The following is a 144,179-nucleotide window of genomic DNA, read 5'->3' as shown; positions in this document are numbered from 1 at the left end:
ACTTCCCAAGCCTTTTAAGGAAGTGCAGCCATTGGTGTGCTTTCTTGGCCATTATGGCTAGTCTAGGACAAATTGCTGGTGATATTTATTCTTAGGATCTTGAAGTTTTCAACCATCTCTACTTTGGTGCCATCAATGTATGTGTACCGCTTCGCTTCCTGAAGTCGAGCACTATCTCCTTTGTCTTGCTGACATTGAGAGACAGGTTATTGTCTTGACACCAGGTTACAAGGTTCTCAATCTCCTTCCTGAACTCCGTCTTGTCATTATTAGATATCTGGCCCACTACGGTGGCGTTGTCTGCAAATTTGTAAATTGTGTTGGACTTGGATTTGGTTGCACAGTTGTGGGTGTATAAGAAATAAAAAAATAAAGAAGGTGGCTGTGAACGCATCCTTGAGGAGCACCAGTGTTGAGGATAATAGTAGGGGGTGATTTGTCCCCTATCCGATTGTGGTCTGTTGGTCAGGAAGTGAAGGATGCCTTTGCAGAGATGAATGCTGACTCCAGCTAGTTTGGTGATGAGCATCGTTGAGATAATGGTGATAAAAGTAGAGCTGTAGTCTATGAATAGACATCTGATGCACTGTAGGTGCACACAAAATGCTGGAGTAACTCAACGGGACAGGCAGCATCTCTGGAGAGAAGAAATGGGTGATGTTTCGGGACGAGACCCTCCTTCAGACTGATGTCAGGGGAGTGGGCGGGACAAAGATAGAATGTAGTCGGAGACAGTAAGACTGGTGGGAGAACTGGGAAGGGGGAGGGGATAGAAAGGGAAAGCAAGGGCTATTTGAAGTTAAAGAAGCCAATGTTCATACCACTGGGGTATAAGCTACTCTAGGAAAATATGAGGTGCTGTTCCTCCAATTTGCGCTGGGCCTTACTCTAACAATGGAGGAGGCCCAGGACAGAAAGGTCAGATTGGGAATGGGTGGGGAAGTTGAAGTGCTGAGTTCCCCAGTCCTCATATCTTTCTCTGCGGCACAAACAGAGGAGCAATATTCGTTGAGGACCTTGCCCATCTCCTGTGGCTCTATGCAGAGTTGACCGCCTTGGTTCCTGAGGCGTCCCATTCTCTCTCTGGTTACCCTTTTTCCCTTTAAACATATAAAATCTCTTGGGGTTATCCTTAATGCTATCTGCCAGAGATATCTCCTGCTCCCCTTTTTGCCCTCCTGATTTCCCTTTCTTAGCTTGCTCCTTAGTAACATGATAACATTAATATTGGAACAATACATGTGAGAAGAATGGTGGCAAAATGGAGCACTCGGGATTCAGAGTGGACATACTCTAAGGCAATGCTTGATAAACTGGTGAATGGTTCACCCAAGGGTGAATGAAATTATTTTGGGGTGAATGAAACTGGAAGGGTGAATGGCTTAATTTATTCAGATATTTATATTTTTGTTTCTCCACTTAAAAAAGGCATTGCCATCAAAGTGGTTAGTAAACACTTATTGGTTTTAATGGCAGTGGAGCTGGAAATTTGATATGTTTTTCTCTCTACCGATGGTTTTCTAATTTCAAAGTAGCAGGATATTTCCCAAATTTACTGTAATATAACCTTTTAGGGAAGACCAGACGAGCTAGAGGGATCATAAATTTATAAATGGCAACACTGGAGGATTGCTGTAAGCAACTGTTGAACTGTAACTTTACTTTGTGTTGCCAATTTAGCTACCTTTCTGCTAGAACTACAATTCTATATATATTTACTGTACTTCAATCTACCAGCACTTATTTGCATCAAGCAACATGAATTCTAGCTATATTAAGGAGATTTGAGCCCCTTTTTTAGGCAATCTAAAGTTAGATTGAGCCATTTTCTTGTAGTGATATTCTGCATTTTCTATTCTTGCGACTTCATATTTTGTGAGTTTGATTTGGTAACCCTGGTTACACCACCACTGCTGCAGACACAGCCAGGGTAGCCTGGGAACAGCATGTGGGTCATTGTGTTCAAATATTAAGGTCAGCATATCTGGTACATCAGTTATTGCTACAACATCCGCATACATTATTTAAAACAAATATTAAAATATTTGCTCTGTGGTGCAGTAGTTAACTGATTGGTTGCATTTTCAGTTTTAAATTTTGATTTCTAAATCTAATCTCGTCACCTTGTGACGCTATTAGAAGTACTTCGATATAGTCTAATTTCGGGGTGGATGTTGCATTTAAAAAAAACTGCATGTATTGTTTTTCATTATTACCTATGGATTTGCCTGTTCGCAACATGCATACAAGCTGTCCTTATATTTTTTGAAGATTTGTTTAACAGTACTATATAGACTCGAATTTGCTGATTTTTTTTTGCTTGCAGATGTCTTTGTTGAAGTACCTAAAGAAACCAGCTCTAGAGGAAGAGTGTGCAGAAGGAAGTAGTTCATTTCTGAAAGAAAGTGAAATGAAGAGGAGACAAGAGGAGATATGTTCGGGAGACAAGTCATTTGTGAAGGGTGACAAGGAAACTGAGGATAACGAACTTAAAAATGCAGTTACGTATGTTACAGATGATGACTCTGTTAATGATACGGGCAAGAAAATTTAAATCTCAAGTGGAAATACCAGGACCAAAGTACCATCTCCTCAAAACTCAAGAAAAGAAAGCGGAACAAAGAATATATCAAGCATGGCTTTTTCCTTCCCCAAGATGAACTGACAAGCCCTACTCCCTCAGCTCAATGCATGTTTTGCAGTGTAAAATATAGCAACCAGTGCCTGGCTCCTTCGAAATTACAGACTCATTTAAGAACAAAGCATGGCAATCATCAAAACAAGTATTTGTGGAAGCAGCAGAATTTCTTCCAGTCGATGGTAAAGAATGACACTGCGACTAAAAAAACTCTTCTTCTCGCCTCTCTTCAAATAGCACATGTGTTCATGAAAGAAAAAAAGCCATACACAGAGGCTGAGAAAGTTGTCAGACCATGTTTGAAAATCGTTGCCAATCTACTACATAGTGGAAAGCAAGCAGTGGATAAAGTGGTGCAAATTCCTTTGACCAATGATACAATGAAACTTCGATCTACTATGATTGCTGAAGATGTGAAGCATCAGCTGATGGCGAAACTGTTGGAAGCACCATTTTTCGCTCTGCAGTTTGATGAACCTATGGACATTAAAAACGATGCACAACTCATTGTGCACTGTCGTCTCCCGGATCAAAGCTTGGGAAAAATTGTCGAGCATTACCTCTTTGGCGTGCCAGTCGGAGAGCAAACTACAGGTGAATTTATTTTCTCCAAGCTTGACGAATTCATGGAAAATGAAAATTTATCTTGGAGCAAATATGTTGCTACAGACAGTGCTGCAGCCATGATGGGGAAACATAAAGGAGCCACCGCTCGTATCAAAGAAAAATCCCATAATCACACCTTTTTACATTGTTGCTTACATCGGGAAGCACTGGCTGCCAAGAAACTGAACACTTGTTGCAATGACCAGAAAAATGAGCTGGAAGAATTGTTGCAAGATGTGGTGAAAATTGTCAATGCTTTTCGCCCACAAGCAAAAAAATGTCGGCTGTTTTCGGAGCAATGCAAGGATATGTCTGCAGATCACATGATTCTCCTCCTGCATTCTGAGGTTCGATGGTTGTCACGTGGAAGAGTCTTGAAAGAGTACTGTCCCTGAAGAATGAACTGTCTGTATTTTTTACTGAGCAAGGTGATATGAAAGCAATGCATTTCAACAATGATTTTTGGCTGGCCAAATTGTGTTACATGACTTCTATTTTTGAACATTTGAATAGGCTCAACTTGTCACTTCAAGGTAAAGGTGGTGACATCTTTGATGTCCTTGGGAAAATAGAAGCCATGAAAATGAAGATCACCATGTGGCATATTAACATTCGTAAAGGCAATTTCTCCAATTTCAAACATTTGGAAAGGCTCCTCAAAGAGTGTGAGTGGGAAGAAAAGCAACCTGATCTGGAGAAAACACTGAAGGACATCATTTCTGACCATCTGCAGTTGCTATCTAAAAATCTTAAAACATATTTTCCTCAGAAGCATCTGCAGGACTTGGAAAATCAGATGTGGATAGTTAATCCTTTTATCACCAGCCACATCAAGCGAGCAGATTTTGGGGAAATATCAGAAGTGTTGATGGAACTTCATTATGACTTCACTCAAAAATCATCTTTTGAGATGTGCTACTATGGAGACTATTGGGTTGGATTATTTGCTTTCCCTGAATACAAATCAATTACCTTGAAGGCCCTTCAACCACTAGTAATGATGACAACAACTTTCCTGTCTGAACAAGTATTGTGTGCAATTTTGGTCTCCTAATTTGAGGAAGGACATCCTTACTATTGAGGCAGTGCAGCGTAGGTTCACGAGGTTAATTCCCGGGATGGTGGGACTGTCATATGAGGAAAGATTGGAAAGACTGGGCTTGTATTCACTGGAGTTTAGAAGGATGAGAGGGGATCTTATAGAGACATCAAATTATAAAAGGACTGGACAAGTTAGATGCAGGAGAAATGTTCCCAATGTTGGGGGAGTCCAGAACCGGGGGCCACAGTCTAAGAATAAAGGGGAGGCCATTTAAAACTGAGGGGAGAAGGAACTTTTTCACCCAGAGAGTTGTGAATTTGTGGAATTCTCTGCCACAGAAGACAGTGGAGGCCAATTCACTGGATGAATTTAAAAGAGAGTTAGCTGGAGCTCTGGGGGCTAGTGGAATCAAGGGATATGGGGTGAAGGCAGGCATAGGTTACTGATTGTGGATGATCAGCCATGATCACAATGAATGGCGGTGCTGGCTCGAAGGGCCAAATGGCCTCCTCCTGCACCTATTTTCTGTGTTTCTATGTTTCTAACAAGGATATTCGACCTTGGTAGAATTGAAAACCAAAAAACGGAATTCACTTCAGTATGTTGATTTGGTAATGCGGGTTGCTTTGGAGAAGGAAATTGAACCTCGGTTTGAGAAGCTTGTCACAGGAGTATAGGAACATCCTAGTCATTGATGATAAGAAACATACATGTAAGTGTAGAGGTATACTGCTTGTAATTTATTTGTGGTAAACATACACGTTAAGAAAACATTGTTTCTAGGAATCTAATTCTAAGTTCTAAGATAGTTATTTACTAACTTTATTTTATGTAAACTAGAAAAATTCTAATAATTTTTCTGTTCTTAATTTCCTAGTTGGGAGGATGGGAGGGTGCCAGATATTCAGAACTGAGCAACAGACAATGTTGTGATGATGTTTTGAGCATGAATGTGACATATACATGTCAGTACACATGCACAACTTTTAAAATATGTCTGGATTTGGAAGAGCCAGCTTCTGGAGAGAAGTATACCAAATATGGCAAGTTGATATTTGGAAGTATTGTGAGCTTTCTTCCTGGAGAGTTCTAGAAAGTTATATTAGTTGGATGCTAATATATTAAATCACATACTCCATGGTTTTTTGAGCTAGTTTTGCAAGAAAAAAACTGCAGTAATCAAAGTCCGAAAGGATAGGATGGGGCTGAAGCCCAGTGTTTAGATGTTGGAATGTTTTTTTTATCATTCTAATAGAATGATTTTCCAACTCCAGTGGTAATTAAACTTCTTTTTTTTTCACTCCTAGTTTTCTTTACATATTTTTAGGATGTTCAAAAAGTTGAATAAAATAAACACTTAAGAAATGAGTTGATTTATGTTTTTTGCTCATGTGACAAAATAAATTATATATAAAATTATATAGGGAGAATAAGACGAAAATTACCAAAAAACATAAGAAAATTTAGTCGAGGGTGAATGCAATTTTGTGATAAAGACTCAAGGGTGAATGACACTGAAATAGTTTAAGAACCACTGGTTTAAAGTCTAAATTCTGGAGTATTCTTTCACTAAGAATATGTTTATAGGTTGACTACCCCAGAAGCAAATAAAATAATTATCCCTAACACTCGTGTACTGTGAGATACAGCACAGCACTTCCACAAAATTAAGTGACAGAAAAAACCCATGTAAAAACACAGAACCTTCAGCCGATCAGTATCTCCATCAATCCCATTCAACAGCACTTCATCATTAACCTCCTCTGTGTTGTCCATTCAAGGGCTCACCCAGATATTTCTTAACTGTTGTTAGAAAACATCCTTCACTGCACACTCAGGCAGTGTGTTCCAGATTCCAATAAGTTCTCCTTTCCACCTTAACCACCATGGTCTATTAACTTTAGCAAACTTCATATGCAGTTACATAGCTTTCCATACCTTGCACCAAGATATTAAATCCAAATTGCTGTTATTGCAATAACTCCTGAGAAATCACTGCACCTTGTCCGCTCGATAAATATCGATGTCCTGGGAGTACAGTGCTCCTGATAATCAATAGGAGCCTGCAGCATTAGTTTCAGGAGGTGTAATGGCGATATTCTTGGCTGCACATCAAGGTTAAGTGAAACATCATTTACCTACCTATCTACAGCAAGCTCCTGCAATATTTTTAAAGATCAATGCTTCTTCGATTGCAAACATTAACCCATGGTTACACAATGGAGAATGTAATTTTAAAAGTCATATCAGATGACAGATTCCACCAGTGAGAGAGTTTAGGACGAGAGGGCACAGCCTCAAAATAACAGGACATACCTTTAGAAAGAACATGAGGAGGAATTTCTTGACTCAGAGGGCAGTGATTCTGTGGAATTCATTGCCACAGACAGCTGTGGAGGCCAAGTCATGAGGTATTTTCAAGGCGGAAATTGACAGAATCCTGATTAGTATGGGTGTCAAAAACAGCTGCTGCCAGATTTACGAAGTGTTTACAGCATTTTATGATTTCATTTCAGGATGTAAATAGTTCTTCAAGCCAATTTCAGAGTGGCTTATTTACATACACATGTTTAAGGATTATGCTAGATTTGTTCAAAAATTATTGAAGCAAGTGTGGGGTTGGAAGAATTTCAATCAGGCTTGGGAACATTGTGTGGTAAAAGGGAACAACAGATGTTGTTATGTATTTGTGCTGTAATTGGACTATGAATAAATCTTGGACACAAACAATACAAACGTGCCTGTATTCGTGTTAGCGCCATCTTAAGTCCTCCTTGAGTATCCGTACAATCATGCAAGTCATTTCATATGTAAAGTCATTTCATATTAAAAGTCATTTCATATTAAAAGTCATTTCATTTTAAATCAGGTTCGCATACCCAACAGATATGTTAAGAAAGAACTGCAGATGCTGGTTTAAATCGAAGGTAGACACAAAATTTACTCAGTAACTCAGTGGGACAGGCAGCACCTGGAGACAAGGAATGGGTGACGTTTTGGGTCGACACCCTTCTTCAGACTGATGTCAAGGGAGTGGGCGGAACAGAGATAGAATGTAGTCGGAGACAATAAGACTGGTGGGAGAACTGGAAAGGGGGAGGGGATGGAGAGAGAGGGAAAGCAAGCGCTATTTGAAGTTCGCTCAACACCTTTGCTCAATCTGCCTTAACCAACCTGATCTCCCGGTGGCTGAGCACTTCAACTCCCCCTCCCACTCCCAGTCTGACGTTTCTGCCATGGGCCTCCTCCAGTGCTATAGTGAGGCCCACCGCAAATTGGAGGAACAGCACCTCAAATTTTGCTTGGGCAGCTTAAAGCTCAGTGGTATGAACATTGACTTCTCCAACTTTAGATAGTTCCTCTGTCTCTCTCCCCCCCCTCCCAGTTCTCCCACTGTCTTCCTGTCTCCACCTATATCCTTTCTTTGTCCCGCCCCCTGACATCAGTCTAAAGAAGGGTCTCTACCCAAAACGTCACCCATTCCCTCTCTCCCAGATGCTGCCTGACCTGCTGAGTTATTCCAGCATTTTGTGATACCTTCAATTTGTACCAGCATCTGCAGTTATTTTCCTACATTCTTTCCTTGTATATCCTTGGACCAACTCCACTTTATCTGTTGTTCCAGGTGTGGACTCCTATATATCGACGAGACCAAGCGTAGACTGGACGATTGTTTCGCTGAACGCTTCTGCCTTGGCTTATGATCTAATGATCTTATGATCTTAATTCGGAAGCAGACCACTCCGCCCCTAACCTTGCCTGAGGACACCATGCAGCCCATTTGGTGTAGCGAGAAGCCCTCAAGTTGTTTGGCACAATGAGGTGAAGCAGGTGTGAGCCATGCCTCTGTAAAACATAGTACGCCACAGTCCCTCAGTTCACTGAAGTAGGTGAGTCCAGCTTTAAGTTCATCCAGCTTGTTTTTAACACCTTGATTTTTTGCCAGCAGCATGCTGGGGAGAGGGCGTGAAACCACAATGTTTCCCTCTCACCTGGAATCAAGCGCATCTCCCACCTTTCCTGGCTAGGCAGCTACTCTTGTTTGGGCCCAGGTGCTGGAGTCGGCCATCCTGTGAAGTAGGTGGGTGCGCTGGCATTGATGTGGGAGGCGGGACACTGCAGAAGGTCGAGCTCTCGGCCTGGTTGGGCTTCGATGTTGGGTCCCGCATCGGGCACTCTGGAATGTGGGGCACTCGGCCTGGTCAGGCTGCATTGTCAGTCGCTCTTCACTCTTGGCCTGCTCGGGCCCTAATGTCGGGTCGCGATGTTGGGTGCTCCGCGATGTTGGGGCCCACTCTTTCTCTTGCTCGAGCCCAGTGCACGGTCGTGTGGTCAGTTGTTCCGGGAGAGTGTTCATAGGTTGTCTGTGATATCGGTGTCTAGCTGCACTGTGTTATGCCGCCAGGATGTCCATCAGAATATTTCAGGTCTTCCCCTCATCTCTCATCCAACTATTGTATAGTTCCAAAGATCGTTCATCAACAGCTTATCCACATGGTAACTTGAATTTCACCCTATCAAGATATATATTTTGTTCTATCCATCCCTTTCCCATGCTCTTTGTGACATTTAAAGGACATTTGGATAGGCACATGGATAGGAAGAGTGATATGGGCCAAATATGGGCAGGTGCAACTAGTGCAGATGGGGCATCTTGCTTAGCATGGGCAAGATGGGCCAAAGGGCCTGTTTATGTGCTGTATGACTTTCTAACTCTCTGCAATTTCTTGCTGTCTCAGGCAGTCTCATAATGCCCTCTCACACTATGCTTTCTATGGTGCACCTGTAGAAATTGGGAAGAGTCGTCCCAGGGAGAAATAGACAATAGACAATAGACAATAGGTTCAGGAGTAGGCCATTCAGCCCTTTGAGGCACCACCACCATTCAATGTGATCATGGCTGATCATTCTCAATCAGTACCCCGTTTCTGCCTTCTCCCCATACCCCCAAAATCCTCAGACATCTGTAGAAATTGGGAAGAGTCGTCCCAGGGAGAAATAGACAATAGACAATAGACAATAGGTTCAGGAGTAGGCCATTCAGCCCTTTGAGGCACCACCACCATTCAATGTGATCATGGCTGATCATTCTCAATCAGTACCCCGTTTCTGCCTTCTCCCCATACCCCCAAAATCCTCAGACATCTGGGGAAGTAGAAGCGTTCATGTGCTTTTCTGGCTCTCATCTCCAATGATGTTGATCCAGGACAGATCTTTGATAATATTTATGCCTTGGAACTTGAAGTTCTTTATCATCTCCACTTCTGCACTATTGATGCTGATTGGTGTATGTACTCCACCACGCTTCCTGAGATTAATTCCTTCGTCTTGCTCTCAATGAGGAAAATGTTGGAGAAATGTGGAATTTGGAAAAATCATCAAAATTCTTCTTTTACTGGCTTCCTAATAAATGGTCTTTGTATTTGTTGGTCCTCATTAGGGCTGCAGGGTATGTCTTTACCACCAGGAGGAGCTGATTAGCAAAGGAAATGTATTTGAATCTCCTTGACGAGGTTAATATTGGTGAATGGGAGCATATAATTCATTTGTAAAAACTACAGCATTACTTTTTACCTCAAATAAAATGGAGGCTGATATCTCATACAGGACAGAGGCAGGTGAGAGGTTAGAAGTTGGTTTCGAGGGTGGTGAGAGAAAGGTTGGAGGACAGAATACGCAGAGGAAAGCAGCAAGCGAGGAAGGAAGGTTGGTTTAAACTGCACGTATTTTAATGCAAGGGGCTTGAAGGGTAAGACAGATGAGCTTTGGGCGTGAATAGGTACGTGCAACTGGGACGTTGTAGACATTACTGAAACCTGGTTAAGAGAGGGGCAGGACTGGCAGCTCAATGTTCCACGATACAGGTGCCTCAGGAGAGACAGGGGTAATGATAAAAGAGGAGGGGCGGTGGATGTGGGGGGGGGGGGGGTGTGGGCGGTGGGGGGGGGGTGAGGGGGGGTTGCATTATTGGTTAAGTCAAAGGTGACGTTACGGATGGTTCATCTAATGAAGCTATATGGGTGGAGCTGAGGCGCAAGAAAGGGATGATTACAACAGACCCCCAAATAGATAAACAGGAATTAGAAGAACAAAATGCCAGGAGATTGCAGACAGCTGCAAGTCAAATAATGTTGTTATAGTAGGGGATTTTAACTCTCCCAATATTGACTGGAAAAATCAGTGTGAAATTGTTATGGGACTAGCGCACCCGGTGGTGCAGTACCGGGGATATATTACCCATGAGGCTGTAGCCAGAGTGATCCTGAATTAAAATGGCTGAACCCAAGACTCGAGCGTAAAGCCTCTGTTAATTAGTTGTGTAGCTGTACTGTAGCAGGTTACAGAAAGGAAACACACTAACAAAACATGGTGTCAGATCGGGGCCTGCTTCAGGATCAATCGAAAGGATGACAGCAGACGACATTTGTGAGTAATTACTGCTGAGAGACGACTGTGGGGCCTACATGGTTTCCATTGATAGTGGGGCGGATTTATCAGGGAAATGGAGCAACTGAAGCCCCCTAGGCAAATGAATTTTGAGGCAAGGGACCTGCTAATGGAGTGGAGACAATGGAGGGAAGAGTTTGAGCTCTATGTTGATTTGAGCATGGAAGGGAAGGAGGACAAGACAATGAGGAAACTGCTAATGTACCTAGTTGGACCGCAAGGGAGAGAGCTCTACCAAATGCTCGAGACACGGACGCCGGAGGGCAACGTACAAGAAGTTACGCTAGCGCAGGCACTCGATGCTTTCGAAAAGCATTGTCAACCCGTGAGGAACGAGACCGTCAACAGGTATAAATTCTTTATGCGGAGCCAAGAGAGAGGGGAGACTTTTGATTAGTTTTTAATAGAACTGAAGCTCTTGGCAGCTCATTGCGGTTTCAGAGAGTTGAAGGATTCACTGATACATGATAGAATAATATGCGGCATAAGGGATGACATGCTGCGGGAAAGACTTCTCCGCGAAACCTCACTTGACTTAGAAAAGTGTGTGAAGGCATGCCAGGCGTCGGTGCTGGCCAAGGCCAGAGTTGATGTCCTGTTAGGGGACCAGCGACAAGATGTCTGTGCAGTGAGGCAGGAGGGGAAACGATACCAGCCAACCATAGAGTGCAAATACTGTGGATACAAACATGAGAGAAAGAAGGAGAAATGACTGGCATATGGCAGGGAGTGTTTCAAATGCCATCAGAAAGATCATTTCGCCTCACAATGCAGGGAAAAGCAGGGGCAGCAGAAGAGAGAAAAGAAAGGGAAAAAACCTGTGCATGCAGTGGTGGAAGTGGAGAGTTCCAGTGATGAGTATGATGACAGTCAAGAGGTTGATTAAATTCACACAATGGAACTGCAACCAGAAGCAGGAAAAGCAGAAAGTGTGCACAGGGTTGAGGAGACTCAATTCCCAAAGAAAATCTTTGCGACCATGATGCTGAAAGGGAAGGAAGTAAAATTCCAGGTGGACAGTGGAGCCACATGTAACATCATTCCCAAGATGTATGCGAAGGATGTGGAAGAAACCAAGCAAGTATTGTCCATGTACAACAATACGACAGTGGTGCCTCTTGGGAAAAGCACGATGAGACTGGTAAACCCGAAGAATGGAAGGAAATACAAAGTAGAGTTTGTAGTCCTGGAGGAAGACTGCATTCCAATCCTGGGAAGCAGGGCATCCCAGCAGATGGGGCTCATCTCAGTTTGTACAGAGAACATAATGACACTGAATGGCAGTGAAATCCCTCTGACCAAGGAAAGATTGATAGCGGAGTATGCTGATGTGTTTGAAGGGACAGGTAAATTTGAGGGCAAGTACCATCTGCTGGTAGCTGACAGCATAACGCCGGTGATCCACCCACCACGAAGAATCCCTGTAGCCTTACGGAGTAAGCTGAAAGAGGAGTTGGGCAGACTGACAGAAGCGGAAATAATTGCCCCAGTAGAGACCCACACACCATGGGTATCCAGCCTTGTGTGTGTAGAAAAGCCCAATGGGAAGTTGAGAGTGTGTTTAGACCCGAGGGATCTGAACAAGGGGCTTAAAAGAAGTCATTACCCAATGACGACGATCGAAGATGTCCTCACCGACCTGAATGATGCCAAGGTCTTTAGCACGTTTGATGCCAAGAACGGGTTTTGGCATGTGGAACTGGATGATGAGAGTTCTCAGCTTACGACATTTAACACACCATATGGTAGATATAGGTGGAGACGCATGCCGTTTGGTCTGTCCACGGCCCCTGAGGAGTTCCAGCGACGACAGAACCAAGTGTTGGAGGGCCTGGAGGGAGTGAGGTCTGTTGCTGACGACATCCTAGTGTTTGGGAAAGGAAAAACGGCAGAGGAAGCAGAAAGAGACCATGACAGGAAGGTTAAAGCTCTGATGGAGAGATGTCGTGACTGTCACCTGAAGCTGAACATAGAGAAGGCAAAGCTGAAGGTGAAGGAAGTCACTTTCATAGGACATAGAGTCTCTGCTGCAGGACTGAAACCAGATCCAGGGAAGGTAGAAGCCGTGCTACATATGCCTAACCCAACGGATGTCCAAGGAGTTCAGCGATTTATTGGCTTTGTTAACTACTTGAGCAAATTCCTTCCTGGATTAAGCGACCTATGTGAACCGCTACGCAAGCTGACACAGAAGGATGTAGTTTGGTGGTGGGCACAGGTGCATGACAGGGCGGTGATGGACATAAAGAAGCTAGTAACTGCCGAGCCAGTACTCAGATACTATGATCCATCCAAGGAGCTGACAGTACAGGCCGACGCGTCAGAAACTGGACTTGGTGCGGCGCTGATGCAGGAGGGCCATCCAGTTGCCTATGCCAGCAGGGCCCTGATGGATGCGGAGACCAGAAATGCACAAATAGAAAAATAATTGCTGGCAGTGATGTTTGGTCTAGAGAGGTTCCATGTGTACACATATGGAAGGCCAGTGAATGTGCAGTCAGACCATAAGCCACTGGAGATAATCGCCACAAAACCACTTCATCGGGCACCAAAGAGATTGCAGAGGATGCTGGTGAGGATGCAGACCTATGATGTGACAATAAGATACAGACCAGGGAAGGAGATGCACCTTGCAGACACGCTGAGCAGAGCATATATTCAGACTGGCAAGACTGACAAGACCATGAGAGAACTGGAGACTGTAAACCTGGCAAGGCACATCCCAATAGCACAGCCTCTGCTAAATGGCATAAGGGATGCAACAGGAGAAGATGAGACTATGCAGAAACTGCAAGAGGTGATCAAACGAGGCTGGCCAGAGAACAAGAAGGATGTTGACCCAGAGCTCATCTCCTATTTCCATGTGAGGGACGAGCTGAGTGTTGGAGATGGTCTCATATTTAGGGGAGAGAGAGTAATCATCCCTAAAGCCAGGAGATGCGACATGCTCACAAGAGTACATGATTCCCACATTGGTGTGAATGGCTGTCTAAGAAGGGCAAGAGAATGTCTGCACTGGCCCGGAATGAGTGCAGAAATCAAGGACTTCATACAAAAATGTGAGACATGTCAAGCTCAAGGGAAAGAGCAACCAAAAGAAACGCTACATTCCCATGAAATTCCAAAGAGACCATGGGCGAAGGTGGGTGCAGATTTGTTCCACTTGGATGAAAGGAACTATTTGATCACTGTGGACTATTTCTCAGGATATTGGGAAATAGACTATCTAGATAAAACACTGGCAGTGAATGTCATCCATAAAATGAAAGGCCAGTTCGCAAGATATGGAATACCAGATCAGCTCATCACAGATAATGGGCCACAGTTCACAGCTGAGGAGTTCAAGAGTTTTACCAAGAAGTGGCAGTTTGAACATACGAGCACATCACCCTATTATCCACAGAGTAATGGAAAGGCGGAGAGCAGTGTGAATGTTGCGAAGTCATTGCTGAGGAAGGCTAAGGCTGCCGGAGCTGATCCTTACCTGAGCCTACTAGCTTTTCGCAACACACCAACACCTGGCATGAGTAGCAGTCCAGTTCAAAGATTGATGAACAGACGTACCAGGACCATTCTACCGACTACTCAGAGGCTGCTCAAACCTGAAATTCCAAAAAAAGTAAGAGATGAGTTGAGAGCAGCTAGAGACAGACAAGCAGACTACTACAACAGAGGAACTCAAGATCTGATTCCTCTGAAAGCTGGTGATCCAGTTCGAGTGAAGCCGACCGATAATCGACATCAGTCCTGGAGGAAGGCTGTGGTTGTAGGCCGTGTTGCGCAACCCAGATCTTATGAAGTCAGAACCGAGGACGGCGTCATCTATCGTCGGAATCGGCGCCATCTGAGGAAGACCAACGAGCCATTTCATCGCGTTGATGTTGACCTAGATGACCTGGTGACGTTGCCTGAACCGGAGCGAGAAAATCGACCTATAATAATAATAATAATAATAATGCATTTTATTTATATAGCGCTTTTCTTATACTCAAAGACGCTTTACAGAGATTTTGAGAACATAGGGAAATGAATAAATAGATAAATAAGTAAATAAATAAATGAACAGAGAAAGGAGACAGAAGGTGAGGTGACCTTCAGTGGTTGAAGGCAGTACTGAACAGGTGAGACTTCAGCGATGTTTTGAATGTGGTGAGTGTGGAGGAGTCTCTAACGGTTTGGGGTAGTGAGTTCCATAGGGTGGGAGCAGCGATGGAGAAAGCCCTGTCCCCCCAGGATCTGAGTTTGGTCCGGATGTGGGGGGATAGGAGATTGGCAGCGGCAGAGCGGAGGGTGCAGGTGGGAGTGTGCCTGTGGAGGAGGTCGGTCAGGTAGGATGGGGCCAGGTTATGGAGGGCTTTGTAGGTTATGAGGAGGATTTTGTACTGGATTCTCTGGGGGATGGGGAGCCAGTGGAGTTTATAAAGTACGGGGGTGATATGGTCACGGATCGAGGTGTGTGTGAGTAGACGGGCAGCGGAGTTTTGAATGTATTGAAGTTTATTGATGATTTTTGAGGGTGCGCCATAGAGGAGGCTGTTGCAGTAGTCCAGACGGGAGGTGATGAAGGCGTGGATGAGGGTTTCTGCAGTTGTGGAGGAGAGGGATGGACGGAGACGGGCAATGTTTTTGAGGTGGAAGAAGGCTGTCTTTGTGATGTGTTTGATGTGTTTGTCGAAGGAGAGGGTTTGATCAAGGATGATTCCAAGATTCCGGATGTGAGGTGAGGTGGATACTGGGAGACCATCAATGTTGAGGATGAAGTTTTGGGTGGATTTGGTGAGCGTTTTTGGACCAATGATGATGATTTCAGATTTGTTGCAATTGAGTTTGAGGAAGTTTGATTGAAGCCAAGATTTTATTTCAGTGATGCAGTTTGTCAGTGTAGAGTGTGTGGTGGGGGAGATTGACTTGGTGGAGATGAGGAGCTGGATATCATCGGCGAAGCAGTGGAAGTTGAGACCATGACGGCGGATTAATTGACCAAGGGGGAACAGGTAGAGGATGAAGAGGAGGGGGCCAAGGACTGAGCCTTGGGGGACACCTTGGGGGAGGGGAGCAGTGGGGCATTTACAGTTGTTAATGGAGATGAACTGGTGTCTGTCAGAGAGGTAAGATTTGAACCAGGATAGGGCTTTTCCGGTGATGTTAAGGGAGGTTTCAAGTCGGGTGAGGAGAATGGAGTGATTTATGGTGTCAAAGGCGGCGCTGAGGTCAAGTAGGATGAGGATGTTGAGGTTGCCAGCGTCGGAGGAGAGGAGAATGTCGTTTGTGATTTTGAGGAGCGCAGTTTCAGTACAGTGGTTTGAGCGGAATCCGGATTGGAAAGTTTCATACAGGTTATTGGTAGAGAGGTGGTATTTGAGTTGGGAAGCTACAGCACGTTCCAAAACTTTGGACAGAAAGGGTAGGTTGGAGATTGGTCTGAAGTTGTTTAGGGTGTCAGGGTTTAGACCAGGTTTTTTCAGAATGGGGGTGACAGCAGCGATTTTGAGGGATGGCGGGACGATGCCAGTGGACAGGGAGGAGTTTATTGTTGCAGTGATAAGTGGAGAGAGAGCAGGAAGGCAGGCCTTGACAAAGCTGGAGGGGATGGGGTCCAGAGAGCAGGTGGCAGATTTTATTCCTGTGAAGAAAAACTCCTATGAGCCGACCACCGGTCCCCAGGGAGCATCAAACCCTGACAACAAGATCTGGTAGATGCGTTCGAAAACCACGCTATCTGCAGGATTATGTGCCCAAATAAGGATAGGGCCTGTACATGTAGTTAAATATAGATGTAAAGGCTATTAGGTTATGTTTAAAAAGTTAATGTTATATTTTCGGTTATAGTTTGATATGCATTGTTTTATGTAATGGCTAATAAAACTAAATAAATAAACAAATTAATAGATAAAAAGGGAAAGGGAATGAGGAACCAGACATGTGTTGTTCATGTGTTGTTCAAAGTTTAGATAATTCCAAGCACTGAACTGTCGCAGATCCAAGGGAGGAAAATTTGGAAGCTACCACGGAAATGGATTGTCAAAGGCATGTTGTAAAATGGACTGTTGGAGACATGTTGGACTCAGTGAAATAAGATACCATGGAAGAATTTAATTTATGGCTATACATGTAAAGTTCCTGTACATATCTGTTTTGTGTATAAAGGGGGATGTTATGGGAATAGCGCACCCAGTGGTGCAGTACCGGGGATATATTACCCATGAGGCTGTAGCCAGAGTGATCCTGAATTAAAATGGCTGAACCCAAGACTCGAGTGTAAAGCCTCTGTTAATTAGTTGTGTAGCTGTCCTGTAGCAGGTTACAGAAAGGAAACACACTAACAAAACAGAAATGTTTAGAGGGGGGTGTCAATTGAGACAGTGATGCCGTGGGCCATCCAGTTATTTATGCCTGCTCCACCATTCAATCAGGTTATAAGTGTAATCTCAGATCTGATTTCCAATTTAACCGCTTGCTTATTGGTAATCAATTTATTTCATATTTATAAAAAAATTAAAGTCTCTGGTTTCACTCCCCTTTCTGGAAAGAAGTTACAAAGATAATAGACCAAGATATTAGTCTGGTTTCACAGGTTCGCCTTATTGTGCATTTGATGTGTTTATGTGATTATGAAATAAAAGTATGCAGGAAATTATGCTGTACTCAAACCACTGAGAGAAAAAGAAAATGCCATCTTACAATAATTCAACCATCCCTTTGACCCCAGCTTAACCGATACAATCTTCCTTTATAAGGCATACGAGGGTTCAGACCAGTAAACATTCTCAGAACTGCTCCAAACAGATTCACATCCCTCCTTAAACTACATTGAATCACAAGTGTGATCTCACCAATGCCCTATGTAACTGAAAAGTAATAACTCAACTTTCTACTTAATTCCCTTTGCAACAAATGATAATATTCTGTCAGACGCAAGGAAATGAGCTGCTGGTTTACAAAGAAAACCCCCACAAAGTGCTGGAGTAACTCAATGGGTCAGGCAGCATCTCTGGAAGACGTGGATAGACAGCGTTACGAGTTGTACCCTTCCCCAGCTGACATTTTGTCAGCAAGCCTCAGTAATTACTGTACCTGCAAACCAGCCTCCTGTGAATCTTGGCCAATAGAGAACATTCAGATGGGAATAAAATGCTCAATTTACTTAGTCTTTTATCTATTCTAGTTTTGAGGCAGTTATCTCTCACTGTAATAATATTTTTGCCAAAAATATAGTTTAGAATTATTTTTTTACCCAGTAAGTGTAGATGGGACATGCCAGCTTGTGTTTGGAGCAGATAACAATCATTTCAGTACAGTGTTTAATGAATAAGTGTGTAAAAAAAATAGTTGTGAAACTGATCTCTTTGTATAATTTTCATTTATCCGGAACTTGGTTCAGAATCCACCACTCACAATCCCAGCACAAACTCTGAACTAGTGTGTGCAGTTATAATCTCCAGAAATAAACAGCATTTTACATTATCATCATATCATATCATATATATACAGCCGGAAACAGGCCTTTTCGGCCCTCCAAGTCCGTGCCGCCCAGCGATCCCCGTACATTAACATTATCCTGCACCCACTAGGGACAATTTTTACATTTACCCAGCCAATTAACCTACATACCTGTACGTCTTTGGAGTGTGGGAGGAAACCGAAGATCTCGGAGAAAACCCACGCAGGTCATGGGGAGAACGTACAAACTCCTTACAGTGCAGCACCCGTAGTCAGGATCGAACCTGAGTCTCCGGCGCTGCATTCGCTGTAAAGCAGCAACTCTACCGCTGCGCTACCGTGCCATTATTGTCATGTGTACCACCGTGTACAAATACCTGATAAAAGGATAGTGTGAATAATGTTTAGTGCAAGATAAATAATAATAATAATAATATATTCCTTTATTCGTCCCACACCGGGGAAATTTACAGTGTTACAGCAGCAAAGTGGATAGCAAGAGAGCAAGAGATCATTCATTATAAATAAAAGATACATAAATTGTCATCAGTTTTCTGTGTGTTCTTAGCTGTTATTGTTGACTCGTCTGCTGGGAGCAGTGCTGGTTGAGCAGTCTCCCAGCAGCGGGAAGGAAGGACCTCCTATATCTGTAAAGTCCAATCAAAGATTGGACATGTAAAGTCCAATCAAAGATTGTTTGAGGGTAGATAGTAGCTCAGGACCACTCTCCAGATGTTGGTAGGATGGTTCAATTGTCTGATAACAGCTGGAAAGAAATTGTCCGTGAATCTGGAGGTGTTCGTTTTCGCACTTCTATACCTTTTGCCTGATGGGAGGCATTGCCTGATGGGAGTTACTGATATATATATACTTCCAAGTAGAAAATGGGATTGCAACGAGTAAACTAAGGAGCAAACTGCACCATGCTGAAACCTTTCTGTTAGTCAACACACATATATTTAGAAGATAGACACGAAATGCTAGAGTAACTCAGCGGGACAGGCAGCATCTCTGGAGGGAAGGAATAAGTGGTGTTTCGGGTCGAGACCCTTCGTCACACTGCCTGACCCCTCAGCCTGAAGAATGGTCTCGACTCGAAATATCACCCATTCCTTCTCACCAGAGATACTGCGTGTCCCACTGAGTACTCCAGCATTTTGTGTCTATCTTCAGTGTGAGCCAACATCTGCAGTTCTTTCTATACATAGAATTAGGGCTGTTTCAGCTTATTAAGAAATCCATCGATCTATTTTGAATTCATGCGCAATAAAATAAAATCAAGTTCCATTGTTAATTTCGAAGATGAATCTACAAAATTTCCTTTTGGAAATAAAAGCTAATAAAAATTATCATATGCTGCTGATGATTGACACTATTTACATACTTCAGTTCAATCCCAAAACCATTTCATCAAATTGGGGATGGATTTATATTCTTTATGTCGGCGAATATTTTCACAGACAGAGCATGCATGTTCATGCCCGAATTGAGCCTTCCTCACTTTATAGTATTTTTTCCATTTGAAGTAGCTCATGTACAATTTTTCATCACCATCCAGCTTGTGAAGGTAATCAGCAAGCTCTTTGGCTGAACGAAAGTCAGCCACGTGAATGAAGGAATCACCTGGAATGTAATTTTCATAGTTCTCCCTGGATGGGCCCAGGACCACAGGAACACTACCCGCCAGCAGGGCATTGTAGAGCTTTTCAGTTATGTAATCTTTATGTATTGAGTTCTCGAAGGAAAGGTAGAACTTACATCTAGATATCATTGGGATCAAATCATTATTACTCAGATCTTTTTTGAAAGCTCGACCATATATGTCAATCGGAACATATTTTTGAAGTTCTTTGTAATATTTTACCCTGGCATAATTAAAATTCCAGTTGCTTACAATCCAACACACGAGGCTGCTTTTCTTTGGCAATTCAAAGGCTGACTGAACTCTGTTTATTGTTAGCGATCCATAAGGCACAGGGATATCTGAGTCTCTTCGATATGTCAAGGTCAAATTGAAGAGTCGGTTAAGCTTTGTCTTTTTAGGAGTGTTTGTAGGTGACTCCAGATTCATCCAAACCCATTTCTGGAAAACTGGTCGAGGGTGTGTGGGCAGATTAGACAGGTCAATAGTCAATAGTCAATAGTCAATAGTCGTTTATTTGTTACATACACATAAATGTGTAGTAAAATGAAACATTACCCGCAGTTGAACAATAAGACCAATAAGATTAATCAATAAAAATGCAATAACACATACAATCACAACTAACACCAAACAAAAAGAAACATCCATCACAGTGAGTCTCCTCCAGTCCCTCCTCACTGTGATGGAAGGCCAGAATGTCTTTTTCTCTTCCCTGCCGTCTTGTCCCGCGGTCAGGCTGTTGGAGTTGCCACGTCGGGGCGGTCGGGGCTCCCGATATTGAAGCCCCCGCTGGGCGGTGAAAAAAAATCTCGCGGCCTATTTCAGGCCGCGCCGGATGGTGAAAGGTCCGTGGCGGGCCGACCCAAGCCCCGCGATTCGGGGCGGGCGGACACGTTGCCTCTGCCGCTGCCGGAGCTCCCGATGTCGGCCCCCATCCAGGGGCCTGCGGGCTTCCGACGTCCACGCGGCCCGCGCCGGAGCCTCCGGAGACGAGTCGCAGCCGTTCCCGCAGCATTCGCAGGCAGCCAGCGCCGCAGGTGGTGAGTCCGGACCGCGGGCTCTGCGAACCAGAGACCCAGGTGGTCCCAGGTGCATGGCCGCAACGGGAACGGAGACACGATACAGAACAAAGGTCGCGTCTCCGTTCTGGAGAGAGAATGTTACAGTTACAGTTCCCGTTCCCTCCCACCCCCCCCCCCCCCCAAACATAACATACAACACTACATCATATTAACACTACAATTGAGACAAAAACAACAAAAAACACAAAAGACAGACGGACTGCAGGCAAGCCGCAGCTGCGACGGCAGCGCTGGTCTCCTCTGATATTCTTGTTATGGATAAGAACAGCGTGGGATTTGTTATACATGTTCTTATCCGCTGTCAAATAGCAGCCATGGATGTTAAAAACAGACCCACAAGAATTGAGCTCAAATTTGTGACCAAAAGGCCATAGCCAAATCAGCACAATAGTTTGATTATCTTCTTGTCGTGAACCGAGGATGTTTTTCGTGCTTTGATTTGAGGTGGCCGATTTCATGGGAGGAAGAATCCATCTATTTGTTGAATTAGCGTAGAGCATAAACGAGGCAAAAAAGCAGTAGAAAATGATGATGGGAATTAAAATGGTGTGCATCATCCATTTATTAGATGAATTCATAATATCCCCTGTGAAAGAGAAGAATAAAAACCATTAGGATCCATGGAACATGGGTCCTCATTCACTATAACTAGATCAATATCTAGGATAGACACAAAATGGTGGAGTAACTCAGCGGGTCAGGCAGCATTTCCGGAGAAAATGAATAACTGACATTTCGGGTCAGAATCCTTCTTCAGACTTAAAGATGGAGAAGTCAAGAACAAAATATAGACCGCAACAGATGACCTGGGGAAGGGTGGAATCCATAATGGACCATAGTTGGGTGGGGAAAATGTGTTAACGTCAGGAATACAAGAAATGGAACAGTGGAACAAGTTGAATGACTAGGGTGGGGGAGGGGGGGGGGTTGAGAGGAGAGGGGGGAGGGGGGAGTGGGGGTTGGAAGAAATACAGGAGTTACTTGAAATTAGAGAAATTAAAGGTTTCAAACTGCTGGATTGTAAGCTGCTCAAACAAAATATGAGGTGCTGTTCCTCCAATTTGCTTGTGGCCTTACTCTGACAGTGGAGGAGGCTTGGGACAGAAAGCTCAGTATGGGAAAGGGAAGGGGAGTTAAAATGTTTGGCAACCGGGAGAACACGTAGGCTACGGCGGACTGAGCGTAAGTATTCAGCGAAATGATTGCCAAGTCTACACTAGGTGTCGCCGACTGAGGTTTGTTTGCCCAGGTGATACAAAAAAAAAATGCCACCAACAAATCCTAAAAATATTTTTTAAATTGCTAAAGGAAACAATGGAAGGAAAAGTGAATGGATGCCTTTATTTAGAGTCTTTCAAAACTTGAAGAAATTAAAATTGTTTCAAACCATTCAACACTCCTTTTATAATGTATTGAATGAGATATCCAATTTACAATCTGCAAGACCTTATAGAAACGTGGAAAATAGGTGCAGGAGTAGACCATTCGGTCCTTCGAGCCAGCACCACCATTCAATATGATCATGGCTGATCATCTAAAATCAGTACCCCGTTCCTGCTTTTTCCCCATATCCCCTGACTTCTTTAGCCCTAAGAGCTAAATCTAACACTCTTTTAAAATATAATATGGAACTATAACCAACTTTTCTGCTGAGAGGGTGCAGTCATTGGGTAAAGTTTTTCAATATTCAGTTTCAGGAGGACACCAATGGATTGGAAATCGAAAATGTGACTCCATTGTTCAAGTAGGAAGAAAAAATATGTGCAACAATAATAGGCTTGTCAGCTTAAAATCTGTCGTGGAAAGATGTTGATCAGTTCTTGGCCTCAGTTATTTAATATTTTTATTTATGACACGATCAAGAGGACAGTGTTTGGGAGAACATGTTACCATTAGGCCTCTACAACTGAATGAGTTAGCAAATGATGATTAATGTGGGGCAGTGTGAGGTTATGCATTTTGTTTGGAAGAATCTAAAGAGAGACTAATAATTTACTGCAGGAAGATTATGGATGAGCAAAGTGCAGAGGTACCTTGATGCTCGTGCAGGAATTGTGAAAGTGTAGCTGTTGAGATGTCTCCAGTCATGCAATGAGGAGATATGCTGACAAGATAATGGGGTAATCATTTGAACCGATTGAGGTGCGTTGGCACCAATTCTCCCAAAATGTTGATAACATATTGTAGGATCACACACTGAGGGATATGAGGGACTGTCACAGAAGAGGAGATGAGGCCTGAGGGAGATCGGTCAAAGATTATTTTGAATAGCTGGGATGTTATGATGGTCCATGTGGTCAACTCCTCTTTCTATTTCATTATATTTATATAAAGAGTAACATCTTCACCCAAACAATTGTGAATTTTTGGAATAATCCTCCAGGTGGTCTACGGAGGCATAATCTTAGAGTTGATTCAAAGTAAAAATGGACACATTACTGGTTATAATTGAAATGGGTATAGTGCAGGAAACTGAAGCTGAGATATCTCAGCTCCTAATTCATATGTTTTCTCTTCCCTTTCAACCCCTAGCTTGTATTGACTTATCTGCTACATATTGTGTGAGGCGGGAAGATTTGAGCACACAGCTTCAGCAATCATCAACATTTTGAATATAGTGCATTTGAAAACATGCAACTGAACCTGCAGTTTTTTCAAACCATCCGTGGTATTTCAGAAGTCATCTATTTAACCCAAAAGACATTTCAATTAATTTAGCTTGATAAAACTCACTGCAAAACCTAAACTAATTCATCGATAATGAGATCAGTAAAACAGAAAAAAAAAACATTTTAATCAACAATTCCAATGCAAATTTGACATAAAGCCATTATTGTAGTACTTTCCTTACTCAATGACAAATGATATGCCCACAAATGAGACAGATGAATGAAATATAATTATCAAACGAAATATAGGGTTTGATTGTGTGTTTATTAGGAATCATGAACATTCTGACTAAGATTACAAAGAATACTTAAAGTACATCAATTTCTCCAAAGAGCTTGAACTTACTGTTGTAGTTCCAATCAAGTAAACGTTTATGGATTTATTGTTGCTCAGTTAAGATAATGTTCAAATGTCTGTATTTCAGGATAATACTTTCTTTGAAATTTATTGCATAAAATTTTAATTATCTTTCTAACAAAAGGGAATACTACATCCTGAACACATTTTATATTGTTATACAAAGCACAGAAGGAGAATAAGAAACTACCATAAAATTATTGAAGATATACACAAAATGTGAGAATAACTCAGTGGAATCAGACAGCATCTCTGGAGAAAAAGAATAGGTGGCGTTTTGGGTTGGAACCCTTCTTCAGACGTTACGCCGCTATTCTTTTTCACCAGCGATGCAGCCTGTCCCGTTCAGTTACTCCAGAATTTTGCATCTCTCCGGTATAAACCAGCATCTGCAGTTCCTTCCTACATAAAATTATTGAAAGCATTCATATTCTGGTTTTGGGACAACAATCCTTTCCTGGTTTGGAGCTGCTTCTTCTCTCTGATTTCTAACGCACAGCCCCATACTTATTCCCCTAGATTCCCCCAAAGTTCCAATGTTTCTCCCCTTATCCTCCCATCCTCCTTTTTCTGCAGCTCAGCCTCCATTAGTAATAAGGTTCATCCAGAAGTACAAAGTAGATGATCCATCTCAGTTTCCACCTGAGACCATCTGTTGTCTCAGTCCATTAGTGAAATCAGGGCCTGGCCAATAGAATTCACTCAACATGACACCAAGAAACACACTAGCCAAAAGATATGTCAAAACCCTTTTTCACCTTCCTATCTATGTGAATCCATTTCCAGGGAATTGTCTACTTGTATTGCTATACCCCACTGTCTACTCCCCAGAGACTGACAATGCACTGTGAAGATCCTACCTTGCTTTGACTTCTCCAAATACAGCACTTCACACATATCTGAAATAAATTCCTTTCCTCAGCCCTTGTGCCATCTGCAAGCTTACGATTCATGCCTTGCACATTCTCATCCAAATCATTGATATAGATGACAAACAGCAATGTACCTGGCATTGATCCTTGAGGTTGTATCCATTTTTTTGCTAATTTAGTATCCAGTCAGCAAGCTGTCCTTGTATCCTGTGCAATCTACCACAGCAGCCTAGAATCTTATCCAAGGATTTGCTAAACTCCATATAAACAATGTCTATGGCCCTGCCCCAACAACCAACTTGGTTACATGTTAAAAAAAGCTCAATAAACTCACGAGACAGGATTTCCCTCACACAAAACCTTGCTGGCTATCCCTAACCAACACTTGCCTTTCCAAATACCAATATACCTTACCCTTCAGAATCCTCTCCAGTAGCTTTCAACCCACAGATGTTAAGCCTACTGGTCTATAGTTCCCAGGTTTTTCCTTTTTAGCCCTTCTTAAATAGCTGTACAACACTGGCAACCCTCTAGTCTTCCAGCACCTCACCAGTGTCTAACGATTTTTACATTTTTAGAATTAGAGATACAATGCAGAAACAAGCCCTTCGGCCCACCGGGTCCGTGCTGCCCAGCGTGCCCGCACATTAACACTATCCTACACACCGTAGGGACAATTTTTTACATTTGCCCAGCCAATTAACCTACATACCTGTAAGTTTTGGAGTGTGGGAGGAAACCAAAGATCTCGGAGAAAACCCACGCAGGTCACGGGGAGAACGTAATTGATAATTCGTATATCAACCAGAACTCCTGCAATTTCTTCTCTATCCAAGTGCCCTTGGATATATCTGCTCAGGCCTGGAAGTTTTATCAACATTTATATGTATTAGGACATTCAGCACCTCCTCGATTATAATGCGGTCTGTGCTCTAGACATTGCTATTAGACTATAAGCAATAGACAATAGGTGCAGGAGTAGGCCATTCGGCCCATCGAGTCAGCACCACCATTCAATGTGATCATGGCTGATCATTCTCAATCAGTACCCCGTTCCTGCCTTCTCCCCATACCCCCTGACTCCGCTATCCTTAAGAGCTCTATCAAGCTCTCTTGAATGCATTTAGCGAATTGGCCTCCACTGCCTTCTGAGGCAGAGAATTCCACAGATTTACAACCCTGACTGGATATTGAAGTTTTCAACCATCTCTACTTTGGCGCCATCAATGTATGTGTACCGCTTCGCTTCCTGAATTCGAGCACTATCTTCTTGCTGACATCGAGAGACAGGTTATTGTCTTGACACCAGGTTACAAGGTTCTCAAACTTCTTCCTGAACTCCGTCTTGTCATTATTAGATATCTGGCCCACTACGGTGGCGTTGTCTGCAAATTTGTAAATTGAGTTGGACTTGGATTTGGCTGCACAGTTGTGGGTGTATAAGAAATAAAAAAATAAAGAAGGTGGCTGTGAACGCATCCTTGAGGAGCACCAGTGTTGAGGATTATAGTAGGGGGTGATTTGTCCCCTATCCTCTCTGATTGTGGTCTGTTGGTCAGGAAGTGAAGGATGCCTTTGCAGAGATGAATGCTGACTCCAGCTAGTTTGGTGATGAGCATCGTTGAGATAATGGTGTGTGATGTCTTGAGAGGTCGGAAGCTTTTCTCTTGAAGGTTGGGAGGTGTGGGTGCTGGAAATGAAGACAGAAAAGCTCTTGTTTTCAAACTTAAATTCTATATATTTAGTCTTTTCCAAAAACAGGTAAACTTAATTGTTTGCAGACAGGTACACAAAATGGTACTCTGCCTCTCTTGATATCACATTTCTCCCTCCCCTGACTTGAGGCCTCCGGACTGGGGAAGGAGGCCCACAGGACATCTCTTCGGGAAAGGGCATCTGCATTCCCATGTTTCCGACCTGCCCTGTGGACAACCGAGAAGTTAAAAGCCTGGAGGCTGAGAAACCATCTTGTTACCCGACTGTTCGTTTCTTTATTTCTTGACATCCACTGCAAAGGAACATGGTCTGTGAGTAGAGTGAATTTGCGCCCAATAAGGTAATAGCAAAGGATTTCAAGGGCCCACTTAACTGCCAGACATTCTTTCTCCGGTGTAGAGTATCTTTTCTCATGGGCCAAAAGCTTTCTGCTACTGTTGAGGATTGGGTGCTCCTCACCTTTCTGTATCTGAGAGAGTACCGCCCCAAGATCCACCTCTGAGGCATCTACCTGAACAACAAACTCCTTGTTGAAGTCTGGGGCGGCCAGAACTGGGTGGGAACACAAGGCCATCTTCAGGCTGGTGAAAGCCTCCTCTGCTTCCTGTGACCATTTCACCATTCGGGACTGTCTTTTAGTTGTCAGATCTGTTAGGGGGGCAATTAGATCAGAGAAGTTGGGAACAAAGCGTCTATAGTAGTTTGCAAGGCCTATAAAGGATTTTACTTGTCTCTTTGATACAGGTCGTGGCCAATCTTGGAAGGCCCTTAGTTTAGCATCTTGAGGTTTAACAAGGCCCCGCCCTATTGTGTAACCAAGGTAGTCTGTTTCACTATAGGTTAGCCTGCACTTGCGGGGATTGGCTGTGAGACCTGCTACACGAAGAGCATCCAGTACCTTCTGTACTCGGGGCAAATGACTTTCCCAACCTGTGCTATGTATCACTATGTCATCTAAATAGGCTGCAGCATATTCTTTGTGGGGCCGCAGGACCCGGTCCATCAGTCAACGGAAGGTGGCAGGCGCTCCGTAGACCAAATGGTAACTTGGTGTACTGTAAAAGCCCTTCACTTGTTGCAAAGGCTGTTTACTCTCGGGATTTTAGGGAAAGCGGAACTTGCCAGTTATTCTTTGTGAGGTCAAGGGATGTGATGAAGCGAGCCATTCCCAGACGGTCTATTAGTTCATCTACCAGGGGCATGGGGTAAGCTTTGAACTCGGACACTTCATTTAGTTTTCTAAAGTCATTGCAGAATCGAGTCGAAGTATCAGGTTTGGGGACCAGTACAATTGGGCTTCCCCAGGCACTATGGGATTCTTCAATAACTCCTAGTTCAAGCATCTTTTTAATTTCCTCTCTAATTGTTTCCTTATGGGCTTCTGGAACTCTATAGGGCCGCTGATGGGCTACCTTTCCAGGCTTAGTGCGAATTTCATGTACCGCGAGATGTGTAGTGCCCGGCTTGGCCGAGAACACATCTTGGTTACGGTCAACCAGCTCCATGCACTCTTGACGTTGCTGGGGTGACAGCTCTGGGCCCACCTTTATGTCATCTCTTGGTGGTGCTCCTGACTCTTTTGGGGGTAAACAACTTAATAGAACCTCTGCCGGGTGCCATTTTTTCAACAGGTTCACGTGGTAAGTCTGTTCTGGTTTTCTCCTTCCCGGTTGCTTTACCTTGTAGTTTACCTCTCCCACCTTTTCGATGATTTCGTATGGACCCTGCCAAGTGGCTAAAAATTTACACTCAACAGTGGGCACCAGAACCAGAACCCGGTCGCCTGGCTGGAACTCTCGGGGATGTGCAGGGCGGTTGTAAGATGCTTGCTGTTCCCTTTGAGCTTTTTCCATATGTTCTCTGACAATAGGATAGATAGTAGCCGCCCTGTCTTTCATGGCCTCCACATGCTCAATAACGGTGAGTTCAAGGCTGTTTCTCCCATGATTCTTTAGCTAGGTCAAGAAGCCCCCTGGGTTTGCGACAGTATAGGAGCTCAAAAGGCGAGAAGCCTGTAAAAGCTTGGGGCACCTCCCTAACTGCAAACATCAGGTACAGAAGGAGCTGGTCCCAGTTGCGCCCATCTCTTTCAATTGACTTCCTTAGCATGGCTTTAAGGGTCTTGTTGAACCTCTCTACCAGACCGTCAGTTTGAGGGTGGTATACTGATGTTCTGAGGTGCTTGATCCTTAGGAGGGAGCACAGGCCCTTGGTGACACGAGACATGAAAGGGGTCCCCTGGTCTGTTAATATTTATTTTGGAATCCCTACTCTACTGCACAGGAGGAACAGTTCCTTTGAGATATGCTGGGCTGTAGCCTTTCTGAGGGGTACAGCCTCGGGATAACGGGTAGCATAGTCTACCAGGACCAGAATATACTGATGCCCCCGAGCACTTTTGGGTAGGGGGCCCACAATATCTAACCCAATCCTTTCAAAGGGGACTTCAATGATTGGTAGTGGGATAAGGGGATTCCTAAATGAGGGCCGGGGGGCAGTGAGCTGGCATTCTGGACAACTACGGCAATAATTTTCAACTTCTTTGTGGATGCCTGGCCAAAAGAACCTCTGCAGAATTCTGTCTTTTGTTTTATCCACTCCTAGATGTGACCCGAGCAAGTGTGTATGGGCCAGTTGTAACACTGTGAGACGAAAAGCTTTTGGCACTAACAACTACTCTGTTACCTCATCTTGCCCTTTTTTCATCTGGTACAGAAGCCCATTCTTTATAGCAAAATGAGGGTAAGTTAAACCACTTCCCGGACCCTGGTCCACACCCTCTAGTACTCTAACATTTTTTAAAGCATTTATCAATGTAGGATCTTTGAGCTGAGCAGTACCAAACTGGCCTGAAAGCGGGGGTGGTCTGTCTGGTACCCGGTTGGAATCCTTACTTGATGATGGCCAATTGTTTCCTTGCGGCCCCTCCCCTTCAGAAGCCGGCCCCGTATCACTGGATGATGCTACCGCGCACAGGAGAGCATTTACTGGAGGAGAAGTAGGCGTTAAACTAGCACTGGACCTATTCTTAGGACTGCTTCTCTTATGCTTGTTCTTACCTCTGGGCAGTGATGTCTCCCTAGATCATCTCTCTTGTATTTCCCTCCAGAGTCTGTGGAACAGGGGGCAGTCTCGTCCTATTAAGAGTGGGACTGGCAGGGCATCCAAAACCCCATGCGTTGGCTTCACACATGCCTTGGGCTGTGACTAGCTTCAAACTACTAGTAGGATACTCACGAGTGTCACCATGGACGCAGGAGACGGGTCGGGTCTTTTCCTGCAGCAAGTCTGTTTCATCTATTAAAGATTTGTGAACTAGTGTGAAATTACTCCCTGAGTCCAGCAAAGCTTCCACATCTTGGTTATTTAGCTTCACAGGGCACATAAAAGCTGGGTGTTCAGCACCCTCCATCAAGGCAGCATAAAGGTTTGTGGGTTGGCTGCCAGAGGAGTCTGCAGTGGGCATCAATTCATCCACTTTGTCACATTGCCATGAAATATGACCCATTTCCCCACATCTGTAGCATCTTCTGGTGTCCCTGTCCAGGATTTTTCTCCTTTGTTCAGCCTGCTATAATCCCTGTACATTAACCTGTCTGGTTGGGTTGCCCTGTATGGGTTTTTGGGGCTGTGGCCGAGGATTTGCTTGACGTCCTTGAACGATAGGCTGCTCTTTTTTCCCCATGCGGAGCATTTCATTAGTAGCCTGAAACTGTTCAACTGCATCCACTAAGGCACTAGCTGCAACAGGAGCACTGTGGCCGATAACCCTTTTTGCCTCATAGGGTAGAGCACGTAAATATCGATCCAGAACAATGGCTTCCACAATTGCCCCCCTAACAGATCTGACAACTAAAAGACAGTCCTGAATGGTGAAATGGTCACAGGAAGCAGAGGAGGCTTTCACCAGCCTAAAGAAGGCCTTGTGTTCCCACCCAGTTCTGGCCGACCCAGACTTCAACAAGGAGTTTGTTGTTCAGGTAGATGCCTCAGAGGTGGGTCTTGGGGCGGTACTCTCTCAGATACAGAAGGGTGAAGAGCACCCAATCCTCTATAGTAGCAGAAAGCTTTTGGCCCATGAGAAAAGATACTCTACACCGGAGAAAGAATGTCTGGCAGTTAAGTGGGCCCTTGAAACCCTTCGCTATTACCTTATTGGGCGCAAATTCACTCTACTCACAGACCATGTTCCTTTGCAGTGGATGTCAATAAATAAAGAAACGAACAGTCGGGTAACAAGATGGTTTCTCAGCCTCCAGGCTTTTAACTTCTTGGTTGTCCACAGGGCAGGTCGGAAACATGGGAATGCAGATGCCCTTTCCCGAAGAGACGTCCTGTGGGCCTCCTTCCCCAGTCCGGAGGCCTCAAGTCAGGGAAGGGGGAAATGTGATATCATGAGAGGTAGAGTCATAGAGGGGAGATACATTTCCTCCCGGTGGATGCAACAAGGAATACAAACCATCATGGCTGCCAGCAAAAGACTACAAAACCCATAGACAGCAGGGCTGCCTGCGCTGCTGACACTGATTGCTGCTGATACTGATTGCTGCTGACATTGATTGCTGCTGACATTGATTGCTGCTGACACTGATTGCTGCTGAAACTGATTGCTGCTGACACTGATTGCTGCCCAGCTGAACCAGATGAGCTGATTGCCTCAGTGAGAGAGCTAAAAGGGAAGGGAAGCAGTGTATTTAAAGAGAGCGACAACGACTGGAGCAGACAGGGAGAGAAGCAGTGTTTGAGTTATATTTTGTAAGAAGGCAGCAAGCTACAGTTTTGATTTAACTACCTGTTTTGGTTTTGTGTACCTGTCTGCAAACAATTACGTTTACCTGTTTTTGGAAAAGACTAAATATATGGAATTTAAGTTTGAAAACAAGAACTTTTCTGTCTTCATTTCCGGCACCCACACCTCCCAACCTTCAAGCGAAAAGCTCCCGACCTCTCAAGACATCACAACGCAGACTTTCTCTTGATATCACTCTCACTATCAGAGAGAGGTTCATTTGTACCTCCTGCAACCTTATCTACTGTATCCGCTGTTCCAGGTGTCAACTCCTGTACATCGGCGAGACCAAGCGCAGGCTCGGCTATCGTTTCGCTGAACACCTCCGCTCAGTCCGCCTTAACCTACCTGATCTCCCGGATGCTTAGCACTTTAACTCCCCCTCCCATTCCCAATCTGACCTTTCTGTCCTGGGCCTCCTCCATTGTCAGAGTGAGGCCCAGCGCAAATTGGAGGAAAAAGCACCTCATATTTCGCTTGGGTAGCTTACACCCTAACGGTATGAACATTGACTTCTCAAACTTCAAATAGCCCTTGCTTTCTCTCTCTCTCCATCCCCTCCCCCTTTCCCCCTATCTCTGTCCCGCTCACTCCCCTGACATCAATCTGAAGAAGGGTCTCGACCAGAAACGTCACCCATTCCAGAGATGCTGCCTGTCCCACTGAGTTACTCCAGTATTTTGTGTCTACCTTCGATTTAAACCAGCATCTGCAGTTCTTTCTTAACACCTGTTGTTCTTTTAGATTCTAGCCCACATCATTTGCCCTTGTCCTCACTGTACCTTCTAGCTTTCAGTAATACCTGCACAAAAGCACCAAAATTCCCTGTACTTTGCTTATTTACAATCTCACTACATTTAAAAATGCAACATTCCAGATTCTTCCTTCAAGATCAAGATTTCAAGATTTCAAGATCAATTTATTGTCACATGTACCAATTAAGGTGCAGTAAAATTTGAATTACCATACAGCCATACTAAGTAAAAAGCAACAAGACACACAGCCACATAAAATGTGTAATCTGTGTCTCGTTGACGTGCATTGAGTGGCTTCATTAGGACGTTCTGCCCTGAAGGTGTCTCCTACTGGTGCACAGTGCCAATATTCTTTCAATATCACTAGCAAATTGCTAATGTCAAATAAAATTTGGTCAAGGAGATTAATATTTGTCAAACTCAATCACCTACACCAGAGATATCAAGAGTTGGCAACTGATAAAATCGAGCATTGTTCAAAACTGGTTTAACTCTTACTCTGTCCAATTAGATTGCACCCTAGTCAGCTAATGCCACACCCTCCACATTCTGCCAAATTCATCAATTAAAGGAATTAGCTACATTTGTGTTTTTGACTGTTTGTGGAGGAATGGTGAATGTTTAAAAAGAGTTAAAGAGTCATAGGGCAGTGGCGCAGCGGTAGAGTTGCTGTCTTACAGCGCCAGGGACTCGGGTTTGATCCTGACTATGGGTGCTTGTCTGTACGGAGTTTGTACGTTCTCCCCGTGACCTGCATGGGTTTTCTCCGGGATCTCTGGATTCCTCCCACACTCCACAGGCATACAGGTTTGTAGGTTAATTAACTTGGTATAAGTGTAAATTGCCCCAAGTGTGTGTGAGATAGTATTAGTGTGTGGTGATTGCAGGTCGGCGCAGTGGGCTGAAGGGCCTGTTTCCTCGCTGCATCTCTAAACTAGACTAATCATGCTGCAGGAAATGGGCACTGAAGTCCACCAGCTCCATATCTCTCTTCACTTCATCCCATTTACCAACACTACCCATTCAGGTAGTGCTTTCCAGATTCCATCCACCCTCTCCATGAAAATGTTCTACTTTGGATCCTCTTTAAACCTCAATCAATGCTCTCCAGTTTCAGATACCTATTTTAGTTACCTTTATTTTTAGAAGGCAACATATTTTGTGGAAATTTTATTCACAGGGATTACAATGCTTTTTCCTAATTATTGAAACCCCCAAATTACTGCTTCTTGATTTGTGTTGTAGAGTCATAGAATGATACTGCATGGAAAATGTCCCATCGGCCAACTTGCCCACACCAACCAACATGTCCCATCTACACTAGTCCCACCTGCCTGTATTTGGCCAACATCCCTCTAAACCTGTCCGATCCATGTGCCTGTATAATTGTTTCTTAAATGTTGCAATAGGCCTCAACTATTTCCTCTGGCAGCTTGTGTAGGAAAATAACTGCAGATGCTGGTACAAATCGAAGGTATCACAAAATGCAAGAGTAACAGCGGGTCAGGCAGCATCTCAGGAGAGAAGGTATGGGTGACGTTTCGGGTCGAGACCCTTCTTCAGACCTCTGGCAGCTTGTTCCATTCACCCACCACCCTTTGCATGAAAATGTTTCCCCTTGGGTTTCTATTAAATCTTTCCTGCTTCACCTTAAACCTTAAACCCTTTCAGTCTTAAACTCATGTCCCCGGTTCTCGATTCACTTACTCTGGACAAAAGACTCTATGTATCAAACCAATCTATTCCTCTCATAATGTTATCTATATAATAAAACGTACGTTTGTTTGTTTGCTTGTTCCTGAACAACAGACAAAACGGTACACGATAGCGTGACAATTTTAGGCCCACCTTACTCATCGTTGTCCCTTTGATGCTAATGGAAGAAGTTTCATTGAAATCGGTGTTCAATTTTTAAAGTTATTCACATTTTTAAGTTTAAATCTATCTCCCAGGGAGGAAGGGAGGGGGGGGGGGAGGAGGGAGGATAAGGGGGGGTTGAGGGGAATGGAGTGGGGGGGAGGGGAAAGGGGGGAGGGGGAAGGGGGAAGGGAGATGGAGGGGGGGAGGAGTGGGGGTGGCGGGAGGGGGTGGGGGGGGGGGGAGGGTGGGGTGGGGAGGAGAGGGTGTTGCACCAATGTAGGAGAGGTTTGGGCCCAACGGGTCCACTTGGTCTAGTACACCTCTATAGGATTATGTGTTGGTAACACTAACACTATCCTACACACTCGGGACAATTTACAACCTTTACCAAAGCCAATGAACCTACAAATCTACACGTCTTTGGAATGTGGGGGGAAACTGGAGCACCAGGAGGAAATTCGAGCGTTCACGGAGAGAACGTACAAATGCTTCACAGACAGCACCCATAGTCAGGATCAAACCGGGGTCTCTGCTGGCACTGTAAGGCAGCAACTCTACTGCTGCGCCACCGTGTAATTTGTACAACCTGTAGTTAAAACAATCTCGACGTAAAAAATCTGACATGGCTGAGTGTACCTACATTAGTAAGGCTGGAAGGCTGAGCCCCTCTGATGGTGATATTTCAGAGGCTGGCTGAAAAATTGTAACTCCCCTTTCCATCAGGCTTTGGTAGAACAAAGCTTTAGTGATCTCTGAATGGAGGTTTTGGGCTGGGAGAAACAAGGAGTCAGCAAGCATGGGCAATGGCTGTTTATGCATCCAAAGAGCTACCCTTCACACAACATTGGCTTTTTTCATCACCCCTTTGCCCAGTGGAATATTGATGGTCAGTTGATCACATTATTTTTGACTTAGTCATCAAGTCCTTCAGCATGAAAACAAGCCGTCAGGCCAACCTGCCCATGCTGACCAAAATGCCCCATCTACGCTAGACTCACTTTCCCGCGTTTGGCCCATATCCATCTAAACCTTACCTATCCATGTACTTATCCAAATATCTTTTAAATGTTGTTATTGTACCTACCTCAACTACTTCCTCTGGCAGATCATTCCATACACCCACTATCGTTGGTATCGGTCCGCAAAGTAAAGGCTTTTTTTATTAACACCGTACTGGGAAGCTCTTTGAAACATTAAAGGGCTGGAGTTGATTATATATTTTATTGTGTTAGCATGGGTTCAGTGTGCTTCAAAAGCAAATAGCAGGTGCTGTTTAGTTTTATTCACTTTAAAGGTATCACATTGCAACTGCTCCAAACTGTATTTGACCTTCTGGGCAGGGCTGTAACATTCCAACATGATAACATTAATATTGTAATTATTGTAGATATTGTAAATATGAGATGGAATCACTATAATAGTCATAGACAATAGACAATAGACAATAGACAATAGGTGCAGGAGGAGGCCATTCGGCCCTTCGAGCCAGCACCGCCATTCAATGTGATCATGGCTGATCATTCTCAATCAGTACCCCGTTCCTGCCTTCTCCCCATACCCCCTGACTCCGCTATCCTTAAGAGCTCTATCCAGCTCTCTCTTGAATGCATTCAGAGAATTGGCCTCCACTGCCTTCTGAGGCAGAGAATTCCACAGATTCACAACTCTCTGACTGAAAAGGTTTTTCCTCATCTCAGTTCTAAATGGCCTACCCCTTATTCTTAAACTGTGGCCCCTTGTTCTGGACTCCCCCAACATTGGGAACATGTTTCCTGCCTCTAACGTGTCCAACCCCTTAATAATTTTATACGTTTCGATAAGATCTCCTCTCATCCTTCTAAATTCCAGTGTATACAAGCCTAGTCGCTCCAGTCTTTCAACATATGCCAGTCCCGCCATTCCGGGAATTAACCTAGTAAACCTACGCTGCACGCCCTCAATAGCAAGAATATCCTTCCTCAAATTTGGAGACCAAAACTGCACACAGTACTCCAGGTGCGGTCTCACTAGGGCCCTGTACAACTGCAGAAGGACCTCTTTGCTCCTATACTCAACTCCTCTTGTTATGAAAGCCAACATTCCATTGGCTTTCTTCACTGCCTGCTGTACGTGCATGCATCCTTTCAGTGACTGATGCACTAGGACACCCAAATCGCGTTGTACTTCCCCTGTTCCTAACTTGACACCATTCAGATAATACTCTGCCTTCCTATTCTTACCACCAAAGTGGATAACCTCACACTTATCCACATTAAACTGCATCTGCCATGCATCCGCCCACTCACACAACCTGTCCAAGTCACCCTTCAACCTCATAGCATCTTCCTCACAGTTCACACTACCACCCAGCTTTGTATCATCTGCAAATTTGCTAATGGTACTTTTAATCCCTTCATCCGTCATTAATGTATATTGTAAATAGATGCGGTCCCAGCACTGAGCCTTGCGGTACCCCACTTGTTACTGCCTGCCATTCTGAAAGGGACCCATTTATCCCCACTCTTTGCTTTCTGTCTGTCAACCAATTTTCTATCCATGTCAGTACCCTACCTCCAATACCATGTGCTCTAATTTTGCCCACTAATCTCCTATGTGGAACCTTGTCAAAGTCTTTCTGAAAGTCAAGTTACACCACATCCACCGGCTCTCCCCTGTCAATTTTCCTGGTAACATCCTCAAAGAATTCCAGAAGATTAGTCAAGCATGATTTCCCCTTCGTAAATCCATGCTGACTCGGAACAATCCTGTTACTATTATCCAAATGCTCCGCAATTTCGTCTTTTATAATTGACTCCAGCATCTTCCCCACCACTGACGTCAGACTAACTGGTCCATAATTTCCCGTTTTTTCTCTCTCTCTCCTTTCTTAAAAAGTGGGACAACATTAGCTACCCTCCAATCCACAGGAACTGATCCTAAATCTATAGAACAGAGTCTCATAAGTTACGAAGGCATTCCCAATCTTCCAATCTACCTGATTACGTCCCTTGCACTTTGCTAAAATCTGCACTTTGTCTGAAACCATAATGCTACATTCTGCAATCTATTGTTTCCTTGCATTAACTGATGTGCTCATGTATCATATGATTTGCCAATTATTTTCACTGTGTCTCGCTACACATGGTCATAATACCAATACAAACCCAACTCATGCACACACATCTGATACACGTACTCATAGGTACACTCTCCCAGCCACATACTTGAATGTACACAAGCACACCCACAGCCATACGGACATACATTTGTACACATTCTTGGACACCACATCATCTGATTATCTATATCCAACACTTAGAATTATACAAGTGAAACACACATGCACACACATTCACAATTATACAAGTGCAACACATCTGAAGAAGGGTCTCGACCCGAAACGTCACCCATTCCTTCTCTCCCGAGATGCTGCCTGACCTGCTGAGTTACTCCAGCATTTTGTGAATAAATCAATTTGTACCAGCATCTGCAGTTATTTTCTTATACATGTGTACACATAATCACTTGTGCACGCTGTGATATCATGAGAGGTAGAGTCATAGAGGGGAGATACATTTCCTCCCAGTGGATGCAACAAGGACTACAAACCATCATGGCTGCCAGCAAAAGACTACAAAACCCATAGTCAGCAGGGCTGCCTGCCCTGCTGACACTGATTGCTGCTGATACTGATTGCTGCTGACACTGATTGCTGCTGACACTGATTGCTGCTGACACTGATTGCTGCTGACACTGATTACTGCTGACACTGATTGCTGCTGATACTGATTGCTGTTGATACTGATTGCTGCTGACACTGATTGCTGCTGACACTGATTGCTGCTGACACTAATTGCTGCTGACACTGATGTCCCATCGGCCAACTTGCCCACACCAACCAACATGTCCCATCTACACTAGTCCCACCTGCCTGTATTTGGCCCACATCCCTCTAAACCTCTCCGATCCATGTGCCTGTATAATTGTTTCTTAAATGTTGCAATAGGCCTCAACTATTTCCTCTGGCAGCTTGTGTAGGAAAATAACTACAGATGCTGGTACAAATCGAAGGTATCACAAAATGCTGGAGTAACTCAGCGGGTCAGGCAGCATCTCAGGAGAGAAGGTATGGGTGACGTTTCGGGTCGAGACCCTTCTTCAGACCTCTGGCAGCTTGTTCCATTCACCCACCACCCTTTGCATGAAAATGTTTCCCCTCGGGTTTCTATTAAATCATTCCTGCTTCACCTTAAACCTTAAACCCTTTCAGTCTTAAACTTATGTCCCCGGTTCTTGATTCACTTACTCTGGACAAAAGACTCTATGTATCAAACCAATCTATTCCTCTCATAATGTTATCTATATAATAAAACGTATGTTTGTTTGTTTGCTTGTTCCTGAACAACAGACAAAACGGTACACGATAGCATGACAATTTTAGGCCCACCTTACTCACCGTTGTCCCTTTGATGCTAATGGAAGAAGTTTCATTGAAATTGGTGTTCAATTTTTAAAGTTATTCACATTTTTAAGTTTAAATCTATCTCCCAGGGAGGAAGGGAGGGGGGGAGGAGGGAGGATAAGGGGGGTTGAGGGGAATGGAGTGGGGGGAGGGGGGAAGGGGGGAAGGGGGGAAGGGGGAGGGAGGGGGAGGGAGGGAGGGAGGGAGGGAGGGAGGGAGGGAGGGAGGGAGGGAGGGAGGGAGGGAGGGAGGGAGGGAGGGAGGGAGGGAGGGAGGGAGGGAGGGAGGGAGAGAGAGGAGAGGAGAGGAGGAGGGGGGGAGGGGGGAGGGAGGGGGGAGGAGGGGGGGAGGGATGGGGGGAGGGGGGAGGAGGGGGGGGAGGGAGGGGGGGAGGGAGGAGGGGGGGAGGAGGGGGGGAGGAGGGGGGGAGGAGGGGGGGAGGAGGGGGGGAGGAGGGGGGGAGGAGGAGGAGGAGGAGGAGGAGGAGGAGGAGGAGGAGGAGGAGGAGGAGGAGGAGGAGGAGGAGGAGGAGGAGGAGGAGGAGGAGGAGGAGGAGGAGGAGGAGGAGGAGGAGGAGGAGGAGGTGGTGGTGGGGGGGGGAGGAGAGGGGGGTGGCGAGAGGGGGGTGGCGGGAGTGGGGGTGGCGGGAGTGGGGGTGGCGGGAGGGGGTGGGGGGGGAGGAGAGGGTGTTGCACCAATGCAGGAGAGGTTTGGGCCCAACGGGTCCACTTGGTCTAGTACACCTCTATAGGATTATGTGTTGGTAACTTGATATCTAGAGGGGTTGGTGTTGGAAACATGATATCTGCAGGTCTGTACCAATGGAGAGTAAAAACCTAAGCCAAAATGTCACCTTCTAATGCCAGAGTGAGAGACATCTCAAACAAGCTTCAAAAGATTTTGGAGTGGGAGGATGTGGAACCAAATGCTTTGCTGATGTTGTGAGAAACAGAGAAAGATTAGGCAAGAAGTTTTGTTCAAAGTATCAAAAGTTTGAAGCAAAAATATCGGTCCCACTTTTAAGTAAGATCCCACTGTAACAAACAATAGAAACAACAGAAGAAGGCACAACGTGCTCGGGTAAGTCAATGGGTCAGGCAACATCTCTGGAGAACATGAATAGGTGACTCTTTGGGTTGGGACCCTTCTTCAGACTGATAGTGGTGGGGCTGAGGCCAGGCACCAGCTCTCAGTCACTTCCTCATACGTACCCCTGACGAACACCAGGCCTTCATCTCTCAGACTATTACTGATCTCACTACCTCTGGTGGCCTCCCCTCCACACCCTACAAACTTATCGTTCCCCAGCCCCACACTGCCCACTTCTAATGCCGTCCCAATATTCACAAACAGGACTGCCCTGGCAGCCCCGTTGTTTCTGCCTGCTCCTGCCTCACAGAAAACATCTCCAAATACCTTGAGTCCATCCTACACCCCTTGTCCAATGCCTTCCGACCAAATTCTGAGACACCTCAAATGTCTTCTTCAACTCTTCAATAACTTTCAAATTCTAGGCCGCCACTGCCTCATCTCTAGCGTGGATGTCCAGTCCCTTTACACCGACATCCTCCGTCAGGAAGGTCACAAGTCCCTCTGGTTCTTCCTCGAACAGACACCCAATCGGTTTTAATGTAATAACAAGGAACGACAGATGCTGGTTTGTATCAAGATAGACACAAAATACTGGAGTAATGCCATCTATCCATTTTCACCAGAGATGCTGCCTAGGCCGCTGAGTTACTCGAGCATTTTATGTACATCCCATTCAGTTTGTTCTCCGCCTGGTGGAACTTGTCTTCACTTTCTCTTTTGACCTCTCACTTTCTTCAAGTCAAATGGGCATTTGCATGGGTCCCAGCTATTCCTGCCATTTTGTTGGTTACATCAAACATTCATTGCTCCAAACCATCTCCCAACTCTCTCTGCTACATTGACAACTGCATTGTGACTGCCTCCTACACCCATGGGGAACTTATCGATTTCAATAACTCCACCTCTAAATTCCACCCTGCTCTCAACTTCACTTGGACTATCTCTGACGCCTCTTCCCCCTTTCTTGATCTCTCTGTCTCCATCATAGGGACAGACAATTACTGATGTATGCTAAAAGGACCTCTTCCCAGCTCCTTTAACTCCTCTTCCCATTCTCATACTGACCTTTCTGGCCTGGGCCTCCTCCATTGCCAGGGTGAGGTCACATGCAGACTGGAGGAACAACACCTCATATTCCGCTTGGGTATAACTCAACGGTATGAACAGTGAATTCTCCAATGTTAGGTAATTATCCAAACCCCTCTCCCCCTTACTTTCTCCCCTGTGCCCCGATTCACACATTCCCCCTCCCACCCTTTCCCTTTCCACCTATATTCCTTCCTCTAGCTTCATATTTCACCACTCTTCGATTCTTGTCTCACACATTTTGCCTTTTCGTCTCTGGCCTTTGGCCGATCAAAGACCCTTTAACCTTTAGTCTTCGGTCCACCGAGTGCACACCGACCAGCGATCACCCCGTACACTAGCACTATCCCACACACTAGGAACAATTTAGAATTTTATCGAAGCCCACAAATCTGTATGTCTTTGTAGTGTGGGAGGAATCCGGAGCACCCGGAGAAAACCCATGCGGTCACGGGGAGAACGAACAAACTCTAGACAGATAGAACCTGTGGTCAGGATCGAACCAGGGTCTCTGGCGCTGTAAGGCAACAACTCTACTCCTACTGTGACACTGTGCTATCCGTAACCGTGTATGCACCTAAATGCCAGGATTTATCCTGCCCCTCCTCTCTTCCAGCTTTCGTCACACCCCAGCCCCCTCCCACACCACCATCAGTCTGAAGAAAGATCTCAACCCAAAAGGTTACGTATCCATGTTCTCCAGAGATGTTGCCTGACCTGCTGTGTTACATCAGTACTTTGTGTTTTTCAACATTCATACCGCAGGGTTGTACGTTACTTAAGCAGAATATGAAGGGCTGTTCTTTTAGTTTGTATGTTGCCTCACTCCAGCAATGGAGGAGGCTGAAGACAGACAAAGATCAGTATGGAAATGGGAAGAGCAGTTAAAATGTTAGCAACCGGGAGATCCAGCAGGCCGAGCGCTAGTGTTTAGTGAAACGGCTGCCTAATCTACGCTTCTTCTCACCGATGTAAAGGAGGCCACAGTGGGAGCACCAAATGCAGAAGATGCAGTGTGTTTCCTGCAGGATGTGGCAAGGTAGGGACACCGCTGGATCTTCTGGGAGCTACACCTGCAAGAACTGTGTCCAGGTGCAGCTCCTGAATGATTGTGTGGTGGTGATGGAAAAGCAGCTCAATGACCTCAAGGCCATCCGGAAATGTGAGAGTTTCCTGGACAGGACCTACTGTGAGGCTGTCACGCCAAGAGTCCAGGTCGAGCGAAGGTGGGAGACCGTTTCAAAGGGGAGTGTACGTGGACTACAGGAGACCCCGGTGGCTGTGCCTATTGCAAACAGGTACACCCTCTTGGGAGCTGTCGGGGCAGAAGACGCTTCCAGTCTGAGCGTTTCCTTGACTCATCTTCCGGTTGATCGCCTTCCCTCGCTAGGATGGTCTGAAGCCGGTCCATGATGTCCAAACAGGTTGGCGGCTCTAATCCAGACAAGGAGACTCGGCCGGGGAGACCGAAATCGGAAAGAGCCATAGTAGTGGGTGACTCCATTGTCCGAGGTACGGACAGTAGATTCTGTGGCGGCAATCAGGACTTGAGGATTTGAGGATGGTCTGTTGCCTCCCTGGTGCCAGGGTTCAAGACATCATGGACCGGCTTCAGACCATCCTAGCGAGGGAAGGCGATCAACCGGAAGATGAGTCAAGGAAATGGCAGACGAGTTGAACCGGTACTTTGGATCTGTCTTCACTAAGGAAGATACAAACAATCTAGTGGCCAGAGATCCTCGGATGACGGAGGAACTGAAGGAGATTCACATTAGACAGGAAATGGTGTTGGGTAGACTGATGGGACTGAAGGCTGATAAATCCCCAGGGCCTGATGGTCTACATCCCAGGGTACTTAAGGAGGTGGCTCTAGAAATTGTGGACGCATTGGTGATCATTTTCCAATGTTCTATAGATTCTGGGTCAGTTCCTGTGGATTGGAGGGTAGCTAATGTTATCACACTTTTTGAGAAAGGAGGGAGAGAGAAAACGGGAAATTATAGACCAGTTAGTCTGACATCAGTGGTGGGGAAGATGCTGGAGTCAATTATAAAAGACGAAATTGCGGAGCATTTGGATAGCAGTAACAGGATTGTTCTGAGTCAGCATGGATTTACGAAGGGGAAATCATGCTTGACTAATCTTCTGGAATTTTTTGAGGATGTAACTAGGAAAATTGACAGGTGGATGTGGTGTCCTCGACTTTCAGAAAGCCTTTGACAAGGTCCCACATAGGAGATTAGTGGGCAAAATTAGAGCACATGGTATTGGCGGTAGCGTACTGACATGGATAGAAAATTGGTTGGCAGACCGAAAGCAAAGAGTGGGGATAAATGGGTCCCTTTCAGAATGGCCGGCAGTGACTAGTGGGGTACCGAAAGGCTCGGTGCTGGGACCGCAGATATTTACAATATACATTAATGACTTGGATGAAAGTACCATTAGCAAATTTGCAGATGATACAAAGCTGGGTGGTAGTGTGAGCTGTGAGGAAGATGCTATGAGGTTGCAGGGTGACTTGGACAGGTTGTGTGAGTGGGCGGATGCATGGCAGAATCAGTTTAATGTGGATAAGTGTGACACATTAGAGGCAGAAAACATGTTCCCAATGTTGGGGGAGTCCAGAACCAGGGGCCACAGTTTAAGAATAAGGGGTAGGCCATTTAGAACGGAGATGAGGAAAAACTTTTTCAGTCAGAGAGTTGTAAATCTGTGGAATTCACTGCCTCAGAAGGCAGTGGAGGCCAATTCTCTGAATGCATTCAAGAGAGAGCTCTTAAGGATAGCGGAGTTTGGGGGTATGGGGAGAAGGCAGGAACAGGGTACTAATTGAGAATGATCAGCCATGATCACATTGAATGGTGGTGCTGGCTCAAAGGGCCGAATGGCCTCCTCCTGCACCTATTGTCTATTGTCTGAGGTTAGAGGAGGTGCATGTGAAATTCCGTCTAATAGAAATAACAATATTCCCTTTGACCTCACACTGTTCTCACAATTCACTTCCCTCTTGGCCTGAGCTAACAATCATTCAGCACTTTTACCTCCATTCCTCAGGTAATGGAGGGTTGATAAACTGGGAATATGGAGATGGAGTTAAAGGGGAAGCAAATACAGGAGAAATTGCAAAGGACTCTCGAATGAATGGGGAGGGAAGTTCTAGAAGGGATAAGAGAGTAAGGTCAGGGTCAATTGTGACCGGTGTGAGAGGGGAGATGAATACGGAAATTAAAGTGTTGTATTTAAATGCACGAAGGATAAGAAATAAAGTGGATGAGCTTGAGTCTCAGTTAGACATTGGCAAGTATGATGTTGTGGGAATCACTGAGACATGGCTACAAGAGGACCAGGGCTGGGAACTGAATATTCAGGGGTACACAACATATAGAAAAGACATAAGAAAATAACTGCAGATGCTGGTACAAATCGATTTATTCACAAAATGCTGGAGTAACTCAGCAGGTCAGGCAGCATCTCGGGAGAGAAGGAATGTCACCCATTCCTTCTCTCCCGAGATGCTGCCTGACCTGCTGAGTTACTCCAGCATTTTGTGAATAAATATATAGAAAAGACAGACAGGTGGGCAGAGGGGGTGGGGTCGCTCTGTTGGTGAGGAATGATATTCACTCCCTTGCAAGGGGTGACATAGAATCAGGAGATGCAGAATCAGTATGGGTAGAAATGAGGAATTGTAAGGGTAAAAAGACCCTAATGGGAGTTATCTATAGGCCCCCAAACAGTAGCCTCGACATAGGGTGCAAGTTGAATGAGGAGCTAAAATTGGCATGTCGCAAATGTAATGCTACGGTGGTTATGGGAGATTTCAACATGCAGGTAGACTGGGAAAATCAGGTTGGTAATGGACCCCAGGAAAGAGAGTTTGTGGAGTGTCTCCGAGATGGATTCTTAGAACAGCTTGTACTGGAGCCTACTAGGGAGAAGGCAATTCTAGATTTAGTGTTGTGTAATGAACCTGATCTGATAAGGGGACTCGAGGTAAAAGAGCCATTAGGATGCAGTGATCACAATATGATAAGTTTTACTCTACAAATTGAGAGGGAGAAGGGAAAATCGGAAGTGTCAGTATTACAGTATAGCAAAGGGGATTACAGAGGCATGAGGCAGGAGCTGGCCAGAATTGACTGGAAGGAGGCCCTCGCAGGGAAGACAGTGGAACAGCAATGGCAGGTATTCCTGGGAATAATGCAGAAGTTGCAGGATCAATTTATCCCAAAGAGGAGGAAAGATTCTAAGGGGAGTAAGAGACACCCGTGGCTGACAAGGGAAGTCAAGGACAGCATAAAAATAAAAGAGCAGAAGTACAACAAAGCAAAGAAGAGTGGGAAGCCAGAGGATTGGGACTCTTTTAAAGAGCAACAGAAGATGACTAAGAAGGCAATACGGGGAGAAAAGATGAGGTACGAGGGTAAACTAGCCAATAATATAAAGGAGGATAGTAAAAGCTTTTTTAAGTATGTAAAGAGGAAAAAAATAGCCAAGGCAAATGTGGGTCCCTTGAAGACAGAAGTGGGGGAAATTATTATGGGAAACAAGGAAATAGCAGATGAGTTGAACCGGTACTTTGGATCTGTCTTCACTAAGGAAGATACAAGCAATCTCCCAGATGTTCTAGTGGGCAGAGATCCAAGGGTGACGGAGGAACTGAAGGGAATCCACATTAGGCAGGAAATGGTGTTGGGTAGACTGATGGGACTGAAGGCTGATAAATCCCCAGGGCCTGATGGTCTGCATCCTAGAGTACTTAAGGAGGTGGCGCTAGAAATTGTGGATGCATTGGTGATCATTTTCCAATGTTCTATAGATTCAGGATCAGTTCCTGTGGATTGGAGGGTAGCTAATGTTGTCCCACTTTTTAAGAAAGGAGGGAGAGAGAAAACGGGAAATTATAGACCAGTTAGTCTGACATCAGTGGTGGGGAAGATGCTGGAGTCAATTATAAAAGACGAAATTGCGGAGCATTTGGATAGTAGTAACAGGATTGTTCCGAGTCAGCATGGATTTACGAAGGGGAAATCATGCTTGACTAATCTTCTGGAATTCTTTGAGGATGTTACCAGGAAAATTGACAGGGGAGAGCCGGTGGATGTGGTGTACCTTGACTTTCAGAAAGCCTTTGACAAGGTTCCACATAGGAGATTAGTGGGCAAAATTAAAGCACATGGTACTGACATGGATAGAAAATTGGTTGCAGCCAGAAAGCAAAGAGTGGGGATAAATGGGTCCCTTTCAGAATGGCAGGCAGTAACTAGTGGGGTACCGCAAGGCTCGGTGCTGGGTCCACAGCTATTTACAATATACATTAATGACTTGGATGAAGGGATTAAAAGTACCATTAGCAAATTTGCAGATGATACAAAGCTGGGTGGTAGTGTGAACTGTGAGGAAGATGCTATGAGGTTGCAGGGTGACTTGGACAGGTTGTGTGAGTGGGCGGGTGCATGGCAGATGCAGTTTAATGTGGATAAGTGTGAGGTTATCCACTTTGGTGTTAAGGATAGGAAGGCAGAGTATTATCTGAATGGTGTCAAGTTAGGAACAGGGGACGTACAACGCGATCTGGGTGTCCTAGTGCATCAGTCACTGAAAGGAAGCATGCAGGTACAGCAGGCAGTGAAGAAAGCCAATGGAATGTTGGCCTTCATAACAAGAGGAGTTGAGTATAGGAGCAAAGAGGTCCTTCTCCAGTTGTACAGGGCCCTAGTGAGACCATACCTGGAGTACTGTGTGCAGTTTTGGTCTCCAAATTTGAGGAAGGATATTCTTGCTATTGAGGGCGTGCAGCGTAGGTTTACTAGGTTAATTCCCGGAATGGCGGGACTATCATATGTTGAAAGACTGGAGCGACTAGGCTTGTATACACTGGAATTTAGATGGATGAGAGGAGATCTTATCGAATCGTATAAGATTATTAAGGGGTTGGACACATTAGAGGCAGGAAACATGTTCCCAATGTTGGGGGAGTCCAGAACAAGGGGCCACAGTTTAAGAATAAGGGGTAGGCCATTTAGAACTGAGATGAGGAAAAACTTTTTCAGTCAGAGAGTTGTGAATCTGTGGAATTCTCTGCCTCAGAAGGCAGTGGAGGCCAATTCTCTGAATGCATTCAAGAGAGAGCTGGATAGAGCTCTTAAGGATAGCGGAGTCACGGGGTATGGGGAGAAGGCAGGAACGGGGTACTGATTGAGAATGATCAGCCATGATCACATTGAATGGTGGTGCTGGCTCGAAGGGCCGAATGGCCTCCTCCTGCACTTATTGTCTATTGTCTATAACAGCAAGGAGGAATTTGCTCGTGAATCTGTAGGTACGTGGTTTCAGGCTTTTGGATCTTCTGCCTAACAGGAGAGGGGAGAGAATAGAATGACAAGGGTGTGACTGTTCTCTGATCATGTTGGCTGCTTTCCTAAGGCAGCCCAAATGATAGAGTAAGTGAGGGGTAGTCTGGTTTTGGTGATGGACTGGGCTTCATCTACTCGTCTGCAGTTTCTTGTGGTGTTGGGCAGAGGAGCTGCCATACCGAGCGATGATGCTTCCAGATAGGATGCTTTCAATGGTGTATATGTAGCATGGAGAATTTCCTGAGGCGTCTGAGGAAGTAGATGCATTAATGACCTTTCTTGGCCTTATCATCAATCTGATTAGACCAGGTCAAATTGTTGGCGATGTTTACAACCAGGATCTTGAAGCTCTCGACCATCTCCAATTTTGCACCACAGATGAAGACTGGACCATGCACTCCACCCCACTTCCTGAAGTCAATGGCTAGCTCCTTCATTTTGCTGACATTAAAGGAGAGACTGTTGTCTTGACACCATACTACTAAGCTTTCTACCTCTTTCTGCCATCTCTGAATTGTATGTTATTGATTGTATGAGAGGATGTGGAGAGGATGTTTCCACTAGTGGGAGAGTCTCGAACTAGAGGTCATAGCCTCAGAATTAAAGGGCATTTTTTAGGAAGACGAGGAGGATTTTCTTTAGTCAGAGGGTGGTGAATCTGTGGAATTCTTTGCCACAGAAGGTTGTGGAGGCAAAGTCAGTGTATATATTTAAGACAGAGATAGATATATTCTTGATTAGTATGGGTGTTAGAGGTTATGGGGAGAAGGCAGGAGAATGGGGTTAGGAGGGAGAGATAGATCAGCAATGATAGAATGGCAAAGTAGACATGATGGGCCGAATGGCCTACTTCTACTCCTATCAGTTATGATCTTATGAGCTCATGAGGGAGTGTGTTTGTGTAACAGAATATGTACCTGGAAATGTATGAGATTATCTAAGATGGTGTGTGTGCGTGTGTGTGTCAGAGAGTGTTTTGTCAGTATATTGTAATGTCCCATCAGATCTGTTAGTCTTGTGTCATGTTCTGTGTTTAGATTCTCATTTCAGGTCCCTTGACTTCCTGCCATTGTAATTGTCAGCCCCGCCTTGATTGTTTCCACCTGTGTGCCCTTGCCTCATGTATATATAGTCCACGCCTCCCTTTGTCCTGTGCCAGTTCGTATTGTGATTCATGTGCTCTGATTCATGTGCTCTCGGTCGTAGTATAGCTAGTAAGTAATTTTTGTAACTAATGTTTTTGTAGCTGAGTAAGTTTAGAGTTTTTGGTTCGAATCGCAGTGTTCTTTAATGTGAAAATTAAAGAACGCCTTTATTTTCTCCAAATTGACTCTTGTGTGTGAGTCGTGCGTTTGAGTCCAGTTCCTGTGTGCCCCAGAGCATAACAGAACGAACTGGCCATAATATGGACTCAGCCGACTCTAAGATTTGAAAATCAGCCCTTGCCAACCAGGGCACTAAGATCCAGCACCAGGATGAGCAGCTGCGCTCAGTCAGTCACGGGGTGCGCGAGCTGAACGATAGACAAGGCGAGTTCCAGTCATCAGTGACGACCCAGATTAACCACCTCGCTGTACAACTCCATCAGGTTCTGGCTCGTCTCGACCCAACCTCGGCAGCCTCTCCACTGGCTCACGTTGAACCTTCAGCCGGCCATCCGCCTGCTGTTCCGGCCACACCTGCGAACCCCACGCTGATTCTACGCCTGGCTTCACCAGATAAGTTCTCTGGAGACTCGGAGAATTGTACATCATTCCTTGTACAATGTGATCTCCACTTCAAGCATAACCCTGCACACTTCCCCTCAGACCAGGCCAGGGTAGCATTTATTGTGTCCCATTTGACGGGACGAGCCGCAGCATGGGCCACTGCGGAGTGGTCTCGGGGCTCCACAGTCTGTCAGGATCTAGACCTCTTCCAAAGAACATTTAGCAGTATTTTTGATCACACTTCCTCTGCTAAGGAAGCTTCCCGAGTCTTACTGCAGCTAAAACAGAACACTCGCCCAGTGATAGACTATGCCATTGACTTCCGAACCCTTGCCACAGACAGTGGGTGGAATATGCCTGCACAAGTGGATGCATTCATGAATGGGTTGTCGGAGGCTATAAAGGACAGACTTTCACCTTTTGAGTTACCCAGTGATCTAGAGACATTAATTACCAGGGCTATTCGTGTCGATAACAGGATAAAGGAAAAGGAAAGACACCAGGCTGCTGATCGTCCTCCCAATCACCAGGGGCGCTCCTCCGGGTCCTTCACACCGAAGAAGTCATCGTTCCCTGTCCATCGCTGCCCGGAGAAAACAGCGTCCTCTCAGCCGTTGGAGGAACCCATGCAGCTAGGACGAACCAGGCTGACTCCGGAGCAGCGACAGCGCCGCCTGAAGGATGGAGCCTGCTTTTTACTGCGGTCAACAAGGACACCGTCTGGCCGACTGCTCGGTAAAAGGGGGTGGCTCACCAGTGAAAAGGAGGACACTGGTGAGCCAATTCCCCGTTTCGGACTTACCTCCTCAACCTCTGACACAGGCCACCCTCACTCTGAATCAGCAAAATGTGACTCGGGGGATTTTGATCGACTCCGGAGCCGACGAGAGTCTCATGGACTGGACTCTAGCTCGATCGTATAAGGTTAAATCTGTGCCCTTGTTGCAACCTATTGTGGCGAGCGCTTTAGATGGACGTCAGTTGTTTGAGATAACTCATCGTACAGAACCTGTCAAAGTCATGTTCAATGCTAACCATGTGGAGATAATGTCTTTTCACTTGTTTGACTCAGCTCAACATCCCTTGGTCTTTGGTTTCCCTTGGCTGCAGAAACACAATCCTCAGATTGATTGGCGATCTGGTAAGATCAGACGATGGGGGGTTGAGTGCACACAATCATGTCTTGTTGAACCAGTGAACAAAGGGGTGAGTTACGGGAAGATCGGGGCGGTTTTGGGAATAAATGTTCTTAAATCTGAAGAAATAAAGATTTCTAATGATGATGATGACTATCCCGATCTGTTGAAGGTTCCACCCTGTTACCATGAACTGAAGGAGGTGTTCAACAAGTCCAGGGCCACCACCCTACCTCCTCATCGACCTTTCGACTGCGCTATCAACCTGCTGCCGGGGGCCCCTATTCCCAAGGGGCGACTGTACTCCATATCCGGCCCCGAGAGGAAGGCAATGGATGAGTACATTGAGTCCTCCCTGAGGACAGGCATTATTCGCCCGTCCTCCTCGGCAGCAGGCGCGGGGTTTTTCTTTGTGGGCAAGAAAGATGGGTCACTTCGTCCCTGCATAGATTACAGCTTCCTAAACAAGATTACGATCAAGAATCGTTACCCACTTCCTTTGATGTCTTCTGCTTTTGAACTGTTGCACAAAGCCAAAGTATTCACTAAACTAGACTTAAGGAATGCATACCATCTAGTGAGAATCAGAGAGGGGGATGAGTGGAAAACTGGGTTTAACACCCCTAACGGGCACTACGAGTATTTGGTGATGCCGTTCGGGTTAACCAATGCCCCCGCAGTCTTCCAAGCTTTTATGAACGAGGTCCTCAGGGAATTTCTCAATGAGTGTGTTTTTGTCTACCTTGATGACATTCTTATCTTCTCTCCAGACATACAGTCTCATGAGCGTCATGTCAAGTGTGTGTTGCAGAAGCTCTTAGCTAACCGTCTGTATGTGAAGGCCGAGAAGTGCGACTTCCACGCAGACACAATGTCCTTTCTGGGCTACATTATATCGGCCGACCACATCCAGATGGACCCTGGTAAGGTCAGTGCGGTGGCCAATTGGCCCACCCCCACTAACAGAAAGAAGGTGCAACAGTTTCTCGGATTTGCAAACTTTTACAGACGTTTTATTAGAGACTTCAGTGCTGTTGCTGCTCTTCTGCACTCTCTCACGTCTTCCAAGACCCAGTTCCAGTGGAATCCTCAGGCCGAAGCCGCCTTCCAGCGCCTCAAAACATTGTTCACCAACGCTCCTGTTCTGACCATCCCAGATCCCCAGAGACAGTTCATTGTGGAGGTGGATGCCTCCAACGAGGGGATTGGGGCGGTACTTTCCCAGAGAGCGGAGAAGGACAACCGGATTCATCCCTGCGCCTACCTGTCACGTAAGTTGACCCCCGCAGAAAAAAATTACGATGTCGGAAACAAAGAACTGCTGGCGGTCAGAGCCGCATTGAGGGAGTGAAGGCACTGGCTGGAGGGGGCCGAGCAGCCTTTTCTGGTATGGACAGATCACAAGAACCTGGAATACATCCGTAAAGCCAAGAGACTCAACTCACGTCAGGCCAGATGGACTCTGTTTTTTAGTAGGTTCAACTTTTCTCTGTCTTACAGGCCCGGTTCCCAGAACACAAAACCAGACGCCCTGTCCCGACTTTATGACCCTGAACCTGATAACATACAACCCGAACCCATCCTGCCACTTAACCGTGTGGTAGGAGCGGTGTCTTGGCAGATCGAAACAGATGTGAAGCAGGCTAATGATGAGACTCCAGCACCGAGTGGCTGTCCTACTAACTGTTTGTTTGTTCCTGTGACATTGCGCCCCCAGGTAATCCACTGGGCTCACACGTCCCTTGACACATGCCATCCAGGTGCCAAGAGAACTGTTTTTGTGGTTAAACAGCGTTTTTGGTTGCCTTCACTTGAGAAGGATGTAGCTGAATATGTGGCCGCCTGCCCTGTCTGTGCAAGGAGCAAGCCCTCCAGACAAGCCCAAGCGGGCCTGCTGCACCCACTTTCAGTCCCTCAGAGGCCCTGGTCCCACATCTCCATTGACTTTGTTACTGGGTTGCCGGCCTCCAAAGGTAACATAACTGTCCTGACGGTGGTAGACCGATTTTCAAAGATGGTACATTTTATTGCTGTGGCCAAGCTCCCCTCTGCCAAAGAAACGGCAGAGGTAATAATGTCTCACGTTTTCCGTATCCATGGTTTCCCTACAGACATTGTCTCGGACCGAGGTCCTCAGTTTGTGTCCAAGTTTTGGAGTGAGTTTTGTTCCCTCATAGGTGCCACCGTCAGCCTGTCTTCTGGTTACCATCCGCAATCCAATGGCCAGACTGAGCGGATGAACCAGGAGCTCGAGACCTGCTTGCGCTGTCTGATCGCGCAGAACCAGACCACCTGGAGCGACCATCTCATCTGGGTCGAGTACGCACGCAACACGCTTCCTACGGCTGCCATGGGACTCACACCCTTCCAGTGTGCTTACGGCTACCAGCCCCCCTTGTTCTCGGCTTATGAGGGTGAGGTGACGGTGCCTTCTGCCCACGCCATGATCCGACGCTGTCGCCGAATCTGGGATGGAGCTCGGAGGGTTCTACTCCGGTGTCAGTCCCGGATGAAAGCGGCAGCCGACTGCCACCGCAGATCCGCTCCGCATTATCGCCCAGGCCAGAAGGTATGGCTGTCTACAAAGGACTTGCCACTTCACGTCCACGCCAGAAAGCTGGCTCCAAGGTTCGTGGGTCCATTTCCCATTTCGAAAGTCATTAACCCTGTTTCGGTCCGTCTACAACTCCCCAGGTCATTAAGGGTTCACCCTACATTCCACGTCAGCAAAATAAAACCGGTCAAGGAAAGTGCACTCGTGCCCGCCTCCAAGCCCCCTCCACCCCCCCGGCTCGTCGACGGTGGTCCGGTCTACACAGTTAAGGCACTTCTTGCAGTCCGCAAGAGAGGTCGCGGTCGCCAGTTTCTGGTCGACTGGGAAGGCTACGGTCCTGAGGAGAGGTGCTGGATTCCTGCCAGCTTCATTTTGGACAAAACTTTGATCAAGGACTTTGACAAGACTCATCCTGACCAGCCTGGACCGTCAGGAGTCGGTCCTAAAGGGGGGGGGGGGGGGGTACTGTAATGTCCCGTCAGATCTGTTAGTCTTGTGTCATGTTCTGTGTTTAGATTCTCATTTCAGGTCCCTTGACTTCCTGCCATTGTAATTGTCAGCCCCGCCTTGATTGTTTCCACCTGTGTGCCCTTGCCTCATGTATATATAGTCCACGCCTCCCTTTGTCCTGTGCCAGTTCGTATTGTGATTCATGTGCTCTCGGTCGTAGTATAGCCAGTAAGTAATTTTTGTAACTAATGTTTTTGTAACTGAGTAAGTTTAGAGTTTTTGGTTCGAATCGCAGTGTTCTTTAATGTGAAAATTAAAGAACGCCTTTATTTTCTCCAAATTGACTCTTGTGTGTGAGTCGTGCGTTTGAGTCCAGTTCCTGTGTGCCCCAGAGCATAACATATATATATATATATATATATAATATATATATATATATATGGAGAAAAGGAATAGGTGATGTTTCCGGTCGAGACCCTTCTTCAGACTCGGCCTGAAACGTCACATTCCTTTTCTCCAGGGATGCTGCCGGACCTGCCGAGTTACTCCAGCGTTTTGTGTTTATCTTCGGTGTAAACCAGCATCTGCAGTTCCTTCCTCTCCTGATTGAACAGTCTGTGCTCAGCTTTCTCCACTACCAAGGTGAAACCAAACCACAAACTAGAAGCACAGAGATGCTGCCTGACCAACTGAGTTATTCCAGCATTTTATGTCTATCTCTAGATGAACAGTTCCTTGCATTCTACCAGAGTGATCTTCAATTCCATGGAATGAACATTGAAATTTCAATTTTCAGGTATCCTGCACTCTCTGAACTCCTATCTCCTTCTGATCTACCCAAGTTCTCTCAGTCCCATTCTTTCCCAAACTATTTTACAGATCTCCCACCACCCCAATTCCCAAGTTTCTTTCCTCTCCTCCACTGGTTCCATCTGCGCGTTGCCCCTCTATCATTCCACTTCTTACATTCATTACTCAACTGGTTCCAGTATCTGCAATCCTTTGTTGTCTCCACCTGTCTCCTTCCAGCCTCTGTCTCTCCCTCCTCCCACCTGCTCCACCATCATTCCCCTCCCCACTTAGCCCCGCCTGCCAGCTGTCGTCTCACTTCCCCTTCTCAGCACTTTGTCCCGACCATTTCCCCCTTACATTCTCAGTTCCGAGACTTGCCATTCCACCCGAAACATCGACTATCCCTCTGCCTCCACAGATGTTGTAAGTCCAGCTGAGTTCCTCCATCACTTTGCTTTTTGCTCCCGACATCTGCAGTCTCTTGTGTCTCGGTTGACATGAGATTGCTTGTTTCAAGAAAGGTGTCTGAAAATTGCAAAGTTGTTTTCTAGAGTAATTGTTCTGCGTTTGTAAATGTATCATTCTGTGAGCCACGTTGAAGTAACGTTGAAAATACATTTGAATTTGTATTTTATCACCGGGCATAACATTTTTAAATTCTGAAAGTAAAATGTTAACATGCTATTAATAATTGAGATAGGAAAGGGAGGAGAAAGAAGCAGAAGTGTTCTTAGCTGAGGCCAAAAGCTGAGGAGATGTCAAAACATTGGAGCGGTGTTAAGAAATGGCTGGAGCAAACAGTGGGGTGAAACAGAAGGTAGACACAAAAAGCTGGAGTAACTCAGCGGGTCCGACAGCTTCTCTGGAGAAAAGGAATAGGTTATGTTTCGGCTCAGGACTCTTCTTCTGCAGCTTCTTCGTCACCTATTCCTTCTCTCCAGAGATGCTGCCTGACTCGCTGAGTTACTCCAGCTTTTTGTGTCTATCTTCGGTTTAAACCAGCATCTGCATTTCCTTCCTACACAAGGTGAAACAGAAGCTGGGAATGTGTGAGCAGTGCTCCCCCTAGAGGGCTGACAAGAACCTGGTCATTAGGTACAATGCCTTCTCAGTGTTACTGTGCATGGAACAGTTGTAGTCCCCACAATACTCCAGTGCTGGGGCAGTGATGGACCATCTCCTATTTCATTTGAAGATCAAAGATGGGTCGTGTCCATCAGGTTGCAATGCACAGGTCTTCAGTGAAAGCTGAAAGACACTTATCCAACATAAGCTCTCATAATCGCTCATCCTGATGGCTACATGTACAGAACCCGGGTGAAGCCAAACACAAATGAGAAGAACAGCACCTCGTATTCCTTTCTCTTCCTGATCCACCTATGATTTCTCAGCCCCATTCTTTGCAAAACTACTTCCCGGCTCGCCCGCCATCCTCAATTTCCCAATGACCCTATATCTATCATCTTCCCCAATAGCCCATCATCCCTCTGCTATTTGTTTCCACTTATCATTAATTAACAGATACCAGAATCTGTAGCCCTTCGTTTTCTCCACTTATTACCTTCCAGCCTCCTCCAACCTGCCTCCCCCAGCCCATCATTCCCCTCCTCACTTAGACCCACCAATCAGGGCGGTACAGTGGTGCAGCTGTAGCTTTGCTGCCTTTCATCGCCGAGTCTTGGGTTCGATCCTGACTACTGGTGATGTCTGTACGGAATTTGTACGTTCTCCCTGTGACCGCGAGGGTTTTACCCGGCTGCTCCATTTTCCTCCCATATTCCAAGGACATGCAGGTTTGTAGGTTAGATAGCTTCTGTAAATTGTCCCTCGTGTGTCAGATAGAACTAGCATATGGGTTATTGTTAGTCGGCGCGGACTCGGTGGGCCGAAGAGGCTGTTTCTATACTGTATCTCTTAAACTATCCCCTGCCAGCTACTGCCTCACCTCTCCTTCTCACCTCTTTGCATTGGCTATTTCCCTTTTACAGTCTCAGTCTCGAAGCATGCCATTTCACCCAAAACATCGACCATCCTTCTGCCTCCACAGACACTGCATGTCCAACTGAGTTCCTCCAGCACTTTTCTTTTTGCTCCCGATTCCAGCACCTGCAGTCTCTTGTGTCTCCATTGACATGAACTTGCTTGTTTCAAAAAAGGTGCCTGAAATTACAAAGTTGTTTTTGCTTAAAATGTGCTGCCTTCGTGAATGATTAGTTCTGTGAATCAATCTTTTATGCACAAATGTGTAGGAAGGAACTGCAGATGTTGATTTAAACCCGAAGGCGCAAAATACTGGAGTAACTCAGCGGGTCAGGCAGCATCTCTGGAGAAAAGGAATAGGTGATGTTTCAGGTCTCGACCGTCTTCAGACTTCGGACAGACTGAAGAAGGGTCTCGACCCGAAATGTCATCTATTCCTTTTCTTCAGAGATGCTGCCTGACCCGCTGAATTACTCCAGCTCTTTGTGTCTATTTTGTGTACACAGCATTGAAGTAAACCATTGTAAATTTTGAAACTGTACTTTATCATCTGGCATACAATTTAAAATTCTGACCTTAAAGTTTTAACATGTTAATGATAATCGAGACAGGAAAGGCTGAGAAAGAAGCAGTGGTGTCATTAGCTGAGGCCAAAAGGTGAGGAAATATCAAACCCTCAAAGGAGACAGTGGCAAGTATTGGCTGGAGCACACAGCAAAGTTTCGCTGAGTGAGAGCAGTGCTCCCTCTAGAGGGCTGAGATAAACCTGGTCATTGGGTACAATATGCTCTGTGTCACTGTGCATGGAACTGTTGTGGTCCCCAAACCACACCGGTGAAATGGTAGTGATGAGAGTCAACTAGATCGATTGATGCAAGGATACAGCATGGGAACAGATTCTTTGGCCAATCGGGTCCCTGCTGAACATCGATCACCAGTTCACACTAGTTCTTCGTTATCCCATTTCCGCATCCACTCTCTGCACGCTAGATGCAATTTACGGAAGCCAATTAACCTACAAATATGCACATCTTTGGGATGTGGGGAGGAAACCGGAGCACCCAGAGAAACCCATGAAGTCACAGGGAGAATGTGCAAACTCCACACAGACAGCCTGTGAGATCAGGATTGAACGTGGCTCCCTGGTGCTGTGAGACAGCAGCTCCATGAGCTGCAACACTGTGCCGCCCTGAAACCTCTGCTTCATAAGAAGATCCATAACGGGTTGTATCCATCAGGTTGTAATGTGTAAGTCTTCAGCGAAAAGGTGAGAAAACATTTCCAATTTAGCTCTCATCCTGATGACAATCCTATGCACAGAACCAGGTAACATTACCTGCTGTGATTCCACCTGTCCCCAGTGTTGCAAATGATTGGCCTAACCTCACTGTGTCCAAAGTTCCATTCAGTTGTACCTTATTCCACCACCTGTTCTTTGCAGAAATATTTCTGTGGAATGACGTTTAATCACAGGTCTTTCAGCAAGTAGTCAGCATGGAATATTGTGGAGATCCTGCGGGAGTAGAAGATTCTGGATCTCGCAGGATGGTTTCCCAAGCAGTCTGTCAAACTCATTTGGCGGAATGGTTCAACACCAGAACTCACAATCAAATACCAAGACCTGGCTTTGCAGATAGTGAGAGGCGCCCTCTGTGTAAGAACATTCATATAGTGGGATGGGGGGGATGGGGGAGGGGGGAGGGGGGGGGGAGGTGTCAATCCTACTGCATGCTGCTTTCAAGATGGCTGCAGTGCTGATGAGATGATCATCCATCTCCTCATGAACTGTTTGCCTCCTCAGAAGATTAGGAAAAGGACACCGTAGTGGCAATTGTTGACGATCACAGCAAGCAATTGCTTAAGTGTCTCTGTGATCTTGTTATTTTTTTTAAATTGTCACGTGTACCAAGATGCGATGAAAAAAGTTGTTGCACGTGTTATCCATGCAGATGATACCATACATGAATACAATCAAACCAAACGCAAGTGCAACAGCTAAGGCAAGGAGAAATTAAGCAGAGTGCTGAATTTAGTGTTGCAGCTCCAGAGAAAGCGCAGATGAAAAAAATGCAAGGGTCACAACGAGGTAGACTGGGAGATCAGGAATACATCCCTTGCATCTTGCATATGATTGACTGATTGATACTTTATTATCACATGTTACATGTCACAGTAAAATTCCTTGTTTTACATACCATATACAAAGTATGCAAAATGAGTGCCAACAAAGAATGTTCAATATAGTCTCCAATGGCCTCTTTGATCGTGGTGGCACTCCTATGCCGGGTCTGACAGATCTTTTCAATAGACTGATTTAGGAATCACATTTATTTAACATAGCATCTCACTTAATAATTTTGACTGGAATAGCCCATCAAATTTTATATTGATAGATAAATGTCAGCAGCTCCAGAACAAACATTAACTAAGCTCCATTAATTCCTTGTCGGAATTATTTCCATTAAGGATCACTTTTTAAATTCTATTGCAAAATTAATTTTTGATCAAATTCATTATAAATCAATTTCACGGGGTTTTGATTTTTATCTCTTCCCCCTGCCCCCTCCCCCTCACCTTACATCTCTAACCCTCTATGCCCTACCCTAGGAAAAAAATAACTATAACCATCTACTATAACTATGCTCCTCTTGGTTTTAAATATCTCTATAAGGTCTTATTTTCCTATGCTCCTGGTCATAAATTCCCAGCATGTCCAGCCTTTAGTTTTAACTTAAGCCCTCCATACCGGTAACATCCTTTTGAATCTTTTATGCATCCTTTCCAGTTTAGTGACATCCTTCTCATAGCTTGGCGACCAGAAATGTGCAGAATACTCCAAGAGCAGTCTTCCCAACAACATGTACAGTTGCGACATGATGTTCAAACTCATGCCCTGATCAATGAAGGCAAGTGCGCCAAAGTCTTCTTCATCACTTTGTCTACCTGAGTCACTACTGTCAGTGAGTCATATACCTGTATCCCTGTCCTCCCTTGAAGACCCTACTGTGTCAGTCCTGCCCTTGTTTAACTTACCAAAATGCAGAATCTTGCACTTTTTCCAAGTTAAATTCCATCTGCACCAAATTGGCCCATTTTCCTAGTTAATCTAAAAACATAGCACAAAAAGTAAGGAAATTTGTGTTTGGTAGATTATTTCTTTGTTGTAACAATGCTTCTTGGCAATAAATCTTATACCGTTGGAAAGCCTGTTTATTTCCCTTTTAAATGGTGCCACATTTGTAAGGAACATGCATTTGTGGGATGAGCAGCAGAGCTGAGTATATGGGATGCGCCCATGAAAAATTTGCCAAATCTTCTCTGCCAATGCCAAACAGCTTATTCTGCCATTGACTCTTGTTCGGTGTTGTTTGGTGGATTGGATGATTGGTCTGAAGAAACGAGACATATTGACAATTTAACAATTTATTCATTTAATAAACAGGAGCCACAGTAGCGTGTGGAAGAACCATACACAGCCACAACAGCCTGGCACCTCCTCCTCATGCTGGTCACCAGCCTGGTCACACACTGTTGTGGGATGGCATCCCATTCTTGTCAGCACCTGGGGGTACCAGAAGCTCAAAACAAGAGTCAATAGCAACAGCAGAATAAGCTGTTTGGCATTGGCAGAGAAGATTTGGCACATTTTTCATGGGCGCATCCCATATACTCAGCTCTGCTGCTCATCCCACAAATGCATGTTCCTTACAAATGTGGCACCATTTAAAAGGGAAATAAACAGGCTTTCCAATGGTATAAGATTTATTGCCAAGAAGCATTGTTACAACAAAGAAATAATCTACCAAACACAAATTTCCTTACTTTTTGTGCTATGTTTTTACATCTTGTTATAGTCTAAAATATCCTTCTTCACTGTCTACTACACCATCAACAAACCTACTAAACATATTAACAATATTGTTATCTAAATTGACACACAAACATGCACCAAGCACTGACCCGTGCAGCATTTCACTGCTCGGAGGCCTCCAATCTAAATAACAACCAGTCACTACCATCCTCTGACTCCTTCCACCAGGACCACGTCTCGCAAAGGGCAGCTCAGTGACGCAGTGGGAGAACTTCTGCTGCACAGCGTCAAAGTTCTGGGTTCGATCCTGAATGCGGGTGCTATCTGTGCGGAGTTTGTACGTTCTCCCTCTGACCGCATGGATTTCCGCCCACATTCCAAAGACGTGCAGGTGTGTAGAGTATTTAGCTTCTGTAAATTGTCTCCAGTGGGTAGGATAGAGCTGGTGTATGGGTGATCGCTGGTCGGCATGGGCTCGGTGGGCCAAAGGGTCCATTTCCACACTATAACTGTAAACTAAATTAAACTAAACGTATGAAGCTACGTTGTTCTGCAGCAAAAATGTGTAACCTATCACTGGAATTTAGAAGGATGAGAGGGGATCTTATAGAAACATATAAAATTATTAAAACCTATTGTCTATTGTCTATTGTCTATTGTCTATTGTCTATTAAGGGATTGGACACGCTAGATGCAGGAAACATGTTCTCGATGTTGGGGGAGTCCAGAACCAGGAGCCACAGTTTGAGAATAAGGGGTAAGCCATTTAGAACTGAGATGAAGAAAAACTTTTTCACACAGAAAGTTGTGAATTTGTGTAATTCTCTGTCTTAGAAGGCAGTGGAGGCCGATTCACTGGATGCATTCAAAAGAGAGTTAGTTAGAGCTCTTAGGGCTAGCGGAATCAAGGGGTATGAGGAGAAGGCAGGGGTACTGATTGTGGGTGATCAGCCATAATCACATTGAATGGCGGTGTTGGCTTGAAGGGCTGAATGGCCTACTCCTGCACCGATTGTCTATGTATCTATATATCCATGTATCTTTCTTTTAACCATCATCAGTGAACATGTAAATCATTGAGAACTCTTTTAACTATTGCTGTTATTGGGTGGACTTGGGTAATGATTCTTGCTGTTGTTTAGTGTTGGGTTTCCTTTGTTGCAAAGCATAATTTTGTAGATCCTAACTTATTTCTGTACTTTGCTTCATTACCTTCATTTTCATGAGAAGAGACTATTGTTAAAATAAATTCACATTGAGCTGTAAAGCCAAATTTCCTCATTTATATCCTAAATTCACATTGTACCTTTCTACTCCTACTCCTAATGATACTTCAGAATCTGAATTTTGGAGAATCTATGGATGCATGCATGCATGCAGTATATCTTTTCAGATCCCAACTTTTCTATGATTCAACGTGCACCCAATTATTTTGAACGATTTTTGCTATCAGTATAAGAGAAGATAAGAATACTGAGAAGTACATCTTATATTTTAATATGTCTGTTTTGTTATGTACAAAATTATGTGCAGTTTTCATAATTTCAGGTATCCACTAGAAATGACTACTGCAAAGCACATTTAACAAAATACGATGAAATATTCAACAAACAAGTCAACTCACAAAGTTGTTCAGGACAAGTCATCACCTTGAGTACAGTTATTACAATATTATTTTATGGCAATATAAAAAACATGGAAAGTCACTAATTTGGCAATGTCTTGTTCCTTGCTGGTGTGAATGGCTTACAATCTATTATTGTCAGGGCTTAGTGTAAAGATCTGAAACATGCAACGATGTGGAGAGACATTTCAATACAATTCTTTCTTTTTTTTCCTTACAAGCAAGAAGGTGGAACTATTTTAGCCCTTACAACAGAAAGTTTCTTATTGATCACTTTTACCTTTTTTCTCCTATTTAGTTTTGAATATAAAAGCTCTAACTGTTTCATCAGTTTTTAAAATGATCAATTGCATTACCTGAAAAAAAAATCTTGAAATGACAACAGCCAAAGTGATTTTAGTGACAGAACAATTCAGCTTTCCATTTCTTACAATTTCTTACAATTTAAGAACACAAAAATACAATAAAGTTCCTTTCTATGATACTAGAATTCTAAATGAAGAACTACTGCAGTTTGACATTTCTACCTTGGAAAGAGTAACTTCATATCAAGTGGCTGGGTTTGGTTTGGTATGAAAAGTTGACTTTGTTAACCTGGATCACACATAAATTTACTAGATCAGATTATTTAGCTATAAGCTCATTTTTTACAAGAGTTCATGGGTGCTGACATGAAAACAAGTGGGAATATAATAAAAGATTTCTTACTGACATATTATACATATTAGACATAATACATGTATAATATTTTATATACAATAAATAAGATCATCTCCTCCACAGCATTAAGATCAGGATGCTGTGGAGTTGTATTTAACTTGTATTTGGCTAAAACTAATACAAATATAAGTAAATTCATACATGCAGAATTCTAATATAGGTCTATCTCTGAAATGGATGAATAGATTAGTTCTATGCTTATCCTTTTTACAATGTTGGTCATAAAGCACACAGTGCATAAAACAAAACTTATGCATGACTCATATTTCAATATATGATTGTGTTTTGATACAGTTTCTTTTAACTCTGGATTTTATTTAAGTTCGCTCAGCCAACAGAGAAAGTGTTTAACCAGGAAACAGGAAATTTTAAAACTGAGATGGTCCCCAATAGTTAATAATCTTCATGAGGCATAAAATTAGTTTGTCAGTGTTTTTTAAAAAAAATCAGGATTTTATTTAAATTAGCTCAGCCAATAGAGAATGTGGTTAACCAGGAAAAAGGGAAAAAATTAAGACTGAGACAGTCCCCAATATTAAACAATCTTCGTACACGTCATAACATTAACATTGTATACATTGCAAAGAATTTCATTGTGCCTAGACTCATGTGACAATAAAGTATTCCATTCCATTAGTTTGCCAGAGTTTAAATTTAATCGTAGCATTTGAAATTTTATTACCTACCTTCAACTCCTTTGGACATTTTGATGAGAATAATCTATTCAGTTGATTATTAGTCTCTTCTTGTCTGTTCCAGTTTTGAGACAGTTAGAGTCATGGGGTTATAAAGCATGGAAACAGGCCCTTCGGCTCAACTTGCCCATGCCGACCAAGACCAAGGATGGAAAAATCAAATACTCAAAGGCATAGCTATAAGGTGAGAGGGGCAAAGTTTAAGGAGATGTGTGGGGCAAGTGTTTTACACAGAGGGTGGTGACTGCCTGGAATGTACTACCAGGGGTGTTGGTTGAGGCAGATACAATAGTGGCATTTAAGAGACTTTTGGATAGATACATGGATATATAGATAATTGAAGGATATGTGCAGGCAATTAAGAGTTGGTTTTGGCATCATGATCGGCTCGGACTTTGTGGGGTGAGGCTCTCGTTTTTGTGCTGTATTGTTCTATGTTCTATGTAGGAAATCGAAGGATATGGATCATGTGCAGGTAGGTAAGAGTATGTCTTGGCATCATGTTCGGCACAGATGTTGTGGGCCTAAAGGCCTGTTGCTGTTCTGCACTATCGTACGTTCTACGTTCTAAATAAAGGAACCATTGGTATTACCAACATGCCTTCCCATTTCACCACAGCTGCAACATGACTACCTGTAGACTGCACCAGTATGGCAAGGTTAAGCACAATGTGTGGAGTTAGCATTTTATTTTGCGAGTGATTCAATTTCTCAATGTAATTTCACAAGCACTGTTTTAATTGAAACAGATTTTGTTCTTGTAGATTCACTACTAACCTTCCAGTAACATTTCTACACTTCTCCTGCAGTAATGTTTTGTTTTGGTTCAGCCTGATAAGGTCTGTAGTATACATTTATGAAGCCAACCAGCCCAGTAGGCAGTAATTATTTTGGGTCTCTGCAACCTGAGGATCTGTACCGATTTGAATGGGTTACTCATTGCTTGAAGCCCAATAAACTAACCAAGGGATAACATAATTGCACTGGGAATAATGGAGTGAATTACAAAGAAAGCACCAATTGCTTAGAAATAAGTCTATTTTCTGTCAAGGGCGGCACAGCGACATAGCAGTAGAATTGCTGCCTTACAGCGCTGGAGACCTCAGTTCGATCCTGACCTTGGGTGCTGCCTGTACAGAATTTGCATGTCCTCCCTGGGACCTCATGGATTTTCTCGAGTTTCCAAAGACATGCAGGTCTGCAGGTTAATTGGCTCTGTAAATTGTGCCTAGTGTGTAGGATAGAACTATTGTACGAGGATTGCTGGTCAGCCTGTACTCGGTGGGCCAAAGGGCCTGGTTCCATGCTGTGTCTCTAAACTAATCACTAAATTCTACTAAAGTTAAGTGAAAGCAGTGGTAGCTTAGGAGTGGTTAAAGTCTTGTTGATACATGAGGAATAACAGAATCGCAGCAGACTAATCAGGATAAATCAGTGTGTTGATGAGTACATTGTGGTTAACAGTGACAAAACACGAGACAATTGTCCCGTGTAGGTTATTTGACCATGATAGTAACTGGAGAAAAAATTGTACATGGCGGAAATTGGAAACAATGGCACTGGGCCTGTACTCGCTGGAATGGATGAGGGGAAACCTCATTGAAACTTACCGAAGAGTGAAAGGTCTGGATAGAGTGGATGTGGAGAGGATGTTTCCACTAGTGGGAGAGTCTAGGACCAGAGGACAGCTTCAGAATAAAAAGTCGTACCTTTAGAAAGGAAATGAGAAGGAATTTCTTTAGCCAGAGTGTGGTGAGTCTGTGGAATTCATTGCCACAGACGGCTGTGGAGGCTATCATTTGGTATTTCTAAGGCAGAGGTTGACAGATTCTTCATTAGTAAAGGTGTCAAAGGTTACAGGGAGAGGTTAAAAATGGGGTTGAGAGGGAAAGATAGATCAGCCATGATTGAATGGTGGAGTAGACTCGATGAGCCAAATGGCTTAATTCTGCTCCTATGACTTATGACAGAAAATGCTGGAAGCATTCCCTGAACCTGGAGAGTAACAAAGTCAGCGTTTCAGATCAAGATTCCTTCACCAGAAATAGAAAAGTAAGAAAAAACTTGAAACAGAGAGGTATAGTCATATATGAGAGACGACAATCTGTGGTTGACTGCAATTGTTGCAACGTGCCCTGAGAGAAGATGAGGTCTCTCAAGCTTACACTGGGCAGGATGCTGAAGACAGATTTCAGGAGGAAAATTAAAGTGCATGATGACTGGATGTTCATGATCATCCTTGTGGAGAGAGTGTTCGACAAAATTTGCAATCTGCATTTGGAAACTCCATTGTAAAGGAGACTTGATTGTGCACACTGTAATGCATTAACTTGGAAGAGGTTTACTACAGATATTGGTAGAGTGGGTAAGTTTATTACAGATATTTAAGGTATTGCATTTTGGTAAGACAAACCAAGGCATGATTTACACAGTAAATCATAGGGCTCGGAGGGAAGGGTGTTGTGGAACAGAGAGATCTGGGGATGGAAGTACATAATGCCATCAAAGTGGCGATGCAGGTAGACAGCATGATGAAGAAAGCGTTTGGCATGTTTGCCCTCATCAGTCAGTGTGATGAGTACAGTAGTTGGGACATCATGTTGCAGCTGCACAAGATGTTGGCAAGATCAGGTAGTAGGAAAGGTTTAGATGGATATGAGCCAAATGCAGGCAGGTGAGACTGGTGTAGATGGGACATCTTGGTTTACATAGAAACATAGAAAATAGGTGCAGGAGGAGGCCATTTGGCCCTTCAAGCCAGCACCGCGGTTTACATAGAAGCATCGAAAATAGGTGCAGGAGGAGGCCATTTGGCACTTCGAGCCAGCACTGCCATTCATTGTGATCATGGCTGATCATGGGCAAATTCGGCCATAGGGCCAGATTCTGTGCAGTATGACTCTATGCTTCATCTACGCTTGATCTGCCCGCATTTGGCCCATACCCTCTAAACCATTCCTATCCAAGTGCCTGTCCAAATGACTTTTAAATATTGTTATCGTACCTGCTTCAACCACCTCCTCTGGCAGCTTGTTCCAAAAGCCACGACACGCTGTGCATTACATTTTCCCCTCTCACCTTAAACCTATGTCATCTGGTTCTTGATCCCCTACGCTGATTTATAAGACTCTGAGAACTCACCGTATCTCTTCCCCTCATAATTTTATACACCTCCATAAGATCACCTCTCAGCCTCTTGCGCTCCGAGGACCAGTCCTGGCCTGCCCAATCTCACCCTTTTGCTCAGCCCCCCGTCAGAATCATCGTAAATCTTCTCTGCACTCTTTCTAACTTCATGACATCCTTCCTGGAGCAGGGTGACCACAAAGCCAATTCTCCATCCAGTTGGCTACGTCTCCCTGGACTGCATACGATCTAACCTTTATGAGGAGCCTACCATGTGGAATCTTATCAAAGGCCTGGCTGAAGTCCATAGGGACAACATCTACACCTTTGTGCTCGTCAACCTTTTTGGTTACTTCTTCAAAAAAAACTCAGAGGCGTAAAGCACAACCGCATGTAATACCATGCTGACTATACCCTGTAAATCCAAATGCATATTTATCTTCTCCCTCTGAGTCCTCTCCAGTAACTTGCCTACCACAGATGTTTGGCTCCTTGGTCGATAGTTCCCAGGGCTTTCCTTGCAGCCCCTTCTTAAATAGAAGCATAACATTAGTCACCCTCCAGTCTTCCGGCACCTCACCTGTGTCTAATGATGATTCCTAATGATGATTCTCAGACAAGGCTCCTGCAATTTCTTCTCAAGCTTCCTACAGTGTCCTCAAATATATCTGATCAGGCCTGAGCGCTCTAACTACCTTTATACACCCCAGGACATCTAGCACTTTCTCGACTGTAATGTGGATGTCTTCGGGACACCCCCTTTAACTGTCCTTAGCTCACCTTTATGTCTTTCTCCATGGTAGATGGAGGAGAAATGCTTGGTTGTGGTCCTTGCTCATCTCCTGTGTCACCGTATGGAGAAGATCGCTTTGGTTTCTGAGGGGCACTATTCTCTCTCTAGTTACCCTCTTTACCTTAAAGTATTAATAAAATCTCTTTGGATTTTTCTTAATCTCCTGATCCATTTTTGCCCTCATGGTTTCCTTCTTTTGGATGCTCCTCTGCCCCCAAAACTCCTCCAGGAACACACTTGATCCCAGCTGCCTACAGCTGGGCCATGCATCCTTTTTCCTGACCAGAACTTCAATTCTCACATCATCCATATTCCCATCTGCTTGGCCCTTCATTTTATCAGGACCATGCATGCTCTAAACCATCATCAATACACTTTTAAAAGCAAAATCGAACTTTCTGATTGTCCCTTTGCCCACATCCAATCAACTTTAGCTAGTTCCTGTCTAATGCCATCAAAGTAAGCCCTGATTCAGAATTTTAACTTGTGGACCCACCCCGCCTTTACCCATAATTATTTTAAACCTAATAGAACTGCAGCTACTAGTCCTGAAAGGTATGCCCACTGATACTTCAGTTACTTACCTTTCCCAATTTGCTAGGAGAAACTTTCCCCCTCTCCATTGTCAGGCCCTCTACATATTGCCCGAGGAAACTTTCCTGAACATAATTGATAAATTCCACCCCTTAGCACTATGATAGTCCCACTCTAAATTGGGAAAGTTAAAATCCCCCTATGATGGCCCTATTAGTTTCAGTTTCAGTTTCAGTTCAGTTTAGTTTATTGTCATGTGTAGGTACATGTAGGTACATGATATACAGGATTAGTGATCACATGATTAGCCTGCAAAATGTCAACCTCCCGGCATATTTGTTCTTCTATTTGTTCTTCAACGTCCCAGTTGCTCATATGTGTCCAGGCCCTGATTTTATCTGCCTTGCCTGTCAGGCCTCTCATATTGAAATAAATGCAATTCAATCCAATAGTCCGTCCTCACCCTCTGCTGTGCCTCTGCCTATCCTGTCCATTGAACTTGGTTTCACAGCCTCTTCCAGCCTCTCACCTGCCGCCTCATACCTGCATCGGATTCCCGCCCCTTGCCAATCTAGTTTAAACAGACCCGTGTATTATTTTCAATGTAAGAGACTGAGGGCTGATGTTTTAGTGGTATATAAAATCCGGAGGTGCTTAGATTGGGTGATTGCACACAGTCTTTTTCCCAGATTTGGGAATCAAGAACTAGAGGGCATAGGTTTAAGGTGAGAAAGGAAAGATTTATTAGCCACCTGAGAGAAAACCTTTTCACACAGAGGGTGGTGCTTAAATGGAACGAGGTAGCTGAAGACATGGTTGAGGTGGGTGCATTAACAGCATTTAGAAGATGGTTGGATAGGTACATGGATAGCAATATTTAGAGGGATATGGTCTAATAGGAGTAAATGGGACTAGATGGACTAGCATGGACTAGTTGGTCCGGATTGCCAGTTTTTGTGCTCTATTTGTCCGTGACTCTATTACTTCTTGTTTATCAGGAACTTGATTCACAGCCCACCACTACCTCCGGTTACCATCCTAGTACAATATTAAAAGTACAGTCTACGTTTGCATAACTTAGAGCCATGTTAGATATAGATTCATTATATTAGCTGTTAAGTGCAAAATGTGATTGTAACTGGCAAACAAATAAACAAATGGCATCATGCTGAAACCTTTATGTTGGTCGATTATGTCTGCCTCAACCCATTCTTAAGAAAATTTAAGTTATTTATATTTATATTATTCACATTTAAGGAGAATGGAATTTTCCCTCTCCAAGTTCATTCAAAGTTGTGAAGTTACGAGACCCTTGACAATTACAACAACAACAAAAATTCACTTCAAACAGCATTGCAGAACATTGCAACTTTTTACTTGAAATGTCCTTGATGTGAAAAGAATAGGTCTATTGAAAAGAGTAGACAATGTGTGAAACTGGCAACATAAAAAGTTGCTGGAGTAACTCAATGGGTCAAGTAGCATCTCTGGAGAACATGGATAGGTGACATTTTGGGTCAGGCACCTTCTTCAGACTGAGTTACTCCAGCACTTTTTGATTTTTACTTTTGGTAAACCATCATCTACAGTTCCTCGTGTCAACGTAAAAGTCCATTAGGTGTAAGCTTTTCTCTCTCATTTTCAATGTAAGACCAACCATGTTTCTTGCTTTGCAGATGCTGCTGACCAGCTCACTATTTTCTGTTTCTATAAAATAAATATGCTGATGAAATGAAAACATTTTCTGCTGGCTGGAAAATACCCACCAAGCTTGTGAATCACAGAGTATTTCAAAAGTGGAATGTATTCAGGTCATGGTTTAAAAGAAATAAATACATACATCAAAGTTAATCAACAAAACCAGAGGTACTTTTGAAATAAATTATCAAATGGAGCTGAATAGATGATAAGTTATTATCTATTGTTTCTAATTCATCTGAGGATGGTCAAACATGGCTTCAAGGATCGCTTTAATCTAGCAGAACCCAGAGCAATTCAATACTATCTTCTAATTGTACAAAACATTTAGCTCATGTATGAACTGACCCAGTACTTGAAATGTTAGGGCATTATGCAATGCATAAATACACACCTGAGAGTGACTTTTCATGTCATTTGCAATAAGTTCCCTTACAAACCAAATATTTGACCAATTGGCACAAATGCTGAATAGACACTATCTCTAGAATCTATGTATCTACTCTCTATGAATGGACTGAGAAAAAGGAATAAAGACGTTTGATAAGGAAGGAACATGGTTTTGAGCCCCAACTGTACGACAGAAACATATATGAGTATTTATGTGTAAATCAAACTGCTCAGGGTCTTTCAAAGAAGGATAGGAAAGAATAAAAATGCTGAGATGAAGATGTGAAACAAAGAGAGGTGTGGTTAAAGCCTTGCAGGAAGGCAGAGCTTAAAAGAGATTTGCAAAGTCAGAGAAGTTGGGGCTATGAAAGGAACTGCAGAGAGTTGAGATTTATAACTGGCCACCAAAGATGGAGAAATGGAACTGGAGGAAAATGTCACGTATCTAGAAAGTTAAGAAGGTGGGTTATAGCACTCCAGAAGGTTATAGATGTTGGGTGAGATGGCGTAAGGAGTTAAGTTCAAATATAAGTAATCAAAATATGTGGAATTGGGAGACTGGAGCCAATGGAAGGAGATGCTCTGAATAACGGGGCTACATGTAGGCTGAAGATGGTCTCAGTTTTGAGTAAAGTGAATTGTAGCTCATCCATGGTGTGGATTGAGGCAAGCAGTCTGATGTTAGCGAGGAATCGTGATAGTGGTAAAGATGTAGTTACGTGTAGAATCTGATTTCTTGGTAAAAGGCGAGGTTCCAAAACTGCTAAATGTCTGTGAGGATGCTGTGACTTTGGGTGCCTCTGGGCTCATAAGAGTGTGACAGTGTGAAAACAGGCCCTTCGGCGCAGCTTGACCACACCGGCCAACATGTCCCATCTACACTAGTCCCACCTGCCTGAGTTTGGTCCATATGCCTCTAAATCTGTCCTATCGATGTACTTGTCTAAATGTTTCTTAAACATTGCAATTGTCCCTGCTTCAACTACCTCCTCCGGCAGTTCGTTCCATGCACCCACCACTCTTTGTGTGAAAACTTTAGCCCTCAGGTTCCTATAAAATCTTTCCACCCTCACCTTAAACCTATGTCCTCGGGGTCTCGATCCCCCCACTCTGGGCAAGAGACTCTGTGCATCTACCCAAGCTATTCCTCTCATGATTTTGTACACCGACATGGAACTGGTGCTCAGAGGGACATGCAACATGACAACACGTGCTTAAGATTGTCCAACTGGACAGTTCCCACCGACAGGCCGCTTTGAACAAAGCAAAGTCTTTTCCAATGAAAATTATTTTGTTATCTTACATTAATTCAGCAGCTTATATGTAATCAACCTAATCATGGCAATTAGATATTAAAATTAATGACCAACTTTGGATTCAGAACAGTGATGAAATATGGTTCAATCAATTAGTTAATGAATTAATATCAACAATCAGAACAACAGCTTCTCAGTAAACAGTTGACCACCATAAAGTAAGGAACTTACAGTAATAGAAATGCACAGGTCAGAAGGTGCCATTTGTTTCCTTGCCCATGACTTTAACCCCAAGGTAAGTGATATGTCTGCTGGTAGTTGCAGCAGAGAGGATTGATTGTTGCCTTGTGATTGAGCTTGGTTGGCTGTGGTTGCTGCCCAGGACAGCTTAGCAAGTACTTCAGGGAAGATATCTGAGCCAAACTCATCTCTGTGGTCCTGATAACCATGAATTAAATTTCAGTTCCTTTGGAACCCTTCCACAAATTAAGGTATTTTGTTTGTATCTACTGATTGTGGAAACTATTTGTGGCAGGTTTCTCCAGGCATAGTCGTCACTATTCCTGGCCACCTAAAATGTGCTTCTTTGCTCCCACAATATCAACATAGCCTGACTTGCATATTTTAAAAAGGATTCCCACCAGCACGGTTCAGGTGTCCCAATTGTTTCAAATATTGAACTCCACTTTGCCAAATTGGGAGCCTTTTACTCCACTCTAATATCTCCTCAGCCCTGTTTCCATCAGAAGGGATGAAGAAGGGTCTCGACCTGAAACGTCAACTATTCCTTTTCTCCAGAGATGCTCTCTGACCCGCTGAGTTACTTCAGCTTTTCGTGTCTATTCTCGGTTTAATCCAGCATTTGCAGTTCCTTCCTCAACAAAATTGATATCTTTGTACTGGCCAATTGTAAAATTGTGTGAAGTCCACCATGCCCACCATGAATACATATTGTTTTGTAAATTTGCAACTGATAGTTGAGTTCTATCTCTGGTCAAGCCATGTAATAACATTGCTGTTAGAGGTCACAGAGGCTGGTCTTTAAGACTGCTTGTTATATGTCAAATAATCGCAACAACCTAATGGAAGTCAGAAGAACTGATTCTCATTTACAGTTGGATTTGCTGCCACTTCTCTTCCTGTATTGCCAAGCTTGAAGAGGTCCTCCTCCATTCTCCAAAAGGATTGCCATCCATCTCGTTTGTTCATTGTCAGTGGTTTATATTTCCTTCTTGTCTTTGATTAGGTGTTGACCAAACCTCACTTTCATGGCAACATATCTTTCCTTTGGAATGCCACCAATCCTATACTATCTTATGATGATTCCAGATGAATTTCCATTCTTCCCAATTTGGATCCACCCTGGTTCACAGTCATGCTCATGATCACTGCATTCTGGGAACCTTTCCTCATGCTACACCTCAACACCTGTTTGCTCTTGACCTCTCCCTGCAATTGCACTTGTTCACCCTATCTCATGCTGTGGGCTTTAGTACCATATTGGCACATTTGATGCTGCAAGCGACAATTATTTTCCTTCCTTTCAGATGCTAAAAATTAAAATCTTCAACAGCTCCAGAATTCCAAAAGTGTTCCATATCTTTCTCCCCATTCAGTTCCCTCTGACCCCATCTCTCCCCTGCATCTCACCCTCAACCTTGTTTCCACTATTACATTTGATCTTTCATACTGATTCCTTTTCTTTCGGCATTAGCACAGCCTAAATATGCACAGCGTATTGCAGAGCCCTGCATTTCAAAGCTTTTACCTTCTTTGTTTTATCTCACTTTCTAACTCTTCCACATTGTCCCTATTCATCCATCAATCAGATGATCTCAATAATCCCTTGGCCAACTTATCAGAGCCATTCCTTTTATTCGGTACATTCCTTCCTCATTTTCTCAGAAACTTCAAACAAAGGTGGTTTCTTTCTTCTGCAAATTGGACAAAGGTTTTATTTTAACCTAAAACACAAACTCTATTTCCTTTTAGGCTGAGCATTTGCATTATCTTAAATTTTTATTTCTCCGCTGGAACTCAGTTATCGTTGAAAATTTAACCAGGAACAATCCATCACTTTTAGTACGCGAATAAAATCAATTATTTTGTTAAATTAGAGAATTAATCTAAAATATCTTCTTTTGTGGATCAAAGCGAATTGAATATAATCAATGCTGCTGATGATTGACACTATTTACATACTTCAGTTCAATCCCAAAACCATTTCTCCAAACTGGAGAGGGATTTATATTCTTTATGTTGCCGAATATTTCCACAGACGGAGCATGCATGTTCATCCCAGAAACGAGTCATTCTCACTTTATAGAATTTTCTCCATTTGAAGTAGCTCATGTACAAATTTTCATTTCCATCCAACAAGTGAAGGTAATCAGCAAGCTCTTTGGGTGAGAGAAAATCATCCACGTGAATGAAGGAATTGGCTGGAATGTAATTTTCATAGTTTTCCCTGGATGGACCCAGGACCACAGGAACACTACCCGCAAGCAGAGCATTGTAGAGCTTTTCAGTTATGTAATCTTTATGTATTGAATTCTCAAAGGAAAGATAAAATTTACATCTAGATATTGTTGGGATCAAGTCGTTATTGCTCAGGTATTCTCCAAAGGCTTGACCATATGTGTTAATTTCAACATATTTGTAAAGTTCATTGTAATATTTCACCCTGGCGTGGTCAGAGTTCCAGTTGCTTACGACCCAACACACTAGGCTGCTTTTACTTGGCAATTCAAAGGCTGATGGAACTCTATTAATTGTTAGCGATCCATAAGGCACAGAGATATCTGAGTCCCTTCGATATGTCAAGGTCAAATTGAAAAGTCGGTCAAGTTCCATCTTTTTTGGAGTGTGAGTAGGTGACTCCAGATTCATCCAAACCCATTTCTGAAAAACAGGTCGAGGCTGTGTGGGCAGATTGGACATGTCCCCACTGATATCCCTGTGATGGATAAGGACGGCGTGGGATTTATTGTACATATTTTTATCCACAGTCAAACGACAATCACGGATGTTAAACTCAGATTCACATGAATTGAGCTCAAATGTCTGACCAAAAGGCCACAGCCAAATGAGCACGATGGTTTTATTGTCTTCTTTCCGTGAAGCAAAGATGTTTCTCATGCGTAGAACTGAGGTGGCCGATTCCATCGGAGCATAAATCCAATTGTTTGATGGCTTAACATAGAGCAACAACAAGGTTAAAAGGCAGCCCAAGATGATGATGGAAATTAACAAGGTGTGTAAAATTCCTCGATTGGATGAAGTCATAATGTGTCCTGTAAAAGAAAAGAATGAAGACCATTAGGATCCAAGGAACATGGTCCCTTATTTTACTTAAATTGCTTAATTAGTTAGAAAATTGCCTGAAGTTCCTTTTGTGCAACTGAGTGGTATTTGCCCAGGTGATATAAAAAAATATGTCACCAAATAGATCCAAAAATAAATACAAAATTAATACACTCCTCCTAATTCTAATGTTTCCACATTCACTTCCCCTTCACCCCACTCCTCGAAACATTTTGTCAGTGCATTTGAATAAACGTAACTGGACCTGCATGTTTTTCCAAACCATCTGTGGGAGATTAGTTCTGATTTATTTAACACAAAAGACTTTTTCGAGTATTTTGGAAAGTTTATAAACCTCATTCCAAAAATTAAATTGTTTCAAGTTCATTACAATTTTCATCATCAATTGCAATGCAAATTCAACATAAAATCATTATGACCATTTAATTCCGTATTCAATAGACAATAGACAATAGGTGCAGGAGTAGGCCATTCGGCCCTTCGAGCCAGCACCGCCATTCAATGTGATCATGGCTGATCATTCTCAATCAGTACCCCGTTCCTGCTTTCTCCCCATACCCCCTGACTCCGCTATCCTTAAGAGCTCTATCTAGGTCTCTCTTGAATGTATTCAGAGAATTGGCCTCCACTGCCCTCTGAGGCAGAGAATTCCACAGATTCACAACTCTCTGACTAAAAATGTTTTTCCTCATCTCTGTTCTAAATGGCCTACCCCTTATTCTTAAACTGTGGCCCCTGGCTCTGGACTCCCCCAACATTGGGAACATGTTTCCTGCCTCTAACATATCCAACCCCTTAATAATCTTATACGTTTCGATAAGATCCCCTCTCATCCTTCTAAATTCCAGTGTATACAAACCTAGTCGCTCCAGTCTTTCAACATATGACAGTCCCGCCATTCCGGGAATTAACCTAGTAAACCTACGCTGCCCTCAATAGCAAGAATATCCTTCCTCAAATTTGGAGACTAAAACTGCACACAGTACTCCAGGTGCGGTCTCACTAGGGCCCTGTACAACTGCAGAAGGACCTCTTTGCTCCTATACTCAACTCCTCTTGTTATGAAGGCCAACATTCCATTGACAAAGGATATACCCAGAAATTATCAACATTAGGAATTGGATGAGACAGATGAACGCAACAAAATCATAGAAACATAGAAAATAGGTGCAGGTGTAGGCCATTCGGCCCTTTGAGCCTGCACCGCCATTCAATATGATCATGGCTGATCATCCAACTCAGTATCCCGTACCTGCCTTCTCTCCATACCCCCTGATCCCTTTAGCCACAAGGGCCACATCTAACTCCCTCTTAAATATAGCCAATGAACTGGCCTCAACTACCTTCTGTAGCAGAGAATTCCACAGATTCACCACTCGTCATACAGATTTGGATCATGGATTTCGTTGTAAGCTCAAATTCAAATGCAAATTTTTGTCATTTGCAATAACACCGCTGTTGTACTTTATGAACTCTACTGAAACATCCTGGTGAACCTCTTCTGTGGTTTCTCCAATGCTTCCATAACCTTCTTCCAAATGTGGCCTTATCAGTGTTTTGTACTACAGCAGCATGACTTCCCAACTTGTCTACTCAATGCCCCCACCGTTGAAGGCAAGCATACTGTATGCCTTCTTTACCACCTTATCCAATTGTGTTGCTGCTTTCAGGGGGCAATGGACTTGTACCCCAAAATCTCTCTGTACATCAATGTTCCTAAAGGGCCTGTCCCAGTTAGGCGATTTTAAGGCGACTGCCGGCGACTAGGCTGTCGCCGAACTTTTGCCGGGGTGTCGCGGGCATGATCGTGAGGAGTCTTCAATGAACTGTAGAGGATCTCGGCGGAAAGATTTACCTGCTAGAAATTTATCGGCGATAGCTGGCTTGTCGCCAGGTATCGTTGCTTATTGCGGGCGCTGTCGCACGCTGTCCCCAGGTTTGCTAGGTTGTCGCAGATGCATTTAGAAGCGCGTAATATTAAATTAAGAAAAGGCATTTGAAGATACCAGAAGATAGTTTTGTTTAACCAATTTATTTACCATCAGGACATTTGACAGGTAGATTGGAGGCGACAGTTTGACGGTCAGGTAAGCGTGGGAATTTTGCGATAGACAATAGACAATAGGCAATAGGTGCAGGAGTAGGCCATTCAGCCCTTCGAGCCAGCACTGCCCTTCAATGCGATCATGGCTGATCACTCTCAATCAGTACCCCGTTCCTGCCTTCTCCCCATACCTCCTGACTCCGCTATCCTTAAGAGCTCTATCCAGCTCTCTCTTGAAAGCATCCAACGAACTGGCCTCCACTGCCTTCTGAGGCAGAGAATTCCACACCTTCACCACTCTCTGACTGAAAAAGTTCTTCCTCATCTCCGTTCTAAATGGCCTACCCCTTATTCTTAAACTGTGGCCCCTTGTTCTGGACTCCCCCAACATTGGGAACATGTTTCCTGCCTCTAATGTGTCCAATCCCCTAATTATCTTATATGTTTCAATAAGATCCCCCCTCATCCTTCTAAATTCCAGTGTATACAAGCCCAATCGCTCCAGCCTTTCAACATACGACAGTCCCGCCATTCCGGGAATTAACCTAGTGAACCTACGCTGCACGCCCTCCATAGCAAGAATATCCTTCCTCAAATTTGGAGACCAAAACTGCACACAGTACTCCAGGTGTGGTCTCACCAGGGCCCGGTACAACTGTAGAAGGACCTCTTTGCTCCTATACTCAACTCCTCTTGTTATGAAGGCCAACATATGAAGGAGGAGCCAGCGCTGCCGTCGCAGCTGCGGCTTGCCTGCAGTCCGTCTGTCTTTTGTGTTTTTTGTTGTTTTTGTCTGAATTGTAGTTTTAATATGGTGTAGTGTTTGTATGTTATGTGGGGGGGAGGGGGTGGGAGGGAACGGGAACTGTAAAATTCTCTCTCCCGAACGGAGACGCGACCTTTGCTTCTGTGTCGTGTCTCCGTTCCTGTTGCGGCCTACCACCGGCCATGCACCTGGGACCACCTGGGGCTCTGGTTCGCAGAGCCCGTGGCGCGGACTCACCACCTGCGGCGCTGGCTGCCTGCGGATGCTGCGGGAGCAGCTGCGACTCATCTCCGGAGGCTCCGGCGTGGGCCGCGTGGACGACAGAAGCCCGCAGGCCCCTGGGTGGGGGCCGACATCGGGAGCACCGGCAGCGGCAGCGACAGCGTCTTCGCCCGCCCCGAATCGCGGGGCTTGGGTCGGCCCTCCGCGGACCTTTCACCGTCTGGCGCGGCCTGGAATAGGCCGTGGACCTTTCACCGTCCAGCGGGGGCTTCAATGTCGGGAGCCCCGACCGCCCCGACGTGGCAACTCCAACAGCCTGACCGCGGGAGAAGACAGCAGGGAAGAGAAAAAGACATTTTTGGCCTTCCATCACAGTGAAGAGGGACTGGAGGAGATTCACTGTGATGGATGTTTCTTTTTGTTTGGTGTTAGTTGTGATTGTATGTGTTATTGCATTTTTATTGATTATTCTTATTGGTCTTATTGTTTATCTGCGGGTAGTGTTTCATTTCACTACACATTTATGTGTATGTGACAAATAAACGACTATTGACTATTGATTCCATTGGCTTTCTTCACTGCCTGCTGTACCTGCATGCTTCCTTTCCGAAGACGGTGTAATTTCTTAGCCAGGTGCTAGTTTCACAAAAAAAGTAACTAGTATCGACCTGACTCGGCATTGTCACGGTCATTTTTCGTAGGGTAAAAGAAAATGTTGCCGATCTGCTACAACTTTGACAGTCGCCGGCAGTCGCCTTAAAAATTGCATAACTGGGACAGGCCCTTAAGGCTCCTGCTTTTTCTTACATCTGGCCTCCCAATCTGCATCACCTTGGGATTGGCTATTAGTATCGGTTTATTACTTGCACATTTTCTGAGGTACACTGAAACAATTTGTTTTGCGGGCTACACAGGCAAATCATACCATACACGAGTTTTTCACAAAGTGAGAAAAGAATTTCACAAAACGTTTTACATATAGGAGATGGAGGGTACATGTAATGAACAACTAGATAAAGTACTTGAGGCAGGTACCATTGTAACATTTAAAAGACACTTGGACAAGTGCATAGATAGGAAAGGTTTGGAGGGATATGGACCAAACAATGGCAAAATGGAATTAGCTTAGATGGGCATCCAGGCTGCCATTAACGAGTTGGGCCAAAGGGTCTGTTTCTGACTTAAAAATTCATCCGAAGACACTAAGGGAGGCAAAGGAGGACTTTGCTAGACCCTTGAAAGAGATATTCATATCCTCTTTAGCTATGGATGAGATGCCAGAAGATGGGAGAATAGTCAATAGAAAATAGTGCCTTTGTTTAAGTGCAACAGGGATAATTCAGGAAATTATAGGCCAGCAACAACAGGCCACCTTTCAAGATTTACTCGTATTTGGAAATGCAAAGACTTATCAGGGATAGAAAGCAGGGCTTTATGCAGAGGAGGTCTTGTCTCATAATGACATCTTCTGAGGAAATGATGAAGATAATCGATGAGATAGGACAGTAGCTGTTTCAAAGCATTTAGTAAAGCAACAAAGTTCTCATGCCTTTCAAGCTCCCGTATCTTCTCTCAGAAGATGGACGATCGAAAAGGGAAGGACCAGGTGGCAGGTATCCTTGATGATATTTGCAGCCTTCCTGATGCATCCCAAAGGTGGCTTGGATGGAAGGAAGTGACATTGTCGAGATCAGTGCAGTTGCGATATCAGGCCGAGATGCATTCCGTCAGAATACTTTCTGTAGTGCATCTGTGGAAATTCAAGAGAAACCATGTGAACATGCAGAATCTCCACAGATGCCAAAGAAAGTAAATACAATACTGTGTATTCCTGGTCACTGCATCAACATGAAGAGACCAGGTTATGTTGCTGGTGATATGGATGCCTTGGAAATTTAAACTGTTGACCATCTCTACAACAGTTCTATTGGTGAAGACAGGATTCTCTTTACCCCCCCCCCCCCCCCCCCCTCCCCCCTCTCTTCCCAAGAGCAACAATTAATTAATTTGTCTTACTGATGTTAAAGACTAAGTTGTGGCCCTGATACCTTGACCCAAGGATCGTGATCTCTTTCCTATACTTTGGCTCGTCATTGTTGATAATCTGACCGACATTAATGGTTTCATCGCCAAACTTAAAGATTGAGTTGGTGTTGTACTTGGCCACACAGTGATGGGTGTACAGGGAGTAGAACAAGAGGCTGAGCAGGTAAACCTGAGGGACACTAGTGTTGAGGGTCAGGGTGGAAGAAATGTTATGACCAATTGTAACTCATTGAGGTTTTTTGGTCATGAAATCCAGAAGCCAGTTGCAGATGGAGGCCCCAAGGCAAAGGCCCAGAGGTTTAGGGATGAGCATATTCAGTACTATGGTGCTGAAGGCTGAGCTTTAGTCAATGTTTAGAGTTTAAAGTTGAGAGATATAGCTGGAAAGTGGCCCTTTGGGCCACGAAGTCCACATCGACCCGTACACTAGTTCCATGTTATCCCACTTTTGAATCCTACTTACTAGGGGCAATTTACAGAATCCAATTAACCTACAGACCTGCATATCTTTGGAATTTGGGAGGAAACCAGAGGGCCCGTGAAAAACCTATGCAGTCACAGAGGGAATACGCAAACTCTGCGCAGACAGCACTCATAGTCAGGATCAAGCCTGGGTCTTTCATGCTGTGAAGGTTGTATGAAATCCTTCTTAAGAACAGTTTCTTCTATATTACTATTAGATACCTGAACCAATCATCTTTTGCACAACCACTTCTCAGTGATGCTGCCATGTACTCTTATGCTTAACTCTACCAGTTATTCTGTTATTAGATGTTATTTTTTAAAATGTTACAATCTTTTAGCTTACACCAATATCTTGCACTATTCTGCTGGTTTGCATTCATTGTTGTATCTATCGTTGTAACTATCATCACTGCATGTATACTGTTTACCCAGAACACTTCATGTGAACAAGGAATTTTGTTGCACTCTGGGCTATATGACAATAATAAGCATCTAAATTAATCTATTCTTGGTAAATTGGTTCAGACAATTAAGGCCCATAGGATCCTGATGAGTTGGTATGCTGGATACCAAATTAGCCTGGCCATAGATGACAGAGGGTGCAGAAGAGGTTTAACAGAATGCTGCCTGGATTAGAGGGCATTAACTATAAGGAGAGGTTGAACAAACTTGGATTGTTATTTCTGGAGCGACAGAGGCTGAGGGGGAGACCAGATTGAAGTATCTAAAATTATGAGAGGCAGTCAGAACCGTTTTCCCCAGAGTGGAAATGTCAAGGACCAACATTAATTAATTCACCTATTTAATTTTGAATACCGGGAGCTTGGAGGCCAACCTCTGTGTTGGCTCGATTTGGAGTCATACCTGTGATTATATGCGTTGTTCCATGCTGACAAAACCCGGCTATAATTATCCAACCGGCAATCCTGCACTGTCCTTTCCTTTTAACTCCCTGAGTCTCCATCACCAGAATGAACTCATCCCCTTTAGATCCTTACCCCTAGCTCTCATTATTTCACTAGCTGGGAATCAAATGAAGTGTACCTTTAATGAAACAGCTCTCCATCGTGTGATGGGGTTGAGTCTTCGGCCGTGCAAGAGGTATCTGATGAGGAGGGTGCTTCTTACCAACCACAAACCAAGGTACAGGCACTTGCTCTAGGCCAATGCACTGGACGGTCTAGGCCATTTCGCTGGATATTTTCAAGAAAGAGTTAGATTTAACTCTTAGGGCTAACGGAATCAAGGGTGTATGGGGAAAAAAGCAGGAACGGTGTACTGATTTTGGATGATCAGCCATGATCATATTGAATGGCAGTGCTGGCTTGAAAGACCAAATTGCCTACTCCTGCACCTATTTTCTTTGTTTGTTTGTAAGTTCTACTCATGAGGCAATGTACTAATTGGCTTTTATAGACTGCCTGGGGTAGTATGTAGGCCCGTTGTCATCTGTGTGTAACTGTCATATTCAGTTCTAAATTCTCTCACCAAACTTCATTTTGGGGGTAGACACAAAAAGTTGGAGCAACTCAGTGGGACAGGCAGCATCTCTGGAGAGAAGGAATGGGTGACTTTTCGGGTCGAGACCCTTCTTCAGACTGAACTGAACTAAACCAGCATCTGCAGTTCTTTCCTATTCATTTTGGAGAGCATGTTCATTGTGTATGTATGAAAAATCCTATCGAAGACCTTCTTCTGGTCAAAGATGACCAGGCAAGCATCCATACCCCCTGTCCCACACATAGATAGTCATATCGCTGGAAAGTGCAAGACTGTCAGAGCTCATTCTGCCTAAAACAGCACAGGTTGAATCCAGGAGAATCTCCTTTCCCAAGTCAGCTGGAAAGAATAAGCATGACATAATTCTGTTTGATGAGCAATGTGAGTCATGTTCCATTTGAATGATCACTGTAAATTTACAATGATCCATTTCTGAATCAGCAATTACTGGTATTGGTATGGTTTATTATTGCCACGTGTACCGAGATACGGTGAAAAACGTTGTTTTGTGTGCTAGCCAGGCCAATCGCAGCGTACGGAATATGGACTATAGCAAGTAATGGAAAACAGAAAATAAACAGAGTGCAGAAAATAACCTTACATCTACAGGGATAGTGCAGATTAAAAAGAATGCAAGGGTCACAACATGGCAACAAGGTAAAACAAGGTAAACCAATGATATAGAAACAAGGCACTGCAAATGCTGGTTTACAAAAAATAACATAACATGCTAGAATAACTCAGTATGTCAGGCAGTATCCCTGGAGTACATGGACAGCTGTCACTTTGGATCGGGACCCTTCACCTAAAGTAGAGGAACAGCACCTCATATCTCGTCTCTCCCTAACCCCCCCCACCTCTTCCCTCTCCCCTGTGCCCTACCCTGTGTACAACCACGGTGGCGCAGCGGTAGAGTTGCTGCCTCAGGTTCGATCCTGACTACGGGCGCCGTCTGTACAGAGTTTGTACGTTCTCCCCGTGACCTGCGTGGGTTTTCTCCGAGATCTTCGGTTTCCTCCCTCACTCCAAAGACGTACAGGTTTGTAGGTTAATTGACTGGGTAAAAATGTAAAAATTGTCCCTAGTGTGTGTAAGGATAGTGTTAATGTGCGGGGATCGCTGGGCGGCGCGGACTCGGTGGGCCGAAGGGCCTGTTTCTGCGCTGTATCTCTAAATCTAAAATACCCGGACTCTCACCTATTTCTCCCAACCCCCCCCTTTCATGGATCAACAAAGTGACACCTGTGACACCAAAAGAAACACTGCTTTTATCTTTTTCAAGAAACCATCTCTTTCTTCCGACAAGAGACCTCTCTCACGATAGTAGCAAAACTGCTGCAGAATCATTGAACCAGTCAGGGGAGTCAATTAACCCCAAAAGGTAGAAAATACTGAAAAATCTCATCAAGGGGCAGCAACCGTGGGGAGAGAAACAATGTTGATGTTTCAGATTGAATGTTTTAATTGGGATAAAATGGATATTATTGCATTAATTTTTAATTAATTTGATGGATAAAAATAAGCTTTTATGTGTTTTTCCACCCACCCCACACCCCCGACATCTTTAAATAGTGCATGGACTATGTTTCATATTTGAATTCAGTAAAGAAAACAGGAAAATCAGGGAACATGGATTAAATTAAGAACAGGTGGTGAATGCCAATGCTGGAACTAACATTGGACACCTGCCTAATTTTCAAAGACAGCAAATGTAGCTTTGTTACTGGGCTCACTCCAAAGGCCACAGACTGCCCAGTATATAACAGGCTTAACAGTTGTCGGTTCCCTTTTGGATTGGATGTCTCATGATTTGCAATTTATATCGAACTTACTAATCATTGTTAGAATGCTTCCATATATCAGTTTCAGTTTAGTTTATTGTCACGTGTAACGAGGTACAATGAAAAGCATTTGTTGCGTGCTATCCAGTCAGTGGAAAGACAATACATGATTACAGTTGAGCCATTTACAGTGCATTGATACATGATAAGGGAATAACGTTTAGTGCAAGGTAAAGTCCGATCAGAGATATTACGAGGGTCACCAATGCGGTAGATTGTCAAAATATGTTCTATGCACTATGTTTAGTTTAGTTTAGTTTAGTTTAGAGATATATAGGAAAATAACTGCGGATGCTGGTACAAATCGAAAGTATCACAAAATGCTGGAGTAACTCAGCAGGTCAGGCAGCAACCCTGGAGAGAAGGAATGGGTGACGTTTCGGGTCGAGACCCTTCTTCAGACTGATGTCAGGGGGGGCGGGACAAAGAAAGGATATAGGTGGAGACAGGAAGACAGTGAGAGAACTGGGAAGGGGGAGGGGAAGAGAGGGACAGAGGAGCTATCTAAAGTTAGAGAAGTCAATGTTCATATCGCTGGCTGCAAGCTGCTCAAGCGAAATGTGAGGTGCTATTCCTCCAATTTGCGGTGGGCCTCACTATGACACTGGAGGAGGCCCATGACAGAAAGGTCAGACTGGGAATGGGAGGGGGAGTTGAAGTGCTCAACCACCGGGAGATCAGGTTGGTTAAGGCTGACTGAGCGAAGGTGTTGAGCGAAATGATCGCCGAGCCTGCGTTTTGTCTCGCCGATGTAGAGAAGCTGACATTTGGAACAGCGGATACAATAGAGGAGGTTGGAGGAAGTGCAGGTGAACCTCTGCCTCACCAGGAAAGACTGTTTGGGTCCTTGGATGGAGTCGAGGGGGGAGGTAAAGGGACAGGTGTTGCATCTCCTGCAGTTGCAGGGGAAAGTGCCTGGGGAGGGGGTGGTTTAGGTTAGAGATGCAGCGCGGAAACTGCCCCTTCGGCCCACTGAGTGCACACCGACCAACGATCCCCGCACACTAACACACACTGAGGACAATTTACATTTATACCAAGCCAATTAACCTACAAACCTGCATGTCTTTTGAGTGTGGGATGAAACCGAAGATCTCAGAGAAAACCCACGCAGGTCACAGGGAGAACGTACAAACTCCATACATACAGCACCCATAGTCAGGATCGAACCTGGGTCTCTGGCGCTGTAAGGCAGTAGCTCGACCACTATGCCACCGTGCCTCCCTAATAGGGTGTTAAAAGTTGCTTTTCTCAAGATGAATGATGGACAAATGTTTGCCAAGACACAAACACCCTAATCCCCACTGCTTTCCTTCAAAACATTTACTTTGAACTGCAAAGATAGGACTTTTATTTTTAACAACTAACCCAAGAATGGTACATGCAGCACTTCCTCATTAAAAAATGATGGATTTTCTGCTTGATATCTCAATTTAAATATACAAAAATATTCCTCCATTTGACTTCAGTTAAACATTTCAAAATATGAAGTCACAAATCAAACTGTTGCGCAGCACAGTGGTGCAGTGGTAGAGTTGCTGCCCTACAGTGCCAGAAACCCGGGTTCGATTCCGACTACGGGTGCTGTCTGTATGGAGTTTGTACGTTCTCCCTGTAACTGCATGGGTTTTCGCTGGGTGCTCCGGTTTTATCCCACATTCCAAAGACGTGCTGGCTTGCAGGTTAATTGGCTTTGGCAAATTGTCCAGAACCAGGGGCCACAGTTTAACAATAAGGGGTAGGCCATTTAGAACTGAGATGAGGAAAAACTTTTTCAGTCAGAGAGTTGTGAATCTGTGGAATTCTCTGCCTCAGAGGGCAGTGGAGGCCAATTCTCTGAATGCATTCAAGCGAGAGCTAGATAGAGCTCTTAAGGATAGCGGAGTCAGGGGGTATGGGGAGAAGGCAGGAACGGGGTACTGATTGAGAATGATCAGCCATGATCACATTGAATGGCGGTGCTGGCTCGAAGGGCCGAATGGCCTCCTCCTGCACCTATTGTCTATTGTCTATTGTCCTTCGTGTGTAGAATACAACTAAGGTATGGATGATCGGCGGTTGGCGCAGACTCGGTGGGCCAAACAGCCGCGCTGTATCTCTAAAGTCTAAAGTCTAAATTCTGGAGTGTTCTTTCACTAAGAATATGTTTAGAGTTTGACTACACCAGAAACAAATAAAATACCTATCCCTAACACTCGTGTACAGTAAGATACAGCACAGCACTTCCACAAAATTAGGTGACAGAAAAAAAACATGTAAAAAAACAGACCCTTCAGCCGATCAGTATCTCCATCAATCCCATTCAACAGCACTTCATCATTAACCTCCGCTGTGTTGTCCATTCAAGGGCTCACCCAGATATTTCTTAACTGGTGTTAGAGAACATCCTTCACTGCACACTCAGGCAGTGTGTTCCAGATTTCAATAAGTTCTCCTTTCCACCTTAACCGCCATGGTCTATTAACCTTTGCAAACTTCATACGCAGTTACATAGCTTTCCATATCTTGTACTAAGATATTAATCCAAATCGCTGTCATTTCCTGGTTAGAGACCTTTCTACTGACTGATTCCCCTTCCACAACTGCTGCCTGACTTACAAATTTTAAAATTTTGAGAGGGACGGACAGAGTTGACGTGGGTAGGCTTTTCCCTTTGAGAGTGGGGAAGATTCCAACAAGGGGACATAGCTTCAGAATTGAGGGACAAAGGTTTAGGGGTAACATGAGGGGGAACTTCTTTACTCAGAGGGTTGTGGCTGTATGGAATGGGCTTCCGGTGGAAGTGGTGGAGGCTGGCTCGATTTTATTATTTAAGAGTAAATTGGATAGGTATATGGATAGGAGGGGATTGGAGGGTTATGGTCTGAGTGCAGGTAGATGAGACTAGGTCAGGGAGAATGGTCGGCGTGGACTGGTAGGGCCGGACAGGCCTGTTTCCATGCTGTAGTTGTTATATGTTATATGTTATATGTGTTTACAGCATTTTATGATTTCATTTCAGGATGTAAATAGTTTTTCAAGCCAATTTCAGAGTGGCTCATTTACATACACCTGCTTGAGGAATAATGCCAGATTTGCTCGAAAATTATTGAAGCAAGTGTGGTGTTGGAAGAATTTAAAACAGGCTGGGGAACATTGTGTGGTAAAAGGGAACGTATGTCCCATTTCAGACACAGAAAATGGTCTAAGAAAAGGTCAGGGATCACAGATCACTCTTAACTTTTTTTTCAGGTCAGAGATTTAGACCAATCTTCTATTCCATTCGTATCCACCCATAGATGCAATATATGGAATTCTCAGGAACTGACGTGGTGTTTCTTAATTTAGTTTAGTTTGGAGATACAGCGTGGAACAGGCCCCTCAGCCCACCAAGTCCACGCTGACCAAAGATCACCCCATACACGAGCACTACTCTATACATTCGAGACAATTTACAGACGCCAATTAACCTATAAGCCTGCATGTCTTTGGAATGGGGAGAAAACCTGAGCCCAGAGAAAACCCATGCAGCCACAGCCAGAATGTGAGAGCTGTCCTGACTACTGTCTATCTTACTGAAGACTCTCAGACTATCTTTGCTCGGACATTACTGGACTTTATTTTGCACTAAACTTTATTCACGTTATTCCTTTCATCATATACACTGTGGATGACTCGATTTGAATCATGTATTGTCTTTCCTCTGACTGCAACAAAAGCTTTTCAGTGTACCTCGATACACGTGACAATAAACTAACCTAACTAGCTATACTCCATACAGACAGTGCCTGTAGACAGGATCGAACCTGGGTCGTGGGTGCTGTAAAGCAGCAACTCTATAGCTGCGTCATTGTACCACCCCTCTGAACCACTGTGCCACATTCTATTCAGCCATTCCTATTAAGCCACAATGTTTATAGACAATAGACAATAGACAATAGGTGCAGGAGTAGGCCATTCAGCCCTTCGAGCCAGCACCACCATTCAATGCGATCATGGCTGATCACTCTCAATCAGTACCCTGTTCCTGCCTTCTCCCCATAACCCCTCACTCCGCTATCCTTAAGAGCTCTATCCAGCTCTCTCTTGAAAGCATCCAACGAACTGGCCTCCACTGCCTTCTGAGGCAGAGAATTCCACACCTTCACCACTCTCTGACTGAAAAAGTTCTTCCTCATCTCCGTTCTAAATGGCCTACCCCTTATTCTTAAACTGTTTGCTGGAGATGCAGACACTCCTGGTGTACACCAAGTCTAGGGCCCTTCAAGCTTTTGCTATTTCCCAGGCAGAAGTGTCCCTCCACTCCTCTGCCACACCACCCGACCTACCTACCCTCCATTCCCCACTGTCCAACCATGTCCAAATCATCTCTCCGCTCTCCAGATGTTTCCACTAGTGGGAGAGTCTAGGACTAGAGGTCGAAAACTCAGAATTAAAGGACATTCTTTTAGGAAGCAGATGAGGAGAAATTTCTTTAGTCAGAGGGTGGTGAATCAGTGGATTTCTTTGCCACAGAAAGGTGTGGAGGCCAAGTTAGTGGATGTTTTTAAGGCAGTGAAAGATAGATTCTTGATTAGTACAGGTGTCAGAGGTTATGGGGAGAAGGCAGGAGAATGGGGTTAGGATGGAGAGATAGATCAGCCATGATTAAATGGTGGAGTAGACATGATAGGCCGAATGGCCTATTTCTGCTCCTATCACTTATGACCTTACCACCTTATGATGTCCCATGTGCTTACAGCCCTTGTCCTCCTCAGTTAGAAGTAGCTGATTTGGGAGTGGAGTAGCCTCGGTAAGTGGAAGTAAGTTTGCAAGTGGTGCACAAAGCAACCATTATGCATTGGTGGTGGAAGGAATGACTACCTCGGTGTGGATGGAATGCCAATTCCATTCATTCCTTTGGATTGCTTTGAACATCTTGAGAGCTGTTGCTCTCAACCAGGCAAGTGAACAGCATCCCGTCTCTCTTCTGACTGTGCCTTGTACACGGTGGGGAGGCTCTGTGTTGTCAGGAGGTGACTCACTCACTGAACTCGCAAACAGTATCATAAGCAATTCAGACCAAGAGGCACCATAAGTGGAAGAAGGTACAGGCTCTTGAGATTACTTAGGTCAGAAGTGATAAGAGCAGAATTAGGCCATTTGGCCCATCAAGCTCAGGATATGTACGTCCCCGTTAAAGTGAAGGGCAAAGCAGGCAAATGTAAGGAAGCTTGGCTGACGTGGGAATTTGAGACGTTAGTCAAAAACAAGAAGGATGCATGGGACAGGTATAGGCAGCTGGGATCGGGTGCATTCCTGGAGGAATTTCGAGAGCTAAGGAGTAAACTAAAAAAGGAAATCAGAAGGGCAAAATGGGACCAGGAAATAGCTCTGGCGGGTAGCATTAAGGACAATCCCAAAAGATTTTATAAATACATAAGGGGAAAAAGGGTAACTAGAGAGAGAGAGTGGGACCTCTCAGGAATCAAAGTGGTCACCTCTGTGTGGAGCCACAGGAGATGGTCAATGTCCTAAATGAGTATTTCTCCTCTGTATTTACATTGTGGGAAACTGTGGGAAACTGTGGGAAACATTGTGGGAAACTAGAGAGGAAATTGCGGGAGCCCTGGTTGAAATTTACGAGTTGTCCTTAATTACAGGAGAGGTGCCGAAAGACTGGAGGATGGCAAATGTTGTGCCTCTTTTCAAGAAGGGCTGCAGGGAAAGTGCTGGGAACTATAGGCCGGTGAGCTTGGTAAGTTACTAGAGAGTATTCTGAGGGATAGGTTATACAGGCATTTGGATGGACAAGGGCTGATTAGTGATAGTCAGCATGGTTTAGTACGTGGGAGGTCGTATCTCACAAATCTGATTGATTTTTTTGAAGACGTGACGAAAATGGTTGATGAAAGCAGAGCTGTTGATGTTATGTGCATGGACTTCAGTAAGGCGTTCGACAAGGTTCCATATTGTAGGCTGCTCTAGAAGGTTAGATCACATGGGATCCAAAGAGAGATAGCTGAATGAATAGCAATTTGGCTCCATGGAAGGAAGCAGAGGGTGATGGTGGAAAGTTGCTTCTCAGACTGGATGCCTGTGACTCATAGTGTGCCTCAGGGTTCGGTGCTGGGGCCTTTACTGTTTGTCATCTACATCAATGATTTGGATGAGAACATACAGGGCAAGATTAGCAAGTTTACTGGTGATACCAGGTTTTGCAGATAGTGAAGATGGTTGTGAACGATTGCAGCAGGATCTGGATCGATTGGCCAGGTGGGTGGAGGAATGGTTGATGGAATTTTATACATAGAAGTGTGAGGTGTTGTATTTTGGGATGTTGAACAAGGGCAGGACCTGCACAGTAAATGGTAGGCCTCTAAGTAGTGTTATAAAGCAGAGGGATTTAGGAGTGCAGGTGCATGGTTCCTTGAAGGTCAAGTCACAGGTAGATAAGGTAGTCAAAAAGGTTTTTGGCACTTTGGCCTTCATCAGTCAGAGTATTGAGTATAGAGTTGGGAGGTCAAATTGCAGTTGTATAAGACGTTGGTGAGACTGCATTTAGAATATTGTGTTCAGTTCTGGGCACCATGTTGTAGGAAAGATATTGTCAAACTTAAAAGGGTTCAGAAAAGATTTATGAGGATGTTGCCAGGACTAGAGGGTGTGAGCTATAGGGAGAGGTTGAGTAGGCTGGGTCTCTATTCCATAGAATGCAGATAAGGGGAGATCTTATAGAGGTATACAAAATCATGAGAGGAATAGATCGGGTAAATGCACAGTCTTTTGCTCAGACTAGGAGAATTGGAGGACCAGAGGACATAGGTTCAAGGTGAAGGGGAAAAGATTTAATAGGAATCCGAGGGGTTACTTTTTCACACAAAGGGTGGTGGGTGTATGGAACAAGTTGCAAGAGGAGGTAGTTGAGGCTGGGACTATCCCATTGTTTAAGAAACAGTTAGACAGGTACATGGATAGGACAGGTTTGGAAGTATATGGACCAAGCGCAGGCAAGTGGAACTAGTGTAGCTGGGACATTGTTGGCCAGTGTGGGCAAGTTGGGCCGAAGGGCCTGTTTCCACACTATATCGCTCTATGACTCTTTGACTCTAAGTCTACTCCGCCATTCAATCATGGCTGATCTATCATTCCCTCTTAACCACATTCTCCTGCTTTCTCCCCATAACCCCTGGCACCCATACTAATCAAAAACATCCTCCTGACCGTTTGACAGAAGAAAGTTTAGTGATAAAGCACCCAAGGGTGGTTGGGCCCAAAATACTATCTTAATACATGCATGTAATTAAGTCCTAGAGATGGGATGATTGTTCTCCAACTACAAAGAACATTTCTTCTTATGTGAGGCACTCCATCCATTGGAGTGTTTTCCCATTGCTGCCCATTGACTGCAGTTTTACCAGGATGCCTTGATGCCACACTTGGTAAATACTGCCTTAATGCCAAGGGCAGTCATTCAAAACTCATATCAAGAATTCAGCTCTTCAGTCCATGTTTTGATCTGGGCTGTGTTGATGTCAGGACCTGAATGGTCTCGGAGAAAGCCAATAATGTTATCGGAGAAAACCTGGCAACTGATGGTTCTGTTGGTACCACCCTATATCACTTTACTGATATTTGTAGCAGACTTATTGATGGTGGTTTGTTGGATTGTATTCGTCCCATTTTATTTTGTGAATACCGCGTACCTGGCCAATTTCCACACTGTTAGGTTGATGCCAGTGTTGTAATTTTACTGTTAAACCTAGAAGGCAGCTTGACATCAATAACTTAGAGGTTATATGTTTTTAAGAATAGTCAAAAGGAATGTATCTGAAATATGAAAAATAAAAAAATAAAAAAATATGAATGTGAAATGCAAACTGCATCCATTTATTAGATCCGGTCGATGCACAGAGGCTCTTGCTCAGAATATGGGAATCAGAAACCAGATGGTATACTCCGGTCAGACAAAACTGGCGAAGTGAATAACATTGATTATCTTGTACAATGGCACCTGTCAAGGGGTGGGATATATTAAGCAACAAGTGAACAGTCAGTTCTTGAAGTTGATGTGTTGGATGCAGGAGAAATGGGCAGGAGTAAAGACCTGAACGACTTTGACAAGGGCCAAATTGTTATTGCCAGCCAACTGGGTCAGAGCATCACTGAAACAGCAAGGCTTGTGGGGTGCTCCCGGTCAGCAGTGGTGAGTACCTACTGACAGTGATCCGAGGAGGGACAAACCACAAACCGGCGCCCGAGGCACATCAATGCACGAGGGCAACGAATGCTATCCCGTCAGGTCCAAACCGACAGAAGGTCCACTGTGGCACAAGTCACAGAAAATTTTAATGGTGGTCACGGGAGGAATGTATCCCAATACACAGTGCATCGCACCCTGCTGCGTATGAGGCTGCACATGGAGGACCAACAGCATATTAGGCAGGTGGTCATAATGTTTTGGCTGATCGGTGTAAATTTAAGGTGAAGAGGGAAAGATTTAACATGAATCTGAGGGGTAACTTTTTCACACAAAGGGGTGGTAGATGTTTCGAACGAACTGCTGGAGGAGGTAGTTGAGGCAGGGACTATTGCACCATTTAAGAAGCGTACATGGATAGAACAGGTTTAGTGGGAGATGGGCCAAATGCTGGCAATTTTGGCTAGTGTAGATGGGACATGTAGATTGGTGTGGACAAGTTCGGCCGAAGGTCCTGTTTCCACACTATATGACTCTATGACTCTAAATAAAATGGAATGTGTAGAAATGTCTACAACTCACATTGTCAAAGAAACGCAGATATCACCTTTACAATGAAAAAAAAAAAATCATTTTGTTTCTCCCCAGACTGACTTATTTCTCAAATGGATGAAGTGTTCCTTATCTGTAACATTAACTGTTTCTCCATCCATAGAAACCGCCTGAACAGCTGTTATTTTCCAGCATTTTCCATTTTTCTTTTTCGTTTCCTTATCTTACACACATTGGACTATGCTGTTAGGGTAACTGTCAGCACTTCATCATTAACAACTTATTATACAGATGGGGAACAAAACACAAAGTGCTGGAGAGACTCAGCGAGTCAGGCAGCACCTGGGGTGTGAATGGACAGGTGACGTTCCAAACTGACTGGGAGAGGGGGGTAGAAAGCTGGAAAAGGGAGATGGGAGCAGGACAAAGCCTGGAGAACGAGAAATTAAATGTGATGATAACATCGAATCACAAACTCTCCCTTTGTTCCACAAATGCTTCCACCAACTTCTCTCCTACTGAAATCCTGCTTGCATCTTTCTTTTCCAGTTCGGATGAAAGGATGCAAACCTGAAATGTGAACCGTTTCTCCCTTTGAAGATGCTGCCTGACCTGCTCAAATTTTCCAGCATTTTCCGTTTTGGTTTTATTTTCATTCATTCAAGGGACGTGGGATTTGCAGGCTGAGCCAGCATTTAAATGCCTGTACCAAATTGCCCTTGAGAAGGTGAGAGTGAGCAGCCATCTTGAGGAGTGGGGTATACCCATAATGCTGTAAAGGAGTGAGTTCCTGCATTTTGACACAATTAAGAAAATTAGGAAAAGGGGAGGTGGGTGTGCTTGTACATCAGTCACTGAAAGTGAGCATGCAGGTACAGCAGGCAGTGAAGAAAGCTAATGGCATGTTGGCCTTCATTGTGAGAGGATTTGTGTTTAGGGGCAGGGAGGTCCTACTGCAGTTGTACAGGGCCCTGGTGAGAGTGCACCTGAAGTATTGTGTGCAGTTCTGGTCTAATTTCAGGAAGGACATTATTACTGTTGAGGGGGTGCCACGCACGTTCACCCTTAGATTAATCCCTGAGATGGCGGGACTGACATATGATGAAAGAATAGGTCAATTGGGCTTGTATTCACTGGAATTTAGAAGGATGAGAGGGGATTTTATAGAAACATATAAAATTCTTAAGGGATTGGACAGGCTAGATGCAGGAAAAATGTTCTCGATATTGGGGGAGTCCAGAATCAGTGGTCACAGTTTAAGAATCTATTAAGAACCTGCACCTATTTTCTATGTTTCTATGTAAGAATAAGGGGTAGACCATTTAGGACTGAGATGAGGAAAAACCTTTTCACCCAGAGAGTTGTGGATCTGTGGAATTCTCTGCCACAGAAGGCAATGAAGGTCAATTCACTGGATGTTTTCAAGAGGGGGTTAGGTTTAGCTCTTAGAGCTAAAGGAATCAAGGGATATGGGGAAAAAGCCGGAATGGATACTGCTTTTAGATGATCAGCTTTGATCATATTGAATGTTGGTGCTGGCTCGAAGGGCTGAACGGCCTACTCCTGCATCTATTTTTCTATGTTTCTATGTTTCTACAATGACAGTGAAGGACCAGTAGGCAATACATTTCCAGGTCAGTGTAGTGTGTGGCTTGGATGGAAATCTCCTGGCAGTGCTTTCCCATGCTTTTGTTCCCCTTGTCCTTCTAGTTGGCAGAGCTTATGACAAGCTTTAGATTTCCTATAACCTGTGATTGAATTGTGTCCATTGACCACATGCCAAGTTAATAGCACAAGCCCAGCAAGCCCACTGATTTCAGTGGGAAAAAGCAAGGATGAGCAAGTTCCTTCATTTGAGTGATTTAGATGTTTGTAACTGGCTTTAATTGTCAAATATTTTATCGTTATTCCCTTCTTACAATTGATTAAGTATTTAAACATTTTTGAAAGTACATTTTCTGTGGAGAAGAAGCCTTTGGGATTATTCTCATACGTTCTAATATGAATAAATGAAATGATACTGGTGAAGGCAGGAGGGATGTCGCCATTTGTAGGAAAGAGGAAATCAAAAAGGGAGTTTAGACTTAACTCCTTTACCCAGAACAAGCAACAAACCGCTGGGCAGACAGTGGGCCAGAGAGCAACTGCGGAGGCATAAGGATGATCAACGTTGATAACTTTCCCTCAACTAAAAGCGCAGAGGGGAGAATGCCAGTCCCAAGGCATGAGTGTGTGTGTCCGTGTGTGTGTGTGTGTCCGTGTGTGTGTGTGTGTGTGAAAAAGAGTGTGAGAGAGTGTGTGTGTGTGAAAATGAGTGCGAGAGAGTGTGTGTGTGAAAATGAGTGCGAGAGTGTGTGTGAGAGAGTATGCGTATATATGTGTGTGTACGCACGTGACGGGGGTCTGACGGGGGTGCGGCAAGAATTGATGGCTTAAGGTGAGGAGAGTTTGTTGGGCAGATGGTGTTTGCTGGGGGAAGGAAGGATGGAGGTAGCGACTGCGACTGGGAAGGGATATGAGGGCAGCAAAGGGTTGCAGATTATGGAACCTGGCATGAGAAGAAGAGTGGGACCAAATAAAGGAGGATTTGTGGGTCAATGGGAACATTGGTAGCTCCCAGTTACCATTTTAATTCCTTTTCCGATTCCCATACCGACCTGTTTGTCCTAGGCCTCCTTCAATGTCAGACACAAATTAGCAGCACAGCACATTCGGCTTGGGTATTTCACAGACCAAAGGCATAAACATTGAATTTTCCAATGTTGTGTAACCCGCTCCCCATCTGTCCCTTTTTCCCTTATTTTGATCTACCCAGGTCCGCCCAACTTTCTTTCTCAAGTCAAGTCAAGTCAAGTTTATTTGTCACATACACATACAAGATGTGCAGTGAAATGAAAGTGGCAATGACTGTGGATTGTGCAAAAAAATTACCCCCCAAAAATGTTTTGTAACCCACCCCAGCCCCCTAACACCCAGTTTCTTTCCCATCCCTCACTTACTTCACTTGCATACCATTGAAACACTCCTCCCATTGGTTCCCCCCATCTATTCCCCCTATTGTTTACATCGGCCCCTCATACCCTCTTGTTCCACTCTTCATTCATTTGCAGATTCCATCATCTGTAACCTTTTATTGTCACCGCATCCCTCCCAGCCTCTGCTGTTACCTCCACTCTCCTTCCCCCCCACCCCCACAAGTCGTGTGCCATTTTGTCCTACCCTAGTAATTCATCACAGTTAGCCTGCTATCTTACATAGAATCCATTAGAAGATGACACCAGTGAAGGGAGGTGCCTACTTGATAACACCAATGATATACTTGCTTCTACAGGATTAGTTTTTTTAAGAGCTAGTTAATATGTAGGTAGCTGTTTTAATACCATACAGAGTTATTTATTGTAAGCTGGTATATTTAGTTAGATAGTTCAATAATACCTTGGCTTTGGGTTAGGTTTTCATTGTTGAACGCATTGTTGTGTCTAAGAGAGAAGGAATAGAGAGAAATGTTGATAGATCCAGTTGAGCAAGGACAAGAGGAGGTTTAAGTGGAGTGTAAATGTAAATCCTGGAGGTATAGCACAAGTACTTTGTGTTTTAATTGTAATTATTATTCAGAACAAAATGCCATGTCTTTGCAGAATGTGGTCTACTCTGCGCTGTGAAAAATTGGACTGCAGCGTCAAATGGAAAGTTTAGCACAGGCCAGCACAATGGAGCAGCAGGGTAGAGGTGGTGTCTCACAGCACTAGAAACCCAGGTTCGATCCTGACCGCAGGCGCTGTCTGTGTGGAATATGTACGTTCTCCCTGTGACAGTGTGGGTTTCCTCTGGGTGCTACCACATCCCAAAGACATGGAAGTTTGTAGGTTAAATGGCCTCAGTAAAATTGTCCATAGTGTACAAGAAAAATGGGATAACAGAACTAGTGTGAACGTGTGATCGTTAATCGGCGTGGACTCGGTGGGCCGAATGGCCTGTTTCCATATTGTATCTCTAAACTTGAATCCATCTGCCAATTTAAACCCTCTTCATTTACCATCTACCAATTGCTTGTCAGCTCTTGGCCTACTCCTCCTCGTCATTGTTTATATGGCCATCTCTCAGTCCAGGTGAAAGCTGTTGTCCAAAACGTCGTCTGCTAATTAGCTCCACCGATGCTGCCTGGCCTGCTGAGTTCCTCCAGCAGATTTTATTTTTGTTTCTGATTCTAGCATCTGCAGTCTTTGATTTCTTCTTTGTCGGGAGAGTGGCGAGAATGCTGAATTTGCCACCACAGGTAGTGGCTCAAGCAAATAGTCAAGGTGCTTGGAAAAGAAAGATGAACGTAAAATGTGTCTAAGAGAGAAGGAATAGAGAGAAATGTTGATAGATCTAGTTGCGCAAGGACAAGAGGAAGTTCAAGTGGAGTGTTAATGTCAGTGTGGACTGGAAGGGCAAGATGGCCTGTTTATGCACCATGGAACCTGTGTAATCCTCTATAATCAGCCTTTGTGTTCTATTTACCAAAGTTAAAACTATGCTGAATCAGCTGCGGTCATGTACTTGACTACAATAGAAGCCTTTATTTTAATTTTTTTCTTTAAATTTTTAAAAATTTGTAATAGAAGCCTTTAAACTTATTTTACTTCTGCTATCTAATAATGGCAGACTTTAAAACAAATGTTCCATGCCGTTTCCTCTCTCCCACTCCCAATACCCGTTAGAAAACTCTTTCACCCCCTCACATACTCTGCTCCTTTTTAGTGCAACTTAGAAGGGTAAATCCCTCTCCTCAGTTAACAAAGATTCAGCACCCTGTGAATCAAATTGATCTGAATACCACACTATGGTGCCCGATCATTTGGCTGAATATGAAGCCGCTTTAAAAGAAAGGCATCAGTGGCAGTAGACTTCATTTTTTTGTGGTAAAATGTTTTACCACAATGTCCTTTTATCAAATCATAGTAAGTAACTGCAGAATTTCAGAATCCTATGGCGATAAACAGCATTTTTCCACACAAATATAAAGGCAGAAAGGCAGGAGTTGGATTATGTTCTTTCAGTTGGTATGTGTTCCTTCAATTTGTATTTCTTTTCTGGTTATTCATTAACCATTTTTGAAGTGCTCGTACCCCCTGTGTCTGCGGCTTTTGTTACTTTGGATGAAAGCCAATTTCTCAGTGGCGGGATTCTTACTTTCTACACAGCCTTGTTTCAGCAATCATGAAAAGAGAGTTTTTGTCAAAGCAGTCACTGGATGAGAACATCATTAACCTCTTGTTGTGATGCGTTTCCTACCCACCAGATTAAAAATTGATCTGACATCTGTATTATTTTGGACTTTCTCCAGCGTTCCAAAATAGTTTCTAACAAAGCTGGCTTGATTTTTAATTAGAATATTAACATTTAAATTCAATATGTTGAATTGTGAAATGCAAATGAATTCCTGAATACTGTTGTGAATTAACATTTGAAGACAAATTATTGTTTTCTTTACTTTAATTTCTTGATGAGCTGTACTTACTAATCTAAAATATCAAAATAATTTGTTTATTCTGTTTATTCAAATACTCAAAATATTTTTTTGGATCTTGCCATAGCTGCCATTGCCAGAATTTATTTCTCAATCTTAATTACCCTTGTGGTAGTGGTGAGCTGCCTTATTAGAGTCATAGAGTGATACAGTGTGAAAACTTGCCCATACCATACCATGCAACATGTCCCAGCTACACTAATCCTACCTGCCTGCATTTGGTCCATATCCTTCCAAACGTATCCTATCCATGTACCTGTCTAACTGTTTCTTAAATGTTAGGATAGTCCCAGCCTCAACTACCTCCTCTGGCAGCTTGTTCCATACACCCACCACCCTTTGTGTGAACTGCCGCATTCTTTATGGTGAAGGATCTCCCACTGTTGTGTAGGGATGTTGAAGGATTTAGACCCAGTGATAATGAGGAATTAACTATATATTTTCAAATCAGGATGGTGTCAATTATACATACAAAATGCTGGAGTAACTCAGCGGGTCAGGCAGCATCTCTGGAGAAAAGAAATAGGTGACATTTCGTGTCACAACCCTTCTTCAGACTGAGAGTCAGCGGAGAGGGAAACTATAGGTATGAAAAGGTACAGAACAAATCAGAAGTTGCACCCTTGACCCAGGCGCCAATGATGGTTCATTGTTAGCTGCCACAATTGGCTGTGTACTTTGAAGAATTTTACACATGGTGTCAATTGTGGTATTTGAGTTTGTCAAATAACTTTGTTGGAGATTAAAAATAGTCAGAGATTTTGCACAGTAGAGAAATATACTTCTTAGTCCACAATGTCCATGCCAACTTAGTTACTCATCTGCACAAATCCCATTTTCCCACACTAGTCTGTATCCTTCTATAGATTCCGGGTCAGTTCCCTGTGGATTGGAGGGTAGCTAATGTTATCCCACTTTTCAAGAAAGGAGGGAGAGAGAAAACGGGAAATTATAGACCAGTTAGTCTGACATCAGTGGTGGGGAAGATGCTGGAGTCAATTATAAAAGACGAAATTGCGGAGCATTTGGATCGCAGTAACAGGATCCTTCCGAGTCAGCATGGATTTACGAAGGGGAAATCGTGCTTGACTAATCTACTGGAATTTTTTCAGGATGTAACTAGGAAAATTGACAGGGGAGAGCCGGTGGATGTGGTGTACCTCGACTTTCAGAAAGCCTTCGACAAGGTCCCACATAGGAGATTGGTGGGCAAAATTAGAGCACATGGTATTGGAGGTAGGGTACTAACATTTATAGAAAGTTGGTTGACAGACAGAAAGCAAAGAGTGGGGATAAATGGGTCCCTTTCAGAATGGCAGGCAGTGATTAGTGGGGTACCGCAAAGCTCGGTGTTGGGACCGCAGCTATTTACAATATACATCAATGACTTGGATGAAGGGATTAAAAGTACCATTAGCAAATTTGCCGATGATACAAAGCTAGGTGGCAGTGTGAACTGTGAGGAAGATGCTATGCGGTTGCAGGGTGACTTGGACAGGTTGTGTGAGTGGGCGGATGCATGGCAGATGCAGTTTAATGTGGATAAGTGTGAGGTTATCCACTTTGGTGGTAAGAATAGGAAGGCAGATTATTATTTGAATGGTGTCAAGTTAGGAAAAGGGGACGTACAACGTGATCTGGGTGTCTTAGTGCATCAGTCACTGAAAGGAAGCATGCAGGTACAGCAGGCAGTGAAGAAAACCAATGGAATGTTGGCCTTCATAACAAGAGGAGTTGAGTATAGGAGCAAAGAGGTCCTCCTGCAGTTGTACAGGGCCCTAGTGAGACCGCACCTGGAGTACTGTGTGCAGTTTTGGTCTCCAAATTTGAGGAAGGATATTCTTGCTATTGAGGGCTTGCAGCGTAGGTTTACTAGGTTAATTCCCGAAATGGCGGGACAGTCATATGTTGAAAGACTGGAGCGACTAGGTTTGTATACACTGGAATTCAGAAGGATGAGAGGGGATCTTATCGAAACGTATAAGATTATTAAGGGGTTGGACATGTTAGAGGCAGGAAACATGTTCCCAATGTTGGGGGAGTCCAGAACCAGGGGCCACAGTTTAAGAATAAGGGGTAGGCCATTTAGAACAGAGATGAGGAAAAACTTTTTTAGTCAGAGAGTTGTGAATCTGTGGAATTCTCTGCCTCAGAGGGCAGTGGAGGCCAATTCTCTGAATACATTCAAGAGAGAGCTAGATAGAGCTCTTAAGGATAGCAGAGTCAGGGGGTATGGGGAGAAATCACGAACGGGGTACTGATTGAGAATGATCAGCCATGATCACATTGAATGGCGGTGCTGGCTCGAAGGGCCGAATGGCCTACTCCTGCACCTATTGTCTATTGTCTATTGTCTTCCATGTCTCCTATTTAAGTACCTGTCTAAATGTCTCTTAAATTAGTGATTGTATCTCCTCCTCAGGTGGCAAGTTGCAGATAGTAACCACTCTGAGATTTTAAAAAAACCCTTCCCCTCAAACCTCCTATAAAACTCTGCCGTCTGACCTTAAACCAAGGTCTTCTTATTTTTTCATGGGAAAAAAAAGATCTTTAGAATCTACTTTAAATATGGACAGGGTGAAGGGGAAGGGGAAGGGAAGTATAAAAGAAGGAAGGGGGAAAGAGGGAAGGTGGAAAGGGGTAAGGGGGAAGGGGAAGGGGAAAAGGGGAAAGGGGAAGTAGAAGGGGAAGAGGAGCGGAATGTAATTGAAATGGCACACAATTGGGAGCAAGTTGGCCACTGTGGACAGAGCACAGGTGCTCGACAAAATGGCTGCTGAATGTACACTGTGCATTGATCTCGCTGTGAAGAGGAGTCCACATCAACAGCACACTGACTGCAGTAGATGAGGTTGGAGAGGGTGTGAGTGAATCTTTGTCTGACCTTGAAGAGCTGTGCAGATCCAAGATGGTGATGAGGGAGGAGACACAAGAACAAATGTTGCACCTCCAACAATTACAGGTGAAAATGCCAGGGGAAGGGAGCATGAGGAGGGATGAGTGAACCAGCGAGTCACAGAGGAAGTGGGGCCTCTGCAGAAAGCACAAGGGTGTGGCAAGGCAGAGATGGATTTGGTGGTGGGATCCTTGGTTGAAATGACCGTGCAGCAACCGAAATTGCTGGAGTAACTCTGCGGATTAAGCAGCACCAATGGAGAACATGGACAGATGCCTATCCATGTTTTCCAGAAATTCTGCCTGACCCACTGAGTTGCTCCAGCACCTTTTGGCTTTTAAAAAAAATAATCAAACAACATCTGTAGCTCCTTGGGACCACACAATACTCCAATGTGGTTTAAAGAAAATGGTTTGTATGGTCAAAATATCCCAGTTTTTATATTCTACGCTCTGACCTGTGAAGGCAAGCATGACATGTTTATTTATTTAATTATTATTATTAATATTAAGTCTGAAGAAGGGTTCTGACCCAATACATCATATGTCCACCAAGGATGCTGCCTGACCTGCCAAGTTACTTCAAGATTTTGGATCTCTCTATGACATATGTCTCCCTCACCATCCTATCTACCTGTGTTACCACTTTCGACGAACAATGGATTTGAACCTCAAGGTCACACTGTTCATCAATATACTCAATATCCTGTCATTTGTGATATGTCTTACCCCAACTGGACTTTACATAATGTATTATATCAAATTTATTGTGATTAAGTTTCATCTGCCAAAGCTCTGCTCCGTGTTTCCACTTGATCTATATTCCACTGTGGCCTCAGCCAACCATTCTCCCTGTATACAACACCAACTTTTGTGTCATAACGCAAATGTGCCAATCAAATCTCTAACATTTACATCCAATTTATTAAATTATATATCACAAATAACAAGGGTACCAGCGCCGATCTCTGAAGTACAGATCTCTGAAAGAATGGATCGACTGGGCTTGTATTCACTGGAATTTAGAAGGATGAGAGGGGATCTTATAGAAACATATAAAATTCTTAAGGTATTGGACAGGCTAGATGCAGGAAAAATGTTCCTGATGTTGGGGGAGTCCAGAAACAGGGGTCACAGTTTAAGAATAAGGGGTAGGCCATTTAGAACTGAGATGAGGAAAAACCTTACCACTCAGAGTTGCGAATCTGTGGAATTCTCTGTCACAGAAGGCAGTAGAGGCTAATTCACTGGATATTTTCAAGAGAGGGTTAGATTTAGTTCTTAGGGCTAACGGAATCAAGGGATATGGGGAAAAAGCTGGAATGGGGTACTAGTTTCCGATGATCAGCCATGATCATATTAAATGGCGCTGCTGGCTCAAAGGGCCAAATGGCCTACTCCTGCATCTATTTTCCATGTTTCTGTTTTTATGTTTCCAGTCGCCCAGTGATTTCATTCAACTAAACATTGTGAAGACCAAGACATTGTTTTTCCTCCCTGCGAGAAACTGACATTTCCCTGGAAACTCTGCACTTGAACCAGACTATTCACAACCTTAATGACGTAATTAACTGGAGGATGAGCTTCCAGCCACATACATACCTGTGCCATCTATCAGGATGTCTATTTCCACCTGTAATATGCCCTTCCACTGTCCTCGTTTTACATCAGTTAATGCTGAAAACCTCATCTTTGCCTTGTGTTACCTGTAGGTTGAATAACTGCAAAATATTCCTGGTTGGCTTCCTGATTTAACTCCCTTTAAGCTTGAGCTCATCCTAAACACCATTAGTCATGCCCACACCAAGTGCTATTTATCCCAATCTTCTGTGCGTTTTTGGAGAAGCATTAACGTTCATTTCGACATAGCTCAATTTTGAAATGCTTGTTCTTTTATTTAAAGTCACTCCAAAGCGTTATCTTTATCTGCTATCTTTTCCAGCTCTACAACCCTTACGGCTTAGTTAATCTATTTCTGGCCTCTTGCCGATTCCAGGATCTCAAGGACAAAATTTCAGTCTGTAAAACCTCCTGCGTTGCCATCTGTCTACCCACTTTCAAGATGATCCTTAAAATCACCCCTTCTAGCTACACTATATGTAAACAGTGATTGCTACTTTAAGACTTAACTCGTTTGGGTTGTGCTATGTGACTGATTGCTGTCAAGGCTGCAACAATGGTTTGTAGAATTTCAAGAGGGACACTCCATGAAGACACTCTTCCTCTCCACCGCTCGCTCCCTCTCCCCCTCTTTCCCCCACACCCCCTCTCTTGCTCTCTCCCTCACCCACACACACACATAAATGTAAACAGTTTCAAGTCTCATGTTTAAATATTTTACAGTGAATTTTGTTATATTTTAATGAGAATATGTTCTCAGACTGATGATGTGGATGGTGAAGAATCACGTCAATAATTCTTAGTGATTATTGTGCACACCTCTGAAGCCCACAGATAATAATGGCAGTCTAAGGTGCAGGCTCCAAGAGACTTGAAAAATTAAAGTGTCTGCAGAATTAAGTGCAGATATAAATTCACGTCTCATAAGCGTTGAGTCAGTGGACAGACAATACAAAATAGCTGATGGAGATAGACACAAAAGGCTGGAGTAACTCAGTGAGACAGGCAACATCTCTGGAGAGAAGGAATGGGTGACGTTTCAGGTCGAGATCCTTCTACAGACTTCTTCCGAGATGCTGACTGTCCCGCTGAGTTACTCCAGCTTTTTGTGTCTATCTTCGGTTTAAACCAGCATCTGCAGTTCCTTCTTACACGAAATAGCTGACGATACGCTGACAGGTAACCTGGTTGCAATAATTCATTTATTATAAGGAAAGAGCTATTTTTTCTAGCAAAAAACATTATTGCAATAGAGAACAGTGGTGAACGAAGAAAGAATAAAGCCATGAGTGATTGCAAGCCAGTGATCTTTTCAGTGTTATCCAACATAAACAGCTTTAAAATAGCCACAACCACTGTCACAGTCGATGCCATCCAATGGTTGCAAACTTATTTATAGGACAATTGATGTCCCATTTAACAAATTAGCAGAGAACTTACAAAAATATTCCAACTCAGCACATCAGAATCACGTTGTGGATTGTTATAAACGGAAAAGAGAGGTCGGGATACAACATTTAAAGTTGCTCTTAAAGATGTTGACATTTGTGTCTTTAGATCTGCAATTTTGGTCATATTTCTGTGTCATGTATCGAGGTCCAAAAGCATAACGAGGCCACATTTCTGATCACCCAAGATTAAACATCAAAATAGCCATGCAAGATAGCCATATCAGATAGCTATGTCTACCAAAATCTTCTCTAAAACTGCAAAGTCTTTGCACTGGAACAGTGTCCAGAGGAGTAAGTGTCAAGAGTGTTTTATTGTCGTATGTACTAAAATGGAACAATGAAATTCTTTCCTGCAGCAGCCCAACAGGTTTGAAAACACAACACAGTACTCAATTGATAATAAAATAAACCAATGTAAAAAAAAGTTCAATAATTTAAAAAAACATAATATAATGTTTAAACAAAAAAACAAAGCCCAAATTCCTTAGTGAAACCAAAGCAGTCTGTAGTTTGAAGTTTAGTTAGAGATCGTAGTATTCAATAGCCTGATTGTAATTGGGGAAAAAGCTGTTCCTGAACCTGAATGTTACAGTTTTCAGACTCCAATACCTACTTCCTGATGGTAGAAGTGAAATGAGCATGTGGCTAATGTGGTGTGGGTCCTTGATGATGCTGGTTGCCTTTTTGAGACATGGCCTCCAATAGATCCATTTGATGGTGGTAAACATGACAAAAGGATAAATAGCAACAGTGAGGGCAGGAAGCTAGCCTCATGTTTGGGTCACATAAGCACAAATAGCACAAAGAACTGTCATAGAGTCATAGAGTGATACAGTGTGGAAACAGGCCCTTCGGCCCAACTTACGCACACCGTGTCCCAGCTACACTAGTCCCACCTGCCTTTGCTTGGTCCATATCCCCCATATCCCTCCAAATCTGTCCTATCCATGTTCCTGTCCTACTGTTTCTTAAATGTTGAGAGGGTCCCTGCCTCAACTACCTGCTCTGGCAGCTTGTTCCATACACCCACCACCCTTTGTGTGAAAAGGTTACCTCTCTGATTCCTATTAAATCTTTTCCCCTTCACCTTGAACCGTTGTCCTCTGGTCTTCGATTCACCTACTCTGGGCAACTGGTTTGATAGGAAACCCTACAACCATTGCTATGTGAGGCATGACAGGCTACCTTGCATGCCTATTTGGGTGATAAGAAACGTGGCCTCGTTATGCATTCGTGTCTCGCTTCATGACACAGAAATGCACCAAAGTTGCAAATGTCAGCAGATCTTTCAGAGCAACGTTAGGTCTTTCCTGCCGACCACTCATAACAGAGAAAAAAGTTCCTAAATTCATGTGATAGGAACAGAATTAGGCTATTCGGCCCATTAAGTCGACTCCACCATTCAATCACAGCTGATCTATCTTTCCCTCTCATCCCCATTCTCCTGCCTTCTCCCCATAACCCCTGACACCTGTACTAATCAAGAATCTGTCAATCTCCGCTTTAAAAATATCCACTGACTTGGCCTCTCCAACTTTCTATGGCAATAAATTCCACAGATTCACCACCCTCTGACTAAAGAAATACCTCCTCGTCTCCTTTCTAAAGGTACGTCCTTTTATTCTGAGTCTATGGCCTCTGGTCCCAGACATCCCCACTAGTGGAAACATCCTCTCCACATCCAATATATTGAGGCCTTTCACTATTCGGTAAGTTTCAATGAAGTCCCCTTTCATCCTTCTAAACTCCAGTGAGTACAGGCCCAGTGCTGTCAAACGCTGATCTTATGTTAACCCAAAGGAGAAAAGGAGAAATAGTTCTAATAATCACGTGCTACAGCGGTAATAAAATCCAAGCATCTTTACATCCGCGTAACCCACAGCATTTCACAAAACTTTATCAAACAAAATTTCACTTCAAAGTACATCGTCATTAACTGGTTACCATTATTTTACTGTCCTCACCATTGATTGGCCAGGAAGTCCGAGAATGCAAGGCTCATGAAAATCAATATAAAAATGAAACAATGTCACATTTATTGATCTTTCGACTCTCCTATGTTCTCTCGACTCCGTATCACTTCCTGTGGACTGGAGGGTAGCCAATGTAACTCCACTTTTTAAGAAAGGAGGGAGGGAGAAAAAGGGGAATTATAGACCAGTTAGCCTGACATTGGTGGCAGGGAAGATGCTGGAGTCGATTATTGAAGATCTTATTGCAGCGCATTTGGAAAGCAGTGACTGGATCAGTCAAAGTCAGCATGGATTTATGAAGGGGAAATCATGCTTGACTAATCTTTTGAAATTTTTTGAGGATGTAACAAGTAGAATGGATAAGAGAGAGCCAGTAGATGTGGTGTTATCTGGAGTTTCAAAAAGCCTTTGGCAAGGTCCCACACAAGAGATTAGTGTGCAAAATTAGAGCACATGGTATTGGGGGTAGGGTATTGACATGGACAGAGAACTGGTTGGCAGACAGGAAGCAAAGAGTAGGAATTAACGGGTCCTTTTCAGAATGGCAGGCAGAATGGTGACTTGTGGGGTGCCGCAAGGGTCGGTGCTGGGATTCCAGTTGTTTACAATATAACGATGTAGATGAGGCAATTAAATGTGACATCTCTAAGTTTGCGGATGACACAATGCTGGGTGGCAGTGTGAGCTGCGAGGAGGATGCTATGAGGCTGCAGGGTCAGGGTGACTTGGATAGGTTGGGTGAATGGGCAGAAGCATGGCAGATGCAGTATAATGTGGATAAATGTGAGGTTATCCACTTTGGTGGCAAGAACAGGAAAGCAGATTATTATCTGAATGGTGTCAGATTAGGAGAAGGGTAGGTGCAATGAGACCTGGGTGTGCTTGTTCATCAGTCACTGAAAGTAAGCATGCAGGTACAGCAGGCAGTGAAGAAAGCTAATGGCATGTTGGCCTTCATTGCGAGAGAATTTGCGTTGAGGAGCAAGGAGGACCTACTGCAGTTGTACAGGGGTCTGGTGATACCACACCTGGAGTATTGTGTGCGATTTTGGTCCCCTAATTTGAGGAGGGACATTATTGCTATTGAGGGTGCACAGCGTAGGTTCACCAGGTTAATTCCCAGGATGGGACTGACATATGATAAAAGAATGGGTTGACCGGGCTTGTATTCACTGGAATTTAGAAGGATGAGAGGAGATCTTATAGAAACATATAAAATTCTTAAAGGATTGGACAGGCTAGATGCAGGAAAAATGTTCCTGATGTTGGGGGAGTCCAGAACCAGGGCTTAGAGTTTAAGAATAAGGGGTAGGCCATTTAGGACTGAGATGAGGAAAACGTTTTCACCCAGAGTTGTGAATCTGTGGAATTCTCTGCCACAGAAAGCCGTGGAGGCCAATTCATTGGATGTTTTCAAAAGAGAGTTAGATGTAGTTCTTAGGGCTAACAGAATCAAGGGATATGGGGAAAAAGCCGGAATGGGGTACTGATTTTGGGTGATCAGCCATGATCATATTGAATGGCAGTACTGGCTTGAATGGCCTCCTCCTGCACTTATTTTCTATGTTTCTATGGGAACTCCCTTTTCTCGCTATCTTCCAACCTCCCTCATGTTAGTCATGGAGAAAGTAGAAACAAGGAGTTGGAGATGCTGGTTTACCAAAAAAAAGGCACAAAGTGCAGGAGTAACTTAGTAAGTCAGGCAACATCTCTAAAGAACATAGATGGGCAATGTTTGCGGTCGGCACCTAACTTCAGACTAAGTTAGGCATAGATGGGCATATGAGCGGCATGGTGGCGCAGCGGTAGAGTTATTGCTTTTCAGCTCCAGTGACCCGGGTTCGATACTGACTATAGGTGCTCTCCGTACGGAGTTTGTACGTTCTCCCCGTGACCACGTGGGTTTTCACCAGGTGCTCCTGTTTCCCCCTACACTCCAAAGACATACAGGTTTGTAGGTAAAAATGATAAATTGCCCCCAGTGTGGAAGATAGTGTTGGTCGGCGTGGTTTCGGTGGGCTGAAGGGCCTGTTTCCCCGCTGTGTCTCTAAACTAAAGATGTGGGAAAGCAAGAAAGGAAGGGGAAAAGCGAGAATCAAACTATTTGAGTGTATCTAAGTGAGTCATTTCAGAATTGCCTGGTGCTTTAATTGGGAAAACAATAACACAAAGCAGCTGTATGCAAAGAAAGCCTAAATGGAGGCATTCAAGCAGTGTGGAAAAATTAGAAAAAACACAAAAAGATGGGCACAACAAATGTGTAGGAAGGAACTGCAGATGCTGGTTTACACCGAAGATAGACACAAAATGCTGAAGTAACTCAGCCGAGTTACTCCGGCATTTCATGTACACAATAAAGCTGTATCAGCAGTGAACAAGAATATCTTAAATTGCATATACCATCAATAGCGATAAAAAGAGAAAAACTATTTCAAAGCTTTTCTGTGAAAATTAATAACCATGAAAGAGGTATCGAAGCATGAATATAGAAGTTGGGAGATCATGTTACAATTGTATAAGATGTTGCTGAGGCCGCATTTAGTATTGTACTCCGTTCTGGATAGGACAGGTTTGGAGGGATACTGGCTAAATGCAGGCAGATGGAACTAGTGTAGCTGGGACATGTTGGGCCGAAGGGCCTGTTTCCACGCTGTATTACTCTATGACTTGTTGACTCTATGACAGTGAGAAAAATTTGCACAGCTGCAAACTGCTCTATTATAGGAAGGTGCATGCATAACAAAAGGTTTAATAGACTGCCATTAGCCAGAAGCACATTAAAACAGAGAACATACTGTGACAAGGCCTTGAGAATAATATGACAAACAGAAGAGACAGGCCGAAATTGAGAATGCCATGGAAAAATATATCAAGATAAAACATCATCACTTCTGGAACAATCTGAAGACATACGTGTTCATAAGTTCATAAGTGATGGGAGCAGAATTAGGCCATTCAGCCCATCAAGTCTACTCCACCAGCCAATCATGGCTGATCTATCTTTCCCTCTCAACCCCATTCTCCTGCGTTCTCCCCATAACCCCGACACCTGTAGTAATCAAGAATCTGTCAATCTCCACCTTAAAAATACCCATTGACTTGGCCTCCACAGCCGTCTGTGGCAATGAATTCCACAGATTCACCACCCTCTGACTAAAGTTATTCCTCCTCAATGAAATTCCTCCCCAGTATGGGCATTGGGGATCAGAGAAATCATGGAAAATTGAATGTCAAGCAATTTACTGTAAACCCATGCCAACCCTTACATTCCTATCAACTCACCCCAGATTCTACCACTCACCTACATATTAGGAGTGATTTACAGTGCCAATTAACCTACCAACCTGCATCATCTTTGGAATGTGGGAGGAAACTTGATCACCTGGAGGAAACCCATGCAGTCACATGGACAGCGTGCAAACTCACACAGAGCGCACCTCGAGGTCAGCACTGAAACTGGGTCTCTGCAAGCTCAATCTACCAGCTGCAACAGTGTGCAGCCAAACATTGCTGAAATATTAATGAATGAAGATTCAAAATGCAGTCGAGTCTCGTCTAACCTAATTTGGAAGGGAAAGTGGAGGACAGGAAGTTAAAACGGGGGAAGTATCATGACAAAGGCTGTACAAAATAAGAGTGTCACCTTGCCTGACAGGGTTTGTATTCTGAGACAACCTGATCAGTTGAAGGCGAGGACATGTGACAATTAGATAGTGGTCATCGATCATTAGCTTTTATGTGGTTTGATGTAAAAGTTTGTTTGATGAGGTTTCTGTAGAATGCTGTCGTTATTTCTGTATAAAAGGTGCTAAGGTTTTTACTATTGTTAGAGCATGTGATTGGTGATAATTGGAAATAATTTTCCCTTTCGGTCTTTATCGCTGGTAACCCATCAAGAACAGATAAATTACTGCTACCTGCTTCTCTATCCATTGTCCTACATTCAAATCTAATTGTAGAAACAAGGAACTGCAGAAGATGGTTTACAATAAAAGACATAAAGTGCTGGAGTTACTCAACGGGTCAGGCAGCATCTCTTGAGAACATGGATAGATGACGTTTCAACCCTTCTTTATTCCTAAAGGATCAGTCTGAAGAAGGGTGCCGCCCCAAAATGTCACCTATCCATGTTCTCCAGGGATGTTGCCTGAGCCACTGAGCTACTCCAGCAGGTTGTGCATTTTTTTCAAATCTAATTGGCTGCCTTTCCTCTGAACAATGATTCACACATACTCTCGCTGAAGGTAAGTGTATAATATTTTTTAGCCTTTACATTGGAGACACCGTTTTCCACATAAATCTTTACAGCTAATACAATAAACATTCTCTTCTCAAATGTTGTTATCTTTATCCCTTAGCTTTCAAATGAATGGCAAGTTTATACATGTTATTGAGGTTTAATTTCCTGATGGATTCTTACTTATAAACCTACGCTCTTCCAATAGTTTAGGAGGCCTTGAAAACAATTCATTCTTTCTGATTGTTGCTCGGTTTCCCTCTCATTGTGCATGCGAATATGAGCCCATTTAAAAATAGAATAACATCACTCTTCTGGGTCTTTCTTGACTCTCCATTTCATGAAAGGAGTTCTCCTTTCTCTCTCTGTTTCCCATTCCAGCACGTTCAGAATAGATGTGGGGAAGCAAAGAAAGGAAAGAAAATCGACAATCATGCTTATCACTCACTGCACTATGTACAAAGCTTTTCACATTCAAAGAACTCAAGGTTGGAAAAAATGTATTACAGATAGGAACATTACTATCACTGTTGCGATGCCTGATCTGCCAGGTGTGAGGAAAATGACACTCTGATCATTCAAATGTAGTGTTCTGGGACAGGCAGCAGTACAATCAAAGGGCTATCTTGTGTGCCAGGGTAACATAGAATGATATGTTATACAAGGGTCAATTTGGCCCAAATGCCAAGGCACTGAAAGTGATTTGATTCTCATAACATCCCTACACTTTCTCCTCAGCCATTCAATTTTTCTCTCTTTCAAGGTTTTCTTCAATTGCCATTTGAAAACTGGTAAATTCACTGTCACCAGCCTTTCTGGGGAGTGAATTCTAGGTTACTGCAATTTCCGGTGATTTTTTTTCTTTGTGATATCCCTGGGTGGTTTTTTTTAATGACTTTGCTTCCAGCAGTTCTTTGGTCACTGACAAAAATGCCTTCATGGTTTTTAAACATCTTAAAACAAATCTCCCTGTGGCCTTCTCTGCTATCAGGTGAACCATCCAGCTTTCCTGGTCCTTGTCCCTGCTGCTTTCCAGTGTATTATCTTCATAACCTCTTAAAAGCCTTGACAACATATTCTAGTCTAATGAGACTGACTTGGGAGCAGAGTGTCCTTGTGGCTTTAATAATATTGAGGTAAGCAGGAAAGTTCACATATACTTTAAATATAATAGTAATGAACAAGAATATACTTAGCATCCTAATTGTCAGTTTTAGGGCTTCTAACTGTCCCCATTAATCTCTGCAACCATCCCACCTTGTTAATAAGGAGTAGATTATCCTGTCTTCAGGTGTTTATAAGGTGTATATCTCAGTGTGTGTGTGAATATATGCTACCTTCATTTACAAAGGTTGTGAACTAGTGCTCAAATATACAGATTTGAACTTTCATGGATTCCTGTAAACCGTTTATGTCTGATATTCCTTATAAACCTAATTTGAGGAAGGACATCCTTGCTTTTGAGGGAGTGCAGCGTAGGTTCACAAGGTTAATTCCCGGGATGGCGGGACTGCAATATGATGAAAGAATGGGTCGACTGGGCTTATATTCAATGGAATTTAGAAGGATGAGAGGGGATCTTATAGAAACATATAAAATTATTAAGGGATTGGACACGCTAGATGCAGGAAACAGGTTCCTGATGTTGGGGGAGTACAGAACCAGGGGCCACGGATTGAGAATAAGGGGTAGGCCATTTAGAACTGAGATGAGGGAAAACATTTTCACACAGAGTTGTGAACTTGTGGAATTCTCTGCCTCAGAAGGCAGTGGAGGCCGATTCACTGGATGCATTCAAAAGGGAGTTAGCTAGAGCTCTTAGGGCTGGCGGAATCAAGGGATATGGAGAGAAGGCAGGAACGGGGTACTGATTGTGGATGATCAGCCATGATCACATTGAATGGCGGTGCTGGCTCGATGGTCCGAATGGCCTACTCCTGCACCTATTGTCTATGTATCTATGTATCTAGGTATGTAAACAGCATTCCACATTTTTCACACAACCCTGAAGATACATATGATCTTAGTTTCTCCATTATTACATCTAATTAAAGTTGTAACATCGAGGTTTGATTTTATTACCTTAGCTTATGTCATTTATCAGACTATGCCATTTTGACATCTATTACCATTCTCCTTATCGTTTACTGCATTTGAGTTTCATCGTGCCTGTAAATTCTGAAAGGTTGACCTATTCATCCAAGTCCACACGATTATGTTACGTGCAATGATTTCTCAACAACAATCTCATGGAAGTTCATGGTGCAGCAGAGATGGGGGAGAAATAGCCATGCACTTCTCACCATAGAACATAGGATGTAGAAAAGTACCGCACAGATACAGGCTCTTCGGCCCACAATGTCCATGCTGAACATGTTAAACGAATCTCCTCTGCCTGCACAAAATCCATATTCCTCCATTCTCTACATATTCATTTGCCTACCTAAAAGCCTCTTATCTGCCTTCACCACTACCACAGGCAGCGTGTTCTAAGCATCCATGTAAAAATTTGCCCTGCCTATCTTTAAGCTTTGACTCTCTCATCTTAATACTATCTATATACTAAAACTCTCGTTTGTTTGTTTGTTCCTGAACTACAGTCAAAACGGTACATGATAGCGCGACAATTTTAGGCCCACCTTACTCACCGTCGTCCCTTTTCGTGCTAATGGAAGAAGTTAATTGAAATCGGAGTTATATTTTTTAAGTTATTCGCATTTTAAAGTTTAAATCTATCTCCTAGGTAGAGAGGGAGGGAGGGGGGAGGGAGAGGGGAGGAGGGAGGATAAGAGGGGTTGAGGGGGATGGAGTGGGGGGCGAAGGGAAGGGGGAGGAGGGGAGGGGGAGGGGAGGGAGGGGTGGAAGGGGGGGGGGAGGAGAGGGTGCTGCACCAATCCAGGAGAGGTTTGGGCCCAACGGGTCCACTTGGTCTAGTCCCTTCTATTCTTTGATATTTCCACTCTGGAAAAAAGGTCTGACTGTTTACCCTGTCTATGCCTCTCATAATTTTATATATTCTATCAGATCTTCCCTCATCCTCCAACGTTCCAGAGAAAATAATCAAAGTTATGGCTAACCTCTCCTTATTGCTAATATCCTTCAATCTAGGTAGCATTCTGGTAAATCTCTTCTACAATCTCTCCAAAACCTCCACATCCTTCCTGTAATGGGGCAACTGGAACTGCTCTGAATACTTCAAATGTGGTGTGACCATAGTGTAAAAAGCTGCTCTGTGTGCCAATCTACCCGGTTCCACTACCTCCCTGACAGCACATTCCTGGATTATCTGTTTTCCTTCTTAAACAAAGGGACTACATTGCCTACTCCAGTCCTCCTGGACCTTGCCTGTGACTAGATAGGATACAGAGATCTTCGTCAAGGCCCCAGCAATCTCCTCTTTTGCCTCTCTCACTAATTTGACATAGATACTGTCAGTCCCTGGGCATTTATCCATCTTAATGCTTTTCAAGACGCTCAATGTCACCTCTTTCTTGATCTCAAACTGCCCTGGCATTTTAGTACTCCCCACATTGATCTCACTGTACTCTACGTTCTTCTCCTTGGTGAAAACAGATGTAAAGTACTCATTTGGTACCTCGCCTACATCCTCTGACCCCAAATTCCTTTCTTTATCCTTGAGTGGTCCTACCTTCTCCTTGGGTACCCTCTTGTTTCTAAATGTAAACATAAAAAGCCGTAATTATCATATCATATCATATATATACAGCCGGAAACAGGCCTTTTCGGCCCACCAAGTCCGTGCCGCCCAGCGATCCCCGTACATTAACACTATCCTACACCCACTAGGGACAATTTTTTTAAAAACATTTACACAGCCAATTAACCTACATACCTGTACATACCTTTAAACTAACTCACCAATAACGTTTCATTACCCTTTTTGGCCCTTCTAATTGCCCGCTTGATTTCTTTCTTGCTTGTTTTATATTCCTCAAAGGCCCGGTGCGATTTCATCTTTCTAAACATTGATACTCTTTTTTTTTCCTTTTTGACCATATGTGCAACCACTTTGGTCATCCAATGTTCCCTTATTTTGCCATCCTTATCCTTCCTCCTGTCTGGAACTTGCCGATCCTGAACACTGACCAGAATGTTATTAAAGGACTCCCGCTTGTCAGACGTGGAGTTACCTAATAACAATTCCTCCCAATTTACTCTCCCTAGCACCTGCCTAATAATGCTGTGATTTGTTTCATCCCACTTTGGTACCTTCCCCCAAGGTCCAGATTTATCCTTATTCATAACAATCTTAAAACTTATGGAGCTGTGATCACGATTTTCAAAATGCTCTTCCACTAAAACGCCAGTCACCTGGCCAGGCTCGTTTATCAATACAAGATGAAGTCTCCCCTCAATTTGGACTGTCCACATACTTTTTCAGAAAACCTTCTGCGATACAACTAACAGACTCTGCCCCATCTAACCCTTTTCGGCTGAATAAGTTCCAACCAATATTGGGGAAGTTAAAGTTGGCCGCTATAACAATCTGGTAGCTATTGCTAATATATATATATATATATATATATATATAGTATAAGAAAATAACTGCAGATGCTGGTACAAATCGAAGGTATTTATTCACAAAATGCTGGAGTAACTCAGCAGGTCAGGCAACATCTCGGGAGAGAAGGAACGGGCGACGTTTCGGGTCGAGACCCTTCTTCAGACTGATATATATCCTCATATATATATATATATATATATATATATATATATATATATATATATATAGATACACACATATATATATATATATACACACACATATATATACATATATAATATATATATATATATATATATACATATATACACATATATATATATTATATTTTTGTAATATGTCCCTTTATCTCCCATTGGCTATTGGGAGGCGTTTAGTTTAATCCCGTTAGAGTGAAGGCACCTTTCTTATTTTCAACCTCTATCCATATTGAACAAACCCTCCAGTCTGTATTTTCTGAGTGTCGCCGAGTAATTCTCCCTGATTAGTAAAGCAACTTCTCCCCTTTTTTTACCTCCCTCTCTGTCACGTCAGAAACACTGAATTCCTGGAACATTGAGCTGCCAGTCTTGTCCCTCTCGCAACCAAGTCGCTGTAAAAAATAATTATCCCTCATACCTCCCTGACTTTTTCCATGATCCAAAATCTACTCTCCACCACGGTGACATCGTAGGCCAAGTCCGACATGGAAGGAAGTGGTTTGGGGCTTGGCGGAAAACGACCTTGCTGGAACAAGGCATCTTCACTAGAGCGCTGGAAGTTGGTCGCGGCTGAAGTCTGCCGAAGGGAGGAGTCGAGTAGGTGTGCCAAGGCTGTGTCGCAAGCTAAACAGGGCCAGTGGATTAGATGGGAGAGTGTGGAAAAGCGGAAGATCAGCTGGAAGGATATGTGGGAGATGGAGGCGAGCAGGATAAGTTTCCTCATTCGGGCAACCTATGATGTCCTTCCTAAACCAAAAAATCTCAACCAATGGCTGGGTGAAGATCCATTATGCCCCCTGTGTTCAACACCAGCCACGCTTAAGCACATCCTCACTGGGTGTAAAGTGAGCCTCTCCCAAGGACGGTACACCTGGAGACATAATCAAGTGCTCAAATGCCTGGCAGCAACTCTGGAAAGCAGAACAACCAACAATGTCCTGCCACCCAGAACAACCAACCCAGTTTTGCCAATTGCCTTTGTTCGGGAGGGGGAACAATGGCAATGGAAAATTCCACCACGGCCCAGGTTTGGACAGCTGGAGGCAGCCCGGGAATGGCAGATGCTGGTGGACGTGGACCAACGGCTTACAGTTCCATCAGAGATAGCCATCACCAACTTGAGGCCTGATCTTGTCCTCTGGTCCAATTCTCAGCGCATGGTGCATTTTGTCGAGCTTGCAGTCCCTTGGGAGGATGCTGTGCAGGAAGCCTTTGAAAGAAAGAAACTGCGATATATAGAGCTTGCAGCGGAGACAGAACAGCGGGGAGCAAAGATCTGCCCGGTAGAAGTTGCATGTCGGGGGCTTTGTGGCAACATCAACTGTAAGACTGATGAAGGACCTGTGGATCAGCGGACTAGCCCTACGCCAGGCCATCAAGGAAACATCAGGGGTGGCAGAGCGGAGTAGCCAGTGGCTCTGGCTGAAGAGGAAAGACCCCATCTGGTCTCCCAAATTAGCCGGCTGAGCAGATGCAGAGGGGGGTAGTTCTGGGAGCCTACTGGAGGCGTCGTGGGCCCAGTCAGCGAAGCATTGATGAAAGTAGGAGCCCACTTGGCAACCCCAATGACGTGTCTGCCCAGCCTTTCTCAACATCGGAGGAGCGTAGGTGAGAGCTTAAGCCTTCCATCACCACCGGGAGCAAGTTAAGAGGAGGCACTTTGGATTTTAACATCACGTCCTGTGTATTTGAAAACATGAAAATGGCTCACCCCAACCTGTTCAAGGGAAATTAAGTATGGATAAAAAATGCTAGCCATGCTAGTAACATCCGTGTTCTGTAAATTAATAAATATAGACACCGTCTATGTTTCAAGGCTTCGCAAAAGTATAAGGATGACCACGTTCTATTTAGAACATCTTTTAACTTGTGCTCTCTGTCACATAACCTTGCAATCTCGTACATACCCCAGGTGCGAAATAGCATTTTAGAAAAAAATGATTTTTTTCTACAACTTGGGTTGCATATTATAAGAAGATTTAAGCATCTTGGAACTGCAGTTAATTAAACAAATAAGGGGGGGAAAAGGGATACAGTTGTTTAAATTTGTTTTTTGTTTAAACTTGGTGAAATAAAGTTGAAGTAAGAGACAGGGAAAGATGAAGAACTAAGGAAAGGAGGAAAAGGGCAAGTAAAGATAATTGTTAGTGTTAAATAGAAGGCCTATACATTATTCAGCATTACATTATTCATATTACAATGATAAAGTTGCTTCAAGCTGCATGTATTAAAACGTTTTAAAAAGTGAGAAACCTGAATCTGTCAGTGATTTTAGATTTAGATTTTAGATTTAGATTTAGAGATACAGCGCGGAAACAGGCCCTTCGGCCCACCGAGTTCGCGCCGCCCAGTGATCCCCGCACATTAACACTATCCTACACCCACTAGGGACAATTTTTTTTAACATTTACCAAGCCAATTAACCTACAAACCTGTACGTCTTTGGAGTGTGGGAGGAAACCGAAGATCTCGGAGAAAACCCATACAGGTCACGGGGAGAACGTACAAACTCCGTACAGACGGCACCCTTAGTCAGCATCGAACCCGAGTCTCAGGCGCTGCATTCGCTGTAAGGCAGCAACTCTACCGCTGCGCCACCGTGCCGCCCTTTAGAATAACAAAGGTACTATTTTACCTCTGATCCCATGGGAGCCAACAGAACTCTCGTGTAACTCCATAAAATCTGCACAGATTGAGTGGAAATGAAGAATCAGTGGCGTGAAGAATATATATTAGAATGGTGGGTTGAAACATGCCCTTTGTTCTTAGAAAAGCAACTATTTGCAATTACACTTTGTCCTCACACATCTTTATTAATGCAAGAAAATAACAGTGCATAACATTTTTTATTGATTGGTTTCATTGCCAATACATAAATTAATCTGCATGTACCTGTTTCTGAAGAAAAATATTAAATATTTGTTTCTTTTTTAATCCATGACATGCACTGGTGTAAGATTTGAGAAGTTTTCCCTCATCCTGCAACCAACACCAAACCAAAGAGCTGCAGTTTGGACATTTTATACGGGACTGGGGCTGATAGCGGAGAAAGGCTGCGGTCAGTGTGTTAACAAGGTATGTCACAATCCGTGGGTCCCAAGATGGCCACGGGACCTCGTGACCAGCCACAAAAGCAAAAACCCCACAGCCCAGTCTCTAGGTTTCTGCAAAGCCACGGCCAGAACAATGGATGGATAATGGCCGTGCAGAAACCTGCGAAACCAGGTCGAAGTCCAGACACTGGGGCGCTGACATCTGCATACTCACAATGCCCCAAGCCGACCTACACAGTTAATCTCGTTAAGGGGGCACAATAGCCCATAGAAACCTACCTGGCAGGTGATGGGAAACCAGTTAAACCCATCACCTCTCAACGAGAAACAGATTAACAGACCGTCTAGCCATCACCGGTACCCCGGACATAACGCAGAACAGAGAGAAAACTCAAATACCCATCTTTGAAACAAAGAGATCCCGAGATCTGGCGGGAGATAGGACGGGTCAGAATTAGTATAACTGGCCACGATTTTTGGGTTTTAAACTCAAGAAGAAAAGACAGGCAAGAAAGGCATGCAAGACAGAAGTCAGAGAGCTTGGTGCAGCCAACGCCAAGGCCCTGTGGGGGAGGACCACAGTCTAGGGTCCTTCCGCTGCTGGACATGGGGGGGGGGGGTGGCAGGGTGTGGTGGAGAGAGACGCCCCTCCAAATAAGGGATATGTATGTAAATGTATGTAAATGTCTAAGTAAATGCCTGTATTGAATATGTAACCTCCGGAAATGTCGGATGGGTTTGTTTAAAAAAGATGTTTTGTAAATGATATTTATTACTTGAATAAAGTATTTTTTGATATATAAAAAAAAAAAAAAAAAGTCAGAGGAGGCAACAAACGGCACGGAGAACGGAGACTCACCGAGAAGAACGGAAGGAAGAAACTCACGGAACAAGCACGACTCTCACGAAGAACAGCGGAGAAGCAGCACGAACAGCCAGTAACCCCAGTAATAGCCCCATGGTGAGCATGTACCCCAATCCTGAACATCCTGGACATAGTTTAGTGTAATGGGGAGGGTGGTTTAATTAACGTGGGTGTATAAGTAAATATGTGTTGGCCAATTTTGCGATGTGTCGTACGTTCCCCATCTTACAGTCGTGTATATGTCTTGTAGAACTGTACGTTTTATGATTCATAGTCAAAGGTATTCATGTATAGGTCTTGTAGAACTGTACGTTTTATGATTCATAGTCAAAAGTATTCATGTGTATGTCTTGTAGAACTGTACGTTTTATGATTCATAGTCAAAAGTATTCATGTAATTCGGTATGTGTCTTATAGATATGTCTTATAGAACTGTGAAGAGCATTCATGTACAATAGTCCCAAGCGCTCAATAAAAGCCTTTTCCATTTAAACCCTGGTCTTCAAATCTGGTCTGGTTGAGTTTTTCTGCACTATCAACGCTCCTGCATCTAAGTCCAGTGCCTAGAACCGTAGGGGGTGAGTGGGTCGAACCACTCACGGGGAACCAGTGTGCGCGGCCTGGTCAAGGGATCAGAGCAAGGCACAGGGACCTTAGGTCGGGCGAAAGCTCGGCGCAGAAACCCCTTACACTGGATTGGATACTTAGTGTTTTAAACACCCATCTGGCATGTTTTTTTTACCAGACAGTACTTGTGTGCTGGACAGTTTAATGTATTCAGCTTGGAAATTTGCAATTATATTGCATGGTTGGATGATAAATGATGTACACACACAAAGTGGGGACTGGATTGTGGTTATTTGACAAATGTCTCATTTTTGTCTTGTTTCTCCCCTAGGCTTCCCAGTGTCGGTTGAGAATTGGAAAGGTGCCTGGACACTTGGCATGGTGTAAGGTTGACTTGCGTAATTTGGGTGGTACCAAGCCTCTCTTCAAACCCACTACTTTTGCATTGAACGTGTTAGACGGGGGATGGAGTAGGAAGAGCAGAATTTTAACTTGAGGTCGGCGTTTTATTGCAAATCTGGCACTTGACAATCAAGTCACGTCGCCGAAACTGCATTTACAATTGCGCTCCACGATTCTAGACGGGTTTCCTCGAAACGAGCTAAAATAAACGCGTGGGGCTCGCAGCGCTAACGGTTTACAAAACGTGTTTAATACAACAGATGTCTATTTGCAACTATTGCTTTGGAACAACGGCTATGTTTGAGAAGGATTGCCTTGCGGGAACTGACATGAATCGCAATCCAGTTTGGAAGACTGGTTGATTGAACAGCATCGTGATGTTGCACTCTGCTGTTCACAACACCTCGACTGATCTCAACGCAACGTTTTAATGATGCTTCCCAACATGTTTGATGTACACTATTGTTAGCTGGTGAAGTTTTAATAAACAGTCATTAATTTTTTTTTATTTTTTAAAAAAATTTCAAACAGCCCCAGTTTCTCCGATTTGTCTGCAAGACTGTATGGGACATATTTAGACGCCGGCGTTATTAATTTACGACGACTTCTAAATTTAAAAGGAATGATATTAACAAATAAATGTATCGATATTTGCGCTGCAGAAGGTCGTTTGAATTCTCCGGACGCGACATAATGTATATGGTTATTCCCAACCCTGCAAGTCTCTTCATGGAAGGTGATAGGAGAAGGGTATTTGCTGCCATGCTTTAAGATTCGCATTCATTGATAGCAAGTAAGAGCATACATTGTCCTTACATTAAATCATTATCACTAACAACACACACACAGCACGCACACACACACACACACACACACACACACACACACACTACAAAACAGTGCAAAACACTGCAGTATCGGCGATGGGAAACACTTGCAGGTGCAGCTGGTGAATCAGGACGGGTTTGACAATGGATGGATGGCATCCGCAGGTACTCACAGTCTCAGAGTGGGCTCGGCACCAATCCAGGGGAAACAAATCCGGCTGATCTTTCAAACAGTCCCATCTTCAAGGAGAGGACAGGAAGGTGGTCTGAAGCCGGCGTTGCTGCGGATATTTAGGAGCGGACTCTATTTCACATTGCAATGTCTTTGTTCGACAGGAAGTGGCGTCTTCTCGTCAAATTGTGCAAAGTGGGATGGGGAGCAGTGGAGCAGTGGAGAGCCAGCGCTGGGGGGTAGTGGAGAGCCAGCGCTGGGGAGCAGTGGAGAGCCGGCGCTGGGGAGCAGTGGAGAGCCAGCGCTGGGGAGCAGTGGAGAGCCAGCGCTGGGGAGCAGTGGAGAGCCAGCGCTGGGGAGCAGTGGAGAGCCAGCGCTGGGGAGCAGTGGAGAGCCAGCGCTGGGGAGCAGTGAAGAGCCGGCGCTGTCCCCACCAGGCACCCGCGTTAACCCGGCCCCTGCCCCGGCATCGCTGCCTGTCTGTCGCTCCCTCCCTCTTCCTCCTCCTCCCTCCTTCCTCACCCTCCTCCCTCCCTCCCCACCTCCCCTCCTCAACCCCCTCCCACCTCCCTCCCTCCCTCCCCACCTACCTCCCTCCTCATCCCCCTCCCTCCCCACCTCCCCTCCCTCCCCACCTCCCCTCCCTCCCCACCTCCCCTCCTCACCCCCCTCCCTCCTCCCCCCCCTCCCTCCCTCCCCACCTACCTCCCTCCTCACCCCCTCCCTCCTCACCCCTCCCTCCCTCCCTCCCTCCTCACCCCCCTCCCTCCCTCCCTACCTCCCTCCTCACCCCCCTCCCTCCCTCCCTGCCTCCCTGCCCACCTCCCCGTGGGGCGCAGTAAAACGTGCTGCCTCTGTGGGTGGGGGCTGCAGCTCTGGTGGGCGAGAGGCGATGGTGCTAGGCGGGCGGGCGGTGGTCCTCTCACCGACCGGAGTAGCGGCTCCCCGGCCACAACCAGCCGCTCTGTGGCAGACAGTCAGTGGGTGGTTGAGATCCGACGGCGGGGAAGTTGAATGGCAACCCCGCCATCCAGCTCCATTGGATATGCCTATCTGACTTCAGTGATCCAACTTAGTGCAGCAATTGGCCCCGCAGTTAATGTGCACATTAATGTAACCTATCATTTATTACACGCGGGTGACATATTCATAAATGCTGTCGTCGGGATTTTAAATCATCTTTGCTTTGTATTGAACGCCAGTTCTTGCTTTGTATTTGAACGCCAGTCCCGTGTGTCCTTGCCAACTCACCGCTGTTTTTTCCTAATGAGAAAAGAGAGTCAAGACTATAATCCCGCAGTTGGACCATCAGTGGGTGGTTGGCCGCAACAGCTGGTGAATTCGTCGCTGGTCTTCAGAACAGAAGCACTGGATGAAAACATTTATCGGGATGCATCACAGCCTGGTTTTAGGAACAGCTCCATCCAAGACCGCAAGAAATTGCAGAGAATTGTGGAAACAGTTCAGACCCACAGACCCAGTGATGGTTTATGGAACAAGCTGCCGGAGGAGGTAGTTGAGGCAGGGACTATCCTAACGTTTAAGAAACAGTCAGACATTGAATTATATTGAAACATATAAAATTCTTAAGGGGTTGGAGAGGCTAGATGCGGGAAGATTGTTCCCGATGTTGGGGAAGTCCAGAACCAGGGGTCACAGCTTAAGGATAAGGGGGAAGTCTTTTAGGACCGAGATGAGAAAACATTTCTTCACACAGAAAGTGGTGAGTCTGTGGAATTCTCTGCCGCAGAAGGTAGTTGAGGCCAGTTCAGGCTAAAGGGATCAGGGGGTATGGAGAGAAGGCAGGTACAGGTTACTGAGCTGGATGATCAGCCATGATCATATTGAATGGCGGTGCAGGCTCGAATGGCCTACTCCTGCACCAATTTTCTATGTTTCTATGTACATGGATAGGACAGGTTTAGAGGGATATGGGTTAAACACAGGCAGATGGGACTAGCTGGGTGGGACATGTTGGCCGGTGTGGGCAAGTTGGGTCACAGGACCTGTTTCCACATTGTATCACTCTATCACTTTGACCACAAGGCAAACCAAAGATAGGCACAAAGTGCTGGAGTAACTCAGTGGGTCTGGCAGCATCTCTGGAGAAAAGGGTTGGGTGGGTGACATTTTGGGTGGAGACCCTTTTTCAGACAGAAAGTAGGGCATGGAGGTGTAGAGCAGGAGGCAAGAAAAGTGAAGACGAAAAGATTAGTGAAGACAAATGTAGGCCCCTTACAGTCAGAAACAGGTGAATTTATAATGGGAAACAAGGAAATAGCAGACCAGTTGGTTCTGTCTTCACCAAGGAAGACACAAACAATCTCCCAGAAATACTAGGGGACTGAGGATCTAGTGGGAGGGAGGAACTGAAGGGAATCCACATTAATCAGGAAATGGTGTTTCGTAAACTGTTGGGACTGAAGGCAGATAAATCCTCAGGGCCTGATGGTCTGGATCCCAAGGAGGTGTCCCTAGAAATTGTGGATGCATTGGTGATCATTTTTCAATGTTCTATAGACTCTGGATCAGTTCCAGAGTCCAGAGTGGAGGGTAGCTAATGCAACCACACTTTTTAAGAAAGGAGGGAGAGAGAAAACGGGGAATTGTAGACCAGTTAGCCTTACATCGGTAGTGGGGAAGATGCTTGAGTCGATTACTAAAGGTGTAATAGCAGCACATTTGGAAAGCAGTGACAGGATCGGTCAAAATCAGCAAGGATTTATGAAGGGAAATCATGCTTGACTAATCTTCTGGAATTTTTTGAGGATGTAACAAGTAGAATGGATAAGGGAGACCCAGTGGATGTGGTGTATCTGGACTTTCAAAAAGACTTTGACAAGGTCCCACACACGAGATCAGTCTGCAAAATTAGAGCATATGGTATTGGGGGTAGGGTATTGACATGGATAGAGAACTGGTTGGCAGACAGGAAGCAAAGAGTAGGAATTAACGGGTCCCTTTCAGAATGGCAGGTGGAATGGTGACTAGTGGGGTGCTGCAAGGTTCAGTGCTGGGACCCCAGTTATTTACAATATATATTAACGATTTAGATAAGGGAATTAAATGTAACTTCTCCAAGTTTGAGGATGACACAAAGCTGGGTGGCAGTGTGAGCTGCGAGGAGGATGCTATGAGGCTGCAGGGTGACTTGGTTAGGTTGGGTGAATGGGCAGAAGCATGGCAGATGCAGTATAATGTGGATAAATGTGAGGTTATCCACTTTGGTGACAAGAACAAGAAGGCAGATTATTATCTGAATGTGTCAGATTAGGAAAAGGGGAGGTGCAACGAGACCTGGGTGTCCTTGCATATCAGTCATTGAAAGTAAGCATGCAGGTACAGCATCAGTGAAGAAAGCTAATGGCATGTTGGCCTTCATTGTAAGAGGATTTGAGTTTAGGAGCAAGGAGGTCCTACTGCAGTTGTACAGGGCCCTGGTGAGATCACACCTGGAGTATTGTGTGCAGTTTTGGTCTCCTAATTTGAGGAAGGATATTCTTTCTATTTAAGGAGTGCAGCATAGGTTCACCAAATTAATTCCCAGGATGGTGGGACTGACATACGATGAAAGAATGGGTTGACTCAGCTGGTATTCCCTGGAATTTAGAAGAATGAGAGGGAATCTTATAGAAACATATAATTCTTAAAAGATTGTACAGGATAGATGCAGGAAAAATGTTCCCGATGTTGGGGGAGTCCAGAACCAGGGGGTCACAGTTTAAGAATAAGGGGTTTAGGCCAATTAGAACTGAAATGAAGAAAAAATCTTTTCACCCAGAGAGTTATGAATCTGTGGAATTCTCTGTCACAGAAGGCAGTAGTGGCCAATTCACTGGATGTTTTCAAGAGAGAGTTAGATTTAGCTCTTAGGGCTAAGGGAATCAAAGGATATGGAGAAAAAGCCGGAACGGGGTACTAATTTTGGATGATCAGTCATGATCATATTGAATGCTGGCTCGAACGGCTGAATGGCCTCCTCCTGCACCCATTTTCTATATTTCTAAGGGAACTCCCTTTTCTCGCTATCTCCCAACCTCCCTCATATTAGGCATGGAGAAAATAGAAACAAGGAGCTGGAGATGCTGGTTTACAAAAAAAAGGCACAAAGTGCAGGAGTAACTTAGTAGGTCAGGCAACTTCTCTAAAGAACATAGATGGGTGATGTTTGGGGTCGGGACCCTTCTTCAGACTAAGTTAGGCATAGATGGGCATATGGGAGGCATGGTGGCACAGCGGTAGAGTTATTGCTTTACAGCACCAGTGACCAGGGTTTTAGATACTGACTATAGGTGCTCTCCGTACGGAGTTTGTACGTTTTCCCCGTGACCACGTAGGTTTTCACTGGGTGCTCCTGTTTCCCCCTACACTCCAAAGACATACAGGTTTGTAGGTAAAAATGATAAATTGTCCCCAGTGTGGAAGATAGTGTTGGTCGGCGTGGACTCAGTGGGCTGAAGGGCCTGTTTCCCCGCTGTGTCTCTAAACTAAAGATGTGGGAAAGCAAGACAGGAAGGGGAAAAGCAAGAATCAACTTATTTCAGTGCATCTAAGTGAGTCATTTCAGAATTGCCTGGTGCTTTAATTGGGAAAATAATAACACAAAGCAGCTGTAAGCAAAGAAAGCCAAATGGAGGCATTCAAGCATTGTGGCAAAGTTAGAAAAAACAGAAAAAGATGTGCACAATAAATCTCTAGGACGGAACTGCAGATGCTGGGACAGGCATACGATTAAAGAATGGGTCGACCGGGCTTGTATTCACTGGAATTTAGAAGGATGAGAGGGGATCCTATTGAAACATAGAAAATTCTTAAGGGATTAGACAGGCTAGATGCAGGAGAAAATGTTCCCAATGTTGGGGGAGTCCAGAACCAGGGGTCATAGGTTAAGAATAAGGGGTAGGTAATTTATAACTGAGATGAGGAAAAACTTTTTCACCCAGAGAGTTGTGAATCTGTGGAATTCTCTGCCACAGAAGGCAGTGTGGAGGCCAATTCACTGGATGGTTCAAGAGAGAGTTAGATTTAGCTCTTAGGGCTAATGGAATCAAGGGACATGGGGAAAAAACAGCAATGGGTAAACTGATTTTGGATAATCAGCCATGATCATATTGAATGGCAATGCTGGCTCGAAGGGCCAAATTACCTACTCCTGCACCTATTTTCTATGTTTCTAAGACAAGGAATAATCAGGGCTAGCCACAAATGACATCCAGCAAGGCAGTGGCTGCTAGGTCCATTGTTGGCCGGGAAAGGAGTGATCCCAAGAGGGAAACAATGTGGAGAAATGGGGAACTGGTAAAACGACCAGGGTGGAGGAAGGGGGCAAGGAGGGAGGGGAGGGTAATGTAAGTAGACCTTAAGGTTAGAAAATTCAATGTTAATACCACTGGTTTGTAAGCTACCCAAGCAAAATATGAGGTGCTAATCCACCTCCCTTCCATTGACTCCAACTACATTTCACTCGGCCTCGGCAAGGCCACCAGCATATTCAAGGAATCTCACCCTGGATACTCCCTCTTCCCCCCTCTCCCATCAGGCAAGAGGTACAGAAGTGTGAGAACACACACCTCCAGATTCAGGGACAGCTACTTCCAAGCTGCTATCAGGCAACTGAATCATCCCACCACCAACTAGAGAGCGGTCCTGAACTACTATCTCCCTGACTGGTGACCCTTGGACCATCTTTAATTGGACATTATCTTGCACTAAACATTATTCCCATACCCTGCATCTGTACACTGTGGATGACTTGATTGTAATCATATGTGTAGGAAAATAACTGCAGATGCTGGTACAAATCGAAGGTGTCACAAAACTCAGCAAGTCAGGCAGCATCTAGGAGAGGGGGAATGGGTGATGTTTCGGGTCGAGGCCCTTCTTCAGACTGAACGGATTGTGGCAGTGGCAATCATCCGCTGACTGGATAACACGCAACAAAAAAATACTTTTCACTGTATTTCGGTACAATTGACGATAAACTAACCTAAACTAAGAATAAAAAGGTACTGCTGGAGGACCTCAGCGGGCCAGGCATCATCTATGGAGGGAAATGGACAGATGATGTTTCAGTGTGAATACGGATCACAACCAAAACATCATCTGTCCATTCTCCCCACAGATGCTGCCTAACATGCTGAATTCCTCCAATTTTTTTTCTCTCAAGTTTCCAGAATCTAACGTCTCTTGTGTCTCCACTGAGTAAAAAAAAGGTTGGCCACTCTAAGACACTCTTTTATTGAGCTTGCACAGTTCAATACCATCACGTTTATCCCATTCATTAGTGTCTCAGGGGAATGTTCTGAATTCTGTAAATATGCTTATCTTTTTTCAACATTGGGAACATTGTATAAATAAAAGTATTTTATTAGTTCAGTCATAGTCATAGTGATACAGTGTGGAAACTGGCCCTTTGACCCAACTTACCCACACCGGCCAACGTGTCCCAGCTACACTAGTCCCACCTGCCTGCACTTGGTCCGTATCCCTCCAAACTTGTCCTATCCATGTACCTGTCTAACTGTTTATTAAACTTTGGGATAGTCCCAGCCTCAACTACCTGCTCTGGCAGCTTGTTCCATACACCCACTACCCTTTGTGTGAAAAAGTTACTCCTCGGATTCCTATTAAATCTTTTCCCCTTCACCTTGAACCTATGTCCTCTGGTCCTCGATTCTCCTACTCTGGGCAAGAGATTTTGTGCATCTACCTGATCTATTCCTCTCATGATTTTGTACATCTCTATAAGATCACCCCTCATCCTCCTGTGCTCCTAGCAATAGAGACCCAGCCCACACAACCTCTCCCTATAGCTCACACCTTCTAGTCCTGGCAACATCCTCGTAAATCTCTCTGAACCCTTTCAAGTTTGACAATATCTTTCCTATAACATGGTGCCCAGAACTGAACACAATATTCTAAATGCGGTCTAACCAACATCTTATACAACTGCAACATGACCTCCCAACTCTATACTCAATACTCTGACTGATGCAGGCCAACGTGCCTAAAACCTTTTTGTCCACCTTATCTACCTGTGACTCGACCTTCACGGAACCATGCACCTGCAGTCCTACATCCCTCTGCTCTACAACACTTCCCAGAGGCCCACCATTCACTGTGTAGGCCCTGCCCTTGTTAGATGTCCCAAAATGCAACATCTCACATTTCTCTGTAAATAGTATTTTATATTAAAGTAGTCCATACTTTCTGTCCCTAATTCTGCTCTTGCTCATCACTATTCTGGAAGCTACTAATTTCTGCATCATTCAATGTTCTGGGCATATCTTTTCCTAAATCTCTTCTACTGCAAGATCATCTCTGCCCCGTCCCCTTTCACCTATATCTCTCGCTCTTGCTTTGCATCGCTCCCCTCTTCTTATCTGGTACCAATTTGTCCCCCTTTCATGTCTAGCCTTTGTTCAACTATCTGCCGATAACCCTCCACTCTCTCCTGCATATTTACCACGCTTGGTTTGGCCCCCACCTCTTTTCCAGCTTTCTCCCCCACTACATTCTGAAGAAGAATTGCACCCAAAATATCACCAAAAAAAAAAATCCTCCAGAGATGCTGCCTGACCTGCTGAGTTCCAATCACCTCTAACCCATTGTGGACTTTGCACTTTGTCTATGGAACTAACGCGTTACAATGCTGATCTGGCGCAGAGAGCTATATTCTGAATGCTGTATCTTCCCCTATGGTCTATCTATTGTCCTTGAGTTTGATAGTATAACTGATGTATGGTATATCTGACCCTGTTTAGATAGCATACAAAACATAGCTTTTATCTGTACCTCAGTACATGTGACAGTGGTAAACCTGAATCAAAACCTAAACCTCCAGCACTTTGTGTGATTTTTACTTTAGCTGAACCTTTACAAGGGTGTGTACTAAGGTCCCATAAGGGATGCATGGGCCTTGGATGGTTCAAGGACAACCCTAAGGAAAATGTGGCTAAAGTTTGCAGAAGGGCTTACCATAATCTTCCTATTACAAACCTCGTTATAATGGATTTTGGTTATAGCGGACAAACTTACCAACCTTCACCAACCATGCCGGAATGCTGACACCGCTCCCGGCCCGCACCACCTCACTGACAGCTCCCTGCACCGATTCCCTGACTTACTGCCACCACCGCCAGCTCAGGCCGTCTCCTCAGTCACTTCCAGGCCATGACTGCCATTGCCATCGCCACCGTCGACCCTCACCTGCTCTCCATCTGCATGCGGGCCGCAACCAATGACATGGCCGATCCTCGCCTCTCCCCCAGCCGCCGGCAGGGTGGGGCTGCCACTGACTTGGATTCCAGGCCCAGTTCCAGACCAAGAGTCTGAAGAAGGGTCTCGACCCAAAACATTACCTATCCATGTTTTCCAGAGATGTTGTCTGACCTGCTGATTTACTCCAGCACTTTGTGTTCTTTTGTGCATTAACCAGCATCTGCAGTTATTTGTTTCTACTGCTTATATGATAATCTCATACTCCGTTATAACAGATAATCGACAATAATGGATATCAAGGCTTGAATAGAGTGGATGTGGAAAGGATGTTTCCACTAGTGGGAGAGTCTAGGACTAGAGGTCACAGCCTCGGAATTAGACATTCTTTTTTTTTTTTTAGACATTCTTTTAGGAAAGAGATGAGGGTGGTGAATGACCCTCAGACTTGGCCACAGTGAATCCGCTGACTTGGCCTCCACAGCCTTCTGTGGCAATGAATTTCACAGTTTCACCACCCTCAGAGATTCCTCTGAGGGTGGTGAATCTGTGAAATTCATTGCCACAGAAGGCTGTGGAGACCAAGTCAGTGGATACATTTAAGGCAGAGATAGATAGATTCTTGATTAGTATGGGTGTCAGAGGTTATGGGGATAAAGCTGGAGAATAGGGATAGGAGGGAGAGATAGATCCTCCATGATTGAATGGCAGAGTAGACTTAATGGACTGAATGGTTTAATTCTGCTCCTATCACGTGATCTTTTGATCTTATGATTATTTCCCCCCCCCCCTATGGTCCATTATAATGAAAGTTTACTGTAAGAGGATGAGAAATGTCAGCTGTAAGATGAGCAGGGGTTATATCCTTTATAATAAGAGAAAATTTGAAAGAGGCAAACCAAATAGAGGGAACATGGTCTTGTCTATGGATGGTTGAAGAATCATCTGGTGATTTTGGGAAGACGGTGTAAATGTAATGGTCTCTTGCATTCAATATTGTGGTGTTGTTTTCACTACCTGTTGGAATGATCAAAATAAAACTCATGCTTAATATTTGTGGATCCGTTTATGTATTCTGAAAGCCAATATGGATTCTGAAAAAAATCTTCTCGAATAATCCTGAGCATGCTGTCAGAATCGAAAGAGTTAGATGGGCCTTCTGCACAACGTAGTTTGAAAAATGATGAAAGGATTTTCCTTGCACAGTGCAAATCCTTTCAGCCAGAATAAATGAATGTTCCATATGGTATTGTTGGTAAGTACATTGCCGATTACAAGGAGCAGGTTGATTCAGCCTTGGACTGGAGAGTTTTTAAGGAATCAGCTTTCATATTTGATTAGCTACTGCTAAGTAAATGAATATGGATATGTTTACCATTGGTACTTGCTGCTTCACTCATTGGGATAATACGTTGGGGAATTGTAATTTTGGATTATGATTAATGTGATGTAACTGATGGGTCTTGCTGGGGATGCAAAATTGAAAATGTAACATGGATTTTTTTCTCTTTGTCGCTCAGGCATGTGAGTAAATTTGTTGATTGATTGATTGAAAGATTCAAGATTGAAACAGGGCATATGGCTCATAAAGTCCACGCCAACCATCGACCATCTGTTCACTCTAGTTCTATGTTATCCCACTTTTGCTTTCACTCTCAGCACAAATTTTACAGGCAATTTACAGCGGCGAATTAACCAACAAACCTGCCACGAACACAGGGAGAACGTACAAACTCCACACAGGCAGCACCCGAGGTCAGGATCGATTTTAGGCCTATAGAGCAGTGAGGCAGGAACTCTACCAGCTTCGCCACTGTGCCACCCCAACAATTGTTCCTATGACACTCCAAAACAAAATTACTGGATGATCCCCAGGAGAATGGGAACTCCTTAATTAGAAAACAAAACATTTTGTCTTTACCAAATGTCTCCAATTATACATTATTTTATGATAATGCTCTGCTTAAAACAGATATTTTCATGTTCAATCTTCTCACTCAGACTCTCCCAATATGTAAGCCGCCCACAGATACTGTGAACGGAGGATCTAATGCACCCTCTTGGAGTAAATAAACTGCAGCAATTATCTTCCAAAGTCTTCCTCTGTAAAACGTTATTATCTGTTTATGGCTAAACATTGGAGACATTCTGAATATAAGGTTTCTTACTGCCTCACAACGATGTTCAATTCCAATTGAATCTGTTCTATTCCAAACATCAGTAACAGCAGCAGCCTCCTCCCTTAGCATGATTGGCATGTCCCTGACAAACCTCCACAGATGCACCATAGAATACACACTGCCGGTTTGCATCACAGCTTAGTTTGGGAACAGCTCAGCCCAAAACCACAAGAAATTGCAGAGAGTTATAAGATTATTAAGGGGTTGGACACGTTAGAGGCAGGAAACATGTTCCCAATGTTGGGGGAGTCCAGAACCAGGGGCCACAGTTTAAGAATAAGGGGTAGGTCATTTAGAACGGAGATGAGGAAAAACCTTTTCAGTCAGAGAGTTGTAAATCTGTGGAATTCTCTGCCTCAGAAGGCAGTGCAGGCCAATTCTCTGAATGCATTCAAGAGAGAGCTAGATAGAGCTCTTCAGAATAGCGGAGTCAGGGGGTATGGGGAGAAGGCAGGAACGGGGTACTGATTGAGAATGATCAGCCATGATCACATTGAATGGCGGTGCTGGCTCGAAGGGCCGAAGGGCCGAATGGCCTCCTCCTGCACCTATTGTCTATTGTCTATTGTCTACTACAACCGAGTCTGGGATTGTTGTATAAGCAGTAGAAACAAATAACTGCAAATGCTGGTTAATACACAAAAGGACACAAAGTGCTAGAGTACCTCAGCAGGGCAGACAGCATCTCTGGAAAACATGAATAGGTAATGTTTTGGGTCAAAACTCTTTTCCAATTCAACCTGATATACTAACATTGTTTCCTTTTCCACAGATGATGCCTGATCTGTTTTTATTTCAGATTTTATTTTTCTCTGCTGGTTGCTTTTAAGCATTGAGGTAATTTTAAATAACAAAATGGTGTTAAATGTTCAAAGGGCAACAGAGCATCATCAACGATGGTTAATTTCTAATTGGATGGGGGGGTTTTTAAGGACAAGTTGACTATTTTCTTCTGAATTTAATTTGGTAAATGTGGAAAATAATGAGGAGTAATTTGATTTTTAATAGACCCAATGATCCCAATGAGAATATCTCACTTAATTTTGCTACGCCAAATTGTTTAAATATGCTTCATAATGATCATCGCTCATGATAAAGAGAGAGAGAAAAAAATGAATGAAAGAAAGTAAAGTAACGATGATAGACAATAGACAATAGACAATAGGTGCAGGAGGAGGCCATTCGGCCCTTCGAGCCAGCACCGCCATTCAATGTGATCATGGCTGATCATTCTCAATCAGTACCCCGTTCCTGCCTTCTCCCCATACCCCCTGACTCCGCTACCCTTAAGAGCTCTATCCAGCTCTCTCTTGTCTCCTGATACAGGAGACAGGCCATTCATTGTTAGCTGTGGTCTAGGTAAAAATGAGTTGCAGACACTGACACTCAACAAGACGACTTGTCAGTGAGGCCAAATACAAATTGGAGGAACAGCACCTCATATTTCACTTGGACAGCTTACAACTCAGCAGTATGACAATTGATTTTCCTAACTTCAAGTAACCCTTGCATCCCCTCTCTCGCTGTCCCTCCGCCACTGTTGTTGTTGTACTAGCTTTAAAGACCTTTAAAAAGAAGTCCACAGAAACAAGGGTTCGCTGTGTTACTGATGGAATTGAAACAGTTCTGTGGAATCCCCCAGCTTTAATATTGGATAGTATGGGGAAAATAGCATCTTTGCTCTATACAATTATGAATATTAGATTCTTCATAATATGCACCAGAGGGGAACCCAGTCAAGTGGAACCATAACACAGCTCTCCTACAATAACAAGGCACAGATTATTTTTATCTATTAACTTACATTTTCAGAAAAAAAAGAAGACAGGACAAAAATATGAAATTTCTAATTTTTCTAATGGACGGCATTCCCTAATTTCACTTTCGAGCAATAGTTTCATTCAGTCAAAGCTAATATAAAACTGTTTCCATGGATACTGGCTATACATGTAATGAAGATTGAATTTGAAGTCAACCATTTTCCTTAATAATATCTTCTGGCCTTTCTGCATTTGCTGTCAACATCTGTGCTGTATGTTGTTGCTAATTGCTGCTTTAATTTTCTGAAATCATTCCTCAGACTACTACTTAAAGTGGTGACAGCGTTTCTACAGCTTAATATGCTTTTATAACTTATTTGTATTCCCTTTTGTTTGCAGAATTTAATTTCGCAATGTGATTTACTTTAATGTTATTTTATTAGTTCAATTAAAGACACAGAGTGCTGGAGTAGCTCAGTGAGTCAGGCAGCATCTCTGGTGAACAGAAATAGGTGATGTTTCGGATCAGGACTCTTCCTGAGACTGAAGAACGTTGGCGACCCGAAACGTCACCGATCCATGTTCTCCAGAGATACTGCCTGACCTGCTGAGTTACTCTAGCACTTTGTGTTCTTTTTTTTAAAAACCAGCATCTGCAGTTCCTTGTTTCTACTTATTAGTCCAATTGTGAATTGGAAGTCTTTTAAAGTTGTCAAAAAGTCCATCAATTTATACATTGAATTTAAATTATTCATTGTTTTCTTCAAAAAGAATGGACAATCTCATCTAGCTGTTATTCTTCCAATCATATTAAGTAATTTTATATCTACAAGGTTTCTCTCCGAACTTTGTATCAAATATTCTAATTTCTGCCAACATCAATATTTTTGTGATTTTCCTTTCCCTTTTCTTTTTCTTTTCAAGGCATTTCCTCCCATTGGCTGTCATCCCACAGATCCTAACAATCTTGCAATAAAATGAACATTCTTTAGGCCAAAGGTAGACACAAAATGCTGGAGTAACTCAACGGGTCAGGCAGCATCTCAGGAGAGAAGGAATGGGTGATGTTTCGGGTCGAGACCGTTTTTCAGTCTGAAGAAGGGTCTCGACCCGAAACGTCACCCATTCCTTCTCTCCTGAGATGCTGCCTGACCCGCTGAGTTACTACAGCATTTTGTGTCTACCTTCGATTTGAACCAGATTCTGCAGTTATTTTCCTATACATTCTTCAGGCCAACGCGATTTATGAGTGCTGCAAAGAAAACCAATTCATGTTGATCCTCAATGGGCGGCACAATGGCGCAGCGGTAGAATTGCTGCCTTACAGTGCCAGAAACTTGTGTTTGATCCTGACTATGGGTGCTGTCTATATGGAGTTTGAACGTTCTCCCTGCGACCGTGTGGGTTTTCTCCAGGTGCTCAGGTTTCCTCCCACACCCCAAAGGCATACAGGTTTGTAATTAATTGGCTTATGTAAATTTTAAATTGTCCCTAGTGTGTAGGATACTGCTAGTGTACGGGGATCGCTGGTCAGTGAGGACTCGGTGGGCCGAAGGGCCTGTTTCTTCGCTGTATCTCTAAACTCAACACACACAGATATGCATTTTTGGCAGGAATGTACTCAGCAAAACTGACCGTGTTTGATCAGTTCAACAGTGGAAACATGAGCCGGGTATCATTAATATGGGCTCATGAAGATTTCGAGTGTTGAAGATACTATTTGGTACCAGAAATATGCAAAAATGAAAAAGATACATGATGATGTTGGTGATGATGATGAAGTTAAGGTACAGAAAATATTTTCCCTCATTATTGTCTCAGAAATACCAGAGTTTATTAATTTGCAGCTGAAAAGGATGGATATTCAACATCAAAAGTTTAGTTTAGTTTAGTTTAGTTTAGGGATAGAGTGTGGAAACAGGCCATTTGGCCCATCAGGTCCATGCCGACCAGCAATCCAAACACATACTATGTCAAAGCAGCCACAGCCAGACATAAAAATAGCTTTTTTTTCCCACGAGTGGTAGTTCTACTCAATAACCAAAGTCTGTAGTTTCTTTTTTACTCTGGTTTATTTTTCACCCACATGTTTAGACCGTAATGTTCTATCCTTAATGTTTTGATGTATTTATGCTTTATTCTTAATTGTTAACTGTATGTTGTGAGCGGAGCACCAAGGCACATTCCTTGTATTTGCACATACTTTGCCAATTATCTCATTCATTCATTCATTCATTCATTCATTCATTCATTCATTCATATCCTACACATACTCAGGACAATTTACAATTATACCAAGCCAATTAACCTACAAACCTGTTAGTCGTTGGAGTGTGGGAGGAAAGCGGAGATCCCGGAGAAAACCCATGCAGGTCACGGGGAGAATGTACAAAATTTGTGCAGACAAGCACCGATAGTCAGAATCTAACTTGGGTCTATGGTGCTGTAAGGCAGCAACTCTAACTCTGTGCTACTGTGCTGCCCAAGAGGCTAAATTGAAATTTTGAGGATTGTAATTTTGGGTAACGTGGGGAAATTAATTCATGCATTGGTCCAATGATTCATCCTTCAAGAAGCAGCTGGATGGAAAGTTGTTGTATGATATCTAGCAGACATTAGAGCTTCTCAATGGCAACTCTGGGTTCAAATTCCATGCAGGAATAATGGTGAGAGCCTACTCAAAATGCTCAAATAAGGCTGGCCTCTGGAAATCCGTCAGGATATGTGTGATTTTTTTTGGAGGAATGTAAAGCACAATGTCTCAATCTGATTCTGTACACAATATCAAACAAAGAACAATCATCTGCCTTTTGTGATGATGATTGTTGGACAAAAGTAGGAATGACATGAATGTTCAGCATTAAATCAGAAATGCAATCAGTTCCATTGAGCAAACAATTAGTGATCACATATTCAAAACCAGATTCCCAACTCTATCACTGAAAGAGATTTCAAGTAGCCAAACGAAGAAAAAAAAATCAAAGATGTTCTCAATGATTCATCGAAAAACCTTTGCAACGTCTCCAAAGAGGTTCTTGTCCATCCCACCTAAATTGGCGAAGGGACGTTTAGAATGGCATTGATAAAATTGATTGCACAAATTAGGAACATGTAGAAGTTCATATCAAAGGAACAGAATTTGGCCATTTGGCCCATTGAGTCTACACAAGCATTGCTTAAATGGCAGAAGAAGCTCACAGCCTCCCAAATTGCTATCTACCTGCACCATCTTCTTCCCCTCCTAAAGTAAACTCTTAGAGCCACACAATGTCTTCATCAGTCCCATTGAACTGGTTGAGGCAAGTGGTTTTCAAACCTGAAGGACAACCCATGGGGGCATTTGATTGAAAATCAATAGCATTCTGAGTGAAGAGATAACACCCATTTTCAGAATTTTCCTATCAATCCTGGTGGACCATTGTGAGGGGATTTAGAGTGAATCATCAGGAGCAGCATTGTCAGTTGCTCCTGGGGCAAGCAAGTTTTAATGATAAAACATTTCATTGGGACTACTGAAAGGTAAGTCCCTCCGCATCATCCATACCAATCCCTGATGAACTCTCCTCTTTGCTCCAGTCCCTTCAATTGCTGATCCCTGATCAACCTGACCTTCTCCCCCTCCACCCAACAATCCCAATCTTCAATACTGATGCCCCCATAGAGATCTCAGTCTGCAGTATCACCCTTCATCTCCCCACCACCCTATGAGTTACCTACCTGACCATTACACCTTGGATGCACAGGGATTTATAGACAATATATTTTTATCACACTGTCATGTACAGAAGTAATAAGTTGAATGAATTTCTAATGAAGCATGTGCACAATCTACCGGATTTAGTGCACATCCTACATGTGGAACACAATCTGAACAGTTGCCTGCCAATCTCTCCTCTTTTACTTTAATTATTTCTTGGCAAGCAGCAAATATATCATGGAAAAATCGTTCAGGGTCATTGGGCATCTCAATTAGAGTCTATTAAAAGGCAGAACTTAACCAAAAACTGGGAACAGTTTCTAAAAGGGGAACTGTTGCAAAAAAGGGGAACTCTTGCGTACATGAATACGACAGGTTTAGAGGGACGTGGGCCAAATATACGCAGGTGGGACTAGTGTAGATGGAACATGTTGGCCGGTTTAGGCAAGTTGGGCCCATGGGCCTGTTTTTGACTTTGAATGAAGACTAAGCTGGGATGGAGCAACATCCCATATACTTCCAGGACGTTAACCTAAAAGTTTTAAAATACTTAAAAACCACAAAAATTGCCATGAACAATTTAAGTAAAAATAATTTCATTTAAACATTTCAAAATAAAGAAATTACAAAATTAATCCTATATGCATTTAAATACCATAACAAATACCAATCTAAATAACATTTAAGATGTAATCTCCAGCCAGGAATCCTCACTCGTCAATGGAGATTGGTGTCCAGATTGGAGATCTTTGCTGATGCCTGTAATTATGCTGACTCTGCATCAGACCAGAGACCACACGACCATAAGACATAGGAGCAGAATTAGGCCATTCGATCCATCAGGTCTACTCTGTCATTTGCTCATGGCTGATCTATTTTTACTCAACTCCATTCCCTTGTCTTCTCCCCGTAATCTTTGGTGCCCTTACTAATCTACCATTTATTTATTAAGCATTTATCAATCTCAGCTTTATAAATACCCAAAGTGTTTGCCTTCAGTGGCAATGAATTCCACAGGTTCATCACCCTCTGGACAAATAAATTCATCCTCAGGAATAAATACAGGCATCAGGAAAAAGGGCAGGGAAAGAACAATTCTTATAGTAAACATGGAGAACTTCTACTGCTGATATTGTACTGCTGATTCTACTGCTGATATTTTCATCAAAACGGTATTTCAACAAATGAACTGCAGATGCTGGTTTATACCACAGGTGGACACAAAATGCTGGAGCAACTCGACGGGTTAGGCAGCATCTCTGGAGAAACGGTCCCGACCCAAAAGTCATCTATCCATTTTCTCCAGTGATGCTGCCTGACCCGTTGAGTTATTCCAGCATTTTGTGTCTATCTTTAGTATTTAGATCAATTTCCTTTATCTTAAGCCTTACATTACCACTAATCTAAACTTGATTGAGGATGTTAATGGCACAATTCCAAAATTAGGTCATTTCATCATCTGTCCTCACACTCCTAGAAAGCAAAAGGAAACAAAACTTACATTTGAGTCGTTTATTGCAAAATTTGTTAACTTCATTTCTAAATAGCAGCAACTGTTTGATGATAATGTTTACATTTTTTAAATACTTCAGTTCCTCGCAGGGATTGCCACAGTTGGACAACAGATTTACGGAATATGAACTCCATCTGAGCATCCGGAGCAACAATATGCTTGAACCGAGAACAGATGGTTCACCATTTTGAGTCCATCCCTGGATGGCTCCTGACAGCTGTTCTCAAAATGTACATATGAGATCTTAATACACCATTCATAATATCATTTGGGTACTGCAGGACAAACAGTTTATATGAACCAAATAGTGAAAGGCCTGGAAGGTGGAGAGGATGTTTCCACTAGTGGGAGAATCTAGGACCATAACCCACAGCCTCAGAATGGAAGGACCTACCTTTAGAAAGATGAGGAGAGATGTCTTTAGTCAGAAGGTGATGAAGTTGTGGAATTCACTGCCACAGAAGGCTGTAGAGGCCATGTCAAAGGATATTTTCAAGGCAGAGACTGACAGATTCTTGATTAGTATGGGTGTCAGGGCTTATGGGGAAAAGGCAGGAGAAAGGGGTTGAGAGGGAAAGACAGATCCAGCCATGATTCAATGGCGGAGTAGACTTGCTGGGCCGAATGGCCTAAGTCTGTTCCTATAACTTATGAACCAGTGTATCTATCCGCATGTAGGCTTGTGGTTATTGGCATGAATGCGATGATCAGCTACCAATACACATTATTTCCATAACGGCGGAATATCTCTGCCTCTGATTCTTCACCCTTGTGGTGCAAGGCCTGCACTTTGCTATAAACTTCTTCACAGCCTCTCTCTGAAGTTAGGAAAGTTCCGGATATGACTGCAGTATCTGCCTGCTAAAGGACATGAGCACTGGAGCTTGGTTGTGTTGCATCAGTACACTAAACATTAACAGAATAGTTTAGATGATAATTCTGCTGGCACTGATTACCTTTAGCCTGCTGCATACTTGTTCCAGTTGGATGGATAAGTGTTCGGCGAAAGCTATTTCTGAGCATCTGTGGCATAAAACACAAATTTAGACATAACTATTTTCTTTCTTTCATTGCCTTAGATTGTATAAAAATGTTGGTTCTTGAAGAAATAATTGGCATGCCAATACATGTGAAAATTAATGAGTTATGTTGTTTTTTTTAACCCAGTTTTCTTCAGTTATCCTGGCACTCCTTTTCCAACTTCCCTTGCTTCAACTGATTTCTGGGCACCATGTTGCAGGAAAGATATTGTCAACCTTGAAAGGGTTCAGAGAAGATTTACGAGGATGTTGCCAGGACTAGAGGGTGTGAGCTACAGGGAGAGGTTGAATAGGCTGGATCTCTATTCCTTGGAGCACAGGGCGTTGAGGGGTGATCTTATAGAGGTGTATAAAATCATGAGAGGAATAAATCGGGTAGATGCACAGAATCTCTTGCCCAGTGTAGGGGAATCGAGGACCAGAGGGCAGAGGTTCAAGGTGAAGGGGAAAAGATTTAATAGGAATCTGAGAGGTAACTTTTTCACACAAAGGGTGGTGGGTGTATGGAACAAGCTGCCAGAGGAGGTAGTTGAGGCTGGGACTATCCCAACGTTTAAGAAACAGTTCGGCAGGTACATGGATAGGACAGGTTTGGAGGGATATGGACCAAACGCTGGCAGGTGGGACTAGTGTTGCTAGGACATGTTGGCTGGTGTGTGCAAGTTGGGCCAAAGGGCCTGTTTCCACACTGTATCACTCTATGACTCTATCTCCTATAGCCCCTCCTAAATGTCATCCAATATCCTGCAAAACCTCCTCCTTCTATTAGACAAATTTTATAAAGTGAGTGTTCCTCTTTCAGATATACTTAACGTCCTTTGCAAGGAGAAACACCATGATGAAGAATCCTAGGGTGAACGTGACCTCTTTACACCCAGATATCTGAAACAATTGCACATCTATAATGCTGACATGTACCAGTTACCTTTAAAGATATCTCATTTGAGGTGGACAAGACATTTCCTATCAGACAGCAAGATAGGTTGAAATTAATGTGCACACTTTATTATCTCCAGGGGTTTCCCATTGAAAGAGTTATTCTGCCAAATAATGGATATTTTTCTTTAACTTGTCTTTTTTTGTGCATAAGCACTGCAACATACGATTTTTTACGATAAGAACTTTATTTATCCTAGGAGAGAAAATTGTTCTGCCAACAGTCATAAAAACACAAAATACACAAACACTAAATACATGAAACGTGAAATAAAAGTGACGAGTGGAATGTGTCTTCCTTTTTTATGGTTCTAATTTTGCCTGTTCTTATAGAAAACATGGGAGCTTCTACTATTGCTTTGGGAAATAAATGTAAAGAACGGTAACGTCTTATGCTTCAGGCAGCATTGAAATAGCATGAGAGTTCCTTGTGTCTTCTGTGAAATTTGGTACAATGTCGGGCTGAAGTGGCTGCCTTCCAAACGTACATACATGAAGAGAGGCCTATTCCTATGAAAAGCATTTCTATTCTCAGTCTCAATGGATCTTAGAAGGTTAATACTTTGGGCCACCATTAATCAACCAGTTATGGAAAGATCAAGGGGGCCCAATCTTATTTCTTCCACCAAAAAAATCCACGCAGCAAGCAAGAGGAGACTAGAGTTGATTTGTTTCGTTTTTAATTCAGAGATGCAGTGCAGATACCGACCTCCGGCCCATCAAGTCCACACCAACCAGCTATCCCCGTACACTCGCACTATCCTGCACACAAGGGACAATTTACAATTTTTACCGAAGCCAATTAACCTACAAACCTGTACGTCTTTATAGCGTGGGAGGAAACTGGAGCACTCTGTGGACACGGAGATAACATATAAATTCCATATAGACAGCATTTGTAGTCAGGATTTAACCCGGGTCTCTGGCGCTGTAAGGCAGCAACTCTGCCGCTGCGCCACTGTGCTACCGTGCCAGCTGATACATACCTAAAATGGATAAAAATAAATGAAAAATAAACACTATACTAAATTTTATGGCTCATTTATAGCAAATCCATGAAGAAAGCTTTGCACCTTATTGTGGGAGGGGCTGGAGGTGATGCCACATGTAGTTGAGTTCCACCAGCATGGTATGCTCCAAGCATCCGCTGGAGTTCTGCAGGTAATATTGCATCTTCAGGACACCATTTGGATAGTGTTATGCTGGAAATTTGAAGTAAAAACACAAAGATTTAGAAGCATTTTGCAGATATTTTGCATTTGAAGAGAGAAAAGGAGATAACTTATTCCACATGAAGTGAAGATTTAATTGTACTCTCTCCAGTGTAGTATATGGCATTTACAATGTAGTCTTCTCGAAGTTGGACAACCAAATGCAGATTGGATGACTGCTTTGCATAAGATTTCTGTACAGTCCATGGATGTGGTTCTGACCTTCCAGCTGCCTGTTTTTTAAATTTACCATTTCAACTCTGACCTTTCTATCTTTGGCCACTCATACTGTACCAACGAAACCCAATGTAAGCTTGAGGAACAGCATCACATATGCCAGGTCTCTTGACAGTGCATCAACACATTGCAATAAGTCTCCCTTTCTCTCTATACAGATGTTGCCTGATTTGCTGGATATATTTGGCGTTCTCTTTTTATTTCAAATTTGCATCATCTATACTGACGTAGAGCTTCGTAGTCACAGTACAGAAGCAGGCTACTTGGCCGACCATATATTAATCCACCAATCTGCTTGTCAGGCAACCCCTTCACCTGAGGAGATTTGTCTGGCCCCCTCTTCTCTCCCAGTTTTTTCCCCCACTCCCTCCTGCAGTCTGAAGAAGGATCCTGACCTGAAATGTCACCTATCCATTTTCTCCAGAGATACTGTCTGACACTCTATGTTACTCCAGCATTTTCCGTCTATCGTTAAAATAATGTAAATATTTGGAAATGTTGGTAAAAGACACTCAACTAAATTGATTTCTGTCGTGTTAGACATAACTTTGACTTTACATTCATACATATGGAATTAGTTGGTTTATTCACAAAATGCTGGACTAACTCAGCAGGTCAGGCAGCATCTCGGGAGAGAAGGAATGGGTGACGTTTCGGGTCGAGACCCTTCTTCAGACTCGGAATTAGTTGGTGGTGGCAATAAGAACAGATGGAGTCAAGCAGGAAGGATCCTCAAGGTCTGTGCTAATGCTACAGTAATACTAGTTTATGAACAACAACTTTTCCTTAAGATAAATACAACATATAAAAAGTTGCAGTAAGGATAATTGGAAAGAAGGCGATATTATAGCTAATTATAAATTAAAACTATTTATTCATGCAATGTTAAAGCAGTCATGCTGCATTGCAGTTTGAATTCCTAAAGTCATAGAATTCCAATTATGGGAATAACCAAATGTTACAATTAAGAGAATTGCTTAACTTCCTGGTGTCAACTTATTACGACATTTCGGATTTACTTCCCACATGCCGATCTCAGCACAGAAAGCATACCCCTGAAGATACTTCAGTGGTGTTATTTAAACTCAGGATTTTATATAAGCGTACATATGAATGTATTTTGATTTGCTGAATATATTTGACATTCTCTTTTTATTTCAAATTTCCATCATCTGTACTGCTGTAGAGTTTCATCGATTCACAGCATAGAGACAGGCCACTTGGCCAACCATGCCTATGCTGACTGTCAAGTATGATACAAACCCCATTTACTAGCACTTGGTCTGAAATCACCTGTGCCTGCCACCACCACCCAGTTAGAGAGTGTGTTCAGATTCCAGATATCTGGGGATAAAAATTCTTCTTACGTCCTCCAACTGCCCAACCCCTACCTTACATCTATGTCCATTAATTTAGATTTGTATTTTACTCTGATCTAGAAATATATATTTTTCTCTACGGTTTTCATTCACATCCTTTGAAATACATATCTCCAGCCAGATTAGCTGGGATTAACATACCATCATCATTATCCTTCTGCCAACACTTGTATTGTTTTGGTTCCTCAAAATCCTATCACATAAATTCCCTTTGCTCTCTCTATCACTTCCTCTTCTATTGAAAATGTCATTGACTTGAAAAATCAACTTGCTTCTTTCTCCACAAAGGCTAGCTGATCTGCTGGTTATTTCCAGTTTCTGTTTGTAGTCCAGTCAGCCATCATTAAGAAAAAAACACTTTTTTTTTTAAAGCACTGATTGGGAACAGGTAGGAAAGTGTACTAAACACCGATGGGCATGCAGAAGACAGGTACTTCTGTGATACATTTGCTTAACAAAAAAACACCAACATGCAACAAAAGTAAACTGTTAAAATCTTTAACAATTCACAATCAAATTGCATTGTCAAAATAACTTCACATACGAGGTGTAATTCATAGGCATTTTTTTTACCCCAGTTTAAAAAAAATATGAAGAGAAAACTCATGGCTATCAACAATTGGTGCAAAAAAGTATGTTTAGCAAGTTTTCTTTCTTTCTGCTTGCTTTGTATTTCACAGAACATTTTCAAATCTTTGTACATTATGCAAAAGTAACTATGAAGCTTAAAAATAAATATTTTTTGGCCAACTCTGTACAGACAGCATCCATTTTCATTCCTGGGTTTCATTTCAGTTATGCAATTAAATATAAAGTATAGCTCACACAGTATAGCTCAGTATATTTTACTTGCAGTTATCAGTGTGTAGAACCACATTCAGTAAACTCAAATAAATGATGTAAATACTTATATTCCCTAAGTCCAAAGTAATAAAGAATTTTGTGGTTTAGGTATGAGGATGTTTAGTTGTGATGCAATGTAAATCCCTTCCAATGGATGTAAAGCCATTGCAATTGGATTAAAAATAATAATCCATGACTGCAGTTTGGACAAATCCTGTATCAGTCACTGATTATGTGAACAAAGTTTATTCACAATTGAAGTCAAAAGAAAAGTTGGAACTACTGTGGATAATCCTAACAACATTTACAATTCACATGAAAAATGTCCATAAATCTATGATGGGCAGAAATCTGCTGCTATTCTGGCAAAATGCAACAATAATTTCAGCAGGTCCATCATCACAGCTGGAAACAAGATCATGATCCAGATATAACAGATTTCAGCCTTCTGTTGCAAAATCTGTAGTGGATTGTAAACGACAGTGTCTGATGTGCTTGATGAAAGACAATGATGAAAGATGAAAGGTTGATGAAAGACGGGTGCTGTCCGCAAAGAGTTTGTACGTTCTCCCAGTGACCACGTGGGTTTCCTCTGAGATCCTCGGTTTCCTTCCACGCTCCGAAGACATACAGGTTTGCAGGTTAATTGGCATGGTATAAATGTCAATTGTCCCTAGTCTGGGTAGGATAAGTGTTAATGTTCAGGGTTTGCTGGTCGACACGGACTCGGTGGGCCGAAGGGTCTGTTTACGTGCTGTATCTCTAAACTAAACTAAACTAAACAGACTTTACGTAACTTGCAGTGCTTATATCCTGAGCATATGGTCAGAAGGTATGCTGGCTGCAGGCTTCAACCCCCGAATAATAAGATTATTAAGGGGTTGGACACGTTAGAGGCAGGAAACATGTTCCCAATGTTGGGGGAGTCCAGAACGAGGGGCCACAGTTTAAGAATAAGGGGTAGGCCATTTAGAACTGAGATGAGGAAAAACGTTTTCGGTCAGAGAGTTGTGAATCTGTGGAATTCTCTGCCTCAGAAGGCAGTGGAGGCCAATTCTCTCAATGCATTCAAGAGAGAGCTAGATAGAGCTCTTAAGGATAATGGAGTCAGGGGGTATGGGGAGAAGGCAGGGACGGGGTACTGATTGAGAATGATCAGCCATGATCACATTGAATGGCGGTGCTGGCTCAAAGGGCCGAATGGCCTCCTCCTGCACCTATTGTCTATTGTCCATTGAAGGGCAGTTTTCTTAAAAATGAATGAAATGATGCTTCCTGGAATACAATTAAGCAACATTGAATGGTACCAACTCCCCACCTCTACCCCAGCTACGTTTGTTGTGTACTCTGACCTCTTTGGCATTGGATCAACAAAATGATTTCATGCCTGTTGAATAAGAACTTCATTCGTTTCTGATTCCATGAACATAATATGCTCAAGATGCTCTTTTTTTCTGGAAGATAATTAAGGCATATCCCCTTTGTTCTGGAAATGTTTCTGGTTATCAATGAAAATGCAAATTGGTATTGATTTATTATTGTTGAATGCACTGAGATATACTGAAAAAGTTTGTTTGCAGTCTATCCAGCCAAATCATACTGCACATGAGTACAATCAAGCCACACACAAGAATAACAGGTAGTGCAAAAATACAAGAGTGGAATATTGGATTACAGTTACAGAGAAAGTGTAGATAGAATAAAATTGCAAAGGGTGCAATGAGGTAGGTTGTGAGATTGGGACTTCACCCTTAGCTTAAGAGAGGACCGGTCAGTCGTCTGATAAC

General features: G+C 43.7%; 3 protein-coding genes across 4 annotated transcripts in view; 1 reads left to right on the top strand and 2 right to left on the bottom strand.

Moving 5' to 3' along the window:
- LOC144593929 (protein FAM200A-like) overlaps positions 1-5,379 on the top strand; it is an 11,314-nt gene extending 5,935 nt beyond the window's left edge. The window contains exons 2-5 of the mRNA XM_078400063.1: positions 2,327-2,505; positions 2,703-3,626; positions 3,758-4,271; positions 5,164-5,379. Of these exons, the coding sequence (XP_078256189.1) occupies positions 2,327-2,505; positions 2,703-3,626; positions 3,758-4,271; positions 5,164-5,379 (1,833 nt within the window). The remainder of the gene's footprint in view (positions 1-2,326; positions 2,506-2,702; positions 3,627-3,757; positions 4,272-5,163) is intronic.
- A 14,184-nt stretch (positions 5,380-19,563) lies between these two features.
- LOC144594027 (4-galactosyl-N-acetylglucosaminide 3-alpha-L-fucosyltransferase 9-like) lies at positions 19,564-21,478 on the bottom strand. Its single transcript, XM_078400191.1, has 2 exons — positions 21,148-21,478; positions 19,564-20,309 (listed from the first exon to the last, which is right to left on the bottom strand). The coding sequence occupies exons 1-2, from the start codon at positions 21,476-21,478 to the stop codon at positions 19,564-19,566; spliced, it is 1,077 nt and encodes a 358-aa protein (XP_078256317.1).
- A 39,356-nt stretch (positions 21,479-60,834) lies between these two features.
- On the bottom strand, positions 60,835-119,616 carry LOC144593707 (4-galactosyl-N-acetylglucosaminide 3-alpha-L-fucosyltransferase 9-like). 2 transcript variants are annotated; one of them, XR_013547282.1, is made up of 4 exons: positions 119,381-119,616; positions 78,068-78,268; positions 70,394-73,455; positions 60,835-68,525 (listed from the first exon to the last, which is right to left on the bottom strand). XR_013547282.1 is itself a non-coding variant. In XM_078399677.1 (3 exons), the coding sequence occupies exons 2-3, from the start codon at positions 78,198-78,200 to the stop codon at positions 72,371-72,373; spliced, it is 1,218 nt and encodes a 405-aa protein (XP_078255803.1). In that variant the 5' UTR covers positions 78,201-78,268; positions 119,381-119,616; the 3' UTR covers positions 60,835-72,370. The 2 variants fall into 2 exon arrangements, 1 of the variants encoding a protein (XP_078255803.1); XM_078399677.1 differs by having other exon boundaries at positions 60,835-73,455.
- Between the last annotated feature and the right edge of the window lie 24,563 nt (positions 119,617-144,179).

This window comes from Rhinoraja longicauda, chromosome 5 (assembly GCF_053455715.1).
Source record: "Rhinoraja longicauda isolate Sanriku21f chromosome 5, sRhiLon1.1, whole genome shotgun sequence".
In the NCBI taxonomy this organism is placed as follows: Eukaryota; Metazoa; Chordata; class Chondrichthyes; order Rajiformes; family Arhynchobatidae; genus Rhinoraja; species Rhinoraja longicauda.
Note: the sequence above shows the minus strand (reverse complement) of the source record. Positions and strands in the feature narration are given on the sequence as shown.

Bases quoted from the DNA above. Each gene is read 5' to 3' on its own strand.
- LOC144594027 (XM_078400191.1), bottom strand. From the start codon at position 21,478: ATGAATTCATCTAATAAATGGATGATGCACACCATTTTAATTCCCATC. The intron at 20,310-21,147 runs ATATCAGAGGAG...TTGACTATTGAC, and splicing joins TGTTCTTATCCATAACAAGA to TATTGACTATTGACCTGTCT.
- LOC144593707 (XM_078399677.1), bottom strand. From the start codon at position 78,200: ATGTCACTTCCTTCCATCCAAGCCACCTTTGGGATGCATCAGGAAGGC. The intron at 73,456-78,067 runs GCATGAGAACTT...TTTCTTTTACAG, and splicing joins AAGATACGGGAGCTTGAAAG to GACACATTATGACTTCATCC.